Below are 144,179 nucleotides of genomic sequence, written 5' to 3' on the forward strand. Positions count from 1 at the left end.
CTACATGGAGGGGCAGGGCTCAGAGGAATATGGGCCAAACGCAGGAAATTGGGACTAACTGGGTGGGCACTGTGGTCGGCATGGACTCGTTGGGCTGAAGGGCCTGTATCTGTGCTCTATTACTCTATGACTCTAAAAGAAGATGCAATGTGTTCAATCTTTCCTGTTCAATACAACCAGCATCCCTAAAGTAACTTATTTTTGTACCATTCACAGTGGATCGTTAGGTAACCAGAACTAGTTGTAGTACTCCAAGTATGGTCTGACTACTGTTATGGGCAAGTTTAACAAAACCTCTACTTTTCAATTCTATCTCTCCACAAATGAACCACGAGATCTGTTTGTTTTCTTTTATGGTCTGTCACCACCCAAAATTTGTAGGCATTTCTACTCTGCTTAAATACTCATTTTCCAGGAATGTATCACTGTTTTCTTCCCTGCTCCCAACATACTACCTTGGATTTAGCTACATTGAACTTAACTCCCCTACTCTTCTATATAATAGTATCATGGCATCATGTAAGCCCACTCGTGTAAGTGAATGGGGCTTTGGCGTAATACAACGTTGCCGAGAGCACTGTATACAATAAAGGCCTTGGGACGGTAACACCCCAGCTGCAGTACTGAAGACCTGTGCTTCGGAACTAACTGTGCCTCTGACCAAGCTGTTCCTGTACAGTTACAGAATTGGCATCTACACAGCAATGTGGAAAATTGTTTGGGTACATCCAGGCCACAAAAAGCAGGATGAATTCCATCTGGCTATCCGATCAGTCTACTCTAAATCATCAGTAAATTGATGGAGGCTGTTGTCATCACTTACCAGTAAATAACCTACTCATTGATGCTCAGTTTGGTTTTGTTAGGACCACTTGCCTCCAAAGCTCATGGGCGACCCCTTATTTTCAAACAGTGATTCTCGTTCTAGATTCTCCCATGAGTTAAATCACACTCTCCACATACACCCTGTCGTGACCCTCAGAACCTTGTATGTCTCAGTCACTCTTCTGGACTCCAACGGATGTAACCCAAGTCTGACCGACCTTTCCTCATCAGGTAGCCCACCCATATCAGGTATTAATCCAGTAAACCTTTGAAATGCTTCCAACATATATTAATGTTTCCTTAAATAAGAAAATAATTCTCTGCATAGCACTCCAGATCTGACCTCACCAATAGTAAGTAGTGATTGATTTATTATTGTCACATGTACAGAGGTACAGTGAAAATCTTTGTTTTGCATCCCATCCACACAGATCATTTCATCACATCAGTACATCGAGGTAGTACAAGGGAAAAGTAATAACAGAGTGCAGAGTGTTGTGTTACAGTTACAGAGAAAGTGCAGTGCAGGCAGACAATAAGGTGCAATGCCACGACAAGGTAGATTGTGAGGTCAAGAGTCCATCTTATCGTGCAAGAGGTCTGTTGAATAGTCTTATAACAGTGGGATAGAAGCTGTCCTTGAGCCTGGTGGTACGTGCTTTCAGGCTTTTGTATCTTTTGCCCAATGGGAGAGGGGAGAAGAGAGAATGTCCGGGGTGGGTGGGGTCTTTGATTATGTTGGCTGCTTTACCAAGGCAGCAAGAAGTAGTGACAGAGTCCATGGAGGGGAGGCTGGTTTCCATGATGTCCTGAGCTGTGTCCACAATTCTCTGCAGTTTCTTGCAGTCTTGGGTAGAGCAGTTGCCATACCAAGGCATGATGCATCTAGATAGTATGCTTTCTATGGTGCACCTATAAAAATTGGTGAGGGTCAACAGGGACATGCTGAATTTCTTTAGCCTCCTGAGGAAGTAGAGGTGCTGGTGAGCTTTCTTGCCCATGGCAGCTACGTGGTTGGACCAAGACAAGCTCTTGGTGATGCCCTCACTCAAGAAAACAACCCAAGTTTGTCCAACCTCTCCTTATAGCATGTGCCCTCTAATCCTGGAAGCATCCTGGTAAACCTCTTCTGCACCCTCTCCAAAGCCTCCACATCCTTCCTATAATAGGGTGACCAGAATTGAATGCAATACTCCAGATACAGCCTTACAAGAGTTTTATAAAGCTGCAACATAACTTCCTGACTCTTGAACTCAGTGCTTTGACAAATAAAGGCAAGCATGCCATACACTACCTTTACTGCAATATCAAGCTCTGCAGCCACTTTCAAGGAGCTATGGACTTGGACCCCAAGATCCATCTGTACACCAACACCGTTAAGAGTCTATCCATTAGCATTTTACTGTCCTGTATGTACTGCCTCAGTTCTAGGAGCTGAGCTGGTATGGAACATGGGATTTCAGGGAGTCCATGCGGAGGGCACCTGCAGACAATTGGCGAATGGGAAGGAGGAAGATCAGCAGCTCAGACACCCCAGCAGTTGCTCTAATAGGCTCAGCCACCTTAGCCAGGCCTAACACTGGCCTCAGCTCTCCAGTGTCGGAGCCCTGTGTGTGTGATGCCTCATACACACAGACGACCCAAACTAAAAATGGATTGCCTGGTGCACATTGCGCCCAATCACAATAAACAATCCTTTTTTTTCCCCCCAAACTCTGTCTTGTGCAGCACATAAAAATATTCTGACAGAATTCCCAGCCAGCAGGATTTTGCCTGGGATGTTAACCCTGGGACATATTTACCTTCCCAAGTGGATATAAAATTTCCCACAGTACTACTTTGGAGTTGAAGGGGGAGGAGAGTAAACATCCGGCTGCTAACCTGGACATGGCTAAGTGTGGGATCATCCATCCGGGAGCACGGAAGAACAGAAACAGAAGCCTTAACATCCGATCCAGGCCATCCCGAAGGTGGAAGCACTTCTTCCGCAAATGGTGAAGATATCTCCCACATAAAATCCTGGATGCCAGTTCAATTAATTGCTTTAAGTTCACGCTTGATGGAATTTTGCTACTCAGGGTGTAGTGAAGATAAGGCTGATTGAATTCGGATACGCTTAGCCTGCCTGGAACAGAAGGATAGAATGGGTTTGAGAGGCTGGATGGCCTCCTCCCCTCGCTTTGTTGCTCTCCCTATTTCCTAAGTGTGACTGGAGTTTCCCGAGTGTCCTGTCCAGTATTTGTCCCTTCACCCTCATCACTAAGACAGTTTAATTGATAATTGGTTTAGTATTGTCACATGTACTGAGATACAGTGAAAAGTTTTCTTTGCGTGCCATCCAGACAGATCATTCCGTACGTAAGTACATTGAGGTAGTACAAAAGGAAAAAAACACAAAATGCAGAATATAGGGTTACAGTTACAGAGAAGGTAGACAGACAGTAAGTTGCAAGAGCCATGACAAGGTAGATTCGGAGATCAAGAGTTAATCTTTACTGTGGAAAGCATCCGTTCAAGAGTCATATAACAGCAGGAGAAAAGCTGTCCTTGAGCTTGTGTAGTGCGTGTTCTCGAACTTTTTTATCTTCTGCCCCGTGGAAGGGGGTAGAAGAGAGAATGACTGGGGTGGGAGGGGTCTTTGATGAAGTTGGCTGCTTTCCCGAGGCAGTGGGAAGAGGCTGGCTGTCATGATAGACCGGGCTGCATTCACAAATCTCTGCAATTTCTTGTGGTCTTGGGCAGGGCAGTTGCCACACCAAGCTGTGATGCATCCGGATAGGATGCTTTCTATGGTTCTTATTCATTGTCACATTTTGGGATCTTACTCTGTGCAAAATGGTTTCCGCGATTCCTGATATTACAGCCATCGATTGCCTTGTGGGCGTGAAAGATGCTGGATAAATGCAAGTAGTCCAGATGAAGGGTCTCGACCTGAAACGCCAACTGTCCATTTCCCTCCACAGATGCTGCCTGACCCTCTGAGTTTCTCTCGCATCTTGTATGTTGCTCCAGATTCCAGCATCTGCACTTTCTTGTGCCTCTAGTTTCTCTCTTTCCAGTTTGAATAGGTAATTTAGAGACGCTCCCTTAACCAACCCAAGCATTGCCTCACCAATAAACTTAATTCAGGAATGTGAACTGCTGAATATGTGATAAATTCCACCTTGGCAGAAAGGAAGAACAAACACTGCTGTTGGCCCCCATATACTGTAAGTCCTCCCTCCCTCTGTAAAGGGGACACGTTGCAAAGCAAATTGGGGTATCAAATATAAGAAGGGGTCTTGCCTTGGACAGGGGTAATGCAATACCCCTGTGGGGCTGGGAGCAGTTCACAGGGACAATAAGGGGAGCAGTTAAAATCACAGACACACAAGAGACCGCAGTTGCTTGAATCTGGAGCAGAAACACAAACTGCTGAAGGAACTCAGCAGGTCAGGCAGCATCTGTGGTGGGAACATCAGTCGATATTTCGAGTTGAGATCCTGCATCTGGACCGACATCCAGATCTCAAACCGCAGGTCTGGTTTCAAGCCGCCCTTTCCCTGGCGATATAAATGTGGGGGTCATCTCCCCCTTGCCATGAGTGACAAAAACGGTGACCCTGGACTGAGAGCTCTCCATCCTGGGAGAGGTCCCATGAGGCAGTCCCTGGCGCCAAGAGAGAAACCTGTCCATTTCTGGGGTTACCCACACTCTGGGTGGAGGGAGGCAGTGTTTTTTTATCAGAGTGAAGTTGCCACCCCAACCCCAGGGTAGTGGCGCCATGCAGTGGGGCTGCATTATAAAGGGGCTCGTTGTCAATCTTCAGCAACCCCTGAGTAAGTTGCACCTATCCCCGGAGCTGCAGAGAATTGGATCCAGTCAATGGAGACGGCGGTCCCCTCAGCTGCAAATGCCAGCAGAGAAATTGGTCCTCAGTCGCAGAGACTAACGACACATTGGAGGACTCTGCCTCTGACATTCGGCCACAATTAGTGAACATCACAATGTTGATCTTTTGACACAGTTTGGAGAGCGCCAGGTGTTCACCAGAGTAGGTCAAGGCACAGTCCCAGGTGTGTGACAGGTGGAGCCGTCGGAGAGCGTGCAGTCCAATGGGCGATCATCTGTCCCGGTGGGTGAATAAAACATCTGGAGGAAGTATGGGAGACTTCCTCCCAGGGTGCTGGACATTGCTTCTACCTCATATAGAAGCAGTCAGCAGAGCTCATGTGGGGGTGGTGGCGAGAATGGGCGAGCTAAGGACTAGAGGCATGCGGTACAGATACAGTCTAGGGGAACTGCAGTGTACGCACAGGGGAGAGGGACAGTGAGGAGGAATGGGAGCACATGGTCTGGGGTGTGGCTCCTGTCACACTGTATAAGCAGATTATCTCAGTGGAGTAGTAAAATGGAGACACAGGAGACTGCAGTCATTGAGTAATACGGCATGGAAACAGACCCTTGCGCCCCTCTTTTCCATGCCAGTCAAGGTGCCCATCTAGGCTAGTCCCACTTGCCCATGTTTGACCCCTAAACTTTTCCTATCTATGTACCTGTCCAAATGTCTTTTAAATATTGTACCTGCCTCAACCACTTCCTCTGGTTCCATAAATGGACCACTTTCTGCGTGAAGAGGTTGCCCCTCAAGTCCCTTTTAAAATCTTTTTCTTCTCACAAACCTGTGCCTTGTAGTTTTTGATTCAATTTCTCCTGGGAAAAAGCTGTGTGCATTCACCTGGTCTATGCCCCTCATTATTTTACACACTTCTATAAGGTCAGTCTCCTACACTTCAAGGAATAAAGTCGTAGCCTGCCCAACCTGTCCCTAACACTCAGGTCCTCGAGTCCTGGTAATGGTCTCGTAAATCTTCTTTGCACTTTTTCCAGCTGAATGATGTCTTTCCTATAACAGGGCGACCAAAACTGTAGATAATATTCCAAGTGCAGCCTCACCAGTGACTTGTAGAACTGCAACATAATGTCCTAACTCCTATACTCAGTGACCTGACTGATGAAGGCCAGTGCACCAAACACGTTCTTCACCACCTTGTCTACCTGTGATGCCACTTTTGGGGACTCTTGGAGTACCTGTACTCCAAGAACCCTCTGTTCTACAACAGCCCTACCGTCTGGACACGAACACTGACTTCTCCAATTTAAGGTAATCTGTCCATTTTCTCTCTCCTCCTGATCTACCCAGTTCCTCCTACTCTCACCCCAGCTCCTCATCACCCTGTCTCTTTCCCCTCCTCCACCCACCCCATCACCCACACACTCCTCCCACTGGGTCCCCTCCCCCACTGTTCCCCTCTGCCCTCCCCACCTCCCTTATTTCATTCCAAGCTCCACCTTCCTCTCCTATCGGATCCCATCATCTTCAGCCCTTTGTCCCTTCCACCTCTCACCTCCCAGATTCTGGTGCTATTCCCACTCTCCCTTCCCCCCTCTGCCTCTCACCCCTCCTCACCTGGATCCTCCCATCGCCTGCCGGCTCTGGCTCCACCCCTTCCCTCCACCTTTTTATACCGGCTCTCTCCCCTCTATCTTTCAGTCCAGGTGAACGTTGACCGTCCATTTCCCTTCACAGATTCTGCCTGACCCATTGGGTTGTTTTCTTTGATTATCTCACTGGCTGCCTGTGGGAGTCTCCAGTGTCCAAATAGGCATTTGTTCATTACTATCTTTTAGAAGTATCTTATTGTCTGCAAAACACATTTAGCTATCCTGAGATTACAAAATGCTATAAAATGCATGTGTTTTCCCCCTCTCTATTTCCCAACCTCTCATACGCTGCCTTCAAACAAGTCTCCCATTTAGGGCAACACACAATCTGCTGGAGGAACTCAGCGGCTCGAGCAGCATCTGTGGGGGGAAAGGAGTTGTCGACGTTTCGGGTTGAAACCCTGCATCAGGACCGTCAACAATTCCATTCCTCCCACAGATGCTGCTCGACCTGCTGAGTTCCTCCTGAAGATCGTTTCTGCTCCAGATCCAGACATCTGCAGTCTCCTATGTCTCCCATTAAGAGCAAAGTCCCAACACCTTTCCATCAGTTCCCACACCTCTGCAGCGGAGGGATTTACTCAGTGACGTTTGATCTCATCAGTGTTGTTCCTGTCCACTCCCCTTGCCTAAGCATCTAACATCCCTAAGCAGATACCAATGGACCATTGGGCTAAGAGGCAAAGTCAAAGTCAAGTTTACTGTCATATGTACAAGTCCATGTGTGCACAGGTGCAATGAAAAGCTTACTTGCAGCAGCATCACAGGCACAGAGCATCAGATACACAACATTCGCAAGAAAAAACATAAATTATGAACAACTTTTACTGTACAAGAAAACATAATTAGAACAAAAATAAAGCAAAGTTCATTTTATTGCAAACTGATCAAAGTGGTTATAGTGTTGCTAAACTGTAGTGATTAGGGTTGTGCCAGTTAGTTCAAGAACCGAATGGCTGTAGGGAAGTAGCTGTTCCTGAACCTGGTGGTGTGGGACTTCAGGTTTCTGTACCTCCTGCCCGATGGTAGCTGTGAGAAGGTGGCATAGCCCGGATGGTGGGGATCTTTGACAATGGACGTCGCCTTCCTGAGGCAGCGCCTCCTGTAGATACTACCGATGGTGGGGAGGGATGTGCCCGTGATGTACTGGGCTGAGTCCACGACTCTCTGCAGCTTCTTACATTCCTGTACATCTGAATTGCCGCACCAGACCATGATGCCAAATTCCTGAATGTTTCCCACGGGATATGATTCAGAAGTGGGTATATTTCTAAGGGGGTGACGTTAGCCTCAGCAGCTCGGAGTGATGGGTTTGGGGAGACCCCCAGTTTATGCCCCCTCATCAAAGTTTGGTATGAACTCACTTTCAATTAGTTTCCCACTAATCGGACTGGATTAAAATCACGAAACACAAGAGACTGCAGATGCTGGAATCTGGAGCAACACACAAGATGCTGGAGGAACTCAGCGGGTCAGGCAGCGTCCATGGAGCGAAATGGACTTGACATTTCTGGCTGAGACCCGTCATCTGGACTGAAAGATAGAGGGGAGATAGCTGGTATAGAGGTGGAGGGAAGGGATGGAGCCAGAGCTGGCAGGGGATAGGTGGATCCAGGTGAGGGGGGTGGGTAGATGTAGATGTAGAGGTAGATGTGGGAGCGGAGAGTGGAAACAGTGTCAGAAGCTGGGCGGTGATGGGTGGTGACAAAGGGCTGAAGATGATGGGATCTGATAGGAGAGGAAGGTGAAGCATGAAATCAAGGGAGGGAGGTGGGGAGGGCAGAGAGGAACAGTGGGGGAGGGGACCTAGTGGGAGGAGTGTGTGGGTGATGGAGTGGGTGGAGGAGGGGAAAGAGACAGGGTGATGAGGGCTGGGGTGAGAGTAGGAAGGGCTGGGTAGATCAGGAGGAGAGAGAAAGGGGGACAGGGAGCAGAAATACCAGAAGTTGGAGAACTTGGAGGATTCAAATCACCATCAGAATGGGACCTGGCACACTGAATGTCTACAGCTCACCGGTACCGGCGTTCTGACCCATCCAGGGAGAATCAGCGACCGTCCACCGGCCGCGGAACTGGATAAAGTCATGCAGTATAGAATCAGACCCTTCGGCCCGCCGTGCCCATGCTGGCCATTGTATCCATCTATATTAATGCCAGTAGGAAAGAAAGGGAATCACTATTGTTTTCTGAAATAAGCGAGACCAGCATGGGATTTAAAGATTAGCGAGATAGCAGATGAGGTGCAGTGTTGAGCAGGGACATTCCCCCTTGGCCTTCTCCACTGTTGCATGTCAGTGTTGGACTGTGATGTATCTCAGTGACCCTGGGGCCACTCATCTGCATGAGGCCTTGGACTGAGCCAATGGGAATGTCCGCTGTGTTTTCTTATGGTAATGAGCCCCATTGAAGCCCCGCAGCAGTGAATCCAGTCACTCAGCGCGGGGTCGCCAGTGAAAAGAGCAAGAGGCACATTTTCAATATACAATTTGCAACAAACAACCTCTGCACAATAGCGAGAGGAAAAAAAAAGGAGTCGGTGTTTGAAAATGCCCAGTGCCCAGTAAATCTGATGCACTGCTTTGTCCTTTGCTCCGACTGGATATATTTAGTGGTGCAACAGCATGTCCTGGGGAATATGAGCTGGAGGTGGAAGATGAAGTTCACAGTGAGTATCTCTCTCTCTCTCTCTCTGTCGTGCCCCTTCCATATTAGTGACGATTAGCGGCGGCATTTCCTCCTGGATGCAAGCAGAATTCCTCACCTCGTTGAAAACTTGCTGAAGTTCTGTCAGTTTATTCGTGAGCGCACAGCCACTGCAGAGCCCGTGCTACCAAACTACTGGCTTATCAGAGGGCAGAGTGGAGATAGGAACCAGGATCAACTCTTCAATGCAATAAAAGCAATTGTAGAGCTTTACTGTTTTTGAATTAAATCCCACCACTCCATTCTGCAGACCAGAGGACTAGATGTCTGGACTTGTGCCAACGCTTCCCGAGGTGATGTCCTTAAGGAAAATCGCCAAACCTAGGCTCTCTCTCTCCCCCCCCCCCCCCCCGTAATGAAGGGAGACTTCTTCCCGGTGCCCTGACCAATATTTCTCTCTCAATCACTGTCACTGAAAGGGTTTATCCTGTTATTGCTTTGATTTTTGTGGGAAGGATGTGCGCAAGTTGGTCCAGTGTTTCCAACAGTCACTCAAAATGGCTAGAGTCACACAGCACGGAAACAGGCCCTTCAGCCCGCTGGGTCTGTGCTAACCATCAAGCATCCATTGACACTAATCCCAATTTTATTCTCCCCATATTTCCATCAGCTCCCCCCAGATTCTACAATCTACAGTGGGCACTTAGCCTACCAGCTCACATGTCCTTGGCATGTGGGAGGAAACCGGAGCACCCTGGTGAAACCCATGTGGTCACAGGGAGAACGTGCAAACTCCACACAGACAGCAGCAGAGGTCAGGATTGAAGCTGGGTTGTTTGTTGCAGCAGTGGGGCAGCAGAGCTACCAGCTGCACCACTCCAGAAACACTCAGCAGGTCAGGGAACATCTGCAGAAAGAGAAACAGAGTTAAAGTCTAAGGTTGAGGACTGACAGTGACATGATTTGGGACACAAATGCAAGTTCTTTACGATTAACCTCAGCATCAAGAAGGGGTGGGGGTGTGGTTGGTGGGGAAGAGTCAGCTGGGGTCACTGTCAGGGCTGGAATCTGATGACCACTGCAGCAGGATGTGTACCAGTTGACAGCAGGTCTGGACATAGGTGTAACGCTACTGCCCAGACATCAACATTCAGACAGAAGCTGAAAAGTTTAACAATCCAATGAATATCTAAAGGAATTTGATTGAATCGTTGCTGTCGTGTAATGTGGAGCAGATATATGCTCTATCGTTTTCCCAGGGTAGTATACCAAAAATGAGAATTACTGAAACCCAACAATCCAGTGATCTTTACAATGTTTCCCGCTAAACACAATCCTTTCTGTAGAATCCGCTTTTGCTTGAGGTGTTTCCCTGGTAATGCTCCTCTTCCCTTTGACAGGAGACTCTGTCATCCATTAGGCAGGCACAAAGCTCGTCTCCCAGATGTGTGTCGTGGCATTCACATGTCACTGCTCTGACCGGGACCGGCTCACTCAGCACAGATTGATCAGTGAGTGTGAGTCCATGATAGTCCACCCAATGCTCACTCAGCACAGATCAGTGAAGAGCACCTTTCCCACACAATGAAAGTTTGGACCTCAAAAACTTAACAAGAAATAAAGAGAGAAAGTGGTAGAAATTAATCCACATAGAGTAGCTTATGTATGTTCTACCCTGATTTCAAAAATTGGTTCCATTTGAGTATAATTTTGAAAGCAGAATTCAATGTAAATATAATTGTACACTGCACATTCAGCATATGTGATTGACGAGGAATATCTGCCTCACGTCTCTGTATGTGTGACTGATGATTAGTTTCCCTCCTTTCAATAGCACCTTTCATGTGAAAAAGATCCCTGTTTTTCTCCCAGGGTTGAAATGTCTAATACTAGAGGGCATGTATTTAAGGTGAGAGGGGGTAAGTTCAAAGGAGATGTGAGTGGCAAGTTTTTTATACAGAGAGCAGTGGGTGCCTGGAATGTGCTGCCAGGAGTGGTGGTGGAGGCAGATATGATAGACGTGTTTAAGAGGCTCTTAGATAGGCACATCAATATGCAGAGAATGGAGGGATATGGACATTGTGTAGGAAGGGATTAGTTTAGTTAGGCATTTAATTGCTAGTTTAATTAGTTCGGCACTAGTTTAATTAATTTGCCATAGAAGTGCCAAGTGTCCTGGCAGCTAAGCTCTCCAGCAGGAGCACAAACTCTAAAGGTTATCCTTGTTTCAAAACTGTTCCCGTGTCAAGTCTGAGATCTGAATCTCTGAATGACAATAAGAAATTTATTCTCTAGAAATATTTTGAATACAAATTGAGAATTTTAAAAGCTATTTAGAAACAAATATTAAATATGTTTTATTTTACTTTTAAGATTTCAGCTAGTCCATCATGCTAGTATGCAATGTATGGGCACAGTCTAGAAGTGTTGCATGTTCAGTCCCCAGTCTGAATTGACTTAGCCATTTGCCCAAGGTTATGGGAAGAGCACTCTCATTAGCCTCAGCACCCCAGAGTTGGAGAAAGGACAATCAACCAGAATTGTTCCTCCTGAATCCTACCTGATGATGGAGAAGCAAGTGGAGAGTCCTGTGAATCAGCAACTGATGTTGCCTGGATCAAATGGCTAGTGAGGTGTGGTAGCTGAGGGCAGCAGCCTCTGTGCTACCCTTTACCAAACAAAATCAACACCTCTGTGAGAGCCAGACGTGATCTTGGGTAGGTGAAAGCTCATTTTTAAAAAGTTGCTTGATATCAATAACTCATTCAGAAGTTACTAAATAATTGCAGGTTCCACTCCAGACCCTCGAGTCAGTAATATAGGCTTTTAGTTTGGTGCAAAACTGTGGAGCCGCTGCACTATAGGAGGTAATTTTAATAAGATTTTAAACCAAATCCCCATCTTAGGTGAAGGAGATTTTACAATCTGAAGAAAGTTCTAATCCTGGAACACGTCCATACCTTCAACTATTAGCACTAAGGTGGATATTTGGTATTATGTCTTTTCTGTTTGTGGGACCTTGCTATTGGCAAATTGCTTTATTTTCCCACATGGTAACAGTGATTTTACCTAAGAAGTATTTCATTGGTTGTTAAGCCCTTTGGGATATCCTGAGTTATGAGCGCGTCCTTACTAATTGGTGAGAAACTTTGAGTTGGCATCGGTTATGTTCTAGTTCCGTGTCATGCTTATGGAGAGTGCTCACACAATTTACTCCAGATAAGATAAGATACCTTTATTAGTCACATGTACATCGAAACACACAGTGAAATGCATCTTTTTGCATAGGGTGTTCTGGGGGGCAACCCACAAGTGTCGCCACGCTTCCGACGCCAACATTGCATGCCCAAAAGTTCCTAACCTGTACATCTTTGGAATGTGGGAGGAAACCAGAGCACCCAGAGGAAGCCCACACAGACACAGGGAGAATGTACAAACTTCTTACAGACAGCGGTCGGAATTGAACCTGGGTTGCTGGCGCTGTAATGTGTTACGCTAACTGCTACACTACCATGCCTGCCATTGCAGGTACATTTTAAATAGAACCTGTTACATTCAGACGTGCTCCCCTGCTTGACTACCTACTGCAACGATGTATTGGGGAGACACAAGTTTGTGGTCTCCGTATTGAAGAATACTGAGTATTCTGTGGTGAGTTAAATTTTCAGTTGTCAATTTGTGTTGTCATTTATATTGTTCACACAAACCACATAGTGTCTCGAATCTTACTGCAAGGAAGTAGACCCTTCGGCCCACTGGGTTTCTGCTGACCATCAACCACCAATTATCCCAATCCTACACTCAGGCACGGTAGTATAGTGGTTAGTGTAACACTATTACAGCACCAGCAACCCGGGTTCAATTCCTGCTGCTTGTCTGTAAGGAGTTTGTCTTTCTTCCCGTGTCTGCGTGGGTTTCCTCTGGGTGCTCTGGTTTCCTCCCACATTCCAAAGACGTACGGGTTAGGAAGTTGTGTGCATGCTCTGTTGGTGCCGGAAGCGTGGCGACATTTGTGGGCTGCCCCCAGAACACTCTACGTAAAAGATGCATTTCACTGTGCATTTCGATGTACACGTGACTAATAAAGATATCTTGTCTCATTTTATTCCCCCACAGTCCCATTAACTGCCCCCAGATTCTACCACTCACCTAAACCCTAGGGGCAACTTACAGTGGGTAATTAACCTACCAACCTGCACGCCTTTGGAATGTGGGAGGAAACCCACCCGGTTACTGGGAGAACGTGCAAACTCCACACAGACAGCACCTGAGGTCAGGATCAACCCTGGGTCACTGGAGCTGTGAGGCAGCAGCTCTGCCAGCTGTGCCACTGTGCTGCCTTCTCCTCATCCTTGTGCCGTCAGAGGTTCGAGGTGCATTTTGGGACCCAGCTGATTCCAGTGCTCACTTCTCGATCTGCCGGCTGCACTTGGGAGAACGAGGTGCGGGCACTCTGTGGGAAACTGCAGCAGTCCCTATGCCCAGATGGACATCTCACCAACACCACTGATGTTAATGACCGACCGGTCAAAGATTAGCTGATCCAGAGAAGAGGGAGAATCCAGGCCAGTATCTAACAAGACCTAAGGGGACTGGATGTCAACTTAAACAGGGAGGAGGGATTTTGGAGTAAAATTGCAGTCCAAAAGACAGATGACCATAGATGGGCCAGTTTGTAAGAAGGTTTCAAAGTCATTCCAAAGCCTTTGTGCAGCATAGAATCATAGAATCATAGAACAGTACAGCACAATACAGGCCCTTCGGCCCACAATGTTGTGCTGAACTTTAAACCTCGCCTAAGACTATCTAACCCCTTCCTCCCACATATCCTTCTATTTTAAATTCCTCCATATGCTTATCTCGTAATCTCTTGAATCTGACCAATGTACCTGCCTCCACCACCACCCCAGGCAGTGCATTCCATGCCCCAACCACTCTCTGGGTAAAAAAACCTTCCTCTGATATCTTCCTTGAACTTCCCACCCATTACTTTAAAGCCATGCCCTCTTGTCTTGAGCATTGGTGCCCTGGGAAAGGGTCGCTGGCTGCCCACTCTATCTATTCCTCTTAATATTTTGTACATCTCTATCATGTCTCCTCTCATCCTCCTTCTCTCCAAAGAGTAAAGCCCTAGCTCCCTCAGTCTCTCCTCATAATCCATACTCTCTAAACCAGGCAGCATCCTGGTAAATCTCCTCTGCACCCTTTCCAACGCCTCCACATCCTTCCTATAATGAGCAGGAGAGTGACTGTTCCTCCACCAATAACATCCCCCAATACACTGGAGCAGGCTTGCAATCATAAAGTAGGAATGACAACCCCTGTCCTGAAACAGGAGAAAACAAACACCAAACGTTTGATAAGAACACAAGAGCTATACCTTCTGTAACCAAGCATGTTGGCTGCAATCACTGATTCTGTTAGTACATGGAGAATATGTTGAAGGGAATGTTATGGTGAGGAATATGGAACTGGAGTGTATTAGTGAAAGTAATGATAATATTAGAGAACATAGTTGGTACGTGAGTGCTCTTGTGAGTTGTCCCAGTGGTGTTGCATAGTCGGTATGCTAGTGCTCTGGTGGTGATGTGTGAACGTCCAGTACATCAGTGTTGTAATGAGGGGTGTGAGATGTATTGCCCAGAAGTTGGATTTAGAACATAAAGGAACATAGAACATCGAAAAGTACAGCACAGGAACAGGCCCTTCGGCCCACAATGTTGTGCCAGACTAATTGAACTAGTAATTAAAGGTCCACCTAAACTAATCCCTTCCTACGCAATGTCCATATCCCTCCATTCTCTGCATATTGATGTGCCTATCTAAGAGCCTCTTAAACGCCTCTATCGCATCTGCCTCCACCACCACCCCGGCAGCACATTCCAGGCACCCGCCGCTCTCTGTGTAAAAACCTTGCCCCGCACATCTCCTTTGAACTTACCCCCTCTCACCTTAAATACATGCTCTCTAGTATTAGACATTTCAACCCTGGGAGGAAGATACCGGCTGTCTACTCTATCTGTGCCTCTCATAGTCTTATAAACTTCCATCAGGTCTCCCCTCAGCCTCTGCTGCTCCAGAGAAAACAACCCAAGTTTGTCCAACCACTCCAAAATTTTCCAGATTTGCCATTGGGAAAACTTTCTGATGATCTACATTGAGGGAGAGGAATGAGGACGTGAGCTCAGGGAGTGGCTGTGTGCACTCCGGGGGGATCCAGGCCCTCTGGTAAGTCCCAGTGCTTGAGATAGCACCGGGGTGTCACTGGACACAAAGCAGATTAACAGGGGTTCTACATATCCACAAGACAGATGGAAACCATTCAATTTCACTCCAGCATCAATGTCGTTCCAACCTCAGTCATTGAGTTGCTTCCATGTGAATACGTTTGAGGCCTGAAATGGCCAAGCTTCCAAATCCACTGGTAGGACAAGTGATCCAACATCAGCAATCTCCTTCAGGCCCACACCCCCCAGCTGTGAAGCCCCAGTGATGGTCACTCAACTTCACTGGACAGGCTATTGTTGACCCTTTCACTGAAACACAGGAGAGGATCAGTGTGGCACTTGAGAAACGCAGGAAACTGCAGAAAGTTGTGGACACAGCCCAGTCCATCACACAAACCAGCCTCCCCTCCATGGACACTGTTTTCACTTCCTACTGCCTTGGGAAAGCAGCCAACATCATAGAAAATAGAACACTACAGCACAGTATAGGCCCTTCGGCCCATGATGTTGTGCCGACATTTTATCTTGCTCTAAGATGTATCTAACCCTTCTGCCCCTCATTTTTCTATCATTCATGTGGCTATCTAAGAGTCTCTTAAATGTCCTTAATGTATCTGGCCCCACCACCTCTGCGGGCAGTGCGTTCCATGCACCCACCACTCTCTGTGTAAAAAACTTGCCTCTGACATACCCCTTATACCTTCCTCCAGTCACCTTAAAATTATGTCCCCTCGTGTTAGCCACTTCCACCCTGTGAAAAAGACCCCTCCCACCCTGGTCATTCTCCCTTCTCCCCCCCTCCCATTAGGCAGAAGATACAAAAGCCTGAGAGCACAGACCGCCAAGCTCAAGGACAGCTTCTATCCCGCTGACTCTTGAACCAACCTCTCATACGCTAAAAGGTGAACTCTTGATCTCCCAATCTACCTCGTTGTGGCCCTTGCACTGTACCTGTTTACCTGCACTGCACTTTCCCTGTAACTGCAACACTATATTCTGCATTCTGTTTTCTTTTTATGATTGCGGTGTAATTAGGTATGGCATGATCTGCCTGGATGGCATGCAAGCAAAAGTTTTTCACTGTATCTTGGTACATGTGACAATAATAAACCAATACCAAGTTTAACCACAACACAAAGGTCCTCTACCAACCTGCTCCACTGTACATAACCACCCCGATGATAAAGGTCCACAACAAAGCCCTGGAAAAGGTGATGGGAGCCACCTCTCAGCCAAGGCAGACATGGATGATGCGATACCTTATCTCCTCCAGTGTGCCAGCACAGCCTTTAGCCATCTGAGTGTTCGAAGGTCAGGAGCTCAAATACAGCACGAGACGCATGGTGTGCCAAGCAGTGGTGATCGCTTCCCTCCTGTAGGCTTCTGAACCCTGGCGCGATGGCTGGAGGTCAGTATAGACACCACCAGATGTGTCTCTTGGGTGAGTGGGCAGATTCACGGCAGATGAGGTTTAACATGGATAAATGCAAGGTTATGTTGGCCTTCCTCACAAGAGGACTTGAGTGCAGAAGCAAGGATGTCTTGGCTATGGTGAGAGCCCGCCTTGAGCTTTGTGTGCAGTTTTAGTCTCATCTGAGGAAGGATGTGCCAGGCTGGGAGGGAGTGCAAGGAAAGTTCACCTGAATGATTCCAAGGATGGATTGAATTATGAAGAGAAATTGGGTCTATGTTCACTTGAGGCTAGAAGAATGAGAGGGGATCTCATAGAAACTTCTAAACCTCCAACAAGGCTGGACAGACTGAGTATAGAGAGGCTGTTCCAATGGCAGGACACACTAGAACCAGAGGTCAATGCCTCAGAATACAGGGTGTGCCACTTAGAGAGATGAGGAGAAATTTCTACACCCAGAGGGTAGTGAATCCATGGAATTCTCCAGCACAGACAGCAATGCAGGCCTAGTCATTAAATAGATTCAAGAGGGAGGTAGGTATATTCCTCAGTGCTCCAGGGATCAAGGTGCATGGGGTGACAGTGGTAAATTGTTAAGCTGGTTTATTATTGTCACATGTACTGAGGTGTGCCATCCATACAATCATTTCATCGTATCAGTACATCAAGGTAGTACAAGAGAACAGCAATAACAGAGCATAGAATATAGTGTAACAGTTACAGAGAAAGTGCAGTGCAGGCAGACAATAAGGTGCAAGGCCATAATGAGGTTGATCGTGAGGTCAACAGTCCACCTTTATCGTACAAGAGGTCTATTCAATAGTATTATAACAGCGGGATAGAAGCTGTCCACCAGTGGGGTGGTACGTGCTTTCAGGCTTTTGTATCTGAAGAGGGTGCTGGAGGGACGATCAGCCGTGATTTTGTTATATGTTGGAACAGGCCCAAATGGCTGACTGGGCTATTCCTGCTCCTATTTTCTATGTTTTCCTTGTTTTCACAAAATCCTGCAAATCCACCGGAGGGATAACGGTGTCCTCTCCCCGGCCGGTGTCCCCGGCATTGACGCCATGCAGCAGACACCCTGTGGAAGTGGCCTTCAGATGCCCCACCCTCCCTGTTAGACACCTCCTGCCCCGTCTCTGGGAGAGTCTGGGGTCCCCACTTTGGTCTCATTTGCCCCCTTAGAACCCACAGAACTGGAGCGGAGGCAAGTTACCCTCGATCCTGAGGGACTGCCTGCGAAGAAGATACTTGGCAGTGGGGTATGTCTGTGTTAAGCATAGAGACATATAAAACCTACAGCACAATACAGGCTCTTCAGCCCACAAAGTTGTGCCGAACATGTCCCTACCTTAGAAATTACTAGGCTTACCCATAGCCCTCTATTTTACTAAGCTCCATGTACCTATCCAAAAGACCCTTAAAAGACCCTATCGTATCCGCCTCCACCACCGTCGCCGGCAGCCCATTCCACACACCCACCACTCTCTGAGTAAAATACTTACCCCTGACACCTCCTCTGTTCTAACACTCCTGTGTTAGAATGACAGGAGTAAAACACATCAGTTTTATAACGAAGGCTCATGTCCGGCTTTTCATTGTGTTAACGTGTTGGATAGCAGTATTGATATAAAGTGTTTGATATGTCAGTGAATAAGGAACGGGTTACTTTTGACAGGTTTCCTCTGGTGAACCCAGCCGATAAGTTCAAGTGCCTGAGAGGAAGAATTGATCTAGTCCCTGCTGTGATGCCTTTGTGTGCTGAATAATCTGTGGTAGGCACCGTCTAATTTGATGGATGGAACATGCAAAAAGCTTATCTCAGCTTGTCAGTGTCTTCCTGGAGAAGGAAGACATGGGCCAAAACACTGATACAATGTTGGGGGCAGATATTGTTGTGAAGCGAGAGGGTTGTGGTTAACGATGGGACGGCTGAGGGAAAAATGTAGCCGGCACAAGTTCACCATTGTCATCAGCGTGGGCACCAGGCAACTGGCAGGTTCAGATGGCAGGCCTGTAATCCCCACAGCCCCACCACACAGCCTGTCACTTGCAGTTGTATCAGCTGTCCGACCAAACCCCTGACAACGTGACCCCAGACACGAGCTGGAATCCAGTCACAGCCGCACCTGACAAGTCAGTGAGCCTGGACCCCCTGAACAAGGCGCGTGTGACCCCGTGTCAGAGTCACAGCAGCTGGCGAGCTGTGACTGCCGGTTCAGAACCTGAATTATTAACACACGGCTGCCAGCCAGAGGCTGTGACCAGACTGTGTTCATTTATAGTTCCTCTGATGGGAAATATAAATGGACATAATCTTCAAGTGAGAGGGATGCACTCCTTCACACACAGGGAAGTCTGGGACTCTGCTCCCAATAGACTGTCGCTGTACATTAACTGGAGCTTTGCAGACAAGACCAATGGAGCAGACGTAAAGATCAGTGTGATTCAGTTGAACGGTGGAGCAGCCCTGGTGTCTGAATACCTGCCTGCTGTTCAGGTTCGGTGTAGTGCAGCTCCCTTTGAGGCTCATGCAGAGCGTTCCCGCTCCAGTGTCGAACCAGCCAATCTCAGGCCTCCTTGGCTGACCGCAGTTATTGGTATTGGTTCATTATTGTCACTTGCACCGAGGTACAGTGAAAAACTTGTCTTGCATACCGATCGTACAGGTCAATTCATTACACAGTGCAGTTACATTGAGTTAGTACAGAGTGCATTGATGTAGTACAGGTAAAAACAATAACAGTACAGAGTAAAGTGTCACAGCTACAGAGAAAGTGCAGTGCAATAAGGTGCAAGGTCACAACAAGGTAGATCACGAGGTCAGAGTCCATCTCATCGTATAAGGGAACTGTTCAATAGTCTTATCACAGTGGGATAGAAGCTGTCCTTAAGCCTGGTGGTACGTGCCCTCAGGCACCTGTATCTTCTACCTGATGGAAGAGGAGAGAAGAGAGAATGACCCGGGTGGGTGGGGTCTTTGATTATGCTGGCTGCTTCACCAAGACAATGAGAGGTAAAGACAGAGTCCAAGGAGGGGAGGCTGGTTTCTGTGACGCGCTGAGCTGTGTCCACAGCTCTCTGCAGTTTCTTGTGGTCCTGGGCAGAGCAGTTGCCGTACCAAGCCGTGATGCATCCAGATAGGATGCTTTCTATAGTGCTTCAATAAAAGTTGGTGAGTGTCAAAGGGGACATGCCAAATAGAGCAATTATTGCATCTCCCCTTCCGCCAGCTCCCCACTGGAGCGGACTTTGTTCATTGGATGAATGGGAAACTGCTTCCAGCCTCTACACAGAGCCAAGTTCAGCGCAAGTCCTGTCATCAAGCTGCAGGGTGCAGACGATGCTTACACACTTGGAGATCAAGCTCCAGGTCGTGGTTGATAAGGCAAAGGTCCTCCAGCAACCCTCCCTCACTGCTCAGTACCAGACCCCAACAGTAAATATCAGTGAGGAGACTCTGCAATAGTCTCCACTTTCCTCATCTTTCAGGATGTTGTCGTTGCTGACCAATGTTTATTGCCCATCCCTAATTACCCTTGAGAAGGTGGTGGTGAGGGGCCTCCTTGAAGCACAGCAGTCCTTCTGGTGCAGGGGCTCCCATGGTGCTGCTGGGGAGACAGTCCCAGGATTTGGACCCGGAGATGATGAAGGAACGCCCATGTATTTCGGAGACAATATGGTCAATGAGTTGGAGGGGATCCTGTAGGTGGTCATGGTCCCATGAACCCACTGCCCTCGGCCTTCCTTGGGGTAGAGTTCACAGATCTGAGCTACTGCAGTGCATTTTGTAAATGCAGCCGCTGTGTGCCAGTCATGGGGTGGTTGATATGGTGCCAATCTAGTAGGCTGCTTCTCCTGGATGGTGTTGAGTTTCTTGAGAGTTGCTGGCACTGTCCTCATCCAGTGTTCCAGGACACTGTTGATTTATGTGTTGAATATGCTGGAAAGGCCATGAGGCGTCAGGAGATGCCACAGGAGACCCAGCCTCTGACCTGCTCAAGGTGATGGTGGGGGACATGGTGATGGCAATGCATTGAATGAAAAGGGTAGGTGGTCAGTCTCTCTCTTGTGGAAGATGGTCATTGCTTAGCACTTCTGCAGCACAAATGGTGATTCTCAGTCTATTCTGGAATTCTCGGCCCATACTGGAATGCTCTCCTGGTCTTGCTGTCTGCAGGTTTGGGCTGCTTCATTTACTGTAGAGCTGTGAATGGAACTGAATGGTGGCTGGCATGACTGACCTTCAGCAACCACAACCATCTTATTTGTGGAGGTATGACTCCAGCCACTGGAGTGTTTTCTCTATGATGCCTGCTGACTTGATGCCAAATTCAGTCAAACCTGCCTTGATATCAAGGGCAATCACTCCCACCTCACCTCTGGAGTTCATCTCTTTGGTCCACGTTCTGAGGTCTGGAGTTGAGTGGTCAGTGTCATGCTGTTACAGCACCAGCGACCCAGGTTCAATTCCCCCCGCTGTCTGTAAGGAGTTTGTACGTTCTCCCCGTGATTGCATGGGTTTCCTCCGGGTGCTCCAGTTTCCTCCCACATTCCAAAGACGTACGGGTTAGGAAGTTGTGGGCGTGCTATGTTGGCGCCGGAAACGTGGCGACACTTGCAGCTGCCCCCCAGAACACTCTACACAAAGATGCATTTCATTGTGTGTTTTGATGTACATGTGACTAATAAAGATCTTATCTTACCTAATGAATTGGAATTGGAATTGGTTTATTATTGTCAGATGTACCGAGGTACAGTGAAAAACTTGTCTTTCATCACATCAGTACATCGAGTTAGTACAAGGTAAAACAATAACAGAATGCAGAATATAGTGTTACAGTAACAGAGAAAGTGCAGTGCAGGCAGACAATAAGGTGCAAGGTTATAAGGAGGTAGATTGTGAGGTCAAGAGTCCATCTTATTGTACTAGAGAACTGTTCAATAGTCTTATAACAGCGGGATAGAAACTGTCCTTGAGCCTGGTGGTACATGCTTTCAGGCTTTTCTATCTTCTGCCTGATGGGAGGGGGGGAAAGAGAGAATGTCCAGGGTGGGAGGGGTCTTTGATTATGCTGGCTGCTTTACTGAGGCAGCAAGAAGTATAGACAGAGTCCGTGGAGGGGAGGCTAGTTTCTCTGATGTGCTGAGCTGCGTCCACAACCTTCTGTAGTTTCTTGTGGTCATGGGCAGAGCAGTTGCGATACCAAGCCGTGATGCATCCGGATAGGATGCTTTCTATGGTGCATTGATAAAGATTGGTGAGGGTCAGTGGGGACATGCCAAATTTCTTTAGACTCCCGCGGAAATAGAGGCACTGGTGAGCTTTCTTGGCCATGGCGTCTACGTGGTTGGACCAGGACAGGCTATTGGTGATGTTCATTCCCAGGAACTTGAAGCTATCGACCCTTTTGAACTCAGCACTGATGATGTAGACAGGAGCATGTGTACCGCCCCCTTTTCTGAAGTCAATGACCAGCTCTTTTGTTTTGCTAACATTGAGGGAAAGGTTGTTGTCATGACACCATGTCACTAAACTCTCTATCTCCTTCCTGTACTCTGACTCATCATTATTTGAGATCTGGCCCACTATGATGGTGTCATCTGCAAATTTGTAGATGGAGTTAGAGCAGAATTTGGTCACACAGTCATGAGTATATAAGGAGTAGAGTAGAGGGCTGAGGACGCAGCCATGTGGGGCACCAGTGTTGAGAATAATCGTGCTGGAGGTATTGCTGCCTATCCTCACTGATTGCAGTCTGTTGGTCAGGAAGTCAAGGATCCAGTTACAGAGGGAGGTGTTGAAAAAAGTTCACTACAAAAGTGAACAATTGTACATCACCTCTCCTAACTCTGGGTGAAGGCGGAACGAAGTGAGGAAATTCATCACTGCCTCCAGCACTCTGTCACAGCCTTTGAATGGTTGATGAATGGTTGATGAAAAGATTGTTTCAAACTCAGCACCAAGCTTATGGTTCACTGGGCACTGGGTACAGTGAAAAATTTTGTTTTACATGCCATTCCTACAGATCATTTCATCAAATCAGTGCATTGAGGTAGTGCAAGGAAAAGCAATAACAGAATGCAGAATAAAGTGTTTCAGTTACAGAGAAAATGCAGTGCAGGCAGACAATAAGGTGCAAGGCCACGATGAGGCACCACATCAGCTCAGAGAGGCAAGGCATCCAAAGCTGCCCAGACATGGTTATAGAAACTCTTCAATTTTCAGTTAAAACTGTCCTCCACTCCTCTTTATATTGTTTAAGCCATTCTGGGATAGAATTCCACTGCCTCTTGATGCCAGACTGAAGTGACCATCTTATTATGGAACAAAATGCCTTATCTTTGGTCAGACTGCATTTGGAATATTGTGAGCAATTTTGGGCTCCGTCTCTAAGGGAAGATGTACCGGCCCTGGAGATGGTCCAGAGCAGCTTTGCAAGAATAATCCCAGGAATGAAAGGCTTAACCTGTGAGGAGCATTTGATGTCTCTGGGCCTGTACTTAGAACCTAGAACATAGAACAGTACAGCACAGAACAGGCCCTTCGGTCCACAATGATGTTCCTACCTACAGAATGCCCATATCCCTCTATTTTCCTCTCATTCATGTGCCCATCCATGAATGAGAGGAAAATAGCCCCTCTTAAAAGCCCACACTTGATGGAGCTTAGAAGGATGAGTGGGGGGATCTCATTGAAACCTACAGGATACTGAAAGGCCTGGATAGAGTGGATGCGGAGAGGATGTTTCCATTAGTGGGAGAGTCTAGGATCAGAGGACACAGCCTCAGAATAAAAGGACGCCCCTTTAAAAGTGAGATGAGGAGGAATTTCTTCAGCAAGAGGGTGGTGAATCTGTGGAATTCGTTGCCACAGAGGGCTGTGGAGGCCAAGTTATTGGGTGCATTTAAGGCAGAGGTTGATAGGTTCTTGATTGGTAAGGGGGTTAAGGGTTATGTGGAGAAGGCAGGAGAATGGAGTTGAAAACAAAAATTAGCCATAATTAAATGGTGGAGCAGACTCGATGGGCTGAATGGCCTAATCCTGCTTCTATATCTTACGATCTTAAAAGAAACCAATATCAAGACTTGCAAATCAAGCAAAATCTTGGGACAAGAATGTGTTCCCCTTGTCATGGATGAATCCTGCTGATTCCACCAGAGACTTTGACAAGCTGGAAAATTTGACCTAGAAATCAAACACAATCCTAATGTGCGTCATCCATATGCATCTCCCGCAAGGGTCATTGATTAAGGATGAAGAACAGGATTCCATCCCCTTCTGCTGTCAGGGAACTGAAGTCAACCGTGTGTCGGGCCCAGGCTCTGCTCTGCTAATGTAGCAGGGACTAGAGTCAAGCCTGGGCTGTTCTGAGAACTTCTGTCGAGACACATGGGGAGTCTGGTTCTGACAGGCTGTGTGTTAATGGTGAGCAATGCATTTTGCAAATGTGGTCAGTGCCACAGACTGCCCTGAAGCTCTCGCTTGGACTCCGCGATGGCTGTCGTCTGATGGCTGATGAGGAAATGAAGTGGAAAAGGCAGATTACATCTGTGAGAGGAACACAGAGCGTTGCGGATGTGTGGAACGAGCTGTCAGAGGAAGTGGTAGTGGGGGGTAGGTACAGTTACAACCTTTAAAAGACATTTGGACAGGTACGTGGATAGGAAAGGTTTAGAGGGATATGGGCCAAACACAGGGAAATGGGATGTAGGTAGGCATCTGGTTGGCATGGACAAGTTTGGCTGAAAGGCCTGTTTCCATGCTGTATGACTCTATGAATCTAAACACATTGTTGTCCCAAGATCTTGTTTGATTTGCAACTTTTTACATTGGTTACTTCCCTCCTGCTCCAAAAGAGTTTAAAACCAACTTTTCTCACTGAGGAATGCACAACTCACCATCTTGTACCCTTATGTTTTAGTCCAGGAGTACCCAAACATTTTTGCTGTGTCTATTTTCAGAGATTTGACTTCCCTGCTCCACACTAATGACCACTGGGAGAACTTTTGTCTCATCATACACAAGGGCAGGCATGATAGTGTAGCAGTTAGCGTAACGCTATTACAGCACCAGCGACCTGAGTTCAATTCCGGCCACTGTCTGGAAGGTGTTTGTACGTTCTCCCCGCGTGGGTTCCCTCCAGGTGCTTTGGTTTCCCCCCACATTCCAAAGATGTATGGGTTAGGAAGTTGTGGCCATGCTATGTTGGCGCTGGAAGCGTGGCAACACTTGTGGGCTGCCCCCAGAACACTCTACGCAAAGGATGCATTTCACTGTGTGTTTCGATGTACATGTGACTAATAAAGATATCTGATCTGATCTGATCTTATGCTGATTTATGAGTGTTGCACCCCCTCAGCGTTGCATCTAATGATGTCATTCCCTGTATAATGCCGTTCTTACTGGAAAACTTGGGCCACATTATCTCAGCAGTAAAAGCACACTGGCACTCCCAAAACAACTGCACAGCAGCACAGCGGTTAGTGCCACTGCCTCACAGCTCCAGCGTTCAGGGTTCAGTCCTGATCTCGGTGGCTGTCTGTGTGGAGTTTGCACGCTCTCGCTGTGCCTGTGTGGGTTTCCTGCTTCCCAGTGTAAGTTGCCTCTGGTGCAGGTGGTTGTCAAGAGGGTGGGGTGAGGGGCATTGATGGGGATGTGACAGCGAAGATGGCAGTAGTATAGTTGGGTGCTTGATGGTCAGTACTGATGTGAAGGGCTTAAGGGCCTGTTTCTGTGCTGTTTGACTCCATGTCACCTTGGTTTTCACAGCGTACCTGGGACTTACCATACATATGTGGTTGGCTGGGTCCCCTTGGAGAATTGCTCCAAATGCATTCTGTGTACATATTGGGAAATTGTGAGTGTTCATCTAGCAGAAAAGTCTCCCTCTCAAAGTTCTTTTGTTAATTTAATGTAAAACAAGTTCAAGTTCAAGTTTATTGTCATGGGCACACATACCCAGCATATAAATGCTACGATAATTAGCTTTTTGCAACAGCAGCACAGTACGTTACAAACATGACAAACAAGTTAATGTAAACTCAAATGAACATAAATTATACAGAATGTTCATGACAAAATAAACCGCAATGACACTAGTGAAAGAAAAAGGAATATAGTCCAAGGTAGTGTCAGGGTTTTTCAGATTGGTTCAAGAACCTGACGGCAGTGGGGGAGGAGCTGTTGTTGAACCTTGAGGTGTGGACTTTCAGGCTCTTGTGCCTCTGCCTGGGCAGCATCGAGAACTTCTATCCTCAGAGTGTGAATGGTGCAGGGACCTACTCCAGCTCTGCTGAGACCCCCACATCATCCCCTGATGCCCCATCCAAGCACCTGAGGCCTGCGTCCCAACTCCCTCAGCTCCCTCTCCTCTCTCTGGCCTTTCCCCCATCCCACGGGTCTGTTCCCTCCTGTTCCTCAGTTATCTCAGGCCCCCGATTCCTCTCCTCCACAACCATCCACTTCCTGACTGAAACAAAAACACAAGGAGAGTTCCCACTTTGTTTCCTATGAAGCATGACGAGGGTTGGACAGGTTTATTGCCAGCCTGATTTGTGATGGGAGTGAGGGGTGAATGTCGAGTATTAAAATACCGAGTGGTCTCTTTTCTACTCACCATCCAGATGCAAGAAGAGACTTGCGTGGACATGTGCTTGCAAGGCCTCTTTCTGGACAGCTCTGGTCAAATCAGTGACAGGAACTGACAAAACAAGCTTGTTGTCATCCAACAGATAGCAGTTGGGTCATTAACTCACTCAGTGTGATCTTGTTGGAAGGGCAGTGTTGAGGCTTGAGTAACATTACGAGGCCAAAGTCACAAATTGCTGGAGGAACTCAGTAGGTCAAACAGCATCTGTGAAGGCAAAGGGAGAGTCAACATTTTGGGTCTAGACCCTGCCGAGGCCAATTTACCTGCTAACTGGAAAGTCCCTGAATCTGGCTGTGGCTATTTAGCTCAGTGTAAACTGTTATCAACTGTAATTATTCCTCTGAATTAGAGAGTAGTAAACATGACCTCACTGTTTAAAAACGTGAGAGAGAACGCAATATGTTAGATCATGCAATCTGTCAGTGGTGAAAAAAAACGCTGGAATCTATAATGAAGAATGTACTAAACAGAACACCAGGAAAAGAATAGTGGGGCTAAGCAAAGTCAGCAAGGATGCATGAAAGGAAGAATCACATTTGACCAACCTGCTGGAGTTATTTGAGGATGTAACTGAGGGGGAACCAATGGGTGTGGTGTATTTGGGTTTTCTGCACCTTTACCACCCAGACTGGGGTAAGAGAAGATTGAAGTCCACCAGTCTATGTAATAAATGGTGCTCCTACCACTAATATCCAGCTGTGGGAATCCATCACAAGTTCTGAATTAAAATAAGCAACAGTTTATATAAACTGCTCTCTTCCTTGTTTAGGTGACTCATGATCTATTGACTTGATACAAACCGGAATAGCTTGAATTAACCAGCTTACATTAGACCTGAAGTCAACCCTAGGACTTTCAGACTGATAGGACATGGTACCATCCAAAAAATATCTTTTAGTAAAAACATTTTGAAAGGTGTGGAAATTCTCCAGCCTGAAACTTCCTAATTCTGAGGATTTGGTTGACTTGATGCAATTCACAAGATCACAAGACAAGGGAGCAGAAGCAGGCCATTCGGCCCATCGAGTCTGCTCCAAGGAAAGGGAAATAGAAATGAGAAATGGGGAATGGGGGAAGAAGAAGAAAAAAAACTATTCTAATCCCAATTACCGGCCTTATCCCCATATCCCTTGATACCCTGACTATTTAGATATCTATCTATCTCCTCCTTGAACACCCCCACTGATCTGGCCTCCACTGCTGTACGTGGCAAGGAGTTCCACAAATTCACCACCCTCTGGCTAAAGAAATTTTTCCTCATCTCTGTTTTGAAACTGTACCCTCTAATTCTAAGATTGTGCCCTCTGGTCCTGGACTCACCCACCAAGGGAAACAGCCTAGCCACATCTACTCTGTCCTTTCTATCAATATGTTAAATGTCGCTATGAAGTCCCCTCTCATTCTTCTGTACTCCAGCGAGTACAGTCCAAGAGCCGACAAACGCTCCTCATACGTAAGCCCTTTCATTCCTGGAATCATCCTCGTAAATCTCCTCTGAACCCTCTCCAACGTCAACACATCCTTCCTAAGATGTGGGGCCCAAAACGGCGCACAATATTCCAGATGAGGGCTCACTAATGCCCCGTAGAGCCTCATTAACACTTCCTTACTTTTATACACTATACCTCTCGAAATGAATGCCAACATAGCATTCACTTTCTTTACCACCAATCCGACCTGGTGGTTAACCTTTAAGGTATCCTGCACGAGTACCCCCAAGTCCCTTTGTACTTCCGTGCTTTGGATTTTCTCTCCTCCTAGATAATAATCTGCCCGCTTATTTCTGCTTCCAAAGTGCACAGCTGCACATTTCCCTACATTGAATCTCATCTGCCATTTCCTTGCCCATTCTCCTAAACTGTCTAGGTCCCTCTGCAACCTTCCTATCTCTTCAATACTCCCTACTCCTCCCCCTATCTTGGTGTCATCCACAAAATTAGCCACGAAACCATTTATTCCATCATCCAAATCATTAATGTACAAGGTAAAAAGGAGCGGTCCCAACACCGACCCCTGCGGCACACCACTAGTAACCGGTAACCAACCAGAACGAGATCCTTTTATTTCCACTCTTTGCTTCCTGTCAACCAGCCAATGCTCCACCCATTCTGTTATCCTACCCGTAATTCCATGACCTCTCATCTTATTAATCAGTCTCTTGTGAGGCACCTTATCGAAGGCCTTTTGAAAGTCTACATACACAACATCTACCGCCTCTCCCTTATCCACCTTGCCTGTGATTTCTTCAAAAAACTCCAATAGGTTGGTCAGGCAGGATCTTCCCTTCACAAAACCATGTTGGCTGGGACCTATCCTGCCCTGCGCCTCTAGGTATTCTGTAACCCCGTCTTTGAGGATCGATTCCAATAACTTTCCCACCACTGACGTCAGACTAATAGGTCTGTAATTTCCTTTATGCTGCCTCCCACCTTTCTTATACAACGGAACTACATTTGCGACCCTCCAGTCCTCCGGAACCACGCCGGAATCTATCGATTTCTGGAAAATAATCGCCAATGCCTCCGCTATCTCTAAAGCCACCTCCTTCAGAACCCGGGGATGCACCTCATCCGGTCCGGGAGACTTATCAGTCTTTAGTCCATTTAGTTTTCCTAGCACCTTCTCCCTAGTAATCTTAACTGAACTCAATTCCATTTCGTGAGACTCCTGACTAACCGGCACATTGCTGATGTCCTCCACGGTGAAGACCGATGCAAAATATTCATTCAATTCCTCTGCCATCTCTCTATCGTCCATTATAATATCTCCTGCACCGTTATCAATTGGTCCTATATCAACCCGTGTCTCTCTTTTACACCTTATGTATTTAAAAAAACTCTTAGTATCCTTTCGAATGTTATCCGCCAACTTCCTTTCATAATTCATCTTTTCTTTCCTAATGACCTTCTTAGTTTCTCTCTGCAGGTTTTTAAAAGCTTCCCAGTCTTCTGTTTTCCCACTAATTTTTGCTTCTTTGTACGCCGCCCCTTTTGCTTTTACTTTAGCCTTCACCTCTCTCGTTATCCACATTTGTGCCTTTTTTCCATTAAAAACCTTCTTTTTTCCATTAAAAACCTTCTTTTTTCTTGGAATATATCTATCCTGCAATTTCCTTATTTCCTGTAGAAATTCCTTCCATTTCTCCTCTGCCGTCCCTCCAGCCAGCTTACTCTTCCAATCAATTAGGGCCAACTGCTCTCTCATACCATTGTAATTTCCTTTGTTCCACTGAAATATCGATACACCAGTTATCAGCTTCTCCTTCTCAAACTTGAAACTGAACTCAATCATATTGTGATCGCTGGTTCCCAGTGGTTCCTTTACCTTTAGTTCCCTAGTCACCTCCGGTTCATTACACAGCACCCAATCCAAAACAGCCGATCCCCTGGTGGGCTCTTCAACAAGTTGCTCTAGAAAAACGTCCCTTAGACATTCCACAAACTCCCTCTCCTGAGTACTACTGCCATTCTGGATTTCCCAGTCCACCTTCATGTTAAAATCCCCCATAATTATCTTCACATTGTCACTCTGGCATGCTTTTTCTATCTCAAACTGCAACTTATCGTCCACTTGCTGACTGCTATTAGGGAGCCTATATATGACTGCTACTATTGTCCTTTTACCCCTGCTATTTCTTAGCTCCACCCATAAGGATTCCACCTCCTCTGACCCAATGTCCTTCCTTTCTATTGATTTTATATCACTACTAACCATCATGGCCACACCTCCCCCTCTGCCTACCTGCCTATCCTTCCTATACACTGTGTACCCCTGGACATTCAGTTCCCAATCACATCCGTCATAAAGCCATGACTCGGTGATTGCCACAATGTCGTATTTATTAACCTGTAGTTGTGCCACAAGGTCATCTACTTTATTCCTAATGCTACGTGCATTTAAATACAGTACGTTTAGTCCGGTATCTGCTATTAATTTTGTAGTAATTCTATTGTTCAGCAGATTATCCTGACTTTCCACCTGTCTATCCTTCTTACCATCTTCACTACATACTACCTTAGACATGTTCCTATATACCTCATCCCCTATCCTAACATTCTGTATCCTAACATCCTGACTTGTTGTACTTCTTTTATTCAGCAAATTATCCTGACTTCTCACCTGCCTGTCCTTCTTGCCATCCTCATTGGACTTGTTTCTATAAACTCCCTCCTTTACCTTAGCATCTTGTAACCTAACATCCTGGTTTCCATCTTACGACTTCCTGTTCCCTTCCTGCAGTACATCTTGTTCTGATGAAGCATGACGAAGGTTGGACAGGTTTATTGCTAGCCTGATTAGCACAGGTGAATCGGATTTGTGGTGGGGCTGAGGGGTGAATGTCGAGTATAAAATTACTGACACTTTTATACTCGCACTCCAGATGCAAGAAGAGATTTGCGTGGACATGTGCTTGCAAGGCCTCTTTCTGGACAGTTCTGGTCAAATCGGTGACTGGAACTGACAGAACAAGTTTGTTGTCATCCAACAGATAGCAGTTGGGTCATTAACTCATTCAGTGTGATCTTGTTGGAAGGGCAGTGTTGAGGCTTGGGTAACATTACGAGGCCAAAACCACAAACTGCTGGAGGAACTCAGTAGGTCAAACAGCGTCTGTGAAGGCAAAGGGAGAGTCAACATTTTGGGTCTAGACTCTGCCAAGGCCAATTTACCTGTGAATTGGAAAGTCCCTGAATCTGGCTGCGGCTATTTAGCTCAGTGTAAACTGTTATCAACTGTAATTATTCCTCTGAATTGGAGGGTATTAAAGGTGACCCCACTGGGCAGGCATGGTAGTGTAGTAGATAGCGTAACGCTTTACAGCGCCAGCGACCCGTGTTCAATTCCAGCCACTGTCTGTAAGGAGTTTGTACATTCTCCCTGAGTCTGTGTGGGTTTCCTCCAGGTGCTCCGGTTTCCTCCCACGTCCCAAAGGCATACGTGTTAAGAAGTTGTGGGCATGCTATGTTGGCGCCGGAAGCGTGGTGACACTTGCGGGTTGCCCCCAGAACACTCTATGCAAAGATGCATTTCGCTGTGCGTTTCGATGTACATGTGACTAATAAAGCATGCGTTTTCCTCCGGGTGCTCCGGTTTCCTCCCACATTCTAAAGACGTACGGGTAGGTTAATTTGGGTTTAAAATGGGCGACGTGGACTCGTTGGGCCAGAAGGGCCGGTTACCACGCTGTAAAAAATATCTTATCCTATTCTATCCTTTCCCACTTAAGAGACCGAGAGAGAAAGCACTATCTGTTAGATCAGCATCAGTGGTAGGAAAAATAATGGAATCTATGATGAAGAATGTACTAATAGAACACCTTGAAAAGAATAATGGGATTAAACAAAGTCAGCAAAGGATGCATGAAACAAAAAGTCATGTTTGACTAATCTGCTGGAGTTCTTTGAGGATGTAACTAAGGGGGAACCAATGGCTGTGGTGTATTTGGATTTTCAGAAAGCTTTCAACACAGTCCCACACAAGAGATTGGTCAATAAGTTAAGGACATGTAAAGCTGGGAGTAATGTACTGCCATGGATTGAGAACTGGTTATTGGACAGAAAGCTATTAGACGGAATAAATGTATCCAAGTCACTGAAAACCAACATGCAGGGGAAGTAAGGATACCGCAAATATCAAAGCTCGGACCCCAGTAATTCATGAGGGGTCCAAGTTTGTTGACTATACAATTCTAGGCGGAGTTGGGAGGAGGATGTAAAGTAACCTCCAGAGGATATATACATGCGGAGGGAGTGGTTGTGTATAGAGAAGGTGAAGGTGGAAAAAGGTGAAGTTAAAGTGCCCTCGTGATTTCTTGCAGCAAGATTCGGAAAATTAATTCTCAATTTCTGAAGGCTCTAGCACAACACTGGAAATTTGGGCTGTTGCTATGGGAAGTTAAGTTAGACCACCAGCTGCAGGTGTTTGGTAGGACTATGGTTATATTACAGAAGCAATGACCAATAATGAGGAAATGGCCATTCCTGCCTCACTACTGCAATTTGAAAATGTCACTTGTTTTCAAAAATCTGGAAGTAAAAAGCTGACCATACCATGAACATTGGCAGAAAACCTAGTTGAATCACTAATATGTTTTAGGGAAGGAAATTGGTTGCAATTTTCCAGTCTGCACTCTACATGACTCTTGTCCTACACCAATGTGTTTGATAAAAATACTACAGATCATGGAAATCTGAATTAAAAATGCTGGAAACACTCAGCAGGTCACGCACTATCTGTGGAAAGGGGTACTGAGTTAGTGTCTCAGGTCTGAGACCCTTGGTCAAAACCAAGTGCTGGCAAGTTTGGGAGAGCTGCTTGAGTGTAGGAGTCCTGAACGTATTAGAGGAGAGTCCAACTAGAAGTGAGAACACACTGGACCTAGTTTTGGGAAATGAGCCAGGCCAGGTGACAGACCTGATAGTGGGTGAACAATTTGGGAATAGTGACCACAACTCATTGTGTTATGAGTAAGGATAAAATTGGATCTTGCAGGAAAGTACTAAACTGGGGAAGGGCAAATTACGACAGGATAAGGCAGGACCTAAGGGACATCAACTGGGAGCAGCTGCTTTCGGACAAGTCCACATCTGACGTGTGGGAGTTGTTTTAGAGACCAGCTGATCAGAGTTCGGGATCAGCATGTTCCGGTAAGGAGTAAGGGCAAGGAGGATAAGGTAAGGGAACCTTGGATGACCCAAGAGGTCCTAAACTTAGGGAGAAAAAGGAAGCAAACGTAAGGTTTAGGAAGCTAAAGTCAGACTCGGCCCTTGTAGAATATAAAGACAGCAGGAAAGTGCTCAGGCAGGCGATTAGGAAGGCCAAAAGGGGCCATGAAGTGTCCTTGGTGAGCAGGTTCAAGGAGAAGCCCAAGGCATTTTATACTTACATTCAGAAAAAGAGGATAACTAAGGAGAGGGTAGGTCCACTCAAGGATAAAGGAGGGATTTGTGCTTGGAGTCAGAGCAAGTGTCTGAGGTGCTAAATGAGTACTTTGCGTTGGTATTTACTGATGAGAAGAAATTAGAGGACAGTGAAGACAGAGTGGGGTGTGCTAATGTGCTGGGACATTTTGAGATTAGGAAGGAGTTAGTGTTGGGTCTTCTGGAAAGCATTAAGGTGGATAAATCCCCAGGGCCTGATGGCATATATCCCTGAATATTGAATGAAGCAAGTGAGGAGATGGCTGGGGCTTTGACAAGGATCTTTGTGACATCACTAGCAACAGGTGAGGTCCCAGAGGACTGGAGAGTAGCAGATGTTATGCCTTTGTTCAAGAAGGGAAATAGGGACAATCCAGGTGCCAAGTGAGCCTCACGTCAGTGGTAGGGAAGCTGTTGGAGAAGCTAGTGAGGGAGAGGACTTATGCACATTTGGAAAGGCATAGCCTGCTTAGGGACAGTCAGCATGGCTTTGTGCAGGGCAGGTCATGTCTTACTAACTTGATTGAGTTTTTTGAGGAGGTGACATAGGTGCTTGATGAGGGTAAGGCAGTGGACATTATCTACATGGAATTTTGGCATTTGACAAGGTCCCTCATGGTAGGTTGATTCAGAAGATAAAGGTGTATGGAATCCAGAATAAATTGCAAGTTCGGATTCGGAACTGGCTTGCCCATAGAAGACAGAGAGTAGGGGGGGAAGGTTGTTATTCTGGCTGGAGGTCCGTGACCAGTGGTGTTCTACAAGGATCGGTGCTGGGAGCTCTGTTGTTTGTGATATAGATCAATGATTTAGATGAAAACGTGAATGGGTGGATTAGTAAGTTTGCGGATGACACAAAGATTGGTGGAGCTGTGGACGGTGTAAAGGACTATCAAAGAATACAGCAGGACATAGATCAGTTCCAGATAAGGGCAGAGAAGTGGCAGATGGAGTTTAATCCGGGCAAGTGTGAGGTGTTGTACTTTGGGAGGTCAGATGAAAGGAGGAAGTGTACAGTTAATGGTAGACCGCTTAATAGCATTGAGGTCAGAGGGATCTCGGGGTCCAGGTCCATAGTTCACTGAAAGTAGCTATGCAAGTGGATAAGGTGGTAAAAAAGGTGTGTGGAATGCTTGCCTTCATTGGTACGGGTGTTGAGTACAAGAGTAAGGAAGTCATGCTGCAGCTATAGAAAACTTTAGTGAGACCGCACTTGGAGTATTGTGTGCAGTTCTGGTCGCCCCATTGCAGGAAGGATGTGGAGACAATGCAGAAGAGGTTTACCAGAATGCTGCCTGGATTAGAGGGTACGAGCTGTAAGGAAAGGTTGGACAAACTTGGGTTGTTCTCCCTAGAGCGTCGGAGGCTGAGGGGAGACCTGATAGAGGTTTATAAAATTATGAGAGGTATAGATAGGACAGACAGTCAGAATCTGTTCCCCAGAGTAGAAATGTTAAATACCAGAGGACATGCCTTTAAGGTTAGAGGGGGGATGTTTAAAGGCAATGTGAGGGGCAAGTTTTTTACACAGAGAGTGGCAGGTGCCTTCAGTGGGTTACCAGGGGTAGTAGTGGAAGCAGGCAGTTTGGTGGAGTTTAAGAGGCTTATAGGTAGACACATGAACATGAAAGGAATGGAGGGATATGGATGAACTCCGCTGGTGGACTCTGCATGGAATACAATGACAGGCTTGAACAGATTCCCTACGGTGAGTGCAGGGTCCTGGGACATGGTCAGAGAGCCCCTTCACTTCAGTAGAAACTGTGCAGCATCACATCAGTAGATCGAGGTAGTACAAAGGAAAGAAACAATAACAGAATGCAGAATAAAGTGTTACAGTTACAGAGAAAGTGCAGTGCAGGTAGGCAATAAGGTACAAGGCTATGATGAGGTAGATTGTGAGGTCAAGAGTCCATCTTATCGTACTAGGGAACCGTTCAATAGTCTTATAACAGCGGGATACAAGCTGTCCTTGAGCCTGGTGGTACGTGCTTTCAGGCTTTTGTATCTTCTGCCCAATGGTGGGGGGGGGGGGGGTGAAGAAGAAAGAAAGTCCAGGGTGGGTGGGGTCTTTGATTATGCTGGCTGCTTTACCGAGGCAGCGAGAAGTGTAGACAGATTCCATGGAGGAGAGGCTGGTTTCCATGATGTGCTGAGCTGTGTCCACAACTCTCTGCAGTTTCTTGCAGTCCTGGGCAGAGCAGTTGCCATACCAAGCCGCGATGCATCCACATAGGATGCTTTCTACGGTGCTTCGATAAAAATTGGTGAGTGTCAAAGGGGACATGCCAAAAATAAGAAGAAGGGCACAGTGAAACACAAGTTCCCACTGTTCCATATCTCCACATCTCTCCCTAACCCTGGGGCAGTGTCTGCTGCTTAAACTCAAGGTCAGGTGTTGTCTAAAGATGCTCCAGTGATAGCCAAGGTGTGTGGGCAAAACACAAGAATAATTCGGCTATCTCGTCTCTCCATTTTCAGTCCTGATGCAGGGTCTCGACCCGAAAGATCGACAATTCCTTCCCCCCACAGATGCTGCTCGACCTGCTGAGTTTCTCCAGCAGATTGTTTTTTGCTCCAGATTCCAACATCTGCAATTTCTCCTGTCTCCAATAATTCTCCTCTTCTCCCTCCGGCCCACAGCTAGACTAATCTTCCCTTCTTAATCCTTAAACCAGTCAAATGGATTTTAGTTTTGCCCCTAATCTGGGTCAGCCTGATGTCCTAGTCTGGAAAGGAAACAGATTTGTGCCCTCCTGTTCACATTCATCTGCACAGTGATCTATACTTGGGGTTAACTCTCCTTTACAATGCCGAAATTTTGCAAAGCAGGAAGATATTGATCCAGTTCTGACCCATCGTGTATTCAAGGCAACTAATCTGCTGTAGAGGCTGAGGTGTGGCTGGATGCTATTCTTGGTTTTGGTGTACCTGTACTAGAGAGGTTTCTGTCTGTATCCACTGACCCCTCTGCCCCATCCTTTTGTGATGTGGAACGAGAACAGGGCTGGGCTAGGTTGTGATGTGGCTGGGGTTCCTGCCTACACTCTGTTTGAGTACAGGTTGAGCCAATATTTGTTGACCTGGACCCTTGCAAGGGGGCAGTGGCTTTAGAAATGGAGATGGGAAAACATAATCCGGCCCCTCAAGTCTGCTTCATCATTCATGAAGATAATGGATGATCTGGCTTGGTGTCACTCTCCTGCACTATCCCCATCTCCCTTCTTTCCAGAGATCCATCGATCACAGTTTTGAATGAACTCAATGACTGAGCCCTCATAGCCCTCTGCGGGAGAGAATTCCAAAGCTTCACCACCCTCTGAGTGAAGAAATTTCACGTCATCTCAGACCTAAATGGCCTATCCTTATTCTGAGACTCTATTCCCATTGTGCTTTCCATCGGATAACCAATTCTCTATCTGTGTCATTATATTACCCTAATTTCTGTGTGCCCTAACCTTGTTGCTCCACCTCCTGCGTGGGGCCTTATTGAATGCCTTCTGAAAATCCAAATCTACTACACTGATGGTTCCTCCTTATCTATTCCACTAGCCTCATTTTCAATGGATTCCAGTGGACTGGTCAAACATGATTTTCCTTTCATGAAGATTTTCCTCTCATACAAGGTATAGAGGGATATGGGCCAAACAGGGGACTAGCTTAGATAGGCATCTTGGTCAGCATGGATGAGTTGGGCCGAAGGGTCTGTTTCTGTGTTGTATGATTCCATGACTCTAAATCCATGTTGACTTTGCACAATCCTGTTAACGTTTACAAAGTGTTTGGTTACTGCATCCTTTGTGATGGATTCCAGCAGTTCCCTAATACTGATGTAAGGCAGTTCACAATTTCCTTCTTCCTCTGTTGTTACATAGTGGGGTCACCAGGCCTCCAATGAACAGGAACAATTACAAAATCTGTCCAAATGTTTTTTGTTACACGATAACTAGAGCATCCACTCTCTCTGTAACCACCTCTTCCAAAACTCTGGGATGAAGATTGTCAGGTTCTCGGAATTTGTCGGATCTCAGTCTCACCAACTCCCAGTACTATTTTTTACCAGAACTGACTTCCTGCAGTTCCTCATTCACATTTGACCTTTGGTTGTATGGTATTTTTGTCTTGTTTTGTGATGACAGATACAAAACATTAGTTTACTTCCTCTGCCATTTCTTATTCCCCATAATAAACTCGCCCCTCACCCTCGCTGACTGTAAGGGCCCCACATTTGCTCTCGCTTGTCTTTTCCTTCTTAAACAACTAGAGGTGCTCTGGCAGTCTGTTGTTACATTTCTCGCCAGTCTAATATTGTCTTGCCTTCTTTGCTAAGTTCTAAAATGCTCCCAATACTGAAGCCCACTGGTATTTCTGGCAACTTGTAAGCCTCTTTCTTGGATTTAACACTGTGTTCAATTTCTTCCATCAGCCATTGAGGGACCCATTGGTTTCTGTTCGTTAAAAGGAATAAACATTTTATGCAAATCATTCATTATTTCCTTAAATGCTGGCCACCATCAACTTATTTCCTCGATCGAACACAACCAATACTCCACTCATAGTTTAGATTTCTGACCCTGCTTGGATTCAACCTCTAACAATGTAATCTTATCATCACGCTTTCCTAAACACACACAATCTAGACAGGGAAATAGGAGCCGGAGTAGGCCACTCGGCCCCTCAAGCCTGCCCCACCATTCAATGTGATAATATGCAAGCAAGTTTTTCATTGTACCTGTACCTCAATGTACTTGTGCACATGACAATAAGATAAAATATCTTTATTGTCACATGTACATGGAAACACACAGTGAAATGCATCTTTGTGTAGAGCTTTCTGGGGGCAGCTCACAAGTGTCGCCACACTTCCGGCACCAATGTAGCATGCCCACAAGTTCCTAACCCGTATGTCTTTGGAATGTGGGAGGAAACCAGAGCACCCAGAGGAAACCCGTGCAGACATGGGGAGAACATACAAACTCCTTACAGACAGTGGCTGGAATTGAACCGGGTAGCTGGCGCTGTAAAGCATTACGCTAACCGCTACACTACCGTGCCTGCCAGCTTGACTTCTCTTCTGTACCAGTTCCTCATAATCCTCAATTCCTCCTTAAATCCACAGGTCCCCTCGATCAACTCTGTTTGTTATCGTCCAGCAAATTAGTGAAACATGGTTTCCTTTTCATAAAACCTCACTTATTTTGTTAGTCACTTTACTGTGACTATTTCTTTCTTGATTCATTCCTGTGCTGTCCCCTTCTATGTTCTATAGACTCCGGCATCACTTGAAAAACAGATGTTAAGCTAATTTCCCACATCTTGTCTCCCTCCCTTCTTAAACAAAGTGTCACATTCTCGGCTTTGCAATCAGCTGTTACCCTCCTGAAGTTCAGTAAGCTTTGAAAACCTTCACCTACTACCTCTGCAGCCACTTCCTTTACAATACTTGGGCACAAACCATCGGGACCTGGTGACTTCCCTGCCTTTAGTTCCATTAGCCTTTCCAATATTTTGTCCCTTGTGACAGGGATTGTTCCAAGTTCATTCCTTCCATTTGAAACTCACCTATTCTGGTATCTTTGGGATATTTTCACTGGCCTCCACTATGAAGACTGCTGCAAAGTATTGGTTTAAATTATGAGGCGGTTGTCTCCATTATTATTTCCCCATCTCACTCTCCAGGGCTCACACATTTACCTGAGCTATCTTCTTCCTTTTTTATGTATACATAGAAGTTCTTTCTGTTTGTTTTGAAATTACTCACCAATTAACTCTCATAATCTATTTTTATAGAATATAGAACATAGAACAGTACAGCACAGGAAGAGGACCTATGGCCCACAACGTGGGCACTGAACACGATGCCAAATTCAACTAAATCTCTTTTGCCTGTAGATGGTCCATTTCCCTCCATTCTATGTGTATTCATGGGTCTATCTAACAGCCTCTTAAATGCCACCATCATATCTGCTTCCATCACTACCCCTGGCAGCCCGTTCCAGGCACCCACCACTCTCTGTGCAAAAAAAACTTGCCCCGCACATCTCCTTTAAACTTTCCCCCTCTCACCTTAAGTGCATGTCCTCTAGTACTTGACATTTCTACTCTGGGAGAAAGATTCTGACTGTCTACCCTATCAATGCCTCTCATAATTTTATAAACATCTATCAGGTCTCCCCTTAGCCTCTGATGCTCCAGAGAAAACAACCCAAGTTTGTCCAGCCTCTCCTTATACCTCATACCCTCTAATCCAGGCAGCGTCCCAGTAAACCTCTTCTGTACCCTTTCCAAAGCCTCCACATCCTTCTTGTAATGGGGAGGCAAGGATTGCACACAGTGCTCCAAGTGCGGCCTAAACAAAGTTTTATATAGCTGCAATGTGATGTCCTTACTCTTGTACTCAATGCCCCAACCAATGAAAGCAAGCATGCCATATGCCTTCTTTACCACCCTATCTACTTGTGTAGCCACTTTCAGGGAGACTTTTATGTCTCCTTATTAACTCTTCAGTCCTCTGATGCTGGTTCCTGAAAATTTCTCAGCCCCCATCGTTACCACTGGTTCTTGTCACTCTGCATGCTCCATTAATATTTTCCTTGACCTCCTTCATTAACCATGGATGATTCATCCTTCTTTTGGTTCGTTCTTTCTGCATGGGTTTTCCTATAACAGGGTGACTAAAACTGTTCACAGTACCCCAAATATTGACCTCACCAACAATTTATACAACTGCAACATCAACAAGATTACCAACTAATCCTTCCTCACTGCACAAACTGAGACCTAGATAACCTTTTGCCTCATTGGTTCCTCAGTATTTTGATCTGGAAAACCTACTGTACGAACTTGGCTCTAATTTGTTCACTGAACACTCTCTAACTGTTCTGTCATGGAAGTGTCACATTCTCAGCCAACATCTGCAAAGCTCTACTTTCTTTGGATTACTAAGAGCAAACTTAAAAAAAAGCTAATCAGCTTCCTTCCTCTCCTTGGCCCTGCAGACAATTTTGGCCTGTAAGCACTGTCCCAGCAGTTAGCAGCTAACTCCATGTGGAAGAGGGACGAATTCTGAGACAATCTGCGTACCTCAACATCACATGCAGTGACCATCTGGGCAATAATGGGAACTGAGCAAATCATTTGCAGCTAAGATATTACTAAGTTATTGCAGTGTCACCAAAACACTGTGATATCCCCTTGTGTGATATTCTTCTGGATATCTCCTGCCTCTCGGTAGCTTTGGTGAGTTCCTAATCTTTGAGAATAGGAACCACTTCACGGGTAAAGGTACATAGAATTCCAGATGTTTGCTGAGGTTGGTGCAGTCCCGTGGTAGAACAGCTGAAGACAGTTCAGTGCCAAGACCCATCAGGTTGAGGTGCTGGAGGAGGAATGGTGGAGGTTTTCAACGGATGGGGAGACGTGGCTTGGAAATTTTCATGAAGCTTTCCCTGCCTGCCCTGTTCTTTCATCAGACCTGCACCTATGCCGGTCAATGGTGGCTAGTATGAGTTTTGCAGTGGTAATCTAATATTCCTGACACAGAGAACAGACAGCTAGCCATAACTTCAGGATCACTCTCCCTCCCACTCCAAGTATTTGCCTTTTCCTTTCCTTGCTGAGCGAGAGAGTGACAGTGACAGTGGATTCCACGGTCAAGAAGGCAGACCGGGTATTTCTGTGACGCTTGGCGCGACGCCAGGGTCAAGGATGTCACTGAACTCAGTTCCTCCAGCAGATTGCCTGCTGCTCTGGATTCCAGCATCTGCAGACTCTTGCGTCTACAGTTTTCCCCAGGGCAGGTAACCGGGAGTACTTGAAGTGTTTTTCTACATAGACCATGGTTAAGAGCAAAATTGCACAAGACTGCATTCCCTTCCACATTTGAATGGCACACACTGATCACTTGGGTGATCCAAATGGTGTAAAGAGCCACACAGATACATTTCCCCCATACTTTGAAGGAACAGCCAAACACACAGCTACACCATCTGTAGGAGACGATGAGGGAAAAAAGACAACTGTTTCCAGATCAAAAGCAGGCTTCTCCTTCAGACATAAAATTGATAAGCTCTTGAAATAATTTGAAGTGGTGTAAAAATAGACAGGGTGGCCATGCATGCAGGGTGATAAGGAGCAGTGCTGTCTGTCAGTCACAGCTGGTGTTCTCTGGGCAAAGAGAAGTGACACAAGCAGCAATAATGCAGCAGTTGTCGCGCAGGCTTGTGGATTCCCCAGCTGTATGTGACACCAACTCCGCAGCACGGAGGCTGTGTACATCAGCTGGCTGCCACACCGCTTACTTTTCATAATCTTCAAGCCGGCTGTCATTGGACAGCAAGTGTTTGAGTACGGGGGTGAATACTTCACATGCTAATGCATCTGATGGGAAAAGCCCCGTGTGTGAGGGTCAGAATGCTAATTAAAATCTGTCTTCCCAATTCATGGTTTACAGGGCAAATATTTTCAACACTGTGGCATAAAGACCAGCAATGTAACTAAACTCCAATATATTTTGATAAGGCATATCCTGCATTTTCCAAAATGCTGCATCATGTACTATAAGATATTTTATATAATGCACATTTCCTGTCAGGCTGATGCGGAATATTTTTATTTATCATTTTTGCATTATGATATTCTGAAATACTATACCCTGCACTATGATATTCTGATATATGACACCTTCTACTGTAACAAAGTCTGATAAAACACATGTTGTACTATAATATGTCCTTTGTGTCATACCCCATAATAATGAGTCAATTCTCACACATGACTTCCTGACCACAAGATCTTTCAATATACCATACATGGTATTATTTAAGCATTTTTTATGCTTATAAGATGCTTTTTGCAAGACTGGGACAAGCAATGCTGTGTCGTATTTTGTTATGACATAGGAGACCATTCAGCCCATTGTGTCTATGCTGGCTCTGAGAGCAATCCCATTCCCTCACTTCCCTGTAACAACTTCTCTCTCATATACCCATCAACTCCCCCCTGATTGCCCCTGCCTCCAAGCTACACAAGGGACAGTTTACAGTAATCAACCTAATAGCATGTCTTTAGGAAACTGGAGCACCTATGGGAAACCCACAGGGTCACAGGGAGAACGTGCAAACTCCACTCAGACAGCATTGGAGGTTGGGATCGGACCTGGGTTACTGGAGCGTTGAGGCAGCAGCACTAACCGCTGAACCTGTATAAAACATTTGTTGGGCCTTAAGCAGAGTACTGCATCCAATTCTGGTCGCCTCACTTTAGGAAGGACGTGAAGGTCCTGGAGAGGATGCAGGAAAGATTTACGGGAATGGTTCCAGAGATGAGGGACTTCCAATCCGGAGTTAGACTGGAGACACTGGGGATGTTGTCCTTGGAGATAAGAAAGCTGGGAATGTATTTGAAAGAGGTGATAGAAGAGGTTTACTAAGGACCAGAGGACAGAGATTTAAAATCATAGATCAAAGATCCATGGGAGGCTGATAGGAGGAAAGTGTTTGGGTGATGGGAGCAAAATGTTTTTACCCAGAAGGTGGCTGAGTTCTGGAAGTCACTACCTGTGTGGATGGTGGAAACAGAATTAATCAGAGCCTTCAGACAGGGATTGCACAGGCCTCTGAGGGAGGATAATTTGCAGGACCGTGGGGAGGGAGCAAGGTAATGGGACTGATGGTAGGAGTTAACATGGGGTCAGTGGGCCCAATGGCCTCCTTCTATGTTGAAACAATTTTTATGATTCTAAATATAGATCTATCAATTTTATTGATCTGTAAATTATGCAGGATTTAAACCATAATGTGTCTGGTAACCCCATGAGATATTTTCTTTATGTGTTCTCAAGTAATTCTACCGATTTACTGACTTTCTCCGAATTTCCCTGGACTTGGGGATCCTGTTTTCCTCTTCATTGATGTCCTCCCTTTCTAGATATAAAAAGTCAGTTCTCGTCACCAATTCCCCACCACAAGATAAAAAATAAATTGGCAATAAAAGTTGACTGTTAATGAAGAAGGAAAGGTTATTTTACAATGTCCTAGACCTGTCCACTCCCGTCACTTGTCTGATAGCCAGAACTGAATAAAGACCTCCTTAAGCCAAGTATTGGGAAGGTAAAAACTGCCTCAGTCTCTCCCCTCCCAGCACCATCACACTTCCTCTCCCAGAAACATAACCAGACTACTGGCAACCTTTGGTGTCATGTTTGACCCTGAGGGGAGATTGGCTCCATCACCAAGGCTCCTAACTTTTAACTTTTAACTCCCAACCGTTTTAACTCCTAACCATTTTAACTTTGCCAGCGAGGATGCTGGCTCAGCTCACCTCCTGCTGAAACTCCCACAATGTGTATTTCAGTGCAGCTCTGCCTGATCTGCTGGATTCCATCTGAGGTTTAGCTTCAACTTTTTCACTCACTGTTGTTCCCACTCACCCATCATCTCGTGCTCATCCAGTTGCAATAGCTGCCGGTTCAGTAACACCTTACCTGTTTTCGAGTCCTCACAAGGCCACCTGCGTTCCTACCTCCTGCCCTCCCTGCACGCCTCAGTTCCAACCCCTTCAGCATCTCCATTTTAATCGCTCCACCACTGACAACCATGCCTTCAGCTGCCCAGGCCTCGAACTTCGCAATTCCCTTTCTAAACCTCTAAAACCAAGCATTTTCATTGAACTTTGGGATGTTTGCCCAATTTTCTCTCCTTGTTGTGACAAATTTTGCTTGAAATCGGTTTCATTTGAACACTTGGCAACGTTACAGGTGCAAGAGCACAGGTGGTTGTTATTGTACATTCTCATGGCATACAGGTATGTCACACCTGTCGGACGTGAAAAGATTCTCTGTTACTGGACCGGATGATTTTTGACTGTCAGTCACTGAGCCTTCTTCTCATCTCCAGTATTTTTTATAACTCATTAAGAAATGTACTGTCTCTATTGTCAGGGAGAAAACCTTTGATTCCTCGAATGTCAGCATTTTGATGTTTTAATATTTTTTATTTTTCCTTTCCATCTCTTCTTGCTTGCTTTTCACATTCAATCTTTCTTTTCTTCTCTTCCTTTCCCTTCCATAGCCAGACAAGGTTAACCGCTCGCCCTTTAAACTTATCTTCTCTCTCTGTCCCTTTCTGTGGCAATGTGGCCCAGCTGGTGGGGCCGCTACCTCACAATCAATCTGGACCTCCGGGTCCTCCTGTTTCCTCCCACGTCCTAAAGACCCGCGGTTGGAGGTTAATCAGCCACTGTAAATTGCCCCTAGTGTGGAGGTGAGTGGTAGAATCTGGAGGGAGGGGGCTTGATGAGACTGTGGGATGAATGGGTGGTTGATGGTCAGTGCGGACTCGATGGGCCAAAGAGTCCCTTTCCGTGCTGTATCTCTCTGACTTGTTTTCCAGTCATGGAATCCCTTTGATTGGAAGGAAACTGTCTTTGTTGCCCTGGTTACTCAGTTTCTGAGGCACTTGTTTCCAGTAACTTTCAGGGCAAAAGCCTATTTGCAGAGACAAGCCTAATGGCCAACTCATTAGAATTTACATTGCAGAAAATAATCTGGTCCAGCAGCTCGATTTAGAGTGATTGAAATGATGAAGGGAATTCATTGAGAATGTGCAGAACCACAGAATGGTTACAGCAAGGAAAGAGGCCATTTGGCCCATTGAGTCAATAGCAACTTAATGCCAGCGCAGTTCAGCCAGTTCCACTCCCCTGCCCTACAAATCCAGTTTATCGGGCTCCCTTTTAAATGTTACTCCCCTAATGCCACTGGCAGTGCACTCCTGACCCCAAACACTCACTACATAAGAAGGGTCTTCCTCATTTCACTTTTCATTTGTTTGTCCGTCACTTTCATTCTATGTCCTCTCGCTCTTGATCCTTCCGCCAATGTGAATAGTCTCTCTCTCTCTCTACACTGTCTATACCCTTTATGATTTTATGATTCCCTCACTACCTCCTATGTTCCAAGGAGAACAACCCCAGTCTATCCATGTAACTAAAGTCCCTAATCCCTGGGATTAATCTAGTAAACTTCATCCACGTCCTCTTTGAATCTGACATCTTTCCGACAGCGTGGGGCAGGCACGGTGGTGTAGTGGTTAGCGTAATGCTTTACAGCGCCAGCGATCCGGGTTCAATTCCGGCCGCTGTCTGTAAGGAGATTGTACGTTCTCCCCGTGTCTGCGTGGGTTTCCTCCGGGTGCTCTGGTTTCTTCCCACATTCCAAAGACGTACGGGTTAGGAAGTTGTGGGCATGCTATGTTGGCGCCGGAAGCGTGGCGACACTTGCGGGCTGCCCGCAGAACACTCTACAGAGATGATGCATTTCACTGTGTGTTTTGATGTACATGTGACTAATAAAGATACCATATGTTAGAACAGAACAGGTTACCAGTGAGGAAATCTGGAAATAGAGGGCACAATCTTAACGTTAGTGTCCCGCCATTTGTAAAAGAAATTAGGAGGCACTTCTGTGAAAATCTGGAACAATTGTCGACTGGCGGTCAAATGAAATCTCCAAGAATAAAACTGTCAGTTTTGTTTTAAGTTTATTGAGGGATATGGGGCAAAGGTGGATAATCAGAGTTGAAGTATGGATGTAGGTGAATGGTGGGACAGACTTGAGAGGCTGAAGGGTTCCTCCTGCATTCCCAGTGTTTTATTGGCAAAGAATAAATCCTTCAGCCTGGCCTTCATATTTCTATATGGGCTTGGTCCTATCTCTACAACCTCCTCTGGCCCTCCAATTCTGGAGACGTTTTCGTTCCTGAAACCGGCTGTTCATGTTGGAACTATTCTTTCAGATGCCTAATTTATGAGAATCCCTCCCTGAATCTCTCTCTCTTTCTTAAAAACCTACCTCTTTCACCAAGCTTTTAGTCATCTGTGTTAACATCTCCTAATGTGGCAGTTCTTTGGAAATGCTCCTGTGAAGTGTCTAAGCATGCTAACGTACTGTAACTGTTGTTCAAAATACACTTAAATAGTCTGCAGCTTGTTTTACAGTGGAATTAGTGTCATGCTGTTTCTGGCCACCTTGAGTGCTGATATACCTTGGCCAGTGAGTGAGACTGAAGAATAGATGAAGGAGCCCACTATCACCCCCTAGCTTTAGCTAATCCAGCAGGTTTGTATGATGAAGTGGGCTGCCATTGAACCTAACATGAATACAATGGACTGTCACAGTTAACTGAGTTCCAAGCATACAAGCTGAATATAGAAAATCTGTTATGTTATTTGATTACAGCTGTGGGACATTTTTGTCCATTCTTCATTGCCCAGTGAGAATATTGAGTGACACACACATGCTTCAGTCCATTGAGAACAGTTGACTCTGAGACTGAGCTTCAGTGGTTAACCCTTTCACCAACAAATGTTTGAGGAAAAGACTCAAACATATTCTGCAAGGACAAAGTAGCAACACCTCCAGAATTGTCCTGAAGTTCAGAAATAGTCCAAGTGGCTTTCAGTCCCAGCCTGGTGTATTTAATGAATGAACGTCCACAACTATTTGAAGTAGAAACCTCTACAGATCCACAGCCCTTTGAGAAAAGTTCTTTTTCAGTTTTGCATCAACCTTTTATTCTGAAACAACATCCCATACTTCTAAATCCCCCACCAGCAGAAACATCCTTACAGCATCTAATCTGCCAAACTCTTTTATAATCTTATGTTTCAATAAGATCACTTCTCATTTCTCTACACTCCAGAGAGCATAGTTAAATAACTGGCTCTGTAAATTCTGTTCATTTGTTGCTGAAAATTAAAATTGAAGGTCTTAGATAAAATAACTAGGCAGTAACCCAGTAGAAAAGTTATAAATAAGTCATAAATAAAGGAAGTATGTACTTTTGATTTTTGTTGGGTGACTGGAGATTTGTTGAAATCTCCAAGAATACATCTAACCAGAGTCAGTGTGCTATGTGATGGATGAAGTGGGAGATTGGCTTCTGCAGTTTACTTGTACTGCCTGATCCTGGCTGAGATTTTCCAAGGCTATTTGGGCTTGACTGAATTTCTGAGGTGGTGAAGAAGCATCGATGTGGTCAATACAATCTGACAACTGTCTTTCGGCCTCACAATCTGCCTTATTTGCTTTGGGAATTAACCAGCTGAGCTTAGTTTAAAGGTGAAATGAGTTTAAGTTTAGGTGGGGCTCGAGGTGAGTGGTGGCAGTTGGTGTTTGTAAAGTTAACTTGGGCTCCTGGTTCCAAAGGTGAATGCATTCAAAAACCTCACTATACTTTTCAATAAAGAACTCAAGAAATAAAAGCAGGGCCGGACAATTTGCCCCTCGCACCTGCTCCACCATTCAATAAGATTCCTCTTAAAGCTTGCCTTTGTTGACATTGACATTCTCTTGCTCTCTTTACAGAAGAAACATTCTAAGTATATGTGACTGATCTTCTAACTCAGAGTGACTTTACTGCACTAACGCCACATCCTTGTGTCCCCTAGTATCCAAAAATCTGTTGATCCCTGTCTTGAATATTCACAGCGAGTAAGCCTTCATAGCCTACTTGATAAGATAAGATATCTTTATTAGTCACACGTACATTGAAACATACAGTGAAATACATCTTTTGTGTAGAGTGTTCTGGGGGCAGCCCGCAAGTGTCGCCACGCTTCCGGCGCCAACATAGCATGCTGACAACTTCCTAACCTGTATGTCTTTGGAATGTGGGAGGAAACCGGAGCACCCGGAGGAAACCCATGCAGACACGGGGAGAACGTACAGACTCTTTACAGACAGCGGCCGGAATTGAACCCAGGTCGCTGGTGCTGTAATAGTGTTACGCTAACTGCTCCACTACCGTAGAGAATTCCAAAGATTCGCCACCTCTGAATGAAGAAATTTCTTCTCGTTTCTGCCTCGAATGGTCAACCTCTTATTTTGAGTTGAAAGGTCTCGACCTGAAACTTCAACTGTCCACTTTGCTCCACAGATGCTGCCTGACCTGCTGAGTTCCTCCAGCATTTTGTTTGTTGCTCCAGGTTCCAGCATCTGCAGTCTATTGTGTCTCCCTTATTTTGACCCCTGATTCTGGACAACCCAGTCAGGAGTAACATCATCCCTGCATCAGTCCTGACGAGTCCAGTAAGCACTTTGTTTCATTGAGATCACCCCTCATGTTATTACATTTTGCAAAGTTGAGGCACAGTCTGGTTAATCTCTGCTCCCCTCGTATGAATCTCACTGTGAACCTTCACTGCACTCCTTCTGTTGGGTAGGGACCCCACTGGACACATTTTTATTTGCCAGAAATAAGTTAACTAAAACAGATTAGATTATCTTAGACCACAACAGTAAAACGCAGGCACTTTAAAGTGAAGCAAGATGCTGGAGGAACTCATCAGGCCAGGCAGCATCTGTGGAGACAGCGGGATAGTCGACATTTCAGGACCTGATGCGGGGTCTCAACCCGAAATGCCAACCCTCCACAGATGCTGCCTGACCCGCTGGGTTCCTCCAACAGTTTGTTTTGTGCTCCACACTGCAGCTTCTGCAGTCTTTAAGGTGCAGTCTGACTGTGGAATGCAATGTAAATGACTTGGGTCCCGTACTGCTGAATATCCAGGTATGTGCTGGCTTCAATCATGTATAGTCAGCTAAAGCTAGTGTGTAACTTTACCATTCTGACAACTTTGTCAAGGTAAATAGAGGGGATCTGGAAGATTTGGATTTGCCACAACCTACACCATAGTGTTGTATCTTAAAGGCTGCTTTTGTTAACACTGGCATTACCTTGTTCTCTTTACAGAAACACCCTCCTAACCATATAGGGTATGAGGGTAACATTGGCTCTGACCAAAAGATATCAAGTGGAGGGGATCATGTTCTGGATGACCATCGTAGACTCAAGTTGCCCAAATCAAACAATGTAATAAATATAACAGTGGCTGCAGAGCTTATATCCCACCCGTACATATCAGTAACACCTCAATACATGCAAGAGGAAATCTTTTTTGAATAATTGGCAGAAATGTAAAGTGGGCAATTTGATTCAGCTGTCTGCACAACAAGCCGAATTAAAGTTCAGGGTTGGAAATTCAGAAGCACCCATTTTTATTCATTTACTCACTCAGATGAAGGCACTGTTGAATCTGTCCAAAGCTGTCTCACTAGAATTAACCATGGCTAATTAATGAAATGTAAGAGGTCAAATTCCATGCTCAAATGGGGTTCTTGGATTTTGGACCCCATGTTGATGAAAGTAGCTTGCATGGGTTAGTGCTCCAGTATCCAAGCTAGTGATCAGGTTGGATTGTGGGCTCTGAGGGGGCATTAAAGGGCCTTGAAGTCTGTGATGTAGGAAGACAGGAGGAAAATGGGGTATTGTTTGAGGGTCCAGGATTGGTGTTGAGGACTAGGAGGTTGGGGCAAGAGAACACTGTGCAGGCTTTGAGCTCAGGAAAAGAGTAAGGTTGGAGAGACGAGGCTGGGAGCAGGAATACTGACGATAATTGTGTGGCTGTTTAGAATTAGTTTTCCCGGAGGTGATCAGGATTGGAAATAGCTGCTGCAAGGCAAACCAAGGTGTCAACTGGGACCAGCAACCAGGATTAGGTCCCTCATTTACATCTGCAAATGATCTAATGCCAGATGGGGAAAAGATTCTTCATCTTTGTCCTTTGCCAAGATAGTGATCACTGCAACTCACAGCAGAAACGTGTGCGTGTACACAAATGGCATTTTGGTCCCCAGACAGTTGCCACAGCAACTAAGCGCAGTTACTAGCAATCCCAATTATTTGTGAAGTGCATGTGCTACGGATACTCAGAATCATTTCCTGTGGCCTTCTATCCCTTGGTTGCTCAGTTGAAGTGAACATCATTCAGCGTTGGAGATGGGGAAATACTTGATTAGTTAGAAAATGGAGGATGGTGAGGGTTTGATAGTTGCCTCTGATATACACTTGGAAGACTCATGTCAGCTCAGGCTGATGGGATAGAACACTTCTTCCTCTTGTTTTATGTTTGACTGTGGCACCACACACAAGGCAGTCACAATGAGGAAACATTCAGAAAACTACCACCACTGCTGACTTTCTCCTCCAGAGTCTGACCCCCTCTCTTTTAGCCGGAATTAGAGATTATTTATTACAGATGCGTTCTGACTCCTACGCTGAGTAAACAAGAGATACAAGAAGTTTATTAAAACAGATGGTGTTGCAAGCTCCATATGGGCTGAAATCTGGATGAGGTACAGAATTATCTGTTGCTACATGCTGCAGAGTACAATTAAGGGAGCTAATTCTCCTAATGATGGTGCAGGATTCTGGGTTACTTTGTGAGGGTAATTGTCAACAATAAGATATCTCAACAAGGACAAAGCAGGGAATATGAACTCTTACATTTCAGTAATTAGCCGTGGTTGATTCTAGTGAGACAATTTTGGACAGATTTATTTGTGCCTTCATCTGAGTCATTTACCTAAGGTGTAAGAAGTTCAGATCCTAGCACCACTCATTACAACCAGAAAAAGAACCACCTATGCCTTCTCTGTATTTCCTGATAAGGTATCTCTTTATTAGTCACATGTTAATTGAAACACACAGTGAAATACGTCTTTTGCATAGAGTGCTCTGGGGGCAGCCTGCAAGTGTCGCCACGCTTCCAGCACCGACATAGCACGCCCACAACTTCCTAACCTGTACGTCTTTGGAATGTGGGAGGAAACCGGAGCACCCGGAGGAAACCCACGCAGACACGGGGAGAACGTACAAAATCCTTACAGACAGCAGCCGGAATTGAACCCAGGTCGCTGGCGCTGTAGTAGTGTTGCGCTAACTGCTACACTACTGTGCCTGCCGGCCAATCCTCTATCTAAGCCAATACGTGAATTCCTATACCACAAGCCTTCTTCTGCAATAACCTTCCATGCACCATCTGATCAGGTGAGATTATTGGAAGGCGTTTGTGCAACTTTCTAAAGGCTGTCTTAGGAAAAACACATTTGAAGATCCAGACCTTAAACCCTGCACAATGCATATAGTCTACCAGCAGCTTATCCTGTCAGGGATTTGCAAGACAACACTGGAGGTACCTCTTCAGTGCTGTGAGCTACTGGTTATCAGTAGCCCAGGTCTCAGGTGGGCAGGGATTACTGCTAAATTGTGCAGAGGGCATGAGAAGGCTACAAAAGCAGAGTATAACATAATATACTCATTTAACCTAATAAACAGAGTATTTTGCTTTTGTAGGGGTAAGTTTAACATTGTCCATTTTGGCAGGAAAATAAAATATGTAAATGGAGAGAAATAGCAGCGTTCTGAGATGCAGAGGGATCTGGCTGTCTTTTAACTGGCTGTCTTTTCAAATAACTGGCAGCCAGTTATTTGAAAAGCTAAAAGAAAGCTAGTTCAACGATATAGGCTGTTGGTTAGACGATGTCTGGGAATGTGAACAATATCGGTCTCCTTTGTCAAGGAAGGATGTTAATGCAGTGGAAACAGTTCAGCGAAGGTTTACCAGACCAATGGGTGCACTGCTGATTGAAGAAAGGTTGTATGGGCTAGGCTTGTGTAAGTTGGAGTTTAGAAGACTGAGAGGTAAAGTTATAGAGTCATACAGCACGGAAGTAGACCCATAGGCCTAACTCGTCCATGCCGACTGAATTGCCAACTTGAGCTAGACCTATTTGCTTGCATTTTGTCCGTATCCATTCAAACCTTTCCTATCTATGTACCTGTCCAAATATCTTTTGAACATTGTAATAGTGCTCACCTTTTCCTCTGGCAGCTCGTTCCATATACCCACCACCCTCTGTGTGAAAACCTTACCCTCTCACCTTAAATCTATGCCCTCTAGTTTTAGATTCCCCTCCTCTGGTAAAAAGACTGTGACCATTCATCTTAAATATGCCCCTCATGATTTTAAATACATCTATAAGGTCACCCCTCAGCCTCCTTCACTCCAGGGGAAAAAGCCCCGCATATCCAGCCTCTCCTAACTCACACCCTCCAGTCCCACCAATGTCCTTGATGGAAACATACAAGATCCTGACGGGTGGATGTTACAGCGTGTGAGAGAATCTAGGACTAGGGTCATTGTTTGAAGATAAGGAGTCAACCATTTAGGATAGAGACAAGGCATTTTTTTTCCTCTTCAAGGGTCATGAGTCTATGGAACTCTCTTGCTCAAAGAACAGTGGAAGCAAAGTCTTTGAATATTTATCAGTCAGAGGAAGATAGATTCTTGATAAGTAAGGGGTGAAAGGTTACTGTGGGTAGACGGGAATGCAGAGATGAGTTTACAGTTGGAGCACCCATGATCTCAGGAAATCGCAGAGGGACCCAGTGCTTGATTTGTATGCTTGTCTGTATAGTGTGTTGTGTAAGGTGAGAATGGAGTCGGGAATGGGTTTCATGGCTAGTGCTTTTTTTAACCATCCCCCAGTCCACTGAGACTCACTGTATTGGCTGAAGCAAGCAAATTTACCACATAGATGAAAACTGGGACTCTCAAGCCTAGCAGGATCCAACAGCAGCAGCAACAACTTGCAGTTATATAGTGTGTTTAAGGTAGTGAAGCCTCCTATCATTTGACAGGAGCATTATCAAACAGACATTTTATGGAGCCACATACTGGTATTAGGACAAGGAAGCGAACTCTACAGAGTACTTTAAAGAGGGGTGGATGGAATTCAAGAGCTTAAGGCTCAAATAGATGAATGCAAGGTTGTCAGTGGTACACCAATTAAAATCAGGGATGTTCAAATGAAGATTGGCAGAGAGCAGTGATCTTAAACTGTTTCGGACAGGTAGTGGTACAATGGAGAGATATGAAGACTACAATATCAGGAGTTATGTTGCAGCTTCATAGAGGTCACTTCTGGAGTATTGCATTCAACTCTGGACATCCCATTATAGGAAGGATGTGGAGGCTTTGAAGAGGGTGCAGAAGAGGTTTACCAGGATGCTGCCTGGATTAGATGGCATGTGCTATAGGAGAGGTTGGACAAACTAAGGTTGCTTTCTCTGGAGCGGTGGAGGCTGAGGGGAGACCTGATAGAAGTTTATAAGATTATGAGAGGCATAGATAGACAGCTGGTATCTTTTCCCCAGGGTTGAAATGTCTAATACTAGAGGGCATGTATTTAAGGTTAGAGGGGGTAAGCTTAAAGGAGATGTGTGGGGGCAAGTTTTTTTTATGCAGAGAATGGTGGGTGTCTGGAATGCATTGCCAGGTATGCTAGTGGAGGCCAATACAGTAAAGGTGGTTAAGAGTCACTTAGACAGGCACATGAATGTGCAGAGAATGGTGGGATTTGGACATCAAATATGTAGGCAAAGGGATTAGTTTAGTTAGGATTTAATGACTTGTTTAATTAGTTTGGCATAACATCATGGACAGAAGAGCCTGTTTCTGTACTGTTCAATGTGAACATTTCAGATAAGGCACTTTTAGTGTGGGCAGTTCTCTTATAGCAAAAAAGAAACGGTACTTTTGAAAAGTTTTCCTTTCATTACTAAACACCATTTTCCTTTTTGACACAGAATCTTATGGCAAAGGCTCTCTACGACAACAAGGCAGAGACACCTGATGAGCTTGCGTTCCGTAAAGGTGACATACTGACGGTGATAGAACAGAATATCAAGGGGGATGAGGGTTGGTGGCGATGCTCCCTGCACGGACGGCAAGGGATTGTACCCGGAAACCGCCTGCAACTGCTCACCGGCTCGCAATACGACATCCCATCTCTGTACCCCTCCCCCTGCTGGACACTGCGCAGGACATCACAGCAAAATATTTACCAGATGCCAACAATACAGCATCAGGGCTCACCCTCGCCTTCCCTCTCTGGGCAGGGGAACAACGTCTACCAGGTACCATCACGGCCTCAGTCTTATGGTCAGTATTACCAAGTGCCAGTGTCATCTGCTGAATACTGTTGGGACAGAGGACAAGCACCTCCACGCCAGGTAAGAAAGTGTCCACTGATTTGATGTTATACCACTGAAAAACGGGACTCAGTATGACCAGGCAGAGAAAGGTCTGATGCACAGCATCTGAGCATTCATGAGCCACATAGCCCGGTGTAGAAAGGACTGATCCATGGACGAAGCAGTCACTAGGGACTGTTTTCCCTGGAGCAAAGGTAGCTGAGAGGTGACTTTATGGAGACTTATAAAATTATGAGGGGTACAGGTAAGGAGGATGGTTTCAGTTTCAGTGGGGTGGCATGGTAGTGTAGTGGTTAGCGCGACGCTATTACAGCGCCAGAAATCTGGGTTCGATACCCGCCGCTGTCTGTAAGGAGCTTGTACCTTCTCCCCGTGTCTGCATGGGTTTCCTCCAGTTTCCTCCCACGTTCCAAAGACGTACGGGTAGGTTAACGTGGGTTTAAAATGGGCGGCGCGAATTCGTTGGGCCGGAAGGTCCTGTTACTGTGCTGTAAATAAAGTTTTAGTTTTAGTATTTTTCCCAGGGCAGGCGAGACTAAAATTAGAGGGCGTAGGTTTGAGGTGAGAGGAGAGAAATTTATAAGGGATCTGAGGGGTAACTTTTTCACACAGAGGATGGTGGGTATAAGGAACAAGCTTCTATAGTGAGGGGAACAGATAACAGATTCTGCAAAACTGACAATGAATCCCGGATGGTGTGTTGCCTCCCTGGTGCCAGGGTACGGGGTGTCACGGACCGGGTCCAGAATATTCTGAGGGGAGAGGGTGATCAGCCAGAAGTCTTGGTACATGTAGGTACCAATGACATAGGTAGAAAAAGAGAAGAGGTCCTGAAGGAGGAATACAAGGAGTTAGGAAGAAAGTTGAGAAGTAGGACCTCTAGGGTGGTAATTTCAGGATTACTACCTGTGCCACGTGCTAATGGAAGTAAGAATAGAAAGATCTGGCAGATGAATGCATGGCTGAGTGACTGGTGCAGGGGGCAGGGCTTCATATTTCTGTATCATTGGGACCTTTTTTGGGGGAGGCATGACCTATTCACTAAGGATGGGTTACACTTAAACTCCAAAGGGTCCGATATCCTGGCGGGAATTTTTAATTTAGCTGTTGGGGAGGGTTTAAACTAATCTGGCAGGGGAATGGAACCCAGGATGTTAGGATACAGGATGTTAGGATAGATAGAAACAAGTCCGAGATAGTGTGTAGTGAGGATGGTAAGAAGGACAGGCAGGTGAAAAGTCAGGATAATTTGCTGAACAATAGAAATACAACAAAATCAATAGCAGATACGTACATATTTAAATGCACGTAGCATTAGGAATAAAGTAGATGATCTAGTGGCACAACTACAGGTTAATAAATACGACATTGTGGCAATCACCGAGTCATGGCTTTATGATGGATGTGATTGGGAACTAAATGTCCAGGGGTATGCAGTGTATAGGAAGGATAGGCGGGTAGGCAGAGGGGGTGGTGTGGCCATGATGGTTAGTAATGATATAAAAGCAATAGAAAGGAAGGACATTGGGTCAGAGGAGGTGGGATCCTTATGGGTGGAGCTAAGAAATAGCAAGGGTGAAAGGACAGTAGTAGCAGTTATATATAGGCCCCCTAATAGCAGTCAGGATGTGGACTATAAGTTGCAGTTAGAAATAGAAAAAGCGTGCCAGAGTGACAACGTGAAGATAATTATGGGGGATTTTAACATGAAGGTGGACTGGGAAATCCAGCAAGGCAGTGGATCTCAGGAGAGTGAGTTTGTGGAATGTCTACGGGATGGCTTTTTGGAGCAACTTGTTGATGAGCCCACCAGGGGATCAGCTGTTTTGGATTGGGTGCTGTGTAACAAACAAGAGGTTATTAGGGAACTAAAGGTAAAGGAACCATTGGGAACTAGTGATCACAATATGATTGAATTCAGTTTCAAATTTGAGAAGGAGAAGCTGATAACTGGTGTATCGATATTTCAGTGGAACTAAGGAAATTACAGTGGCATGAGAGAAGAGTTGGCCCAAATTGATTGGAAGAGTAAGCTAGCTGGAGGGACGGCAGAACAGAAATGGATGGAATTTCTACAAGAAATAAGGAAAATGCTGGATCGATATATTCCAAGAAAAAAGGTTTTGAATGGAAAAAAGGCACAAATGTGGATAACTAGAGAGGTTAAGGCGAAAATAAGAGAAAAAGGGAGGGCATACAAGGAAGCAAAAATTAGTGGGAAAACAGAAGACTGGGAAACTTTTAAAAACCTGCAGAAAGAAACTAAGAAGGTCATTAGGAAAGAAAAGATGAATTAGGAAAGGAAGTTGACAGATAACATTTGAAAGGATACTAAGAGTCTTTTTAAGTATGAGGAGTAAAAGAAAGACGCGGGTTGATATAGGACCAATTGATAATGGTGCGGGAGAGATTATAATGGATGATAAAGAGATGGCAGAGGAACTAAATGAGTATTTTGCATCGGTCTTCACTGTGGAGGACATCAGCAATATACCGGTTAGTCAGGGGTCTCACGGAACGGAACTGAGTTCAGTTAAGATTACTAGACAGAGGGTGCTAGGAAAGCTAAATGGACTAAAGACTGATAAGTCTGCTGGACCGGATGAGGTGCATTCCTGGGTTCTGAAGGAGGTGGCTTTGGAGATTGTGGAGGCACTGGTGATAATTTTCCAGGAATTGATAAGACTCCGGCATGGTTCCGGAGGACTGGAGGGTTCTGGAATGTAGTTCCGCTGTATAAGAAAGGTGGGAGGCAGCATAAAGGAAATTACAGACCTATTAGTCTGACATCGGTGGTGGGAAAGTTATTGGAATCGATCCTCAAGGATGAGGTTATGGAATACCTAGAGGTGCAAGGCAAGATAGGCCCAAGCCAACATGGTTTCGTGAAGGGAAGATCCTGCCTGACCAACCTATTGGAGTTTTTTGAGGAAATCTCAGGTAGGGTGGATAAGGGAGAGGTGGTAGATGTTGTGTATTTAGACTTTCAAAAGGCCTTCGACAAGGTTCTGCACAAGAGGCTGATGAATAAGATGAGAGCTCATGTAATTACAGGTAGGATAACAGAATGGGTGGAGCATTGGCTGGTTGGCAGAAAGCAAAGGGTGGGAATAAAAGGATCTTGTTCTGGTTGGCTACCGGTTACTAGTGGTGTTCTGCAGGGGTCGGTGTTGGGGCCGCTTCTTTTTACCCTGTACATTAACGATTTGGATGATGGAGTAAGTGGTTTTGTGGCTAAGTTTGCAGATGACACCAAGGTAGGTGGAGGAGTAGAGAGTATTGAGGAGACAGGAAGGTTGCAGAGAGACCTAGATAGTTTAGGAGAATGGGCAAGGAAATGGCAGATGAGATTCAATGTTGAGAAATGTGCTGTTGTACACTTTGGAAACAGAAATAAACGGGCAGATTATTATCTAGAAGGGGAGAAAATTCAAAGTACGGAAGTACAAAGGGACTTGGGGGTACTCGTGCAGGATACCTTAAAGGTTAACCACCAGGTCGGATCGGCGGTAAGGAAAGCGAATGCTATGTTGGCATTCATTTTGAGAGGTATAGTGTAGAAACATAAGGAAGTGTTGATGAGGCTCTACGGGGCACTAGTGAGGCCTCATTTGGAATTCTGTGTGCAGTTTTGGGCCCCATATCTTAGGAAGGATGTGCTGATGTTGGAGAGGGTTCAGAGGAGATTTACGAGGATGGTTCCCGGAATGAAAGGGCTTACATATGATGAGCGTTTGTCGGCTCTTGGACTGTACTCACTGGAGTACAGAAGAATGAGAGGGGACCTCATAGAAACATTTCGAATGTTGAAAGGACTGGACAGAATAGATGTGGTTAAGCTGTTTCCCTTGGTGGGTGAGTCCAGGACCAGAGGACACAATCTTAGAATTAGAGGGTACAGGTTTAAAACAGAGATGAGGAGAAATTTCTTTAGCCAGAGGGAAGTGAATTTATGGAATTCCTTGCCACGTACAGCAGTGGAGGCCCGATCATTGGAGGCGTTTAAGGAGGAGATAGATAGATATCTAATTAGTCAAGGTATCAAGGGATATGGGGATAAGGCCGGAAATTGGGGTTAGAATAGTTTTTTTTCGCTCATGGAGCAGACATCCCCCCCCCCCCCCCCCCCCCCATTTCTCATTTCTTTTTTCTTTTTTTTCTTTTTCCCCTTTTCTTTGGAGCAGACTCGATGGGCCAAATGGCCTACTTCAGCTCCCTTGTCTTGTGATCTTGTGAAGCTACCAGAGAAAGTGGTAGAGGTACAGTTACAACATTTAAAAGACACTTGGACAGGAGCGTGGATAAGGCAGGTTTAGAGGAATTTGGGCCAAATGCAGGCAAATGGGATTAGAGTATATAGGCATCTTCTTTGACATGGACGAGTGGGGCTGAAGGGCCTGTTTCCATGCAGAACAACTCTATGAATCTCGCACTGTATCTAAGATTCATCATTTATTAGTAGCATTGAATTTTCTGATCCAAGGATGACCTGGAAATTGGTGGTGTTACTGATAGTGAAGGGGGTAATTTTAGCCTACTGACCAGCCGGTAAGAAGGTTGTACAGTTAGGACAGGCTGCTACAATCAGAAAGTCATAGATTCAAAGAGTCATACAGCATGGAAACAGGCCCTTCGGCCCAACTGGTCCATGCTGACAAGATTCCCATCCAAGCTAGTCCCATTTGCCAGCGTTTGGCCCAAATCCCTCTAAACCTTTCCTCTCCAGGTACCCGTCCAAGCACCTTTTAAATGCTGTTAATGTAATCATCTCAACTACTTCCTCTGGCAGCTCGTTCCATAGGTTGACCACCCTCTGGGTGAAAAAGTTGCCCTCAGGTTCCTATTAAATCACTCCCCTTTTGCCCTAAACCTATGTCCTCTAGTTCTTGATACCCAACCCTGGGAAAAAGACTGTGCGCATTAGCCCTCATGATTCCACACACGTCTATAAGATCACTCATCATTCTCTGATGCTCCAATGAATAAAGTCCTAACCTGCTCAACCTCTCTCCATAACTCAGTCCCTAGAATCCTTGCAACATTCTCGTAAATCTCCTCTCCACTCTTTCCAGCTTAATGGCGTCTTTCCTATAGCAGGGTGAGCAAAAGTGTACACAAAATTCCAAATGCAGCCTCACCAACACCTTGTACAACTGCAACATAACATCCCAACTTCTATACTCAATGCCCTGACTGACGAAGGCCAGCGTGCCAAGTGCCTTCTCACCACCCTGTCTACCTGTGATGCCACTTTCAGGGAACCATGTACTTGTACTCCTGGGTGCCTCTGTTCTACAACACACCCTAGGGACCTACACAATAGCGTGACGCTATTACAGCGCCAGAGACCCGGGTTCAATTCTGGCCACTGACTGTAAGGAGTTTGTACATTCTCCCCGTGTCTGCGTGGGTTTCCTCCAGGTGCTCTGGTTTCCTCCCACGTTCCAAAGGCATATGGGTTAGGAAGTTGTGGCATGCTATGTTGGTGCCGGAAGCGTGGCGACACTTGCGGGCTGCCCCCAGAACACTCCACGCAAAAGGTGCATCTCACTGTGTGTTTCAATGTACATGTGACTAATAAAGATATCTTACCTTATCTTAATGTTTAAGATTTTGGACAGAAGGGGTTAATTGCATATCAGAGCCCTGTGATGGTGAATTTGAGAAACCATCTATAATAAAAACTCATAAAATGCGACACAGGTAACTTCAAACCTTTAAAGGCAATGGGGAAACAACGGCCCAGAAACTTGCTGAGTCCGTAAGGACTTGCCCCCTCTCCCACAACTCCTGCATTCATGTGTTCCATGCTGCAACAGCAGGCTGGTATTGGTATTGGTTTATTATTGTCATTTGTACCGAGGTACAGTGAAAAGCTTGTCTTACAAACCGATTGTACAGGTCAATTCATTACACAGTGCAGTTACATTGAGTTAGTACAGCGTGCATTGATGCAGTACAGGTAAAAACAATAACAGTACAGAGTAAAGTGTCACAGCTACAGAGAAAGTGCAGTGCAATAAAGTGCAAGGTCACAACAAGGTAGATCGTGAGGTCATAGTCCATCTCATTGTATAAGGGAACCGTTCAATAGTCTTAATCACAGTGGGGTAGAAGCTGTCCTTAAGCCTGGTGGTACATGCCCTCAGGCTCCTGTATCTTCTACCTGATGGCAGAGGAAGAGAAGGGAGAATGTCCCAGGTGGGTGGGGTCTTTGATTATGCTGGCTGCTGCACCAAGACAATGAGAGGTAAAGACAGAGTCCAAGGAGGGGAGGCTGGTGTCCGTGATGCACTGGGCTGTGTCCACAACTCTCTGCAGCTTCTTGCAATCCTGGGCAGAGCAGTTGCCGTACCAAGCTGTGATACATCCAGATAGGATGCTTTCTATGGTGCATCAGTAAAAGTTGGTGAGAGTCAAAGGGGACAAACCAAATTTCTTTAGCCTCCTGAGGAAGTTGAGGCACTGGTGAGCTTTCTTAGCTGTGGCATCTACGTGATTTGACCAGGACAGGCTGTTGGTGATGTTCACTCCCAGGAACTTGAAGCTCTCAACCCTCTCAACCTCAGCACCATTGATGTAGACAGGTGCATGTACACCACCCCCTTTCCTTGAAAATGATAAAGGTCAGGAGTGAGAGGAAAGAGACACAGAGAGGCCATCCTTCAAAGCGTTCCCTTGGCTTTACCTCAGCCACACACAAACACATTCACCTTTCTCTTCCCACACGTGTCAATGCTTGCCAACATGCTCATGTGTGATTGGGAATACGTGCCAGAACTGTGGTATCCTGGGAGACACTTTATTATAGGAATGGATGTGGGGGATTCCAAGAGCGGTGTTTGATGAGACTGTGGCAGGAAGATCATGTATCTGGAAATCATTGAAGGACATTTCTTTTAAATAATTTCTTGTAGATTACATACACTTCTGCCAGTACAAACAATGAACAGTTGGATCTTTCAGAGATCAACATCTGTATGAATATACTTCTTGGATGATGACAAGCCAGTGGGGTTTCATCAGGAAATGATCACCAGTATGATCCACATTGCATAATTTTTGTAGGATTTGTACATAAAGGCTGAAGATAATCCAATTTCCAGAATTCTATTCATCAGTAGAATATATCTTTGTGGAGAATTTCCTCAAATGTCTTCCTCTGCTGATCTATCATTTTATCTAGTAGATGTTTCCAACCCACATTAATCAACCGTGCATTAGAAGATGCCTTTATAAACATTTAAGGCACAAGTTTCGACCTTGCTTTCTCGCTCTCAAGCAAGATGTGAAATTCGATCATGTTATGGTCACCCTTTCCCAGATTTGTTACCATTTGATCATTAAATAACCGGGTCAGATCAAAAAATAGCCTGGTTGGATCCTGACAGTATTGTTCTAAGAAATTGTGCCAAATATACTCAATGAACTCCATTTGAAAATTCTGCTAAAATATAGAATCAAATACCACGATAAGGATAAGATATATTTATTAGTCACATGTACATCGAAACACACAGTGAAATGCATCTTTTGCGCAATGTTCTGTGGGCAACCTGCAAATATGAATCATAAATCTTGACAACAAATCCATTCAAAGCCCCCCCCCCCAGTAACAAATCTAATCAAAATAACAGTAACAAATCCATTCAAAAACTCAGTAAGAAATCCAATCTGAACCCCCAGCAGCAAATATCATTGTCAACTCCAGCTTGGAACAGCCAATTTTCAATACATCTCACCCTAGGATCAATCTGTTGTATGAATAAATCCTTTATCTGGGTCTAAATCCTGGTACTTCCTAACACAAGGGAGTACCTTCACCAGAAGGACTGCAGCAATTCCCCTCACCTTCTCACAGGCAATTGGGGCTGTGCTTTGAATGTTTGTTTCCTGAAGAATCGATTATCCTCAGAGTGAATCGTAGCTGGAACAGTCTGTCTCTGAGTCAACCCCACTTGGGAACAGCCTCACAAACAGGTGCCTGCAGTATTAAATCAACATCATTCCAAAAGTTGCCTATGGGCTTCCTGTTGTCCACAAAGTTGGTCAGAGGTTGGTGTCTCCAAGTGAATTCCAAACTTGGTGCAACCATTGAGCCAAAGAATCGAGGAGAGACTGGGAGACTTCATGAAGAGTGAGGGTCACATGAGAAGGGGAGAGTGCCGGATTAGGCTGTGAGACAATTCCCTATTTACCGTCCCTTAAACTAATTTTGCATATGATTCTGAGTGAGTTAATCGCCAGTTTATTTTGAGGAAGAACCTACTGGATCCAACTGGGGAGCTTAGTTTGGGTCAGTCTGCTTGAGGTTTGATAGGTAGAGAGTTCTCCAGGACTCTGCCTAAGTGGGTGGGAGATAATGTTCGGTTAGAGCCATCAGCATTATTAAAAGCTGTGTGCTCTGCAGAGCACCGGTCAAGATCTCAAAACCGAGAAGTTAGGAGCAGGGGTTCCACCCCTTAGCCCATCAAGTATCAAGTGTACATCAGGGTAGTGTGTACATCAGGGTGGTGTGTACATCAGAGTGGTGTGAACATCAGGGTGGTGTGTATGTCAGGGTAGTGTGTACATCAAGGTGGTGTGTACATCAGGGTGGTGTGTACATCAGAGTAGTGTGTACATCAGGGTGGTGCGTACATCAGGGTGGTGTGTACATTGTTGGGAGACTAGAGGACAGGAAGGCAGGCAACATGAGAGTGTTAATGAAAGTTCCATTTCTCAGCATCATTGTCCTTCACCGTAGACCTGTGAGCCAGATGTTTAGTTGGATGGATTGTTTGGCGATGTACTTGTTTACTTGTATTCAATGGATTTCCATGTTTTTTACCTGCAGGTGTTTACACTTCCCAGAATGGGTCATGCCTTCAGCCTGAACTCCATGTCAGGACCTTTTGCGGATGCCTATGATATCCCATCATCCCACGTTCCCAGAACCCAGGGCAGTCAGGTAATGTAAAGAAATCCCAATTGCATGGACCATCAGTACTTACCCTGGGCAAAGGGGCCTTGATACCAACAACTGAGGATGGGTTCTGGCTTGTCCAGCATCAGCCACACACCCACAAAGAACCTGATGGGTGGCTTCTGGACTATAAATCAGAACCTGCATAAGTCACAACTCTCACATAAGACACTTCACTTTGCCAGTTGCAGAACAATTACCAGCTTACATACATGCTTGCCCAAGAGGCAAATCTTTGTCATCAGCCAGTCACCCTTAGTAACATCAAAGTAGGTCCCACAATTGATCTCGATCCAATGTGTCTTGAATACCCCCAGCAATCAACACCAGTGTGTGGCTGATATTAGTTAACCCTGCACCCTTGAATAGTTAAACTTTTGGAATATTAACACTGGTTGAAATTTAACAATGTTAATCTAAAGCAAAGCAGAGCTGGACAATACCAGCACAAAGACATGATTGAGAAGTACTGAATTGAAAAACAAATTTAAATTTATGGAAATCTCTTCAAATTACCGTTTCAATTTGCATCTTAATACGTCCAACCATTTTTCAAATTTCAGTGGTCACTCTCATGTACAGATAATTTATGCACATATTTGATCTTGGCATTTCTCCAGTTTTGGTTCGGTTCTATCAGTCATCTTCCTGTTGTCCACAAGTTGGCCAGGGGTCAGTGTCTCCAATTTTTCATAAAGTGGATTCTAAAACTTGGCCCAGCCATTAAGACAAAGAACTGAGGAGAGGCTGGGTGTCTTTGTGAAGCTTGAGGGTCACATGAGAAGGGGAGAGCACTGGATTGGGCTGGGAGTCGGTCCATCTTACCATCTGATCACACAGTACATGCCCACAAATTGGAATGCACCTATATTTGGTGCCCTTAGAAAATAAGATTCCTTCAAATAAAATTGTGCAATGGACCAAACTCCAGTGGGAAAGGCAGTTCACACCTAGATACCAGCACTAGAACAGGTCTTGGATGATTTTCGATAGGACTTACTCAATTCAGTGCAGTTCCAAGTAATTTGTAGTGTAACAATCAAAGAGGGGTGTGAGTCCTTAAAGGCACACACCCCTTGGCAGCCTAGAGCAATACGCACTGGAGCTGCTACAGAAGAGAGAGGCTGCAGGGAATTGGGAGACAATCCAATGTTCATCCAAAGAGAATGGCAACAGGATCAATTCCTGGAGGAAGGTCCTGTGTTTTGTGGGGGCTGGACCATCAATCTGGACAGCCTGGCAGGAGAGGGCTGCAATAGTCTCCTTCAGGGGTGAGAATCCCCAGACAATGGACCAATGCTGAAAGAAATGTCTTCACGGGCTATGTGAAGATGTAATGCCCATCAGTGTGTAAACCACAGATCCTCACAGGGAAGTATATTTTATGCAGAAATCTCAGTTCTTTTAGCAAGATATTACCCACCAGGAAGTACAGAGATGTGGTAGCAAGCAGTAACTGGACCAAGGGATCCTGTAAAGCAGCATGTGAGGGAACTTTCTGAGTCATCTGGGCTCCCGTACTTGTGTGTTGTGTTAGTAATGGTGGTAATGATTGGAGTTTGGTCTTGCGGTGGTGTCTATGACATTACGGACACCTTATGGTTGCTGACTCCAGCCAAAGGCAGATATGATGGACTGAATATACGTAATTGTCTGTAAAGTCTTCATCCTCCAAGGACTGGGAACCTGAATTCCAGTATTTTTTTGCTGGTGGATTCACCGCCAGTGGATTCTGTTCAAGAAACAGGCCACTTGTAGCCAGGAGAGGAGAGGGGTAGGCGGGGGCAGGAAGGGGGGTATCGAGGAATGGGAGAGAGCAGAAGCCCAAGGCAAGGGAAGGGGAAAAGAGGGGAAATTACTGGAAGAGTGGCAAATGGGGGCCAGGAAAGTTATCAATGAGGTCAGGAAGAGGGGAAGATAGAGAGTGGTGCATAGATACAGATAAAGGGTAATCAGGGAGGGTTGAATGAGGGCAGGAAGACTGACAGACAGGGACAGGAAAAGGAGTAAATAAGATTGGGGGGGTAAATAATAGTGATAAATGGGGACCAGGAGAGGGTTAAATTAGTAGTAATAGTGTGGGGGATGAATTCAAGTAAGTGTATAAGAAATTGTTTTTATCTCAGTATGTTGAGGAGCCAATGCAGGAACAGGCTGTCGATTCTGGAACTGTTTCCACAGATTGGAAGGTAGCAAATGTAACCCCCACAATTTAAAACACAGAGAGAGGGAGAAAGCAGGGGACAATAGACCAGTCAGCCTGACATCAGTAAAAAGGAAAATGCTGGAACCTGTTATCAAGGAAATAATAATAATTTACCTGGAAAACAATAATATGACTGGACAGAGTTGATATGGATTTATGAAAGGGAAGTCATATTTGACGGAATTTTTCGAGCTTGTAACTATCAGAATAGATAAGGGGAAAATAGATGATGTGATGTAATATGACCTTCAGGAGGCCTTCAGTAAGGTGCCACACATGAGTGTCACAGATTGAGGATCGGTTCATGGATGGAGGAACAAAGGGATCATTTTCAGTTTGGGAGGTTGTGACCAGTGGGACTCTGCAGGGATCGGTGCTGGGACCTTGGCTGCTCACAATCTCCATCCATGGTTTGGACGAGGGGCCCGAGTGTTATATATGTGAGTTTGCTGATGACACAGAGCTGTGTGGGAGTGTGGACTGTGAGGAGGGGTACTGGTATTGGTTTATTATTGTCACATGTACCGAGATACAGTGAAAAGCTTTTGTTCATTGAGGTAGTAAAAAGTACATCTAGGTAGTAAAGAGAAACCAAGTGCAGAATGTAATGTTACAGTTACAGAGAAAGTTCAGTGCAGGTGAATAAATAAAGTGCAAGGGCCACAATGAGGTCGATTGGGAGATCAAGAATTCATCTTTAGTGTATGAGAGGTCTGTTCAAGAGTCTGATAACAGTAGGATAGCAGCTGTCCTTGAGGCTGTGGTACATGCTTTCAAGCTTTTGTATCTTATGCCTGACAGGAGAAGGGAGAAAAAAGAATGACCGGCATGGGAGGGGGTCCTTGATTATGTTGGCTGCTGTCCTGAGACAGCAGGAAATCTAGACAAAGTCAATAGAGGGGAGGCTGGTTTGTGCGATGGACTGGGCTGTCTTCACAACTCTCTGCAGTTTCTTGCGATCTTGGGCAGAGCAGTTGCTGTACCAAGCCGTGATGCATCTGGATAGGATGCTTTCTATTGGTGCATCTGTAAAGATTGGTAAGAGTCATCGGGGACACGCTGAATTTCCTTAGCCTTCTAAAAAGTAGAGGCGTTGGTGTGCGTTATTGGCCATAACATCATTGTGGCTGGACCAGGACAAGTTGTTGGTGATAGTCACACCTAGGAACTTGAAGATGTCAACCGTCTCCACCTCAGCACCATTGATACAGATGGGGGCACGTACTCCATCCTGCTTTCTGAAGTCAGTGACCAGCTCCTTCATTTTCCTAACATTGAGGGAAAAGTTATTGTCTTGACACCATACCACTAGGCTTTGGGGATATTGAGACAGGTTTATGAATGAGCAAGGACATGGCAAGTTGAACATAATGTGGAAAAATGTGAGGTCAGACACTTTGGTAGAGAAAAAAATAGAAAGGTGTGATATCTTTTAACTGGTGAGTTAAAAGATAACACTTTTGAAGGGTGTTGGTGTCCAGAGAGGCTGGACGTCCTTGTACGTAAATCATTAAAAACTAATGTGCAGGTACATCAAGCAATCAGAACAGCAAATGGAATGTCGGCCTTTATTTCAAGAGGAACTGAATTCGAGGGTAGAGACGTCTTTCTCTAATTATGTAGAGCTGTGGTGGGACCAGCTCTGGAATATTGTGTACCGGTCTGGTATGCCTACTTAGTCATAGAGAGATACAGCATGGAAACAGGCCCTTCGGCCCACTGAGCCCATGCCAATCATCACACATCAACCCAACGGTAACCCCATTTTTTATTCTCTCCACACTCTCAATATCTGCCCTCAGCATCTACCACTCACCTACCCACTAGGGACAATTTAGAGTGACCGATTAATCTACTAACCTGTATGCTTTTGGGATGTGGGAGGAAACCCACACAGTCACAGGGAGAACGTGCAAACTCCACACAGACAGCACCGGAGGTCAGGATTGAACCTGGGTCTCTGGTGCTGTGAGGCATCAGCTATACCAGCTGCACCACTGGGCCCACCCTAAAGAAGGACATACTAGCGATAGAGAGAGTGCAGCGAAGGTTCACCAGATTGATTCCTGGGATGGGAGGTTCATTCCACGTGGAAAGCAGAAGCTGACCGGGACCTATACTCTCCTGAGTTTATCTGAATGAGAGGTGATCTCATTGAAAATTCTTACAGGCCATGGATGTGTTTCCCTTGGCTGGGGGTGGGGACAGGGTAGAGGGGTCAAGAATCTTGGGTTGGCCATTCAGGATAGAGATGAGAAGGAATTTCTTCCCAGGTGAGGTGAATCTTTGAAATTCTCCACTCAGTGAAGGCTCAGTTGCTAAGTATATTCAAGGCAGGGATTGATAGACTTTTAGATATGGAGTTGATGCTGGAAAGTAGTACTGAGGTTAAAGGTCAGCCATGGTCTCATTCAATAGTACAGCAGCCACTGGGGATTGAATGGCCTCCTTCTGCTTTTGGTTCTTCTGTCCTTTTGTTCAGTGAGCAAAGATATTCGACTACATAGGACCAAACTTCTATAAGATAAATGCAATGACATTTGCATTTTGCAGTCTATTGTCATGTGCTTAAACTTCACATGATCAGAGGTCACAAGATCAATCCATGAGGAATATGCCATCTTAACTGTTTACTAATGTCCTTCAGAAACTTACTGCTCCTTCCCTGAACCTAGTCTACTCTACGTGACCCCAGAAGTAGTCACACAAGCTACTCAATTGGACAGCAGCTTCTCGTTAGGTGGTTTACATGGACATTGCTATTTAGTACAGCGATGCAAACACTTTTACAAGAAGCTCTTCTTCACCTCCTCAAGGATGGGCATTAACGATTGTCTTGGCTACCGCCTAAAAGAAAATGTATAATTGTAAAGCCATTGTTAAACTCGGCCAGTAGAGTCAAGGGTCATGCCCCAGGTTGGAGGAGTGGCCTTGGGGCTGCTCTCCAGTGCCCCTTCCGGAGTGTGCACCCAGATCAATGAGTAGGTATGTTCCTAATCCTACTACTACCTCTCCCCCCAGTCAAATCTTCAGTGAATATTCACCACTCCAGCTGCAACAGAACAAATAATTTCTGCTGTCCACACTTGTGGCTGCGTTACAAGTGAAAGATGTATTATGCATTCACTCGTCAAATTACTCTGTTTTCATGCAGATGTCCGGCAGTCCCGCAGCAGCGAGGAAATATTCCATGTTCCAAACAGAGGGAGAGAGGAAACTAATCCAGCAGCTGTATGACATTCCACTGAGCTTCGAGAGGCCGAGAGCTGCAACAGACAGTCAGGTAAGGGGGGGGGCCTGGATCTTTTAAAATGGCAGCAAATTCCTTCTCTTGCGTCATACACCACAGAAACAGGCCCTTTGGCCAACCACGTCCATGCCGACCATCAACTCCACACCTGTCCTAACCCCATTCACCAGCACTTGCTCCATAGCATTCTATGCCTTGGCAATTCAAGTCTGGATATTTCTTGAATATTGAGAGTCTCTGGGGAAAAGGATTCTTCCTCGGGTCCCCTCTACACCTCCCACCCCTATGCCCTCGAATTTACGATACCTCTGCTATGGGAAAAAAATTTTCTACTTTCTACACCATCTGTGCCCTCATAATTTTGTTTACCTCAGTCAAGTCCCCCCTCAACCTTCTCTGCTCCAAGGAAAACTAACGTAGCCTATCCAATCTCTTAGAAATATTCCAATCACCTCACTCTTGACTACTTCTGTAAGGAAATACAAACCTGTACTTCTGTATTGCATTTCATGTTAACAGAAAGCCTAAAAATGCTTTACAACCAGATCTACCTTTGAAAAATAGTGTGGGAAAAGCAGAGCCAATTTGCGCAGAGTGTGGCTCCACAAAAAGCAATGTGGTAACAGTTGGTTTGTTTTATTAATGGTGATTGCGGGAACAAATATTGGCTGGGATACTGTGGAGATCTGCACTGCTCTTCACTGAAATAGTGATCTGGAATCTTTTATGTCCAGCCATGAAGTGCTGGTTTATATTAAGGTTTCACATCTCTGGTCTAACCATTGACCCCATACCCTTTTATTCCAGGATGAGAGTGTAACCAGCTGAGCCAATGAACTACTCTCCTAGTCACTGTTTACAGCCAATGATTCTTCCACCAGGTATTGACCCACACCCCAAGGGGAAGAAGTAATAGTAGGATGAGGAACATCCCTACTCGTTGATCTGGGTGCACACTCCAGAAGGGGCACTAGAGAGCAGCCCCAAGGCCACTCCTCCAACCTGCGACGTGACCCTTGACTCTACTGGCCGAGTTTGACAATGGCTTTACAATTATACATTTTCTTTTAGGCAGTAGCCAAGACAATCATTAATTGAGGAGGTGAAGAAGAGCTTCTTGTAAAAGTGTTTGCATTTGTGACTTCAGCAGAGGATAGCAGTTTGCACCAATGTGGGATCCCTCATCCTTTGAGAAGAGAGCCATCAAATGTAGCCCATCACACCTCAGTCCTTCACACCCGCAGAGCACAGTTCGTGCAGAAGACCAGAGGCACCAGCATCCCATCTATATGCCCATCATCATGGGAAGTCCACTGTGAGGGAAATTCCAGAGAAATAAAGGACTGCAGATGCTGGAATCTAGATGAAAAACACCATGATGCTGGAGGAACTCAGCAGGCCAGGCGGCATCTGTGGAGAAAAGCAGGCGGTCAATGTTTCGGGTCAGGACCCTTCTTCAGGGCTGAAGATAGGAAAAGGGGAAGCCCAATATATAGGAGGGAAAAGCAGAGCAGTGATAGGTGGACAGAAGAGGGGAGGTGGGGTGGGTACAAGGTGGTGATAGGTAGATGCAGGGCACAAGGTGGTGATAAGTAAATGCATCTACCTATCACCACCCTGTGCCCACCCCACCTCCCCTCTTTTGTCCACCTATCACTGTTCTGCTTTTCCCTCCTATATATTGGGCTTCCCCTTTTCCTATGTTCAGTCCTGACTCTAAATGTTGACTGCCTGCTTTTCTCCACGGATGCTGCCTGGCCTGCTGAGTTCCTCCAGCATCATCCTGCTTTGTATTGTGAGGGAAATTCCAATGGAGTAGGATTAGAGTCATCGAGTAATACAGCACAGAACCAGGCCCATTGGACCAAGTGGATTTGTCCATTAACAGCCATAGTGACCAGGTCAGTTGGCCTGAATTTGTGCTGGGCAGATAGAAATCCATGAGGGTGGACACGGCAGGGGCAGGTGCTCTGTAGGCAGGGATCAGACTGGCCAACTGTGTAGTACTGAGGGAGCCCTGCCTGACCCCAGGAACCTTTCAGATGAAACATTCAGCAAGGTAGCCCATTTTGGAAGGGATGGAGAACTCCACCCCCCACCAGTGTCCTGCCCAATATTGCTCCCCAGTATGGCTCTACCAGACTGTCCAGTCATCACCAGACGTTGATTTTTGGACGGTCGTTTCCCCTTCTCTGCAACTCCCGATGAACTTAAAACTACTTTGGCGCGGCGTGCGGGGCGCTAGGTAAATGCAAGGTTTCTGTTTTTGGCGGAGACTGGTTTGCCTAAGGTCTCTGCCTCCCTTTTGCAGGTGTACGACGTGCCGCCGCGGGTCAGCCCGGACGGAGCCCCGAGCGCCTACCCCGTACCGGGGTCCGTGGGCAGGGAGATGCCTGGTGTCCGCCGGCCGCCCTGGGACGGGCAGGAGGAGCGGAGAGGCCAGAGACAGGCGGTGTACGACGTGCCGGTGTCCCGGGAGGAGGCGGCCGGACCGCGGGCGCCCAGCCGCGCCCAGTGGCCGGACTCCGGCCAGGCGCTGTACGACGTGCCGACCCCACAGGGGGGGCGGCTCTATGACATCCCCCCCGCCCGGGCCGCTCCAGACATCTACGACGTTCCCGCCAGCCAGCCGAAGCCGGCGGCCGCCCCGTGCGGACCCCAGGCCATCTACGACCTGCCGAGGGGGGTCCCGCCAGACAGGAAGGGTCCGGCCTCCGCCGAGCCCGTCTACGACATCCCGCCGCCCGTGTCCAGACCGCCCCAGAGTGGCCAGGGGTCGGAGCGCAGGCAGAGTGCGGTGGCCGAAGCCCCGGCCACGCCGCAAGGTCCGGCCGCCTCTCCGGCCACACCCCAGCGTCCGGCCACCTTCCCGGCCACGCTCCAAGGTCCGGCCACGCCCCAGCGTCCGGCCGCCTCTCCGGCCACACCCCAGCGTCCGGCCACCTTCCCGGTCACGCTCCAAGGTCCGGCCACGCCCCAGGGTCCGGCCGCCTCTCCGGCCACGCCCCAGGGTCCGGCCAACTCTCCGGCCACGCCCCAGGGTCCGGTCAACTCTCCGGCCCCGTCCCCCGCTCCGGCCAGCCCTCCGGCCGAGGAGCTGGCGCTGGGGGCGGAGGAGGCGGCCTCCGCCCTGACCCGGCTCCAGCAGCAGGTGTCGGCGTCGGTGGCCAGCCTCATGGTGTTCGTCAGCAGCCGCTGGCGGCTGCGGGACCACCTGCAGCAACACCTGGGGCAGGTGCAGGCGGCGGCCGTGGGCGTGCTCGGCAGCCTGGGCGCCTTCCTGGGCTTCGTGCGGGGGGTGAGGGTGAACGCCGGCCGCCTGACGGACGCCAACCTGCAGGGGCCGGCTCCTCAAGCAGCTGGAGGTGGTGGAGGACTCGCACCGGGCGCTGCTGGACACCAGGCCGGGAGCTGGCCGCCTGCGGCTGGGCGCTGGACCTGCTGGTGGTGACCGCGCCGCTGGCCGCGCCCGACCACCTCGACCGGCTTCGTCATGGTCACCCGCACCGTGCCCGACGACGTGAAGCGCCTGGTGTCCATCATCATCGCCAACGGGAAGCTGCTCTTCCCCCAGTGTCCGCAGCGGCAACGTGCGAGGCTCAGCACCGCCCTCAGAGGAAGACCAACCTGAGTGTCCTCAAGCACAAGGCCCCGGTGCCCACGCCACTGCGCAGGGAGCAGCCCGTCAGGGCCAGTCCGCAGAGCCGGATAGAAGACTGCAACTACGTCCAGTTACAGGTCGGTCCGGGAGACAGGGAGCAATGGGTGCAACCGAAATTGGTTTATTATTGGTCACATGTACCCAGTTACAGTGAAACACTTTGTTTTAGAACATAGCACACTACAGCACAGTACAGGCCCTTGGCCCACAATATTGTGCCGACATTTTATCCCGCTGTAAAATCTATCTAACCCTTCCCTCCCACATAGCCCCTTGTTTTTCTATCATTCATATGTTTATCTAAGAGTCTCTTAAATGTCCCTGATGTATCTGCCCCCACAACCTCTGCTGGCAGTGCGTTCCACACACCCACCACTCTCTGTGTTTAAAAAACTTAACCCTGACGTCCCCCTTGTACCTTCCTCCAGTCACCTTAAAATTATGTCCCCTCGTGTTAGCCACTGGGGAAAAAAGTCTGACTGTCTACTCAATCGGTTCCTCTTATCATCTTGTACACCTCTATCGAGTCACTTCTCATCCTCCTTCTCTCCAAAGAGAAAAAGCCCAGGCTTACTCAACCTATCCTCATTAGACGTGCTCTCCAATCCAGGCAACATCCTGGTAAATCTCCTCCTCAGCCTCTCTAAAGCTTCCACATCCTTCCTATAATGAGGCGAACACGATACTCCAAGTGTGGTCTGACCAGATTTCTGTAGAGCTGCAACATCACCTCGCAGCTCTTGAACTCAATACCCCGACTAATGAAGGCCATCCATACAGATCATTTCATTACAACAGCGCATTAAGATAGTACAAGGGAAAACAATAACAACGCCAAATGAAGTGTTAACAGGGAAAGTGCAGTTCAGGCAGACAATAAGGTGCAAGGCCATAACAAGGGCAGGTCATTCAGGGGATGTCCTGGTGGGTCTTCTCCTGGGCCTGGCCAAGCTGGCCATCATGGGTCCAGGCGGCGGGCGGCCAAGGGTTCCGGCTGGTCCGCCTGCCTGCCCGTCTTCTGAGCTTGTGTCCGCACGCTGATGTCCTTGGAGAGGGAGCACGCGTTGTCCATGGGCATCCTGGTTGAGTTCTGTGATTGCGTGTGTTGTGGAAGCTGAAAATCTGATTCTTATCTGAAGCATTGCGTGTGCATTTAGCAGTTGTTAGTTAGCATGATTGCTGTAGTTCTGCAGTTTGTATAGTTTTTCTTCAACTTTCTGTATTAGTTGTAGTATTTTGACACTGGATGTCCTTTTGTAGTGCTTTTAGCAAATAAACGTTTGTATTATATTAAACAAAAGGCCATAACGAGGTAGATTGTGAGGTCAAGAGTCCATTTTATCGTACTAGGAAACTGTTCAATAGTCTTATAACAATGGGATAGAAGCTGTCCTTGAGCCTGGTGGTATGTGCTTTCAGGTTTTTGTATCCTACCTGATTGGTGGGGGGGGGGGGGGGGGTGAAGAGGGAATGTTTGGGGTGGGTGGGGTCTTTGGTTATATTGGCTGATTTACCAAGGCAGTGGGAAGTATAGACAGAGTCCTTGGAGGGGAGGCTGGTTTCCATGATGTGCTGAGCTGTGTCCACAACTCTCTGTAGTTTCTTGCAGTCCTGGGCAGAGCAGTTGCCATACCAAGCCGTGATGCATCCAGATAGGATGCTTTCTATGGTGCTTCGATAAAAATTGGTGAGTGTCAAAGGGGACATGCCAAAAATAAGAAGAAGGGCACAGTGAAACACAAATTCCCACTGTTCCATATCTCCACATCTCTCCCTGACCCTGGGGCAGTATCCACTGCTTAAACCCAAGGTCCGGTGTTGTCTAAAGATGCTCCAGTGATAGCCAAGGTGTGTGGGCAAAACACAAGAATAGTTCGGCTATCTCGCCTCTCTATTTTCAGTCCTGATGCAGAGTCTCGACCTGAAAGATCGACAATTCCTTTCCCCCCACAGATGCTGCTCGACCTGCTGAGTTTCTCCAGCAGATTGTTTTTTGCTCCAGATTCCAACATCTGCAATCTCTTCTGTCTCCAATAATTCTCCTCTTCTCCCTCCGGCCCACAGCTAGACTAACATTCCCTTCTTAATCCTTAGACCAGCCAAATGGATTTTAGTTTTGCCCCTAATCTGGATCAGCCTAGTGTTCAGCCATACCAAGCTGTGATGATACAGTGCATCAATTAAAAGTTGGTGAGGGTCAATGGGGACATGCCAAATTTCTCTAGCCTCCCGAGGAAGTAGAGGTGTTGGTGACCTTCCTTGGCCATAGTGTCTGTGTGGGTGGACCAGGACAGGCTATTGGTGATGTTCATTCCTAGGAACTTGAAGCTCTCAACCCTCTCGACCTCAGCACTGTTGATGTAAACAAAAGTATGCACCTCCCCCCTTCCTGAAGTCAATGACCAGCTCTTTTGTTTTGCTGACATTGAAGGAAAGGTTGTTGTCATGACGCCATGTCTCTAGGCTCTATCTCCTTCCTATACTTTGATTCATCGTTATTTGAGATACTGCCCACTACAGTGGTGTCACCTGCAAACTTGCAGATGGAGTTAGAACAGAATCTGGCCATGCTGTCATGAGTGGACTGGGTGCATTCTGACCTGGAGACAGAGAGAGCACCAAGTGCCTGACCTGGAGATGGAGGGAGCACTGGGTGCAACCATTCTCCAGTCTCCCAGCTCTCTGTTCGCTCACTCCCAGGGGTCTGATTTAAATGATGGATCGCCAGGAGTACCACCAGTAACCAGCAGTCAGTGGGTTTGATGTTCAGGCCCAATGTATGTCCAAAATGCATTGCCCTATGGTGCAGTACTCTTTGGTCTCCTCCAGTCTGAAAAACAACCACCCACCTCAAGTCTTTGCCAATTGTCCTCAAGTCAGTTTCTAATCCATGCTGCCGCTGGGCCTCAGTTTTATTAACCAGCCTCTTGAGTGGGACTGTATCAAGTGCCTTCCCAAAATCCATATATATGGAGACATAGAGACTGCAGTCTGGAGCAACAAACAATCTGCTGGAGAAACTCAGTGGGTGGAGCACCATCTGTGAGGCAGCAATGGGGGGAAGAGGACTTGTCAATGTTTCGGTCCGGATTCTTGACCCAAAACGTCGACAATTCCTTTCCCCTCACAGATGCTGCTCGACCCGCTGAGTTCTTCCAGCAGGTTGTTTGTTGCTTCCTATACGTGAAATCCCCTTCATTAATCATCACTTTTAACTCGTTCAAAAGACTTAAGTCCGGTCAGACAAATACTGTTTGCCTTCCATGGATCTGTGCCGGCATTCCTTCAATAGTTATTATTCTTTTTCCCTGATTATTGCTTTGGAAAGCTCTCTCATAGCTGGGACTAACTGGTTGGTTTGTAGTTAACTGGTACGTCCCAGCGCCCTTCAGTGAATAAGTGTGGCTATCCACTCCACCTCCCCTTCCCTCTGCTCCCCTCCCACTGGTGCAGTGATTCCCTCCCCTCCCATCTCTGTCACTTCCCCCCTCCCCACCAAAACCCTCACAGGAATTCAGACATACAATGCTGGAATCTGGAGCAACACACAATCTGCTGGAGGAACTCAGTGGGTCGAGAAGCATCGGTGGGGGGGGGGAAAGGAACTATCTACGTTTTGGGTCGAGACCCTGCATCAGGACTGAGAGTGGGGAGGGGAGATGGCCGGTATGAAGAGGAGAGGGGGAAGTGGTGAGGCGGGCCAGAGGTGAGTGGTGGAGTGAAGTGAAGGGTGACGGGAGGATTGAGCCAGGTCGGGGAGGGGTGGGATTGGGAGACGAGGAAGGTGGATGCTGTTTCAAGGCAGACAAAAAGAAAGGCAGATGGATCCAGGTTATCACCCTCCTAGATGTCTCCACCTTCACCTGCCACCCCGCAACCCCCCCCCCCCCCACCTCCCTCTCCTTTTTTTGTTGTCTGCTTCCATCTATCGTGCACCTGCCTCTTCCCCACCTGGCTTGATCTTCCCATCATCATTCACCCCTCCTTGGTCCATCACCATTCTCCCTCTCTTTTATCCTGGCCATCTCCCCTCACCACTCTCAGTCCTGGAGCAGGGTTTCAACCCAAATATGTTGACAGTTCCTCTTTCTCCCCCCCCCACCCCCCCCCCCCCCCCCCACCCCAACAGATGTTGCTCAACCTCGGATGGACTCTGCCCAGATAAGCTTGAGATAAGTCCTCCTAATATCACGGCAGGATTTGAATATCATGGTGAATTAATGGGAAACATGGGTCATTTTTGAGTTGGGAGCTCTGATTGGTGGATGGAAGCTCATCCAGTGTGGTGGTGTAGGAAGTACATGACCTGGATGGCTTAGTAAGTTTGCAGATGATACAAAGATTTGGTGCATTGTGGATAGTGTAGAACAATGGCACAGCGGGATATAGATTAGTTGCAGACATGGGCAGAGAAATGGCAGATGGAGTTTAACCTGGCCAAATGTGAAGTGTTCACCTTGGGAGATCAATGTAAGGAGAACGGTACACTGTTAATGGCAAGACCCTTAATGTTGATGAGCAGAGGATCTTGGGGTCCAAGTCCATAGCTCCTGAAAGTGGCTACGCAGGTTGATAGGGCGGTAAAGAAGGCATATGGCATGCTTGCCTTCATTAGTCCAAGGCATTGAATTCAAGAGTCAGGAAGTTTATGCGCAGCTTTGGCAAAACTCTAGGTAGGCCGCATCTGGAGTATTGTATTCAGTGCTGATCGCGCCCATTACAGGAAGTATGTAGTGGCTTTGGAGAGGGTGCAGAAAGAGGTTTACCAAGATCCTGTCTGGATTAGAGGGCACATGCTATAAGGAGAGGTTGGACAAACTTTGGTTGTTTTCTCTGGAGCGGTGGAGGCTGAAGGGAGATCTGATAAGAGGTTTATGAGATTATGAGAGGCATAGATAGAGTAGGCAGCCGGTATCCTTTCCCCAGGGTTGAAATGTCTAATACCAGAGGACATGGATTTAAGGTGAGAGGGGTAAGTTCAAAGGAGATGTGCGGAGCAAGTGTTCTACACAGAGTGGTGGGGATCTGGAATGTGCTGCCTGGGGTGATGGTGGAGGCAGATACAATAGGGGCGTTCAAGAGGCTCTTAGGCCCACTAATGTGTGGGAAATGTAAGGATATGGATATTTAGGTGGAAAGGATTAGTTTAGTAGGACATTTGATTGCTAATTTAATTAGATTGGCCCAACATTGTGGGCTGAAGGGCCTGTTCTGTGCTGTACTGTTCTATGTCTGTGGTCTGTGTTCTATTTAACCCTTGGACCGGTTGATGGTGTGACGTGTATCTAAGCAGGCCAACCGTGCGGGAAGTGGGAGTAGCCGTAGTTCACTCACCTGCTGGGACGGTGTGGATGAGGATGGTCAAGTGACTGCTATGGCCGTTGGTTGATGGCATCATTCCTGTACGTGGCCAACATTCCTGACGTTCGGCTTGGAGATCAGCCCCAGGGCTGATGGGCAAGGGGTGAGACCAGTATTTGGGCTGGGGTGAGGGTGGTGACAGGTAGCAGGATCTAGGCATTGTGGGTTGGGAGGGCGGAATGGGGAGTGGGAGGGCCATTACTTGTGTGGTGGGGGGACGGGAATGATCAGGGCTCAGCTGTTCCTGTACCAGGGCTGAGGGGAGGGGAGGGACTGACTACTTCTGTCCTGTTAAGGGGAAGGGTCTGTTATTCCTGTGTGGGATTGGGTGGGGAGCTGGGGGAGGGGCTGGTCGTTCCACCTCTGACCTCTGCAGGCCATGTATTTGACGTTACTCCCTCGGGTGTTGGTTGGAGAGCTCCTGGACGCTGCATTGGTGAAGGAAGGGGTGGATATAGTTCCCGGTTATGGTGATGGGAAGGGACGTTTGAGGGGGCAGTGTTCTCATGTGTACGCTGATTTTACTACTGTGGTACAGAAGGGAGCTATTCGGCCCATTGAGTCCGTGCTGAGCTACGCCATCAGTCCAATTCCCCCCCTCCTCTCTGCCTCTCTGCCTCTCTCTCATGCCCATCAACTCCCCTTTGAATCTTTTTGCTACGTGCCCCCATAAAGGGCAACTTACGGTGACCAGCCATCATACCCACGTGTCCTCGTGACGTGGGAGGAACCAGAGTACCATGGGGAACTGGCACGGGTTGAGGGGGAACGTGTAAACTCTGCACAGACTGAGGTCAGGATTGAACCTGGGTCACTTGAGCAGTGTGACAACAATACCACCTGCTGCACCACTGCGTTGCCCTTCTCCTAGCACCTGGGCTGGAGGCGATTGGTGGTGATCCTCCCTGCAGCCCACCCCGCTGCTGGCACGGCCGAGACCTGTGTCTTGAAGGGAATGGTGGGAAGAATTGTCTCATGCCTGTCTGCGCTGGGCTCATCCAGAACCAGAGCAGTACTAATGTGACAGTCGCTGCTTGTTCCCTGTTGCTGGGCTCATCCAGAACCAGAGCAGTACTATGTGATGGTTGCTGTTCCTTCTTTGCAGAAGAGGAAGAATTCGAAAGGCAGGAGAAGGAAAAGGAGAGCATCCGGCAGAGAGAGAAGGAGAGCTTCAAGCAGAAAAAGCTGTTGCTGGAGCGTCAGGTACCTGTTCAGATCTACTCAATTATATATGAATGGGCTGGGCTTGTGTTCTCGGTGACCAAGATCTCGTTCTTGGTCCCTGACCAAGCAATGCTTTCACTAAACTACTTTAAGCCAACTAGACAAGACATTTATTGGAGACACGAGACTGCAGTCGTTTCATTCCCTTTTTGTTTTGGTTCTAAGGGCCATATCGCATGCCTGAGGAACCTCCACTTGAATGTTTGCTCACAGTCTCCCAGCAGGTTTGAGCTCTTTGAACCCCGATGGTGAGGTTCAATGCCATTGTGTAAACCTGTCACGTTGGGGCACAGCAAGTCCTGTCCACAAAAGTGCTGAGTAAAGCTCTGGCTCTTGGGTAAGGCACACTATCAAATGGTTTAAGTATTCCATGGAGTCATACAGCACAGAAACAGGCCCTTTGACCCACCGAGCCCGCACCGTCCAGCTCTGCTAATCCCATTTACCAGCCTTCCATGCTGAGGAGAATTGATGTATGGAGGGATCCTGAGAAGTCCATAGCTCCCCTAAGGTGGTCACCCAAGTGGATAGGGTGGTAAAGAAGGTGTGCTGTATCCTTGCCTTCATCGGTTGGGGCGTTGAGTATTAAAGTTGGCAAATTTGCGTCACAGCTGTATAAAACTTTGGTCAGGCCACATTTGGAGTGTTCTGTGGAGTTCTGATTGCTGCACTATAGGAAGGAGACGTTGGAGAGGGTGCAGAAGAGGTTCACAGGGATGTTGCCTGGGTTGGAGTGCATTAGCCATAAGAAGAGGTTGGACAAACTTGGATTGTTTTCCCTCGACCGTCAGAGGCTGAGGGGAGACCTGATAGAAGTATATAAAATGATGAGAAGCATGGATGGGGTCAATGGAGTCTTTCTCCCAGTGTGGAAATGTCAAATACCAACGGACAAATGTTGAAGGCGAGAGGGGAAAGTATAAAGAGTTATTTTTTAGGTGGAGAGTGGTAGGTACCTAGGATGTGCTGCCAGGGGAGGTGATGGAGGCAGATGCAATGGCAACATTTAAGAGGCTGTTATATAGACACGTAGGCAGGGAGCGGAGGGATACGGACCACGTGCAGGCAAATGGGATTCGTTAGGTTGGCATGACGGTCGTGGACAACGTGGGCCGAAGGGCCTGTTCCTGTGCTGTACTGTTCTGTGTTCTCTGCCTGGTGACTCGTGCTGGAATACCAGAGGCATTTTTAAAAAAAAGCTTAAAACCTAAAAAAAAACATTAAAAACTTAAAGAAAAACTAAAGCACAATACAAAATAATTAAACACGTTTAAGGAAACGGTTTAGATAGTGATCTTTACTGAGACTGAATTGACTTGACTCCACCTGCACCTCCACATTGAAGTGAAAGGAGAGCCTATAACTGACCATATCTTACCTGGTACAGTGCACACAGTGCTGGGGGAACACGGCGGGTCAGGCAGCATCTATGGAGTGAAATGGACACCTGACATTCACCTGGGTGGCTATCACTTGCCAGCCCTTCCCTCCACCTTTCTATACTGGTTTTCCCCTCTTTCTTTCCAGTCCAGACAAAGCGTCTCTAACTGAAACGTCGACTGTCCATTTCCCTCCATAGATGCTGCCTGACCCACTGAGTTCCTTAAGCGCCTTTCTGTGTTGCTCCAGATTTCCAGCATCTGCTCTCTCTCTTGTGTCTCCGACCTGGTACAAGTTGTTTGGGCGGATTCCTCAGTGTAAGGACGAGGGAGTCTGCATTTCTCGGCCCTGACACTGGTGAAACGCCAGTAGACTTCTGCATTCGTACCAGGTGCACAGAAACTCCAACCTGTTGGGCATGTCCGTGTGGAACTGCTGGTGCTTCTGCACAAAGCCTAGACCAGTGTTGACAAGACAGGACATTTGGTCTGACAGCTCCAAGCCTCCCCCCACCTTCTACACTGCTATTCCATTTGGGAGGACTTGCATTGTTGGCTGCATCATGTAGGTTACCCCAGAGAACATGCTTCAGAAATCCATAGTTGAGCCTAAAGACTTTTGCAAAGTCCTGACTTTGCATTTTTCTTGTTCGTCTAGATGTCGGAAGCGAAGATCCGAAGGCCAGGTGATGTCAGTGTCAAAGCAAGTCCGGAAGTGATCCAGTCTTCAACCTCCAGCTCTGAGTCATACAAAACGTATTTCAATGCCCTGCAAAAGGCCATAGTGTCCTTCACTGACACCATCAATGGGAACCAGCCGGCTGATGCTTTGATCAAACACAGCAAGGTGGTGATAATGATCGGTCAGAAACTGGTGGACACCCTGTGCCAGGAGACTGGGCAGAAGAACATTCACAAGGAGGTGCTCAGCAGAAGCAACCAGTTTTGCGGCCGCATGAAGAAGGTCGCCGTGGCAACCAAGAATGCGGTGATGCAGCCAAACCCGACAACGGTGCAGGAAATGAAAGAGCAGGTGGCAGAACTGCGCCAACAAGCCGATCAACTCCGGCTCCTTCTAGAACAGAATGCAACCTTGTGATGGGACTGAGGGCATCCTCCACAGAAATCAACTTCCGAAATATACCCTTGCCCTGGACGAGACCACTTACTGTGCCTCTTGTAGTTTGATTCCAACCAGCTTTTATTTTCAGAAGGTCAATCGGGGTCAAAGTGGAGAAAGTGTCCTCTTTTACCCATTAACCTCATGAACTCGCAGTGTGTTATTTCAATGTCAGATGGGTCTTGCGTGCCATGCAGTGATGTTAAAGTAAATTATCTCTTCATTCGGCCAAGTAGTATGCTTATTAGAAAAGAGGATGAGAGATGTTTCTAGGTTGGAGCATCTTCTCTGTGCATCATTCATCGAGCTTATCACTAACCTGCCATATCACATTCTGATCATGCTACCCTTACCCCTCCAAAAACGTGCATTGGTTTGAACTGTTGTAATTATTTATGACTCAATATTAGCAGAAAATAAAATGCCTGACAACAAAGGTTTATAATCTAAGCTATCTTCAGCAAGTAAATTCTCACCTCAGTGCCTTGGTTACAGAATTCTGTCCACACCAGTAATCTAACTGATCATTAAGAAAATATTGCTAAGTTATAACTGCAGATGGGTAATGTACAACAAGCAAACTTCTGCGACTCTTCATATTACGTCTTAGATCTTCAAGAGACAACGTTTCAAATGCAGAAGGGAGTGATGTGAGATCAGCTGATGCCTATACCTTTGTGCTTGCCCAGTGTGCCTCATTTGTGAAATATTCTCCTTATTAAAACCAAGTTTTTCCTTTCTGTTCTGGTGTAAACTAACAGATTTGAGACGGGGCTGGATGTATCAGTTTGCAATTGATATTCCCCTACCAGCCTCACTGGCTCCCCACTGTGACCAACCACAGAATGTACGTCGTCTTGTGATGAAGTCTTGGAAAGTGACAGAGATACACTTGCATTGACAACCCATGAACACATGGTACCTTTAGAGAAATGTGATGTTTTCCCAGACAGTGGCTACCTGCCACATGGGTGCTCAGGCTGACTCAGTGGGGGTGAAACTTGATTGGAGGGAAACCGTGAATCACGTGGAGCGTAAGGGAAGCTGTCAATTTGCTGTTCCTGCTTTGCTCTACTTCAGAAGACGGATTTCATCCTCAACAGGTTTTAAAGTTTGCCACTGATTAGCTGGAGGTTTGAGTTCAGCGGAATCGAGTGGATTTTATCTCCATTACGTTCCGAGTTGACCCCTGAGCTCGTTGCTTATCATGTCATGGCTGGGTTTGGTGGTCTCTAGGTTAGAACAAAATTTGCCCAAATGTTTTGCTTTTGCTTGCCGTGGGTTTGTTTAGTTCCAGGTGCACACTGAATGTTAGAGGCAGAGACGGATCCAGTTTTGATCAGAAGCCCGCATGTAGTGAATGGGGAAAAAAATGTAGTGCCTCATCAATCCTGAGTGGGAATGGAGGAGAGAGAAGGAAATTCATGTTCCTAACCACTCATGTAACATATCCTTGAGTGCCTAGTTATGATGCAAATCATTGTTGAATATCCTGCCAACACTCACTACTAGGTTCACATAAAGAATTGCAGTGCAATCTTCATTTTAGGAAAGTTGGGGGAGGGGTGGGGATAAGGGAGACTAGAAAGGAAAGCAGGACCATTAAATTTCTTGTACCAATTAAATACACACCCAAAGGATGACGGAGCAGCAGCTCCCTAATGCCTGGATAAGATGCAAGCTGAGGTTGCAGATGCTCCTGTTTCTGTGACCCTTATCACTGAAAGATTCTGGACAACATTGGGAGCTAGATGTGGACAGTGATGTAAAGTGATTCAGACAAAGCACACTGCAAAATACTGTTAGAAGATTCCTGCATAAAATTACAATATTTCAAGAAAGAATATATTAAATAATTCCTGTAAAAGTTGCACATGAATCCATTCAGTATAAAAGTAATAATTAAAACTTTGAAAATGTGCAATTTTTAAAAAACAGAAGCTCTCAACTTAAGTGATTTCTTTTTAAACAGATAAGTCACATTCCTGACCTCTAACCAGCTGGCCTTTTAAAAGACTCCCACATATGGGGTTCAGGACTGGCATGTTTCTGTGAGAATGAAAGATCAGGATGGCATGATTTGGGAACCTTCAATGTCGAGAGAGATTGTAAGTTTAGTCAAAGAGGGAAAAAAAAAGATTTGGGAAGCTGAAATCGGTCAAGGGCTTTGAGGAACATAAAGCAAGCAGGAAGGAACTTAAATAAGGAATTAGGAGGGCTAGAAGGGGTCATGAAATGTCCCTGGCAAATAGGATTAAGAATCGCAAGGCATTGTATACAGATTTTAGGAGCAAGAGGGTAGGTCAGGAAAGGGTAGGTCCACTTGAGGATAAAGAAAGGAATTCTGGAGTCAAAGAACGTGGCCAAGGTTCACATTGGTTTCACCAAGGAGAAGGATGTGGATGATGGTGAGATTTGGGAGGGGTGTGTTAATATTCCAGGGCATGTCAATAAGAGGAGGCGTTGGGTGTGTTGAAGAACATTAAGGTGGATAGATCGCCAGCGGTCAGATGGAATCTATCCCAGGATACTGACTGAGGCAAGGGAGGAGGTTGTTGATGAGGTTGGTAATGTCAAATACTAGAGGGCACAGCTTTAAGGCAAGAAGGCGAAAGTTTAAAGGTGCTTTGCGAAGCAATTTTTTTTTACACAGAGAGCGTTAGGTGCATGGAATGGGCTGCCGGGGGAGGTGGTAGAAGCAGATGCAATAGTAAAGGAGGGGTTTAGACAGGCACATGAATAGGCAGGGAATAGAGGGGTACAGAGCATGTGCGGGCAGATGCCACTAGTTTTGATTGGCATCACAGTCAGCACAGATATGGTGGGCTGAAGGGCCTGTACTGTTCTATTGTTCTTTCCTAGAGGAAAAAAAGGACTGCAGGTACTGAAGATAGGAAAAGGGGAATATATAGGGGCTTTTCTCCCCTATATATTGGGCTGCCTCTTTTCCTATCTTCAGACCAGAAGAAGGGCCCTGACCCGAAACATTGACCATCTGCTTTTCTCCACGGATGCTGCCTGGCCTGCTGAGTTCCTCCAGCATCATCGTGTTTTTCATATTGTTCTTTCCTATTGTTTAGTTTATAAAATTAATGTCTCTGGCTTACAAACTACTTCAGTGTAAAATTGAAAGGAATACTAGCGTAAAGTGTTGCTACCATTTTTTACACAAAATATTGAACTTTGAACATTGGGAGACTGGAAAGGAGCAGTTTCTGAGCCAAACGGTGCAAGTCAGTTGAAGTTGTGCAGTTACCATGAGATTGGCACTCAAATGGAGACCCAAGGGCTTTGTGTGCCATGAAGTAGGCATTCACTCATCAATATGGATACGGTCACTGATACGGGGTTCCAACACCGTCCGACCCGAACCTGTATTACTGAGTGTAAATGTACCGATGTAAGTATATTTAAGCAAACTGCACAGTTCAGTAAGCAACCCACACCCAGCCCGTTACCAGCACCAATCCTCTCCCAGCATCTTGTGTTACTGACCAATTCCGTACCCATGCAAATCGATCTCTGCACACTGCAAGGCTCAGTCATCCTCAAACCCACCCCAGCATCCTGAGTACCTCAAAAGACATTGGGTCAGAGCGTACTGTAAAAGTAAGTGACTGTGACATGGCTATTTATTGAAAAGTGCATTGCTGTAAACCTGTTGGTGCATGTTAAATACTGTGATGTTTTAATTGTGAAGTAAATAAGAACTAAATTTATCACAGGTGTTTGGAACTGATGATCACAAGCAAAAATAACTTTGTAACAACATGAAAACTGTCAACCATTTGCCAACCAACATTTCTGAGAATGGAAATATATTGTCACAGGTATGGAATCTAATTTCTTCAGGTCTGGAGATTTTCAAAATGCCTGATACTCAACTTTATATTTTCTTAATCCTCCTTTTGTTCCCTTTTCTAATCCAACCTTTCTTTCTCTCCTTGGTTTAATCTTTGACTCCTTTTAATCTACCCCTAACCTCGACCCCTCCTGTGGGTATATCTCACTCCTTGAATCTCTTTAAGAAGATGGCTTGTTGGTTGCCCTGGTTTCCCTTCCTCCTGTGCTGCCAGCTCACACTTTCACCAGCTTTGTGTGATGCTAACCCCAAAAACCTCTGATCTTGGAAGCTAAGCAGATTCAGGCTGTTGGCACTTGGACGGGAGATTGCTAGGAAAGACCAGGAGCCAAAATAAAAGCCATTTGAGCTGAAGTTTGCCGGGTCATCCACGCAGCTGTAGATCTGTTATTCCACACTGCAATATAGTGGGTGACGGAGAGGTTGGGGCTGTTGCCTCACAGCTCCAGGGTTCAGTTCTGCTCCCCACTGCTGTCTGTGCATGCTATCCCTGTGACTCCAAGGGTTTCCCCCAGAACTCTGGGTTCCTCCCTTAACCAAAGATGTTCTGGTTGGTAGGTTAACTGGCCACTAAAAATTGATTGTGTAGCTAGGTGGGTGGGAATTGGGGGAGTGGATGGGGATGAAAGAGGTAAAATTGGGATAATTGTAAATGGCTATTTGATGGTGGGTGTGACCATGGTGGTCTGCAGGGCCTGTTTCTGTGCTGTATGACTGAGTTTTATGATCTATGATCCCAGCCAGCTGACTGTTACTGTCCAGTGAGGCTGAAGTAAAACCAGTTGCAATTCTCGCTAACGTCTGTGTCACATCTTAAATACACTAAAATGTATCAAATCACTTCATAGGTGTGATCACCAAATAAAATGCCATGTGGCCACATGATGAGGTATTAGAACGGTTGACCTGAGAGCTGGGCTTTAGTAAATGTCAAAGGAGAGGTTGCAAGTTAAGAGAGGGAACTCCAGACATGTAGCCCTGGATCACTGTGGGTCGGCCCACTGATGTCAGTGGTACACAGAGGGTTGTCAGCCCAGGTAGGGTTACAGAGTATGAGGGGAGTAAGATCACAGAGAAAGCATGGATGAAAATTTTAAAATTAAAGCATCATCTGGGCGGGAGCCACATCAGGTCAACGTGCAAAAGGGAAGGTTTTGCTGTTGATGTCTATCAGCGTTCCTTGTCCTTATTCTTCTTCAGAAAGCCCTCGGGACTGAGAATGACTTGCTTCCACTCTGGTTAGTGAGGTGGCTGATCTCGGTGTGATAACCGCAGACTCTTCCACAGGCAGATGGTGGGTGGGTGGGTAGCTTGTCAGGTGGTGTGCTGCTGCTGCTGTTAATGTGCGCCATCAGGATGAACAGAGTCCATTCGTCGGGTCCAGCCAGGGCGCAGCTTGGTAGATCTGCTGCCTCACAGCTCCAACGACCTGGGTTCAATCCCGACTTCCGGTGCTGTGTGTGTGGAGTTTGCACATTCTCCCTGTGACCACGTGGGCTTCCCCAGGTTCCTCCCACATCCCGGAGACATGCAGTTTGGTAGGTTAAATGGCCGCTGGGAATTGCCCCTACAGTTTGGGTCATGGTTGAATGTGGTGGTGTGGGGGAGGTGAGGGGTGGAGTGTGATGTGGAAAAGAATATGATCAGTGTGAACGGGTGGGGAGTTAGAACAGAATAGGATCAGTGTGAATGAGTGTTTGATGGCCAGTACAGAGTCAGTGGGCTAAATGGCCTGTTTCCATGCTCTGACTCCATCACCAAGAATGCTCCTTCTCCACTTTTGAGTGATCATGGGCCAGAGATCCCTATGTCAGTGATGATGTAAATTTTTTTTTTTTGCAAGAGGCTTTGAGAATATCTTTGAATCTTCTGTCTGCCTGGTAACTTCTAATCTGAGCTCTGTCAAGGGAAGAGTCTTGGGTTGGTCACGTGAATAGCATAGCCTGCCCAATGGAACTCAGTGAGTGTAATTAGGACTTCAGTGTGGGGCTTTTGGCCTGGGAGAGGATGCCAGTGTTGGTTCACTTATCCTGCCAGTGAATCTGGAAGGTTTAGTGTAGAGTCAGTGGGCATGATGCCAAGAAAACTACATCAACCGCCCAACGCTTCTCTCAGTCTTTCTCGCGGCATTGCTGCAGGTCGTAGAGTCAGTCATACAGTATGGAAACGGACCCTTTGGCCCAACTGGTCCATGTCAACCATGATTCACACCTTTGCTGGTCCCACTTGCCCACGTTTGGCCCATATCCCTCTAAACATTTCCTATCCATGTATCTTTCAACTGTTGTCGATGTACCTGCCTCAACCACTTCCTCTGGCAATTCATTCCCTATACAGACCACCGAAAAAAATGCCTCTCAGGTTCCTATTAAATCTTTCCCCTCTCACCTTAAACCTATGCCCTCTAATTCTTGATTTGTCAACCCTGGGGAAAACTGTGCGCATTGCCCCTATCTATGCCCCTCATGATTTTATACACCTCTATAAGATCACCTCTCATTCTCCTATGCTCTATGTCATCTCCAGCATCTTCCTGCTGAAGTAGAACTAATCTACAGAATGAATAAAAACCTGCATCATCCCTACACGAGAACCAAGATGACCCAACCTCTGTCACTGAGTGCAGTATGCAAAATGTGCTCGTCTATCTGAAAGTTTGGTGGCCAAGTCCAAAGTCATCTTCCAATCATTCTCACAAGCAAATGAGTTTCACATCTGCTAAATGAAAGTCCTCTACCAACCTGATCCCATTGTACAATGCTGCCCCCTTCCCCAACAATTACATTCACTTGCAAGTCATCTGGCAAGTGGGGACCACTTCCCATATGAAAAACACTTTGATACTGGAGGAACTCAGCAGGCCAGCAGCATCTGTGGAGAAAAGCAGGCATAGTGTTTTTCATTTAGATTCCAGCATCTGCAGTCTGGTATTACCACTTCCCATCTCTTGGGAACCACCTCTCAGTGAAGGTGGGCATTAGTGAATTTCATCATCATCACTTCCAGTGCCCCCTGAGTGAAAGAAGCAGCCACATATCTTCTGCTCAATCAGGTAACTGTGATCCTAACCCTCCAACATGCTTCTGAGAGCAGGACCATTGATAGCAGGCAGCAGGGAGACACCAGCAAAGCTGCCTCTGTATCCCTCACACTCTAAGCTCAGTGACCCCTTCCCTAGTACTACTGAATCAATCTTTACTGATTGTAATGACCTCAGTAATGTATCCAAGTCAAGATTACAAATATCTTCAGTAATCACAGATGAAACAGAGCAAATTTCACCAATCAGAAATAATGTTTAAATTCTTATCAGTTCTTTGCAGCCATTTCAGCAGTTTTGACGGCAATACGTGCTGCTATGACAATTATAATTTTCTTTTTTAACTTGTGTTTTTATATTTGCACCTGATGAGGTTTGTTCAGCTCCTTATATGCACCACCTCTCAACTTACAGCCACTTCATTGAGCAATATTTAGCTGGTGCTGCTGAGACCCCACCCCAAAGTTCTAAATGTGGGGCATAGAGGCTGGCAAGGGTCAGAGCAGTGAAACATTAGTGTGGGAGCTTCATTACCCTGACTTGATAGTGGGATGGAGCTGTGCCGACCAGGAATCTCCCAGGATTCTGCTGTTGATCCTGGATGAGGGAAGGCTCACACTCTGGCATGCCTCTGCTGCCACTCATTCTGTACCTCCACCTGCCGAATGAGCACTTGGGTAACTATGGGTGATTGGAGCTCAACTCCAGTTGGTAGCTTGAAAGGTGCTGCACGGTTGTTTCCAAAATTAATTCCACTGAAGAGCATGACATGCCTCTCTCATTCTAGTTTGCTGAATGCTACTGAGCAGGATGAATTTCTAGGAAAGGGCACCAGTGACTGCAGAGAGAAATTTCAGTGAGATTTGCTAGAAGACAGGCAGGTTTGTATTTATATAGTGCCGTGAATAGCCTTCAGAACCTCAGTAGGTTTCATTGACCTTCAGGCCACTAAGCGCCATTGAAATGTAACTAGTGTTACAATGTAGAGAAACACAGCAGCCAATTTGCATTCAGCAAGGTTCCATCAACAATAATAAGATAAATGGGCAGATAACCTATTTAAATATTTGTTCAAGGGATAAATGTTGGTCAGGACACTGGAAGAAGTTCCTGTTATTCTTCAATAAACGTCATGAGAGAGAAAAAAAAACTGCTGGAGGAACTCAGCAGGTCAGGCAGCATCTGTGGAGGCAAAGGGATGGTCAATGTTTTTTGGGCTGAGACCTTGTATTAGGACCTGAAGGCCTTGACCCAAAACAGTGACCATCCCTTTGCCTCCATAGATGCTGCCTGACCCACTGAGTTCCTCCAGCAGTCTTTTGATCCAGATTCCAACATCTGCAGTCCCTTGTGTTTCCAAGTGATTTATCTTCATTTGAATGATGGCACCTCCAACAGCACTGGAATATCAGATTGAGGCCTGAATGCAGCCTGAATTAAGAGGAAAGACCCATCTGAGCCAAGGTTGACCCGTTACTCCTGCCAACACCGCTTGAACAGATTATTATATGTCTTTGATTGATGCCTGCTGGTACAATAAACTTCTGATGTAAAATTCTTAATTATTTTGTAGATCTGGAAGATCTCGTTCAGTTATTTTAGTGAGTGATGTTACTGTTGGGGACTTCTGAATTAATGTTTTCATAATTAACTTGTTTTGTACATTTTCAATAAAATATCGGTGCCAGTCTCTCGTCTTGCTTTTTTCTCCATAGGGTCAGTGACCTGAAATGTTAACGCTCCTTTCTCCTGAGTACAGCAACTGTGGTACTTTGTTTTAATATTTTCAATGTGTTTCAGAAGACCAGAAAGAAAAGGGAGAAGTAATGATGAAAGGGAGAGATAATGATGAAAGGGAAAAGTCTCAATTGGCTTTGAAGGGGGAGGAAAAGAGGCAGCAAAGCTTAGTACTTTGGGGAGAGTGCACAGCCCACTAGCTAAACTTCAGCAAAGGGAGTGAGATAACACAGCAAATAAAAACCACAAGCGAATGCTGGAAATATGCAGATCAGGGAGCAGATGTGGAGAGAGAAACAGAATTAAAGTATTGAGTGAGTGAGCTTTCATCAGAACTAGGAAAGTTAGAAGTTGAAACCTGGTTGAAGATGCAAAGGAGCAGAAAGAACAAAGGGACTCTCTGATTAGTTGGAAACCAAGAGAGAGTGAATGACACAAAAGGTGGTGGTGCTGGCTGTGAGGTTGTGGTAAATGGGCTGGGGCTGAGTCTGAGAGCCATTGCTAATTCTCAGGCCATACCTGCTCCCTTAAAGGTCTCCATTCTCCCCAGCTCCTTGGGCTCTTTTAGAGCCCTTCTGATGACACCACCTTTCACACAACTGCTCCTGAGAGGTTTTACTTTTTTCCTTAACAGCGGCTGCTCCTTGACCACAGTTCACAGGGCTCTCAACAATCCCCCCCTCCTCCCACCCACAGCTAGGATAGGATTGCCTCATTCTCACCTTCAATGCCACCAGCCTCCATGTTCAAGAAATTATCCACTGTAATTTCCATTTGCTTCAAACAAGATTCCACCACTAGATCCGTCCTTCCCTTTCGGCATTCCAGGGACTGTTCCTTTCACAAGTCCCTGGTTCAATTTTCCATCTCCACCAACTGTCCCTCTTCTGATGGCAGTTGGAACTTCCCCATGCAACTGCAGGAGAAGCAACACATGTCCTTTTACATCTTCCCACCATCTATGGACCGAAACAGTCCTTCCAGCTGAAGCAACAATTCACATGTACTTCCAATTTTGTGTCCCTATATTGCATTCAGTGCAATACGGTGCAACATAAGCTGAGTGGAACATCATCTCATCTTCTGACTGGGCATATTATAGCCCTTGGGATTTAGTGTTGAATTCAACGATTTCAGCAAACTGGCCTTTCATGTTTGTATCACAATAGGCCAATGACATTAACTTTGTTTTTCTTTCTCCACGGGTGCTGCCTGATCCGTTGGGTATTTCCAGCTGTGTTGTGCAGCTCACTGTCCCAGCTTTTCTCCCCCGCTGCCTTCATTCACCTCCCTCTAGTTACGTTCTTGCTGTGATTAACGAACCAGCAGCACGTATGGCACCTGGATAATCTTGGTCTCTACCCCATCACAGATATTCCCACCAGCTCCCCCCCCCCACCAATTCTCTCCTCTCTGCAACTTAAAACAAGCTTGATTTCTCACTTTTCAACTTCTGACGAAAAGTCATCAACCTGAAATAGTTTATCCCTCCACCGATGCCGCTACTAGGAAGAATCCCTTCGCATTGTTCACATCAACCCGAGAGCTGATTGGTTTAAAGCTACCATCATTGACAGTGGAAATAAAAAAATCTAGCTTGACCTTCAAGTCCTGGAGTGGGATTTAAATCGACAGACATTCTTTGCTTTGCAAGAATTTTGCATGGCATCTATCCCTTTGTCAATTTTTGATCCCTACTAATCACTCTCAATATCACCATTATGCTCCACTAGACATTGCTGGACAGAAGCATTCCAGATTTATCCCTCCTACACCCTTCTAAACTGTACCTTTAGTAGCTAGAATGACCCAGCTGCATTTGAGGGGAAGCTAGATATGTACAAATTGTTATTTTTAAAAAAGATGCTGACCAGCCAGAATATGGCTATTGCACAACGTTTTGATTTGGCGCAAGACACATAGAGCAGCCACTTTTGTGGAAACATTGCACAATATAGGTAGACACTTCACATTCACCTCCCTTCAGCAGTGGAAAATACCCAAATGCAAATTTTAATACAGGGCATCTGTGGCACACCGGCTACCACACAGGCTTGACAAGAGGGGTCTTGGTCCAATGGCAAGGACCTGTGCACTGCCTGGCATTAGGCTTGTTCCTGTCCTGAGGGAGTAGTTTCTCTCAATCTGTCCTACCAACTCCTTTAGTCATTTCAAACACTTCAATTCAATCACTGTAAGATACCGGCATGGTAGTGTAGTTGTTAGCGCGACGCTATTACAGCGCCAGCGATCGGGGTTCGATTCCCGTTGCTGTCTGTAGGGAGTTTGTACGTTCTCCCGTGTCTGTGTGGATTTCCGCTGGGTGCTCCGGTTTCCTCCCACATGCTAAAGACGTACGGGTAGGTTAATTTGGGGTTTAAAATGGGCAGCGTGGACTCATTGGGCCTGTTACCACGCTGTAAAATAAAAAAATATTGGAGCAGAATTAGGGCATTTGGCCTATCGAGTCTGCTCTGCCATTCAATCATGGCTGATCTTTTCTTCAACCCCATTCTCTTGTCTTCTCCCTGTGACCCTTAACCCCCTTACAAATAAAGAACCTATCAATCTCTGCCTTCAATACACCCAATGACTTGGCCACCACAGTCCTCTCTGACTACAAATTCACCACCCTCTGGCTGAAGAAATTCCTCATTGCAGTTTTAAAGGGACATCCCTTTATTCTGAGGTTGTGCCCTTGGATCCTCTCTGCTTCCACCCTATCCAGGTCTTTCAGTATCCAATAGGTTTCAGTGAGATCCCCCTTGTCCTTCTGAGCATCAAGTACAGGCCCAGAGACATCAAACCTTCCTCATAGGTTAAGCCTGTCATTCCTGGGATTGTTCTTGTGAACCTCCTCTGGACCCTCTCCAGGACCAGCACATCTTTCTTAGATACAGGGCCCAAAATTGCTCACAATATTCCAAATGTGGTCTGACCAACACCTTATAAAGCCTCAGCTGCACATCCTTGCTTTTATGTTCTAGTCCTCTCAAAATGAATGCTAACATTGCATTTGCTTTAACTACTGACTCAATCTGCAGTTAACCTTGAGAGAATCCTGAACTGGAACACCCAGGTCCCCTTACATCCCCAATTTCTGGATTTTCTTCCATTTATAAAACAGTCTACACCTTTATTCTTCCTACCAAAGTGCACAGCTCCGCGCTTTCCTACACTGCATTCCATCTGCCACTTCTTTGCCCACTTTCCCAACCTGACCAAGTTCTTCAGCAGACTCCCTGCTTCCTCAACACTATCTACCCCTCCACCTATCTTGGTATCATCTCTAAACTTGGCCACAATGCCATCAGTTCCTTCCTCCAGATCATTAATGCATAAAGTGAAAAGTTTTGCTCCCAATGCTGACCCCTGCTGTAGAACTCCAGTAGTCACCAGCAGCCATCCTGAAAAGGACTCCTTTACGCATACTCTGTCAGTCAATCTTCTATCCATGCTACTACCTTGCCTCTAACACCATGGACTCTTATCTTGTTTAGCAGCCTTGTGTGCTGCACCTTGTCAAGGGCCTTCTGAAAATCCAAGTAAATAACACCCACCAATTCTTTGTCTAACCTGCTTGTTACTTCCCCCAAAGAATTCTCACGGATTTGTCAGGCAAGGTCTCCCCTTATTGAAATTGTGCTGATTTTGTCCTATTTTACTATTTACTTCCAAGTACTCCAAAATTTCATCCTTCATAATAGACCTGGGGTGTAGTGTATCTGGTCCAGGTGACTTATCCACCTTCTCCTTAGTAATAGAGACTACACTCACCTCTGGCCCGACTCTCTCAAATTTCTGGCACATCAGAATTTCATTCTTGCAGGAACTCCTGCCCAAGTTACTCAAACTCCTCACTTTAAACACAAGTCAATGTCACATTAGTGAAATTGAAGTGCACCACTTCCACGTGCTTAGTTTGATTCTAGAGGGCAGTTCTCTAATCAAAATTGAACTAGATTTTGTATAAGCAACCCATTTATGAACATACACCTAACCAATGATCATTGAACAGGAAATATTAGGGACAATGGGAATTTTTTTTTAAAACAGACAAATGAGACTTGCTTTCAAAATAACTTTTATTCAGTGCCAAATTGTATTGAACTGATAGGATGGTCTATTTGCCCATGATATACTCAATAGATATCACTGCCACATCTCATCAGTGCAACATTTCAAGGGAAATTCAATTCAAAAGATCACCTAAGAACACATCCACTGCTCTCAGTCAACCACCACACAGTTTTAAATCTCATGTGCTGAGAGTCAGACACCAGCCAGGATTACAAAAAAAGCATGGTTACCTGCACCAGCTAGATTCAGCTGCAGTCAGGAAACCCCCTTTACTATGGTTGTAACCAATAAACCACACTGTGTGCAGGGTTGAGCCCTTGCTCATTTCACTCAGTTCTGAGCCATTTATTCACGTTATCAACATTTTGCTTACATTCTCCATACAGAAGTTATAACCAGACTGAAATGGCTCCTGTGAACCTCTCCTGATCTTTCAGTTCTCCAGGTGTACAAGAACCTGTCCATGGTTAATTTTCTTTTATTACTGGATACAAAGTTAACAACCTACATTTGTGTCTGCACCATTGTGTACAACATTCACTGAACAAAAGTTCATTTGAACACTTTCAAAATATACATAAAATTAAACTGTGAACATGACTTATTTTACAGCAAAATGGGATGGTGCAGCAACAGTTTTCCAGCAAACTCAATAGCCGGGTGAGGTTGGCCCATTGATTATGCTACTGTTTGGGTGTACGTTGCCCGAATACTGGTGTTACTGGAAATGACCCAAACTATTCCAGACACTATGATTCACACCATTCATTTGATAAACAGATTCTGAAAAGCAGTCATTAAATCTCACCTGGATAACACAAGATTTGCAGTTGTCTGGTTTCCTTTGCTTGCAACCTGGAAAACATAACCTGTCAGAGTTTTGGTGCAGTGATCAGCAGGGTGACCATTGTTAACGGATTCCATTTCATTAACGTGTCAATGGCTCGAGTAGAAGTTGCACTGTAGTCACGTTCTTGACTGCAATGCAGCTTACAGAGGTGATGCAATACAGACCGTTCTGAGTGAGAGCTACAGAACCCAGCGGTATTACCACCGGTCTCCAATGGACATACACTGTGTCAAACATCAAAATCAAAATACATTTCAAACTAATAAATATGGGGTTGGCTTAGTGGTACAGCTTGCTGTCTCCAGCCATAGGCAAGCTGGCCATTGCACATTACATCCACAAACCTTGCCACTTGCATTGCACTTTCTACAATCGGTAGCTACATAACAGAACAGTAAGACAGGTTGTACATTTACACAAAACAAACAGAAAACACCCAACCAGGGTGACAGTGGATGAAGCAAATGCACAAACAAAAATTTCAATTTAGTCTCCCATCAGTCCCACGCTCCTCACCCAATTAATCTGCCCATAAATGGAAGGCAGCTGTGGGCAGAATTTACTTAAAACATTAGAACTTTACTTTGATCTGTGAACTGCAGCTAGGAATACTAACTACATATTCCACAGCTTCTGGAGGTGAAGGCGGAACGACAAATACTGCAAAACTGGCTGCCCAGTCTTTAGTGTTTAGAATTTAGATTTAATGAGAACATGGAAAAAAAGATGCAATTAACTGTTTGGATGAAAATTAACCCTTTGTTTTGGAAACCGTATTATGCTCTCCATATGACAAAACCTCACCTCAGGTTTAAGCAAAATAGCAGCATTGTACTATGCTGACAGGTCACCTTTTTGAGCGTGCAATTAATAGACTTGCACATTCATCTGGAAACAGCAAACAAAAAGGCTACAAAATGAGAACTGTACCAAGTTACAATATAAACAACAAAAAAAAACAAAGCCTGGAACTGGAGCATATTGTCCATCATAGAACCTGCAAAATGGCTCATTTCAAACGAACAACAGTTAAACCTCATTCCTTTTAAAAGTGGTCACATTTTGGTGAGTAGCCAGTGTCAAATTCTGTTTATCTTTCATATCAGTGCAAAACAAGTTTGTAACTAGAGTGCAGATCTTCAGTAAAGGAAGTGATGCTTTTTTTGTTTAAAAATAGCTTACTGTGTGGTTAAAGGCTCATGGTCACCAGGACTTCCTTCAGGGAGAAAACAAGGACCTGAATTGTAAATGAAATTGCTTTTACCCTCACTTTGTTCCATTCCTCAACTGAACACAGGCCATTACAGCAGAGGATCAGTGCTGGCGTAATGACACTATTGTACTGCCAAAAGCCTTCTAAATCTGTTATTGAGTTTGCAGGACAGGGGTTCTGGTCTACTTGGAACATGGAAAGGGGGCTCTTTTGGAGGTTTGCATTCTACCTGAAGAAAATCATCAATGGAACAACCCACATGTAACAATCTCAAATTGATGTGGATACACAGTATTAAATTGTACAAGTTGTCACAGCAATAACATGAATATTCCTTGTGTCTTCTCTGAATATTTCAAATAAATAGAATTCTGAGCTAAACCAATGGGCTGGGTTCTGAACACATGATTCTGTTCCTACTTATTCATGTAGGTATTATTTTTGTTCAAAGCTACTTAACATCTTATTACAAACAGATCCATGGTAACAGATTAAAGACATGAGATTCCACCTCAGATATACAATGGATCTATCACAGAAGTATTGTCCTTGTAGAATTATCAGGAAATAATCAATTTCCTTCTCAATACTGGTGAAGTCTGATGCCAGCTTTGTCCACAGGATGATTGTATATTGCAGCAGCTTCTGGCCAGCGACCACAGTGTAAAGTCTAGTCCATGGATTCAACTTTCACATTCAAGTCACTCCCAGGCTTGGGTTGGGAATTCATTGACATCTGTCATTACCTCAATTGGTACTTCCTTGTGATTGTACATCAACTTCAGCCTCATCCTCAATGGGTGCTTCAAAGGCAAAAACAACACTTTAGATGAGACCCCAAGTACCTCACCTCATTTCCAGGAAACTTCAGTTGAAAGTGAAGGTTCTCTCCACAGTATAAACAAGTCAATGTTTTATGACAATCCCAGAAGAGCAGATTACAAGGCAAGGCATCAAGCTCAGTTGCCAGTGGACCAAATAGAACAAAGCCACAGTTCCTTCCAGTTTTATACAAACTCAACTGAGAAGCTGTTGTAATAGTTCAAGGACCCAAAATCACAGCCATTGTGTGGGCTGGAATCTTGCTATGTAATGATGAGATAATCTATTTTGATAATATTAATGGGGGGGGGGGGGGAATTAAGTACAGGTCAGGACATCAGTGATAACACCGCTGCTCTTCTTCCAATGCGACACATCTTTATCCCTACCCTTAAGCAGGGAAGGCCTCATTTTAATGTCACATCCAGCATGGGACTGGAGTGCCAGATTGGATTCCGTTGAAGAATATCAAAGAGAACACTAATAGGCTAACAACCTGGGACACTTTTTCTGTTCAGTATTCATTGGGATACAGAGGTTCATCTCAGTGCAAGACACAAGCTGATCGCCATGGTTGCCTCTGCTCTCATCTCTTCCTTCACACCATGAGTGTAAAATTACACAACAGAACAATTCCACAGATAAGGTTGAATAAAATCATGGTGCCACTCCACTCTTGACGAGTCCAGAGCCTTTGAAAAGTGTGGATATTGAAAGAAACATGCTCAGTGATATCAAAACTGAATGCTGGAAGCATCTGTGGAAGCAAAGCGTGCAAGTCGATGTTTCAGTCGAGACCCTGCATCAGGACTGCGAGGGAACAGCAAAAGTTTGTCAGTAGGTAGCAGTATGAGGTGGGGGGGGTGATAGATGCGGGTATATGATAGGTGAAGGCACATGGGGAGGGAACGATGGGCTTATGGAACCAGATGAGTAGGGGATGGGAGGGATAACAAAGCAAGAAAAAAAAACTAGGTTGGACAGATAGTGTATGTGGGAGGATAGCACCATTGCTACAACTCGCATTCCACCTGGGTAGCTTACAGCTCAATGGTATGGACACTGAATTTTCCAATTTCAGATAACCCACACCCCCAGTGCTCTCGTCCCCCACACACTCACCTGTTCATTAAGTTCTCTTCTCCCTTTGTTCATCCCTTCCATCCACTCCCCTCCACCTGGTTCCTTTGGCCATCATCCCTCCCCATCCAGTTCCACCCATCACCTACCAGCCTCTGTCCCATCCCCTACATCCTACTAGCAATCTTTCTTCAGTCCTGTTGCAGGGTCTTGACCCGAAACATTGACTTACACCTTTTGCTCCCATAGATGCTGCTCACCCCACTGAGTTCTTCCAGCATTCTGTTGTTTTGTTTTAGATTACAGCATCTGCAGTGCCTTTGTCTTCACTGATATCCCCCCATTCCGCTGCTGGTTGCTATGTGGGGGACATCATGGATGAAGACAACAGTCCTTCAACAATGTGGGGTGAAGCAGTGGGGGGGCAAAAATCGAAGTGGAAACATCGGTGTTCCAGGTGTGGTACAGATGCTCCATTATTTTCAAAATAACTGAAACAGGAAATTGTTATTCAGCAGGTTAGACATCCGTGATGGTGGAGAAACTGGTTGACGACTGTTCATTAGTAATAACAAACACTGCCATGTGGCTGGTTTTCAGCAAATAGAGGTAACAATGGGGAAGAATGGAATGGGAAGAATGGAAAAGGGGGCCCACGGGGGGGGGGGGTTTAAAAATCGCAAAGGGATAATCCTCTAAAACAATCAAGGTGAATGAGGTTGAATGGGTGTGGGGGTTTGGTGCCTTTCCCCAAAACAAACCTAGATTTGATTCCTGCAATGGGGGGGGGGGGGGGGGGGGGGGGGGGGGGGGGGGGGGGGGGGGGGGGGGGGGGGGGGGGGGGGAGGGGGGGGGGGGGGGGGTGGGGGGGGAGAGTGGTGTGGGGGATTCTAGTGAAACAAAAGATTAAGTACACTGAAGGAAAAGTGTAGAAAATCACCATTTGGACACCAGAGAAAGTGGGAAGGTAAGAGGTTATCTACTGTATTTGCATTTGAAGTTGTCATGGGAAGAAACATTGGAGGAGAGGTCCAATATACAGAAGGAACAGTCCCTTTGGAATATTGAAGGAGGGGAGGGCAGGGGTAGGTGTGGTTGGTGGCATCTTCACCCCAGAATGCACTGTAAAGCCAACTGAATAGCTGAACTCAACTCCTGGAGGCAGTAATTTGACTGAAGATGTTTTTCTACAGATAAGGAGATACAGGTGGTTGGCCAGGGAGGTTCTTGCAGAGCATTTGACTTTGCACTCCTGGTTCTTCAGACGGGAAAAAAGGGAGTCATAAACTACTGACAAGGGCTGATCAAAGGATCAGTTGGCAGTTCTACAGTAATGGACAATGATTTTCTTTGGTTTTCTAAATACCCCAAGCACCTGGGAAATTACAGTCCAGAACCATATATGGACCAACTAAAACAATGTGCAACTGGTTGGTATGACTGGAGATGGAAGTAGGGCCAGTTTTAGAGTATTTTAGTTAATATGTTTAAATAGGGTTGCCACTTTCAAGGGAACCATGAATTGGGCGCTTGCATACATGGAAGCTCAATTCAGCTCATGACCAAGATAGATTATGTATAAACTTTTACAATTAGTCTTATTGAGAATAAATCAGTTTGATTTAAGTTAATAGGATCAGGACTCTTTGATTGGAGTAGGAATTTTGAAACACTAGGGTGAAGGGAATCATTGAGGAAAAAGACCTCTCAAAAACCAATGCGGAAGGTGGCATCATCGAAACTGATGTACTGAACACAAACTTGGAGAATGGAATACCTACAAGCAGTGGAATGTAACTGTAATCAAGAGAGCTGTGGGATTCAGTGGGTTTAAAGTAGAACTCCTTTGAAAAAGTAGGAAAGTCAAGAAAATGAAAATTCAGAAGTGGACTAGATGGAGAAATATAGAAATCGGAAGCAAAGTTTTCCATTTTGGGTTAAAACGGGAACTAATCTGACTCTGGCTTTCCAAAGTATTTCCTGTACTTCAAACAAAGGAGGGAATGGGTAGTGCTGCAGCAAAGGATGTTTAAAACAGTCCATGGAAAGGCAGGTATAGGTTGGACCCTGGCGTTCCAGCAGCAACTCCTATGTTAAGTGGAGTCAAATACAAGCTGTCCTAGTTGGGGATAGAGGTGTACAAATTGGATCCAGGGCCCCAAACACATTATCCCACATTAACAGGAATTTCTTTGCCTTTTTATGCAACATACTACATGCAGTACTTGCAACACAGTCCCTTTTATACCGAAGAAAAAAATTAGTTTAAGTGACTGCTTTGGAGGGAACATGACCTTCCAAGTCACCTGCCATTTTAATTGTAACCCCTCTGACTTTTGTCTCTAACATCTCCTACAACATTGCAACACATGTTTGCGGAATGGCCCATCTTCTGATTGGACACTTTACACCCACTAAGAGCCAACAGTGCATTTTGTAAAAGAATTTCAGACCATACTCCCTGTACCCATTTCATTGGAATATGTTATTAGTAATGATTCTGCAATTTCTATTTGCATCTACTACAGATTGATCTTTACTTGTCCTCTTAGCTGTTCAATAGAGGTGAAACATTTTGTCTTACTCAGGTCCCTTCCCTCACCATTTTTTCTGCTCCTTTAGTTCTGTAGTTCCTTAAATCCTTATCATTTTTCAGACATGAAGATCACACTCAAACATCATTATCTTTCTCTCCATTGATTCTACGATTTCTAGTTTTTACAGGATTTGCTTTACCTTCACTTCATTGGTCCTGTAAAAGCCCTTCAAAGCTGCACTCCAATATAAACATGTGAAGAAAAGCAATTACAAAGACATTTATGTATTTAACAATAGTGTTCCACATAAATGAATAACAGGTGATAGAGCCATTGAGAGAAACTTATACTTTTAAATAAGACATACAAACAGGTTGCAGGGCTGAGAGTTGGCAGGGGACAGGTGGTGATGGTAAGGAGAAAAGACCAACCTTTTGGGAATTGAGAACTCTCATCAGCTGCGTGACTGCTCCAGAATTCCTAGCAGGAATGATGCTGCCACTGGGAGACATCAACTGTAATTGGAAAGACTGCAAGACAGAGATTGGGTATGAATGACACACTCTCCTTTTCATTCATGCCCACCCCTCTCATCCCTTTTGTTGGAGTACTAGGTTATTAGATGAACAGATCCCTCAACAGCATAAATTTAAGTTGGCAGCTATAAATTAATTCACCAGAGTAAATCACAAATGTGCCCTTCACTTGTGTCTGAACAAGCAGGGTACTACAAATGCATCATGCTTTTCTTCTTCCTACCCTAAGAATACCACAGCACGCTTCAACAGAGGGGTCTCTGAAATGTCTCTGTGACAGATCCCTTAACTGCACCTCATCTATTTTCCGTACCTCTGACCTCACCCCATCCTTGACAAAGCAAGGGTAGAGTTCCCCTGGTCTTCACCTACCACCCCACCAGCCTCCACATTTAAAGGATGATCCATCACAATTCCTGCCAAGTTCAACAAGTTTGCACCACCAGTTGTACCTTGCTCTCCCCTTTCACCATTTCAAAAGGGACCATTCTCTTTGTGGCTCCCTAGTCTGTTCCTCCTCCTCCTCCTCCACCACCCTCTCCCCTTCTTAGGGGCACCTTCCCATGCAACCACAGGAGGCACAATACCTGTCCCTTTCACCTCTTCCTTTCCCATCCAGGGACCTAACCAGATATTCCAAGACAAACAGCGATCCACTTGCACTTTCTCTAATCTAGTGTATTGCATTCACTGTTCACAATGTGGTCTTTTCTACATTGGAGAAACTAAACAGATTGAGTGATTGCTTTGTGGAGCATCTATTGTCTGCAGGGGTGACTCAGAGCTCCTGATTGTCTGCCACTTTAATTTTCTAGCCCACTCCTAGTCAGACCCGTTGATGGCCTCCTGCACTGTTACAATGATGCTCAATGTAAGCTTGAGGAACAGAACCTCTCCTTCCATCTGAACACGCAGAAGCCTTCTGTGCTCAACATTAAATTCTACAGCTTTGGATAACTCACTTGCTCTGCATCAGAAATGTACAGTTTTACTGCAAGTCATGTGATTTGGCTCAGTTTTCTGTTAGTACAGCCTGACCTGCTGAGGTCTATATCCTTGCGTTTTGCTCATTCTCACATGCTTGTATTCTCACTCAAATTGTTTTTGTTCCCATTTCTCTTTAATTGCCCCCATCAACCAGACGGCCACGATAACTTGTCACCATTGCAACCCTGACCTCACCGTCAGAAATTCCCTTTGTTCTATCCATCCCTCCCTCACACTCTCTGCAACTTCAAACTAGTTTTTTTTTCCCCTCAGTTCTGCTGCAGGGTCTTTGACTTGAAATATTATCTCTCTCCACAGATGCTGCCCAACCTGCTAAGTGCTATCAGCATTTTCTTCTATTACAGCAGAATGCCACTCCACCTTGTGGCTGTACAGCTACCATACACAAGACTATGGACGTGCAGCTAAATGCTGTCATGGGAATGGTGTCAGGAATTATCAAATCTATTCTGCCTGGCTTCTGGTGTGGTCTCATACAGGCCTGTCTGCGCATTCATCGTGATAGTAAGATGCAAAAAAAGAATTGTGAGCAATACTGATCTGTGTAGGAAAGTCAGAAATATCATTGCACATTCTAGAACAGTAGTTAAAATTCCCCACAGTTGATAATTATTATGATTCTCAATAATGGATAATGAGATAGAATGAAAAAACACTGAGCCAACAGTAGAGGTCCCTGTTTGCAATGAACTTCAAACAGAGGACAGTGGTTAATTAAATTCATGTAGGGTATCAATATTGTGGACGCATGTTGCACAGGTGAAAGAGGAGATGCAATCCAAGGCTCGATTGCAAAGAGTTTCAGGTATGGAACACATCACATCCATATCCCCAGGGATTCCCTGTGGGAGAGGACTCATTTCTCCACTCAGTATATCAAAAGGCCTTCAAGTTGATACTTAGACTAGACATTTCATTTTAAGTACATCATCCTGCACTAAAGTGTTGAGGAATATTCAAAGGATAATAAGGTCTTATGCCCTTGCTTTCCCCAATCTAAAATATGGGGTAGAAGCTTATTCCTAGACACTTCAAACTCCAATGGGAACAGTTCACCATTGGGAACCATGAGTCATACTTTATACCCACTGGCTTTTATGTACTTTTAATGTAGTAAACAGTTGCATGGAGCTCTTCAGAAGTATTATGTAAAAGTGTACAACAAAAATACAGACATGAGGAGGGCCAAGGAAATGGGTTTTCATGAGCATATTGGAAGAGGGAGAAAGAAAGTGCAAGGAAGAAACTTCAAAATACAAGGTCTAAGCAACAAGCCAGGTGTCTGAAGAGAAAGGAAGGTGTGCAAGGGGCAAAGAATTAAAGTTTAGGGAGAAGGGCTCAAACAGTGGGAAGCCATGATGGGATTAAATACATGTAAAATGTTAAACTGGAGGTGAATGAAGAACAGGGGTGATGGGGAAAATAGGAGATTGACTATAGCATAGTTTTGAACAAGTTGGTTCATGGAGAGTGGAGCGCCAAATGGGTATGCATCAAAACAGTTAGTCCATTCATCTTTGTCCAATGTTTGAGCAAAGTTATGGAGTAAGTGGAAGGATTTGAAGAGGGTGTGAGACAAAGGATTAGCTCAGTATCAAAGCAATCTAAATTTAACACAAGTGGTCTTGAAATGGTATCATTTCCATGACAGGTTGGCGTCAGTTGGAGGGGCATCTGCAAGTGGCGGTTCCCACATGCCCGCTGTCTTTGTCAGTCTTGGTGGCAGAAGTCATGGGTTTGGGAGGTCCTGCAATACATTTTGATGATTCACTCCACTATGATAGAGGAATCATTAGTGTTTACAGTGGTTCATGGGGTGTGAACCAAGTTAAGATTGTGCGAGTATGACTACATCAGACTGTAGTTCAAATCCCTGGAATAGCTCTCCTAATATTTATGAGGAAGACCTTCAAGTCAGCTGCACTGTTAGCAACTTTACCATTTAGGTCAATAATAAGTAGGAGTGGCCTGTCCAGTTTTATTCTCACCCTGTTAACTTGGGTGTTCGGTATAGCTTGCTTGGCCATTTCAGAGTGCAATTAAAAACCAACCACATGGTAGATTTGGAGCCAAACAGAGACCAGACTGGGTAAAGATGACAGATTGTGAACCAGTTGGGATTTTACAAAGTGGTAGCTTTAAGTCATTATTGAGTCACATTTCATAAAGTTTAAATCCAGAATATATTAAAAAAAACGTAATTTAAATTCCACAGTTGGTGCAATAGGTTTTGAATTCGCTTCCGTGAACTGTTAATCCAGGAAGTGAAACCATCTGCACCCAAAGAGAAGGAACCATTTATAAGCATGTTGGGGGTGGGGTTAAGGTCATGGCAATTAGAGGAGGGTCTGACAGACAAGAGGGCATAACGGGGCATGGGAGAAACTAAATACTTGGATTGAAAGCTTTGTGGAAAGATGAGGGTCGACGATCTCAACTCTTTTGATGAAGGGCATAATTATGACATTGGTGGAAGTATCAGCACACTACTATCTCCAGTCTCAATGGCACTCACTAGCCAGGAGGAAAAAAGTAATCTCCCCCCCTCCCCATGTGTCATACCAACCTCTCAGCTCAACTTACACTTTATGCATGTTGATCACCTAAACAATAGATAACCTACCCAAAACTCACCTTTGGTACAGCTGCTTGCAAAACAAAGTTGCTCATATCCACCTCAGTGGAATTTGATGCACGCAGGGTAATGAATAGCATATTTGGGTTTGCTTTGGAACGTTCAAAAGAAAACTCTATTTTCAGCCCATTTTGATTGAATGCGATGATGGAAGGTATACCTGGAACAAATAGCATTTCTTAATTGAATTTAGATATTCTAAAGCATTGAGCTTCTATTTATATAATGTCTCATCAGATCTCCAAAGACATCCTAAAAATATAAAATTAGATATCTTTATTAATCACATGTACATCAAAACACAGCATGAAATGCATCTTTTGCGTGGAGTATTCTGGGGACAGCCTGCAAGTGTTGGCACGCTTCTGGCACCAACATAGTATGCCCACAACTTCCTAACCCGTACATCTTTGGAATGTGGAAGGAAACCAGAACACCCAGAGGAAACCCATGCAGACACGGGGAGAACGTACAAACTCCTTACAGACAGTGGCCAGAATTGAACCCGGGTCACTGGCGCTGTAAGAGTGTCATGCTAACCGCTACGCTACCATGTCTGCCTTCAAATTCAAAGAATTTCTTTTTAAGGGCAATCATATATTCAATGTGACAGCCATTTTACAAGACAGCAAGGCCCCACAGATATTCACATTTCCTTACAAGAGGCCATTTGGCCCATCAAGTCTATGCCAGTGCTTAAAACATTGTCAGTCCTGCTGCCCCACTTGTTTCCCTGTAAGCTATTCACTTTCACCCATTCACATGCCTATCAACCACCCCAATTCTCCTGCCATTCAAATAAACTAGGGACAAGTTACAGTACAAACTCCACACTGACAGTATTCCCAAGTAGGGATCAAACCTGTGTTGTTGGAGCTGTGCAGAAGCAGCCCTAACTGCTGCACCACTAAGATGGGCATACATTTGGCCTGTGGCTTGGTGGCATTGAGAAATATTGGCCAGGATACTGGTGGAACTTCTACGCTAAGTCATGTTTTGGTACCTCCAATATTCACCTGTACAGGTGAAATGTTAAAACAAAGCCACATTCATCTGATGAATGCTGTCTTCAGCAATGCAGCACTTAGTGCCATACTGAAATATCAGAACTCAGAATCACAGAGGTTCGGTTTGGAGCATGAACCTATGTCCCAACTCAGTCAAGGGTTCTGGTAGTGAGCTAAGCTGATACTCAACACATTAAACACCCAAAGTACTTGTAGTTAAGAAACCTTAACAATGAAACATACCGTTAAAAGAAAAATATTTGGAAAATGAGCAGTGTCAAGTAATTTTATACAAGTATAATATTAGAGCATCTTTAATTTTCTGTCAATATTAAAAAAGTTATATTTCTCCATCACAAATTCTCAATTAACAAGCTGGACAGAAAACAATTTTCTAATTTCATGACTTATTACCCCAAAATGTTCAGCAATACCAGCAAGCCAATTTATTTATACTTTCAGGTTTCCTTCCTCCTTCTCCAGAAAGAAGAAACGCTTATGCGGGACAGATGTCACTTAGAGAAGTATCCTTACCAGAACGAATAAGTTCAATTATACTGGTTGTTGAGTATTAAAGCTAAAACCAAATTGTGCCAGCATTTTACTTACTTTTTGCTTCAGTTCAGTATAAATTTCAGTGCAAAGTAAATAAACAATGGCTCCTATGAATTTGGACCCATTGTTTTAAAAGTTTCAAAGTGGATCCTGATAAGAGTGAAATTGGATTTTTGTGGCTAGTAACAAAGGAATTTCTATATCCTTCCAAGCTGCATTCACAAATTCAGATGCCAGTGTTCAAGAGCAGTTTTTGAGCTAACCATACCCAGTACTCAGTTTGCTTTTCTAAGAATTCTGTTCCTTAGTTTGGTTACAATGACAACTCCAACATCATCTAAAGGTGCTGCTTTTTCAGAATGAATGGAAATTTCACAATGTGCTTACGTCATAACCAGCTGGAAAAAGATGGCAAACCACTATTTTTGTACACTTTGTTCCAGTATGGGGTTTACTGCAGCTTACCTTGCTTTAAACTGGAAGCATTCTGAAAACTGGGAGCAGCAATACCATCTGGGACCAATTGTGGCTGCCCAGCTGACAGACCTGATGACTGCAAATCTGAAATACATCATAGAATGAGAAAAAGTAACCATTTGGCCTTTTTTTAAAAAAAAATCTTGTTCATTACAACTCTACAAAGCTGTTGTTAATTCTTTAATTGTCCAGGGTAATTTTGTTTTTTTAAAATCATTTTTCTCTGATACTACATTTAAAATTAAGGAACTAACACCCCAGACAGATTAGTTAAGCATCGAATAATATGCTGCATCAATAACCCAATAATTAGGTTGCCTAGAGCCTTCGGGAACTAGCTGAGTCAACAAGACTAAGTAGGGCTAGATTTTATCCTTCAGCTGAGCTACAGGGTGAGGCTTTATCATCCCTGGGCTAGGGAAGAAGGAATGTGTCTATCCTGTGACCTTGCTTAGAAATGGATGAGACTGAAGAGGTTACAATTCTTTTCTCAAAGATCTAACAGACACTATCAAAGCTCACCTACCACACTACGAAGAGACCACATAGCTTATTTTTCTACAGAATGCTACAGTGCTTCCCAAAAATAGCTAGCAGTGTCAGGATGTTGCAGTATTATGCTTTAGTAATTTAACTAGGAAAGAAACTTTAGGTTTCTGAACAGATATTTCATGATGCAAAAAAAACTGCTGGAGGAACTCAGTGGGTCAGGCAGTATCTGTGGAGGCTAAGGGATGGTTAACGTTTCAGGTCAAGACACTGAGGACTGACCCACGGAGTTCTTTCAGTCACGTTTTCTGCTCCAGATTACAGCATCTGCATTCTCTTGTCTTCAGGAAGTTATTTCCTTCTCCAACAATAGTTTCGTGATTTAGTTCATATTCTAATACTTCAAGGCTCACCACACTAAGTATTTAAACATCATTTTCACAACTCCAAATTTGAGGAGCAGTACTATGAAGTGCCTTTGAAAGTTGATGGATCACTGCAAAACCTCAGACTCCTCAACATCTTTCAAGAACAAACTGCCACCATCCTAATCTATGTGCAACACACAAGGTACTGGAGGAACTCAGTGGATCAGGCAGCAACTATGGTGAGAAATGGACAGTCGATGTTTCAGATCAATACCCTTAATCTGGGCACTTTTCCAGATGAAGGGTCTCAACCCAAAACATTGACTGTCAAATTCTCTTCATAGTTGCTGCCTGACCCACTGAGTTCCTCCAGTATTTTGTGTGTTGCTCCAGTCTCTTGTCTCCATCCTACTCTATGTAGCTGATGCCTTCAAGATATCAAGGACATTTGGATAAATATTCCAGTGCTTACACCCACAGAACAATTTGTTTCTAAAAAGCTCACTCATCTGCTAAGATAGTTTGAAAATAAGTCATTATAATTGGGTTTATTATGAGCATGAACAGCATGTTATTCTCCCTTTTAATAATCTTTTATTTTGGGTCCTCCATATTAAGTGTTAGCTATGCTGTGCCTCCAATAGAACAGAGTACTAGAATTTTCATGGGGTGCTGATGGTACTGCAGTGAGCCATGGGACTTAAAAATTCTGTTGATTCTAGAGGGAAACCGACACAAGTAGTTCAAAGTTCACAAGTCCCGAGAACGGGAAGGAGAGTAATAATTCCACTTTTAATTTTAAGCCCTAGAGTGATCTCCTGAACTCACCAACCAGCTCCAGCTCTACAATTCCCCCAAGACTGTCCATTTGCCTCTGGCATTCAGTGCAATATCCTTCCATTCACTCCACTGGCTTTTAAGATCCTCCAACTGGAATTTTGCTCTGCTACTCTCCCCCTTCTTTCTCTTAAAAGCCACCCTTCAAGAATCATTCTTACACATTATTTCTGGTCACCACTCATAAGAGAAAAAAAAATCTTATTTATTCAGCATTTATGTCATCAACTGCATACTTGTCCGACAAATGTTTGCTCACCTGGCACGTTTAATCCATCCAAAAGATCCAGCAGCTCTCCCCTTGTTTGATGTACTTTGCTTTCTTCAGGCAGTGATACAGCTGGCTTGCTGTCATCAAGCAGATCCAGCAAATTGTTAACCTGAAATAGCCCATAAATGAATTTAGCACACAAGGGTAGCATGGAAACAAATGAACTGCGCAGTTTGTCATTTTGAACTAATGAGCCCTACCACTTGCACTAGACTGGTACACTCGTCTTATTCTATTGCCCGCTTGTATGATAACCATGGTCTGTTGTGCAGACTTATAACACATCGTAGTGAAAGGGCACATATTTGTTGGCACTTAATGGGGATCATATTTGGTGAACTTGTTGTAAAAATAGCAAGGTGGTTTTTTACACAATTTTATACCACTTTTCTATCCATGAAATGGAGCTGTCTTGTTCTTGTAAACAAAGGGCTTATTTCCATATAGATGCAGTCAGGTTAGTGTTGGTAGCTTTATCAGTTAATGTATTGGGTTGCTTTGAAAATTAACCTTGCCACTTTATTAATAAAAAAATTCTAATCATACTCATTTTCAGGACCTGGGCATTACCCTCAAGGTGCTGGCACCTTCTTGAATTGCTGCAGTCCTCCTCACAAAGGTACTTACACAATGTGTTGGGTATGGAATTCTAGGTTTTGGCCTTAACCATGATAAAAGCAATACATTACCAAATCAGGATGGTGAATGTCTTGGAGGAGAACCTGCAGGTGGTACCCTGGTCCTTCTCCCAAACTTGCAACCTGTGGTACCAAGGTGTTGCAGGAGAAGCTTGGGCAAGCAATTGCAGTGCAGCTTGCACTGCATCCACTGTGCGCCAGTGGAGAAGAGAATGAATGTTTAGGACAGTTATGGGGTGCCAATCAAGCTGGCTGTTTGTCTTGCGTGATATCAACATTCTCAAGTTGCACATCCATGCTAGAACAGAGTATTCCATCACACACCGGACTTGTAGACAGTGAACAGGCCTTAACACATCAGGAAATGAATTACTCAATGCAAGGTACTGAGCCTCTGACCTGCTCTTGCAGCCAGAGTGTGTCTGTCTGGACCAGTTGAGCTTCTGGTCAATGGTGACCTCAGGATACTGATGGTGGTAGACTCAGCAATGATAATGCTACTTAATGCCAAGCATAGTGGTTAGACTCTTTCTCATTGGAGATGGTCACTGCCTGGCACCTTTGTAGCATGAATATGATTTGCCATTTTATCAGCCCGTGCCTGAATACTGTCTTGGGCTGCTTCATGTGCTGAGGAGTTGACTGAAATTGAACAATGTACAATCAGCAGCTAACATCCTCACTTCTGACATGATAGAAGGAAGACCAATGCTGAAATAGCTGAAAATGGTATGCCTTGGAAAAAGCCCTGAGGAACTAATGTGATGTCGTCTTGGGACAGGGATGGTTGGCCTCTGTTCATCTTCCTTTGTTTGAGGTACGATTCCAACGACTGCAGTGTTTTCCCAATGTGCCCATTGTCTTCAGTTTTATCAAAGTGCTATGGTGCCACATCCCTTCAAATGCTCCTAGAAATCAACAGCAGTCACTCTCACCTCACCTCTGGAATTCAGCTCTTTTGCTCATGTTTGGATCAAAGCTGTGAAAAGATCTGGTGTTGAGTGGTTTTGGCAAAACAAACTATTTTTCAAACAAACAAGATTGCTGAACGATCCATGAACACTACCTCGTTATTCCTCTTTTGCACCATTTCTGCAACTGAGTAATTTTTATGTCTTGCATTGTTACTGCTGCCACATAACAACAAATTTCGTGACATATGTCAGTGATAATAAACCTGATTCTGACTTTGATTCTGAACTGGGCTTCGATGAGCAGGTAATTGGTAAGTGCTGCTTGACAGCATTGTTTGTGACAGCTTCCACCACATTGCTGAGAATTGACAGTAGACTGGGTGGTAATTAGCCAAACTGCACTTGATCTGCTTTTTGTGAACAAGACATACTTGGGTAATTATCTACATTGTTGGGTAGATACCAAATGTTGCAATTGTACTGAGACAGCTTGGCTCAAGGCACAGATAGAGGGCAGATCTTCAGTATTACATTTGGGATGCTGTCCAGTTCCATAGGCTTTGCTGTATCCTATGCTCTCAGTCATAATCACGTGCAGTGAATCAAATTATCTGAAGACTTGCTTCTGGTGGGGGTGGGGATCTCAGGAGGTAGCCGAGATGGACCAGTCACCCGGCACTTGAGCACTCACATCCTGGGCCTGCCATCATCGAAGCTGAGGATGTTCTTGCAGTTGTTTCCTTCCATTAGCTGTTCAATTGTGCATAACCATTCATTCTGGTGTGGTAGGACTGAAGATCTGATATCTGATCTATTGGCTGTGAGATTGCTTAGTTCCATTTACTTCATGCTGTTTAGTCCTGTATAGCTGCTTCATTAGAATGTACTTTAAGTATGCCTGGTGCTGTTCCTGGCATGTCCTTCTGAACACCTCATTCAATCAGTGTTGATCCCCTGGTTTGATAGTAACGATAGAGTGATGTGCTGGGCCATGAGATTACAGGTTGTGGTGTTGTTCATTATTGCTGGTGAACAACAGTGTCTCATGGATGCCCACTTTTGTACTGTCAGATCTGTTCTGAGTCTACGAACATTGAGCATGTTTGTAGTGCCTCACAGCACAATGAATAATGTACTTAGTGTGAAGAGAGCTTTGTGAGCAAGAACGGTGGAGTATCACTTCAACCAATGCTGTCATGGGCAGATGCATCTGCCAGAGACAGAACTGTGAAGATGAATTCAAGGAAATTTATCACCCCAACGTTGGTTTGCTGTAGAGCAGACTGGCAGCTGGATCCTCAACACTTGACCAGTTTACTCAGTGGTGGTGGTGCTGCCAAGCCACTCTTGCTATTGCACACTGAAGTCCCCACCCAGAGCAAATCCTTATTTACTTTCAGTACTTTGGTCACAATCAGTTGAGCTAAATTAGTTGGCCTTCTTTTGGTCCCCTCCACTACATGCTGAAGTTGTGTTCACTTTTTAAAAAAAAAATCAGAATAAAAAATATTGCTTTAATTTCCTCAGTAGCCATAAAGTCTTCAACTTCATCAGTATACTTGAGGACAAAACTGAACATGTATGTCACCCACCAGCCTTTTCTCTGAACAGTCCACCTACCAGTGTTTCAATGGAAGATAGTTATATAAAAACAAAATGGAATTGGAGACAATTTAATAATTGAACAGCTATGGGTCAAATTGGAGGTCAAATGGACCAGTGTGGTCATATTTGTGTAGCTAATATTTATCCCTCAATCCATCAACAATGACCATCACTACCACACCATTCTGTGGGGAGCCTGTTATATGCACACTAGGTACTAAATTACCTACATTTCATTGATTACATTTGAAATACACATTAGAGACTATTTATAATTGTTAAAAAGCAAAATACAAATGCAAGACCTTTAAGTGGTCCAGTAAAAGTCATAATCAGCGAGAAGAAATGCTTAAACAATTTTACCTCACTAAGCTATAATTCTACTTAACCAATGGAGAATTCCATTTCATTACATTTAAATATGCATATTTTATGTACCTACTAAAGTGTCAGATTTATCTGGCAAATTCTTGGGCCATTTAATAATTCATCCACCAACCCTACTATAATGTACTTGCTTAATCCCCATGATTATTGAATAACAATTTTCTATTCCAGTTTCCAATGAAAGATGACTTTAAACCATAATCCAACAAAAACATTTTACAGGTACAACTTTAGAAAACATTAGTTAGGCCACTGCTGTAGTACTGAGCAGTTCTGGTTGCCAAACTACAGGAAGGATGCAATTGCACTGGAGAGCATGCAGAGGAAATTCACCAGGTTGCCGCCTGGGATTGTGCATTTCCATTATGAGAGACGAGATTGGATTTGTTTTCCTTGGAGCAGAGAAGGCTGAGGGGGGAGTTGATTGAGGTATACAGAATAATGATGGGGCACAGATATAATAGATAAATAAGACACTTTTCCCCATAGCAGAGGTAGTTGGAACATGCACGAGGGGATGGAGGAGGCAGAGACTCCCTCAACATCCAAGATGCATCTTGATAAGCACTTTTAATTGCCAAGTCATAGAAGGCAATGGGCCAAGTACTGGAAAGTGGGATTAGTATAGATGGGCACCCTATCGTCAGTACGGACATGGTGGGACTAGGGCCTGTTTCTGTGCTGTATAACTAACACAGGAAAAAAAACAATTGGTTATTTTAATGGCCAATGGTGTGAAATTTTCAGATGGTAACCGTTTAATTCTCCTGAAGATTGTCTGGCATATGTGGAACTGAATACATTAACTATAATGGCAGTTCTTATCCCACAAAGTTATGCACTTAGCAGATCCTGCACTGCGCACACAGTTGAAGAATTTAGTATAATCTGCATACCTGGGCTTGCTGGGATAGCTGCTCTTGCGCTGGTAAGCTCCCCCCTTCCTCCTTTTCTTCACCATTAACCGCAGCATTCATGGGTCCATTGGTACCACTCTTCTGAATGAGAGGCATTCGCTCTAGTAAAGCTGGTCTACGAGAAACACAAATATCAAGAATTGTTACATACGAACACTAGGAGTAGGCCACTCAAACTTGCACAGCAGCTTCACTATTTAAGATCATGGCTGATTGGATTGTAACTTCAACTCCTCACTCCGTCTACCCACAGTAATCTTTCACCTAGTTACTTATCAAAACTCTACCTATCTCTGCCTGAAAAACAAATCAGAGACTCTGCTTTCACCACCCTTTGAGGAAGCAAGTTCTAAAAATCTTCAGGACAAATTTTCTTTCATTTTCCTTGAATGGGTGACTATTATAAATAATACTGGTTCTAGATTCTCCCACAAGATGAAACATCCTCCCCACATTCACTCCATCAAGACCCTTCAGGATCTTGTGTTTCAATTATATCATCTCCTACCCTAAGATCCATCAGATACATGCCTAGCCTGTCCAACCTTCCAATAAAGTCAACCCACCCATTTCACATATTGGTCTAGCAAACTGATTCCAATGCTTTAACATCCTTCCTGAAATAAGACCAATAATGTGCACAGTGCTACAGATGTGGTCTCACCAATGCTCTATATAACCAATGAATAACCTCCCTACAAATGCATCAAATTCCCCTAGCAATACATAATAGCATTGTTAGCTTTCCAAATTACTTGTACCTGCAGAGCAGCCTTTTCAAATTAAGTGTGTACCCTCAGAGCTGTAATCTCACACCTTTTAGATAAAGTACTTCTTTGCTTATCTCCCAAATTGGACAATTTCACTTTCTTGCATCTTACTCCATTCTCCATTCATTTAACCTGTATAATCTCTCTATAACCTCCTTATTTTCTTTTCATAATTTACTTTTCTGCCCCTCTTCATCATCAGCAAATTTAGCAATCATACCTTTAGTGCCTTCATGTAAAATTTCACCTGAATTTCAGTTATTTTAACACCTTTTTAGGCTTATCATGTTATACTATTCCGTGCAAAAGTTTATCAATGTTATTTCAAATAAGTATCAAAAATGTTTACAAACTTAATGTAATTTTACAATTTGCCCTCCCTGGTGGTTGGTTTGGCATGTGCATCATTTATCTCAAACAACCTAAATGGCACCAGATTCCATTTTTTGGTTTGTGCCGAGTTAACTGATTCTCTACTTTGACCTTACAAAGCCAAGGATAATTCTAGTACCCTTAGCCAAGGATAATTCTAGTACCCTTACTATAGCTGCAAAGATTGACCAGAAGACTACTATCTGGTGGCCACTTGGGTCACTCTACAGCAAATGTTATATGCTCACTGTCAAAGCCCAGCTGAAATGCTCTGAGATGAAGTACCAAAAGCAATCCAGTAGAAGGCAGCAGCTTCAAAGTAAAATGAGTAGTAAAGACAAGACAAGATAAGAAATGGCAACTCTGACACTTCCTTTGAAAAAGATTCAGTGTCCATTATTTTACAAATCACTTTTAAACTGCCTGTCAGAGTACCAAAAAAAAACCTGCTGTATTTTCTTAAAAAATTGACTTTCCATCTTTGTGGATTTCATGTTCATGTTTTTTCCTGGGTCATTGTGGGACATCCGACTTCATACACAGCATGAGCACATAACTGCTTGCAAATTTCCACTAATGTCTGTCAGCAAAAAGTAGCTCAAGAAACTATCCCAAATCTGAGATCGGGAGCGAAGTCCATGAAGAACGATGGGGACGAATTGGAACATAGAACACTACAGTACAGTACAGGCCCTTTGACCCACAATGTTGTGCCAACATTTTAACCTGCTTTAAGATCTATCTAACCCTTCCGTCCCACATAGCCCCCTATTTCTCTATCATTCATGTGTCTATTTAAGAGTCTCTTAAATGTCCCTAATGTATCTGCCCTCAACCTCTGTTGGCAGTGCGTTCTACACACCCACCACTCGTGTAAAAAAAACCTACCTCTGACATCCCTCTCATATCTTCCTCCAATCACCTTAAAATTATGTCCCCTCGTGTTAGCCATTGTCGCCCTGGGAAAAAGTCTCTGACTGTCCACTCGATCTATGCCTCTTATCTTGTACATCTCTATCAAGTCACGTCTCATCCTCCTTCTCTCCAAAGAGAGAAGTCCTAGCTCACTCAACCTTTCCTCATAAGACATGCTCTCCAATCCAGGCAACATCCTGGTAAATCTCCTCTGCACCCTCTCTAAATCTTCCACATCCTTCCTATAATGAGGTGACCAGAATTGAACAATACTTCAAGTGGGGTCTAACCAGAGTTCTATAGAGCTGCAACATTACCTTGCAGCTCTTGAACTCAATACCCCGACTAAAGAAGGCCAACACTCCATACACCTTCTTAACAAGCCTACTGACCTGCGGGGCAACCTTGAGGGATCTATGGACGTGGACCCCAAGATCCCTCTGTTCCTCCACACTGCTAAGAGTCCCACCATTAACCCTGTGTTCTACCTTCAAATTCGATCTCCCGAAGTGCATCACTTCACACTTATCTGGGTTGAACTCCATCTGCCACTTCTCAGCCCAGATCTGCATTTTATCAATACCCTGTTGTAATCTACAGCAACCTTATACACCATCCACAACACCACCAACCTTTGTATCATTAGCAAACTTACTAACCCACCCTTCCACATCCTCATCCGAGTCATTTTTAAAAATCACAAAGAGGAGGGGTCCCAGAACAGATCCCTGCGGAATGTGACTGGTCACTGAACTCCAGGCAGAATACGCTCCATCTACCACCATCCTCTGTCTTCTATGGGTGAGCCAATTCTGAATCCACACAGCCAAGCTTCCCCGGATCCCATACCTCCAGACTTTCTGAATAAGCCTTCCATGAGGAACCTTATCAAATGCCTTACTAAAATCCACGTACACAGCTTTACCTTCAACGTGCTTTGTCACATCCTCAAAGAATTCAATCAGGCTCGTGAGGCATGACCTGCCCCTCACAAAGCCGTGCTGACTGTCCCTAATCAGCCTATGTTTCTCCAAATGTCCGTAAATCCTGTCTCTAAGAATCTTCTCCAGTAATTTGCCCACCACTGAAGTAAGACTCACTGGTCTGTAATTCCCAGGGTTATCCCTACTCCCTTTCTTAAACAAAGGAACAATATTTGCCACCCTCCAATCACCTGGTACTACTCCTGTGGCCAGTGAGGACGCAAAGATCGTCACCAAACGCGCAGCAATCTCTTCCTTTACTTCCTGTAATAACCTTGGATATATCCTGTCCGGCCCCGGTGACTTATCTATCCTAATGTTTTTCAAAAGTTCCAGCACATCCTCTTTCCTCACGTCAACGTGCCCTAGCACATCAGCCTGATGTACACCATCCTCACAAATGTCAAGGTCTCTCTCTCTAGTGAATTACGTTCTACTTGAGTTTCATTTCCATAATAAAAATTCCAGTCTCACTTACCTCATGTGGTCAAACCTCATGAAGAGTGCATTGTACTCCACAGCTCGTTGTTGAAGCTCCACGTCCAAACTGCTTCCGTAGATCGAAACTGCCTTTCTGATGCGACTGTAAAGGATCACAGGCTCAAGTGAAACATCCTATGACAACCAGTAAAAGTAAACAGAAGAAACTCTCCAAAATAGTGCTCAAAAAGCATTCGTGGACAAGTAACTCCCATTCACCCATCCTACACCACTCCATCCCTCCCTATCCCTATTGTTACCAAATTTTGTCCCCTCTTAATTAGCAGGTGCCAACTGTTAGAACAAAATAGTTCCACAAACAGGTAATTATATTTATACCCTAGTAAGAGAAGCTTCAGGCCAAATGAGGCAAACTGCACGGGGACACGATGGGGTAATAGTTCATCCTAAAATGCTACATTCTGGCAATGCTCAAATCTGAAGTTACACAGGCACCTGTCATAAGGCACCATTGGAAAAGAGCAAAAAGTGAGACCTTGGCTATTACATGTCTTTCTATGCTCTTGCTGCAGAGGCTAAATGAAGTAACCAGTAGCTGGTAACAGGCGAGATCAGCTAATCCATTATATATAGGTCAAAATCTGGTAGGACATATAGAGTAAGTGGCAGAGATCTTAGCAGTGTTGGTGTACAGAGGGGCCTTGGGGTGCAAGTTCATAGCTCACTGAAATTGGCAACAGGTGGATAGGGTAGTGAAGGCAGCATGTGGCACGTTTGCCTTACAGGCTGAGGCACTGAATACAAGAATTGAGATGTCATGTTGCAGCAGTACAAGATACTGGTTAGGTGGCACTTAAGAGAATTGTGTACAATTCTGGTGCCACACTCCAGGAAGGATGTGGTTGTAAAAGAGAAAATGCAGAAGAGATTGGAGGACTGTAGTTATAAGATTGGATAGGCTGGGTTTATTCTCAAAAGAGAACATTAATATTAAATAGGAGGCTGAGGGTTGACCTTATAGATGTTTATAAAATTATGAGAGGCATAGATAGGATAGATAGTTGGTCTTTTTCCCAGGGCAGGGAATTCTATAACTAGAGGGCACAGGCTTAAAGTGAGAAGGGAGAATTTTTAAAGTACATCTGAGGGGAAGTTTTTCCACACAGATGGTGGTGGTTATCTGGAATGAGCTGCCAGAGGTGGCAGTAGAGGCAGAAACAATTGCATGTTCAAAAGGCATTTGGATAGGAAACACAGAGGAATATGTGCTTAATGCAGGCAAATGGGATTAGTGTAGATCAGCACCATGGTCGGCATTGACGAAATGGGTTGAAAGGGCCTATATCTGCTGTCTGATTCGATGAACCTGGAGACTGAATTTAGTTATTTTTGTTCCACACAGTTTTTTTTTAATATACAGTAATTAGTGATTTTCCCTCCCATCTATGGAAGAAATCAAAAGACTAGACCTTATTGTTACTAGGCTTACTTGAGCTATTCAGTAATGGGAACATCCAGTGGTGAAGGTTTGATCTACAGAGCTGTGAAACTACATGTTTTAAACTAAACTATACAAAAACCAAATCATGTACAGAAATATCTTTCGCAAGAATTATAGGATATGGCCAACATCAAGGTTAATACTTTCTGCTCATGCAGAAACATATATAGTAAATGGTAGGGACCTTATGAACATTGACGTACAGAGGGACCTTGGGGTGCAAGTTTACAGCTGGTCAACAGTGACCCCTTAGATGTTGATGTGGGGGACTCAACAATGATAATGCCATTGAATGTCAAGGAAAGCTTGGTGGAATCTCACTTGTTGGAGATTATAAGTGACAGGCAATGATCTAAATGTTACTTGCCACATCCACTAATGCTCAAAATATGCTTCATTAGGGCATAATTTTCTGAGAAGTTACAATGGAGTTTAGTACGAGGACAGTACTTAAAGGTTTTATAACTTCACCTCCCACCCTCCCTCACCCTTTATGTAGTTAGTGGACTGACTATACAGAATGCTGGTAGGCAGTTAAGTAACCACATTATTTCCCAAAAAATGTTAAGGTGGATAAGATCCTAAAAAGAGCATCTCTCAAATGGTAAAAATACAATTCAATCCATGTGCAGGTCATTGCATAATTCAATCTAGAAACCACATTGCTGCTATGGTAAAGAATAAGTGAATAAATGTTAACAGTTTGCAGCAATAAGATTCACGACCTTGCCTTGCACAGAGACTGGTTACTGAAGCCCTAAAAGAGCAATGATATCATAAATTTATTCAAGCACTGCATTACTCAATTGTGCAAATTACTTTAAAAATGAGCATTTAGGGACCAACTTTCCCATGCGAAAAAGTACCTTCTCAGTAGAGATCAATGACTCATCAGATACATGCTCTAATACATACCACTCAGCCATACCACTATTTGAAGTATTTGCTATCATTTAAAGAGAACCAGCTAATGACCATTTGAGGTGGTGAGATAACATATTTTCTACTTACTTGGTGCTGCTTTGCAGTCGTGTGCTAAGCTTCATAATGGCAGTTAGTGCATATTCACGTGTTGCAAGTGCTGAGAGACTGGAGTGCAGAATCTTTTCTAAAACATCCAACACTTCATCTTCTGTAACCTACGTAGGTAAAGATGCAGCAGAGTGTGTACACCAAGACTGGAGCTGTTGAGTACCCACAGAATAATGACTAGAAACCCCATGATACAAAGAATTCTCTGGCAAACTTTCACATGGAACATTTACAGGTGCAGATAAAGTAGCCCAATTATAGCAGGAATCAAGCCATATAATCTTCTAATTCTAACATTCACATTTAAACAAACAGAAGTTATTAAATACAAGTTATTAATTTTAAAGAATGTTTTGCAATTTCTTTGCAATTCTCCACATTTGAACAGAAAAAAATGGGTTGAAGACCAGTTGATGGATAGCAAAAGACCACCTAGTCAATTCTGCCCATGCTTAACTCCTTGGTGGCTGGAGCATCATGAACATTCATGACACTGTGGACTCACACCATTAGATTTTGACTGGACAGAAGTTCATCAGGTTAGCAAACTGTGGGCGACAACTCTGTATCTGTACTCAGCAAGACAACAGCACCCGATTTTTAAAACCTGCATTATCTACTAAATGCCATAATATAATGGAGTTGACACTAGAGTATTGAAGCAAAGAGGATCAAGCAGAAAAAAATTGCAATTCAGTTGTTCAAGAGACTTCCATTCTCTTCATCAGGAAAAGACAGGCCTTCCTATGTGTATAATATTATTATACTGGAAAAAAATAATACATTTGCACCTGAACTGGCGTTTCCTCCTCAAACTCCCCCGACAACAGAAGATCCCCATACTCTCCAATACACCACACTGCAACTTGTACAAGAGGTTGCTGTAAAGAAAAAGAAATTGACCCAAATCAAACACATCATCCCACTTTAGACCAGACTATTTTCAGGCAAATTTTGACAATTTGGTTTATACAATAAGACAAAGAATATGTAACATAATGAGGGGTTGATGGAATGGAGGGTGGAAGCACATGCAAGAAAGGGAGACAGAACAAAGAACAACTGATTGTTTCAACTTAAACAAAGGCTGCCACCCAAATGTACAAGTTTAAACATTTGCTCACCAGCCTGAAATATTACCCAGCCAAATGTTCCTTGACCTGCTATTAATCAAACTGGGAAGACTAAGACACAAGGCAATTGTTGAAATAAAAGTGAAGGTAAAGCTGGCAGGTTAAATTGAATTTAGCCAAGACTATTACTGTAATACTTAATTGAGTGATGTTATTTTATCAGGCATTTTGTATTATTCAGATTTGAAGAAAATGACTATAGAATTGTTGGAAGGGGAAGGGGTCTGATGAGGGTTGCATTGAACAGTCAAAGATCATAGTTTACATTAGTACCAATGACAGAGGTCTTAAACGGAAGATTTTTGGAAGTTATGAAAACAGTTAAGAATTAGGACCTTGAAAAAAAATCAAGTAACGTTTGGAATACTCCATGCCCAGGACCACAGTTTATCAAAATAAGATAGGACAGATGAATGTCTAAAGAGCAGTACATGAAGAGAAATTTTAGATTTCTGGAGGTATTAGGGTCAGATCTGGGCTGTCAGACGTAAGGGTAGGCCAGCTTATATTTCAACTAGATGCAATAATTCTGCAGGGAGATTTGCTATTGCTTTTAGAGGTTTTAAACTAGCTTGTCTGGGGAATGGGAGCACAAACAAAAATTTAGAACAATAAAGTGATGTTATTTAGGTGAATTACTAAGCAAATTTGAAGGTAGAAAAGACAAAATAGCAAGAAGCCAACAAAGGAGTCCGAGTACAAAAAGAGACTGCAGATGCTGTAATCTGGAACAAAAAAACAGAATGCTGGAAGAACTCAGCGATGAAGTCGTTGACATACTCCTTTTGTTTCCACAGACGCTGCTTCACCTGCTGAATTCTTCCAGCATTGTTTATTGTTGAGGGCAGAGACAGACATGTGGACTTATGGTAACATAGCAATGACTGAAACAGAAACATTAAAGGATAACTGATTCACACAAAAACATGAAATTCTGAAAATACTCAGCAAATATTTCCAGCATTTTCTGTTCTTATGTTAGATTTCCAGGAGGATTTTTTTTTGATTTTCAGTGATCCACATTCCTGATTACAGGGTTTTCAGATGAGAGCATGGGGAAGAAAAGGTTTCAAATTGGCTGAAGAATCAATTACCGCCTTAAGAGATGAAATGTGAGTGAGATCAAGCTGGGCATAAAAGCTGAGTTGAGAAAAAGGGGCAACTGTCCAGCAACATACAATTTGGGATACAAGCGAACAATAGAACCTTATACCACATACCAAGAGCCCAGGACTGAGAAGACAGAGTGAAATTATAATGTAAAGAGAAGGCAAGAATAAAAAACTGGCATGCAAAGTCAAAGGATACCAAAGACAAGAGAAGAAGAGGTTAACAATAATGACAACAGCCCTAGAGACCAAAATAATCTGTGTAGCTGGCAGAAGAGTGGGCATGGCTTGTAATAATCATTCAGCATCTATTTAAAAGTGGTGACAATGCACATATGATAGTTAAAAACGGAATAAGTAAATTTGAGGGTAAATATTAAGAGATTCAGCATATTTTGAAGCAAGTAAATCAGACCCAGATGAAACATTCCAGTCAGATAAGAGAAGCGAGGAAGAGAGATTCTGACCAATTTCAGTCCTTTTCTGTCCACAGGCATGGTGCCCAGGACCAGCTGTTTAAGGAGAGAAGAAATGATAGAGCATTAATTAAGGGCCAATGAGGTTAAGATGGGTGGTGGGCAAATTTTTAGAAATAGAACTTAAGACAGAAACTGGAGCAATAAGTGAGGAGACTCCAATACAAATTGCATCTGTAAATTAGTCTCTGTCAATTACAGCAATGCAGCCAATGGACTCGACTGACAGGCAAGTTACCCAAACATACCCACACTGCCTGGGAATTGTGCTGCCACCATATGCAGCTTCTTTGGAAAGGCACAGATCAAATCAATCAGCACGGATTAGACTGGAAAAGGTCATGCCCGACTTGACTGAATTTGAGGTGGTAACAAACAGGTTTGTTGAAGTCAGCACATTTGAAGTTATCTACATAGATTTTTAGCAAGACATTCAAAACCCCAGACTGATCAGAAAAGCCAAAATACATGAGATTCAAAGGAAGATGGCAAGTTGGAACTAAAACATGGTCAGTGTTTGGAACTAAAACATGGTCAGTGTTTTGGAACCAAAGGCCAATAAGCGTTTCTGTGACTGGAAGGTTGCTTGTTGTAGAGTTCCACAGGGTTCAACAAAACAATTTTCTTGGAATGTATCAAATGTACTTAAAAGTAGGAGGCCCCATTAAGAAGTCTGCAAAAAAAAATGCAGTTGTTTGTGGACTAACAGGAAGATATCAATAGATGGCAAAATAAATCGCGTAAATAAATTTCCCAAGCACGAGATAATGCATTGGGGAAGGAGGTGCAAATATGACAATGGATGGCAAGATGCATAGAAAGCCAGAGGAACAGAAACTCAAGGGCATGCCCATAGAACCCCAAATGTAGCTGTGAAGATAGAGTGACCAAACAAAAAGGCAACTAGGATACCATGCTTTATTGACTAAGCATAGAAATACAAAATGGAGGTTATGCTAGAACGGCATCAAAAACAACTAGTCAAGCCACAACTTGGGTACTGTGTGCAGTTCTGAGTGGCAAATGGACATTAGGGAGGGTGCAGAGTTTTTACAAGCAGGCAGACAGGAAAATTTTATTTATGAGGAAAGACCAAAACAGGCTAAATTACTCTCTTTGGAAAAGGCAGCTGAGGAATTGTGTGATGAGGGGCTTTAGGTCCTGTCATACTCAGCAGAGGGGGCAAAAAACCAAGGGGTACAGATTTTAAGCTATTGGTAGCAAGATGAGAGGGAAGTGCTTCTGCCAACCCTCCTGCACTTCCTCTCCAACCCCCCCCCCCCCCCCCCCCCAAAAATATGCCTGGCTCAAGAATGGCAGAAGTAGAATCCTTCAAATTTCAAAAGCATCTGGAGTGTATAAATTGCTATAGCCAGCAAGGATATTGAATAAGAGCTGGGAATTAGGATCAGGTTGGATTCTGCCAGCAATAACATTGTTCTGAATATTTTAAGTATCTGTGTTAAACCAGAGTTAAATACAGCACAATGTATCAAGCTCCTTACAATGGTCATTACAATGATGTAAGCAATACATTTTTATTTTTAATAAATGCAAGCAATACATTTTGCTACTTGCCTGTGAAATATCCACACGAATGGCCTGATAAAGCTTCTGCACAATGTATGAATGAAGGGAGTTTGCATTACTGATGAGCTGAATCAACAGAGGCACTGAGTCATCTCGGACGTAACTTCCAGCCTGTGGAGAGGGGGAAAATGTACCACAGAATGTTACAGGATGGGTTCCATTGATAACAACTCTAGCCCTCTAGAGCAAATATCAGAAGCATGTGGCTGGAGCTCATACATACCGTGGTGAGAACTCTCATGATGGTGTCAATGTGCCATCGCTTGTTTGGAGCATATCTGGAAAAGACCACATATATTCATAACATTGAATTAGGACATGTACCCGATCAAAATAAGAATAGCAAGAGCAAGCCAAACCACACCTTGAACCTCCTTTGCTATTCAGTAAAATCAAGGCTGAACTGTGTGCCTCATCCACCTTTCCACCCAATTCCCACATAGAACACGACAGCACAGTACAGGCCCTTCAGCCCACAATGTTGTGCCGACATTTTATCCCAGTCTAAGATCTACCTAACCCTTCCCTCCCACATAGCTACCCATTTCTCTATCATTCATCTATCAATGTTCAAAAATCTATTAATCTTAGCTTTGAATACGTTAAGTGACTAACTACAGCCCTCTAGAGCCACTAATCTTATGACAGAATTTCTTATCCCAGTACAAAATCGCTGACCCTTATCTGAACTGCGCTCCAGATCTAGATTTACCAGACAGAAGAAACAATCTTTTGGCATATGCTCCTGCAACCCCACTCTCAATCTTGTACATCTCCTCAAGATCATTCTTCTAAATTCCATCTACATTCATTAGAGGACGATTTCTTAATCCTGTAAATATAATAAATCTCAATTATCCTAACTCCAATGCAACTTAAGAATAATCTGGTGTATAAAGAAACAGCGTGCAATACAAATTCACTTCAAAACATATCTTGCAGAGCCAGAGAATAAAAAAAGGCCATTTGGCCAACCATGCCCATGACATCCAGTGGATACCCATCCATATTAATCCCATCTTCTAGCACTTGGTCTGCAGCCTTCTATGTCTAGGTGATTCAAGTGCTTTTCTAGACACTTCTCAAATGCTGTCAGTAACTTTGCTTCCAGCACTCTCTCAGGTAGTGCATTCCAGGTACTCATAACTTTGGGTAAAAATAAAATCCACATCACATTCCCTCCAAATCTCTTGCCTTTACCCTATAGTTTTATTCACCTCTGATATGAGGAAAAGTTTCCTGCAGTCAATCCTGTCTATATCCCTCAATCATGTCCCCTCTTAACCCTCTCTGCTCCGGGGAAAACAGGCCTAGCCTTTCCAGTCTCTCCACCCAACTATAACACCCCATCCCAGGCAACCCTGCTGAATCCCCTCTGCATTCTCTTCAGTGTTATTATACTTTTCCTATAGTGTGGTGACGAGAATTGCACACAGTACTCCAGCAGGGGTCTGATCAACTTTTCATAAAGTTGGTGCACAACCCCCTTGCTCTTGCATTCAATGGCCTGACTAATGAAGGTCAATATCCCATATGCCTTCTTAATCTGGTCATCAATCTGTGCTGTCACCTTCAAGGATCTTTGGACAATCAAAGATACCTCTTTTCCTCAATACTCCCATTCATCATGTAGATCCTAGCCTCATTAATACTCCCAAAATGCATCACCTCACATTTATCAGGATTAAAATTCATCTGCCATTTCTCAGCCCATTTCACCCACCTGGTCTAACACTACCGTACACACTGTGAATAACTCCACAAACATTTGTCATCTGCAAAACTACTGACCATGCCTACTAAATCCACATCCAAATCTTATGTATTACAAACAGCAATGATCCAATCCCTATTGAACACTAGTCACAGGCATCTAATCACAAAAACAATCCTTTACCATCACCATCTTCATTTGCCAACCCAATTGTGAATCCCATTTACCCTGGATCCCATGCGCCCTAACATTATGGACCAGTCTCCCAAGTGGGACCTTATCAAAAGGCTTACTGCCTTCATCAATACACTTTGTTACCTTCTCAAAAATCCAACTAGATGGGTAGACCTTGTCTTACCATTGACACAACTATGCCTGGCCATCTCTGATCAATCCCTGCCTTTCCAAGTGATCATTAACCCTGCCCCTCAGAATTTTCTTCTAATAACTTCCTTAGTACTGATGCTAGACTCACAGGTCTATAATTGACAGAGTTTTCCCTGCAGCCCTTCTTGAAAGGGGGTACCACATTTACCATCTTCTAGTCATCTGTTGCCTCACTCGTGGCCAGCAAGGATTTAAAAATCTCAGCCAAAACCCCAGCAATCTATTCCCTTGCCTTCTACAGCAGCCCGGGATAAATCTCATCCAGCCCCAAGGACTTGTCTACCTTTAAGCCCACCAAGGCATTGAGTAGCTCCTTTTTATTTATGGAGACTTGTAAGTAGAATTTCACCTTCCCCTTCGCTGAGTTCTCCAAATACAAAGACCATTTCCTTTAAGAATAATCAATGAGAGGTATTCATTTAGGACATCACCTATAGCTTCTGACTCCATGCACAGATTGCCCCTGTGGTACCCAAAAGGCCCTACTTTTTCCCTGGCTATTATTTTGTCCTTAATATACTTATAAAAGACCTACGGATTTACCTTAAATACTGGCTACCAGTGATGTTTCAGGACTCCTCTTTGCCTTCCTAATTTCCTTTTCTTAAGCATCAACCTACATTTTTAGTAGGCCATCCCACCTTTAGTTCTCTCTACCTGCTATATGCTTCCTTTATTTCTTTATCCAATCCTTGATTTCCCTCAACATCTCAACATCCAAGATTGCCTGTAATTGTTACCCTTGGCTTCCACCCTTACAGGAACACGTTGGCCCCAAACTCTCCACTATTTCTCCTTCGAATGCTTCCCAATGTGCAGATGTAGACTTACCTGCAAATAGATGCTCCCAGTCTACCTTTGCCAGGGTCTGTCTTATTTTAATAAAATTAGCCTTCCCCCAATTTAAGACCTTGATTCCTTGTCTATCCCCATCTTTTTCCATAACCACTTTGAAATATATGGAATTATGGTCACCATCTCCAAAATGCTCCCCTATTGACACTTCGCTGGTCTATCTTCATATTGTATCAAAAAGCTCTCCGGGACACCCCAAAAATTTCACCCCCTCGATGCCTTTTACAGTCAATTTGATTCATGTTCTAAACAGTTGGTGCCCATTGATACATCTGAAGTATATTGTGGAATGAAATGTTCTGAGTAAACTTCTGAACATACCTTTTCAAAAAAAACCCCACTCTGTGTGGAATCTCCTTTTCCTTTGTATTCATTTATGCTATGTACATTAATGGGGAAACAGTTCAGCAAGCTTAATCACTTTATCCCATCTTAATATGCAATGATCATTGAAATAGGGAGGGCAAGCAACCTTTTGATGTAGAATGTCATCTCCACACTTGGAGAAGTGCAAAAAGTAGCAGTTGGATTGGAAGAAGTCATCTTCTAAATAGCTAAATTCCATTTAACACAGGCTTTTAACTTTCAATATTTAAGGAAAAGACAAATAGGATCGGAGAATTCCTCAAGAGGTTTAGGGAACTTTATATTCTCCTTGTAAATTCCCAAAACCAAGTGGATCAGTCTGTCATTTTGTTAATTGGTATATTCCTTGCATTAACTAAAGACAGAATTTACTGTGGCACAGAATTTAACTGAGGAGTGTGCCCAAGTACTGCCAATGCTTTCCTAATATAACTGCAAGAAAGATGTCATTCCATTCATCTGTACTGCAGTATAGTGTGTGCAAGTCCTCTATGTGCCAAATGAAATACCAACATGATTCAGCCCTACATTTTATATGGTCAACTGCTGCAGCTGAGACCTACCAATGCTTGATGTCTAATACTCAATGCACACAGTGGAAGAAACATTTTGTAGGTGGAGGATTGAATAAAAACAATGCAACACTACCCAACATAACTTAGTAAATACCACCATCAAGTTACCTAAACACTAGTAACAAACCTCAGGTCTGCACCAAAACTTGAAAGTAAATTGACTGAGTGACTGTAATAAATTAGAAAATAATTTTGTATATTTCAATGACAAGGGCTATAAAATAGCAAACTCTGTCTTTCTTGCCATCCTTTTCTTATTAGATGTTTCATGCTTCTATTCATCCTCATTTTGCTGCAAACACCTATTTGCAATATCTCAACTGTTAATTGTAGTGAGCAGACACTATGCAAACCTACATGTTCATTGTCGATACTTTATGGCTTATATTTTGGCCTTGCATTTGAATTCAAAGCTTTGTTGTAGCACAAACACTGATATAAATTATACTCTGCATTTTTACAATAACAGGTGAACAGATTATACTTTCAGAAAAGTAACACTTTCCCTCACAAAATGTACACAACGCATCTAATCTGTCTGTACTTCTACGCAGTTTCACAACATACAGGGGTCTGTAAGAGATAAGAGATAGTTTCAGGAACAAGATATAAAACTTGACAGTAGTCAAAGAGCTGTTGCAGCTTGGTGTTGCCTTCTCAATCCTGTCCCAGAAGCCACCCTGCAGAATGCATTTGAGCTTTTAGGTTGGGGAGAGATTCAATAGGTCATAGAACACCTTTAGACTGGAAGCCACATCTTTCCAGGTACATGGCATTTTATTCAATATGGATTGCTCCAGTTTTCTCTCCATCTTGGACATGGCCAGCATCTATTTTGGTTTTAAAAAGATTCTGATCTCCATATATTATGTGGGGTAACACAGATCACAAATGCCTTAATAGTTATGCCACTGAATGGGAAGGATTCATCTTGGGGAGTCAGAGCCATTTAAAGTCATTTGTGATCCTCTGCCTGCTCAAGGACAAGTACCCTATATTTGGGAAAGATTGATTTTGTATTGAACAGGAAGTTTGGTGTTTAATTAAAACAACACTATTGAGACCAGCGAAGGAAACATGAGATAAAGACTACCATCAAATAATGATCTGAACCACAAAACTGTATAGTTGTTGCACACAAGCTTAAGCATGTGAATGTAAGCAGTCCAAGAACAAACTAAAATTGTAGTTTTAGCAGCTTAAATCACCCTGGGTATGGAGGTATTACAGACAGGTGTGAAAGCAAAAGCAGGAATGGCATTTTCAAAATACAAAGGGACTCAGTCTAGTGAATTCCACAAAGATTATGTTGAATTCCTCACTTACTTTTCTGCTGCCAGGAATATTCCTGAAGCACAGTCAGCCTTAAACTCTGGGTCACAGTGGTCCAGAAAATAAAGCAATTCTTTCATCATTCCTCGAACATTGCTGCCATTAACCAGGGCAAAGCATAAATCCATTGCACGCCTTCAGGTGACAAAGAAAAAAAAGACTTGCATTAAAATTGGACTTGCACAAATAGTAGTTAGCATAACCTCAATTCAGAATGTCTGAAATTGCGATTCAGAACTGAACAATTACTAAATTAGAAAAACTGAAGCGAAAGCAGAATTGGCTCCAGTACCATCACCTTTACCAAAAATGTATGTTAATATTTACATAACGCAATTTTTACAAGTTCATTAGGTTTTCAGAACTGAACTGGTGTCGGTAGAGGTGAAAAAAGACTGTCAGCACAGTGGAATTTAATTAAATAATTAACAATTTCACAATGAGTTGTTTTTTGAATATTAAAGTTATTCTCCTGGAAACAGTTACAAAAACAAATGACCTTGTAGTCTTAATGTGATTCTTTGTATGATGCACATCAGGAGAAACTGGCTCCAGAAAAGCCATTGATGGTACATAGCATGCACAAAGATTGGCACGATGCTGCCAATGAGTGAAATCAGTCTCCTCATATTGGATGAAACCTCAGGTCCTATGTCAATGGTTTTGACAAAGCAGGATAGAAATTGACTAAACAAATCTCAAATTTCTCAACAGGTTGGATACACTTCATGATACTGTGTGGTTGCCATATGCCATTTTAAGGATAAAATCAACTCAGCAGTAGCTAAGTGTTTTTTTTCCTCCCCTAACAGTCCTTAATCCCAGTGCATTCATCTATTACCACTTATTCATTTTTCCACAAATGCCTGGGTTTTTAACCAAACAAGCTACACACGTCAGACAGCTGTCATATTTTTCCACACTGATTTAGCTTTGAAAGTGGACTTGCTTGACAACAGTACAGAATTATCAATTAATGGTCACCATTTCAGAGATCTTGTACTATCAGAGAATAGGGTAGCATAGATTTAATTTTTGATTTTGATTTGGAAGAAGTCTTAGTTCTGCGTTATCTGTAAAGATACTACGCAAGATGTACATTTGCCTTTTCATAACAGAATTGATGTGGGTTTACATAATATTGACTGGAATTTAACACAAATCCAGAAGGCCTGCTCAACAGAGCACAGAATGGTTGACAAGGGAATGAGAAACAGTGTCATGGGGTTGCATTTCCAATGTCTGTACTGTTGACATGGAAATTAAAGCATTGCATGGAACATGGTAAGCATCATGCTGAATACCAAGGGTTAGATGTTAACATTGGATGCCATGCTCAGCAATATCCTTTAAATACTAAAGAAAGGAATAGAATGATTGACAGCAAAATTCCAAAATATTTCTTATTTTATCCTATATTATATATCCCATTTCAGAAATAGGACCCTTGGAAGATCAACTACTTTTATTCAACAATCCATGTTGAAAATGTCACAATTTGAAATGCAAATGAGCGTTTGCCTCCAAAAGCAGAAGTGCTGGGTATCTGACCACGTGATTGATAAATAGGCACCGCCTCTATAGGCTTCTTTAAAATTGGCTGGTTCATGGTCTCCCGCACTAATGCCCTGCAGCATTTCCCTAAAGTAAATGGACATGGGCAATTACAATGCCATTGCACACAACTATGACCCTGATTTAAAATTATCAATGATCAATAAACTACCAGAAACAACCTCATTAATTTGCAAGGTTATTGATGTTGGGATCAATTTCCAGCATTAATCTCAGAACCACCAACCCTGACCTTGGCACCACTCCAACCTCATCCCTTCTGAATGTGCAACACCCTGCTCATGTCAGGCCAATCACGACCTCACCCTGTGCCCAAAAAATGACCCCGTTTCTAATGCCATTAGTGAAAATTAATTATTCACAATGGTTTTGAAGTTAAAAGTGGTTTCCACTCAAGATTGGTATTTTGGCAACAGGACCACCCTGTAAAATCAAGTAGCCCATCAATAATTGCTGCCTGAGCCCATGCACAAGCAAACCCTGGGAATTAAATGTTAGGAAAGCACATTGGTGATGTAACCAGGAGTGTGAGAAAACATCTACTGATCTCTAGTTGGTTTTGAAGGAATACAACAAATTATATTGCTAGAGATAGGAACAGAGACTCTCTGTTCCTGTTTTTAACAATATGGTTTGTGCACATGATATTTTTGGTTGGAACATGATAATTCTGGGAAACTAATTATGCTGATATCTTTAATAAAAGGATTAAGGAACAAGAAGCTGAAATTGATCCATTACCAATGAGCTAAGTTCTGCTTTACAAGTCACAGGGCCATCACCTTTTAATGGAGACATCAAGGTCAGTGAGACAGTCTACGATCGTACTCCGGTGTCTCTGTACTGCATTGTGGTCCGTCTGCACCATCTTCAAAAGTGACGTCAATGCAACGTACCTTCAGAGAATAAAACCTCAGAAATAAGATTTTTTTTAATTTAATGATATAAAAATAAAAGAGAGGAAATAGTACACCCCCACAAAGTGACTTACTGGAAGTAAAGGAACAGGTCTAACGTCATACAAGAGTAAGGCGGCAAAAAGGGAACTCTCTGTTCAACAAAATTTCCATACTGCAGTGCTGGGAATCCAAATCACCGAGTAATAAAATTGCAGAAAGGCCCTCGTTGAGACACTATTTTCAAGGAAATCATTCTGGCACCTCTCAGCTACTGAGGGGTACAACACAAATTCTGTCAACACTGTTAACCCTATACAGAAGGATCTATGGAGCCCTACTTTGAGTGCAAGGCAGCTCATTTAAATGCTTTCTTTACTTCTAATATGGCGTTGACTAAAGCTGACTTCCATAGCCACATCTTTCATAAGAAAGTAGGATCATAGGAGGCCACCAGGCCCCTCCAATGTGTCCCACCATTCAATATCAAGGCTGTATGATGCCAGCCTCAACATCCCTTCTGTGCCAGTTATCCGCAACCCTGAATCTTTCAAACGTTCATCCATCTCCACCTTAAATGTATCTAATGATTTGACCTCCATCACCCTCTGGGACAGAATTCCAGAGATTCACTACCCACTAAGAGAAGAAATTTCTACGTACTTCAGTTTTAAATGACCAGCCCCTTAGTCTTCAGCTATGTCCTCTGGTTCATGACTCTCTCACTCACGAAAACATCTCAACATCTACCCCGTCAAGCCCCCTTAGGACCTTAAACATTTAAATTATTCGTCATTCTTCTAAACTCCAAGAAATACAGACCCAAACTGTCTAGTCTCTGTTGATACAACAACCCTCTCATCCCAGAAATTTTCTCCTTTGGAACTGAGATAAAGAGGAATTTCATCAGCCAGGTGGTGGTGAATCTGTGGAATTCATTGCCACAGAGGGCTATGGAGGCCAAATCATTGGGTGTATTTAAGGCAGAGACTAATAAGGTTCTTGATTGGTGAGGTTAAAGGTTACAGGAAGAATGCAGGAGAATGGGCTTGGAAAAAAAAAGCCACGATTGTTATGGACCAGTTGCTTGAATATTTGCTAGTGTTCATCTACTAACCTGTCCCGCAGTTTGTTTTCCCAGTCCATGTTAGACAACTCCACCTTTACTGCTGTACAATTTCTCTTATTTAAGTTGAAGACAGTAGTTTTGGTCCTGTGATGTTCACTCTCATACTGCATCTGGAGTTCTATCATATTGTAGTCACTACCTCCTAAGGGACCTATAACCACAAAATCTTACTAATCCTTCCTTACAACTCATGACCAAATTTAAAATAGCCTATTTGTGGGTAGCTTGTATAACAAGAAGCAATCCCCCAATTATTCTTCTATGAAAGCCTTGCCAATTTGGTTTGTCCAATCAATATGTAGATTAAAATCGCCTATGACGAATGTAGTTCCCTTCAAATACATCCCCATTTATACTCCAGTCTACAGGGATCACATTTTGCAGGCCGATGGACTACTCCCACCATGTCTTCTTTACCCTGCTATTCATGACATCAACCCACTTTACTATCCACTGCCTCTATATCTTGACTGTTCTCATGCCTTCCTTGATTAACACTACCCCACCTCTTTTCCCTTTTTCACTTGCTCTTTTGGAATAATGCATAACTTGGAATATTGAGCAACCAGCTCTAGTCACCCGACAACCACATGTCCATAATAGCCATAACAACATACTCATGTTGCTATCTGTGGTGTCAACTCCACTATCTTATTGCAAATGCTACATGCATTCAAATGAAGATTTAAGGTTTGATTTTCTTTAAATTTTTTTTTCTAACTCTCGATTTGCTCTGTGCTGCATACTTATACTTTCTGCCTCAGCCTGTTGCACTTTTCTTGTCAATTTCCCCCTCACTATTCTTTACACCTCCTCTCTCATTTCCTGATGTATTAAACATCCTGTTCTTGGAGTCCTCCCCACTCCTATTTAGTTTAAAGCCCTACCTACATCCCTATTTATGTGATTCACTGGGACATTGATCCAAGTATGACTCAGGTAAAGCCCACACCAAAAGAACAGTTCTCTCCTTCCCCAGTATTGGTGCCAGTGTCCCATGAATCTGAAACCACTTCTACCACACAATGCTTTGAGCCATGCATTTACCTCTCCAATCCTATTTGCCCTTTGCCAATTTGCACATGGCTCAGATAATAACCCGAGGATCATGACGCTTGTGGTTGCTTTTCAATTTTGCCCCAAGCTCCTCATAATCCCTCATCAGAACCTCCTTCCTTGTCCTACCCATGTCGTTAGTGCCTACTTGGGCAACGACAACTGGATTCTCCCCTCTAATTTCTTCTTCAGCCCAGAAGAGAGGTCCTTAACCCTAGCACCAGGCAGGCAATAGAGCCTTCAGGACTCAGAACAATGTCTCTTCCCCTAACTATGCTATCCTCTATGACTATTATGTTTCTCTTTTTGCTCCCCACTTGAACAGCTCCCTGTCATTCAAGCAAGCCACTCTTTCCTTGGTCATTGTTTCAATCTCTCTGAACCTTTACCCCACCATTGACATTACCTTTCTTTGCTCCACCTTGCCCCTTCTATCAACTTAAAACAGGCCTGATTGTTAACTTTCCCTATTTCTGATGAAAGGTCACCCACTTGAAATATTAAGAGTTAAAAAGAATTTGGAGCCGCTGAGTATTTCCAGCACTTTGTTTTTATTTCACATTTCCAGCTTCTGCAGGTTTGTCTTTTGGATTTTCAAAGCTCATAAAGTACTTGATTTATGTTTGAAGAACTGAGGGAGAATACACCCCTTAACTGTATAGAATTTAATGCACAAACAGTTCATTCTGCTCAGGCTTGCCAGTACAATTATAACATTGGCATCTACTGAAAGTGGGGAATTCCTCAGACACAAATTAAAAAAAAAATCTAAACTAGCTAATAAAACAACGGATTTACAGTCAATCAGTAGTTTGATGCGAGGGGTCACTGACAGTGCTATTAAGTAGTTACCTAGCAATACGCAGTATTGATTCTGCCAAGTCCTGATGATGGACCTAATTGCAGCCTTAGACAAAAGAGGGGCTAAGCAGCTGAATTCCAGAAGCATGGTATCATCAAGCATTTGACTAAAGGGGCTTTACAGAGTGCTGGTCAAATGAAATGATGGGAAGTCTGGTCAGGATACAGCTAGGCAATTTTCACATTGTTGGGTACTTGCCATTATTGTAACTGTACTGAAACCAACTTGGCTAGAGACACGTAGCACAATTCTTTAGTACCTCAACCAACATAACTGGTCCCACAAAGTTTGCTGTATCTGCCAAACTGGCTTCTATGATGGCAGGCACCTCAGGATAAGGCCCAGATGGATGACCTGCTTGACATTTCTGGCCTCATGAATGCCCAGACCCTTGAACTGTTTTGAATCTATGCCAATTGGCACAATGGTACTAAATAACAGCATGGAGGCAGATCCTGGTGTAAAGACTGGACTTTGTTTCCTCAACAGCTACGCAGTGGTCACTTCTACTATTAATATAAAGGACAAACGAATCTATAACAGACAGATTGGCAAGAACGAGGTCACCTTTATTCCTTGTGCTGCAGACCCAATCCGGCAACTATGTTCTTCAGGACTCAGCCAAGTCAAGAGGGTTAGTGTTAATAAGCCACTAGCTCCCCAGCTACAGAGGATATCACCTCCCAGGATGGCCTTTGAATATGGCTGCTTTGTAAACCATCATTACCAACTTCCACTTTACAGACTTCAAGCACTATAAAATTGTCAGATTTTTTTCCCCTGTATTCATCATTTAATTTCACAAAGATAATCTACAGGTCAACATTTTGCTTGCACCTAACTACAAGCTTCCAAAGACTTTTCAAAAAGAGAAAATAAACAGCTGGTCAGATCAGTTTCAACTCTAAAGTTACTGCAGACTGACAACTTAGAAGATTCAATAGTGTTCATTTGATTAACTCACCACCACAAGACCAGAAACTCAGCAAATGCAAGATTAAAGTCTAAAACTTTCCACTCTGTGGTTCCAACTTATGCTGTGCCTCACCACTGTAATGCTGAAGTTATCCTTTACAGCTATTATTAACAATTTGAACGTGGTAATTTGGTTTGTGTTCAAATATTATGAACTGCCAGATTACCTCCTGGTCATCAGTTACTAATTTGCTTTGACCATTTCAAAGCTTTAAGTGTCTTGTAATGTTTCTTTTAAAATTAGAGGTATCAATAACTCCAGGAGTTAAATGAACAAGCTCTACTAACAATGACCATAATTTTTCAGCAATAACATCCAGCAGAGAATTAAAGATCCAGTGACTCTAGTAACAAATAAAACTGGAGACAAAAGGTAGAGGGAGAGTAAAGGTTTAGTTTTATAGTTTGAGTTAGTGTTTACATCTATTGCAGAAGTTAAATCTCAGAATTACACTTACCTAATATTTTTATCATTGTTTAGCAAAAATCTACCCAAAATATTTACAGCTAGAACCTGAGGATTAGAAAACAAAAACAGGTTATTACACATTCAACAAAGTCTATTCATAATTAAATCTTTTATTACACCAATTCTGACAAGTGTTTAACAGAACTATGGTCTTGTCCTTTTAAGTTGTGGGCACGCTATGTTGGCGCTGAAAGTGTGGCGACTCTTGCGGGCTGCCCCTAGAACACTACGCAAAAGATGCATTTCACTGTGTTTCGATGTACATGTGACTAATAAAGATATCTTATTTTATCTTAATTGAGTTGCAGAGATTGGGTGTTGCTCCACAAGTGGTGGCAGGCAAGAAACTTGAGATAAACTGTCAGGATGGTATTCAACCTCACCATGGGCAAAGGAGGGGACTAAACTGCAGGAAAGCTGTACAATAATTATTCCAGTCAATGTTTCTTTGTGGGGCTCAAATAACAAATTGAGTTTCGTTATTCCTGTAAGTGGCACGCTCTGAACATTTTCTGTAAATTACTTACCTCCCTGCCCTCCCCCTTCACCACCAAGTTGTATGCCAGTGTGTCTATACTCTTTTGTTCTTTGTCAAGGCAGTTAGGCCTTTGGCAAAAACAGCTACACTGTCAATGTTCAACCCTCTCCACTGGGGGGAAACATTTACCTGATGCCGATACATCCAATCTCGAGCAGCTTGCAATACAATTTTGCAGTGACATTGCTTGCAAGTAATGCCCTTCATCTTTGTAAAGTGTTTCAATTTTTGGAGCAAGGCACCCCAAAACATCACTGAATGTGCCTTTAACTTTCTCCCCCGACTCCTCTCTCTTCAACCCACTTTGAGATTTTAACATGGACATTGTTCTAACAGCCATGAATGTGCCTTCACTGCATAAGTTTGCGAGGAAGGTGTGGCAAAAGATGCAAGGGTCCTTGTCACGGTTCATCCCCAGCAGCAGCGTAACAGAGGATTCTCTGATCTACGGGCTGTTCCCGGGGACACACACACAGACAGAACTGCTGCTGGAAGATCATCAACTCGGTGAAAGACGCTCTTTGGTCTGCCCGAAACTTGGTGGTCTTCCAGCACTGCAGGATGTCTGTAGGGGAATGCTGCCGGCTGGCACATTCCAGGCTGCAGGAGTACGTGCTGAGGGACGCACTGAAGCTGGGCGCAGCCAACGCAAAGGCTCGGGGGGGGGGGGGGGGGGGGGGGGGGAGGACTACAGTTTAGGGTTCTTCTGCCACTGGAGGGGGAGCGGGAGGGACAGGTGAGAAAGCCCCTAAATATTGTAGCTTCCAGGGAACCACACTGTGGCATCGGTGCTGTTTTCTATATAAAAAGGTAACACTAATGAATGATCTGTGCAAGAATGTAAAGGTTTGCACTGTCTTGCACTGTATATAGTTTGACTATTATTATGAATGAAGTTTATTTTGGAGTATATAAAAATCATCTACAAGCAGAAGGGGGAAGAGGGCGGACATCAGAAATTGGAGAACCATCTCACTGTTGAATGTAGATTATAAGGTCCTGCCCAAGGCCATTGCCAACAGGGTCAAGTCTGCTCTGGGACAGGTGATCCACCTGGACCAAACCTGTGCTGTACCAGGCAGGAAGATCTTTGACAGCCTCGTGCTGCTCAGGGACACCATCGCCTACGTGCAGGACAGAAGGGTGGACACCTGCCTGGTCATCTTGGACCAGGAGAAGGCCTTTGACAGGATATCACACACGTACATGTTGGACGTGCTCTCCAAAATGGGCTTTGGGGAGGGAATCAAGAATTGGATCCAACTGCTCTAGACAGGCATCAGTAGCACAGTCCAAATCAATGGATGGGAAACAGACAGCTTCCCCATTAAGCCTGCAGTCAGGCAGGGCTGCCCTCTCTTCTGTCTTGTTCGTGTGCTGCATAGAACCTTTTGCTGAATCCATCAGGAAGGATGAGAGCATCAGAGGGGTGACGTTACCAGGCAGTGAGAGCACCCTGGTGAAAACCTCCCTGTATATGGACGATGTCGCCGTCTTCTGCTCGGACCCAAGGTCAGTTCGCAGATTGATCAACATCTGCAACCAGTCTGAGTTGGCATCGGGGGCCAGAGTTAACCATACGAAGAGGCCATGCTCTTCGGCAACTGGCCCAACCGATCCAATGTCCCCTTCACCGTCAGGCCTGACTACCTGAAGGTGCTGGGGATCTGGTTCGCAGGAGGTGGGGCGTGCAACAAAAATTGGTGGGAGCGGATTTGGAAGGTGAAGCAGAGACTAGGACAGTGGGAACAGCGCTCCCTCTCAATAACTGGGAAGAACTTGGTCATCAGGTGTGAGGCGCTCTCAGGGCTGCTGTACTTGGCGCAGGTGTGGCCTGTTCCTCGCTCCTCTGGCTCAAAACCGTCTTCCAGTTCATCTGGGGACCCAAGATGGAGCAGGTCCGACGGGTCGCCATGCACAAGTCCCTGGACAATGGGGGCAAAAGCGTCCCCAATGTCACCCTCATCCTGATGACCACCTTCATCTGTGGCTGCATCAGGCTGTGTGTGGAACCAAAGTACGTGGGCATCAAGTGTCACTACGTGCCGAGGTTCTACTTGTCCCCGGTGTTGCGAAGGATGGGCCTGGCCCCGTTGCCGAGCAACGCCCCAATCAGCTGGACGTTGCCGCACTACCTGTCCTTTGTGGAAAAGTTCTTCCAGACCAACACCTTTGACAAGTCCATCAGGCAGTGATCAACATGGAACATCCTGCAGACACTGCAGGAGAAGGACTCGATGGATACTGTGGGGTGGTTCCCTGAGCAGACTGTCCAGACCATCTGGCAGAATGCCTCATCGTCAGAAGTCACCAACAAGCACCAAGACCTCGCTAGACTGGCGGTGAGAGGGGCCCTCCCAGTCAGATCCTTCCTGCATGGTTGGAACATCAGTACCAGCGCGCGCTGCCCCCGGGAGCACTGCGCTGGGGATGAGACGGTTGCCCACCTCTTTGCAGGCTGTGGGTTTGCGAGGAGGGTGTGGTGAAAGATGCAAGGGTCCTTGTCATGGTTCATCCCCAGCAGCTGCGTAAAAGAGGATTCTCTGATCTACGGGCTGTTCCTGGGGACACACACAAAGACGGACATCAACTGCTGCTGGAAGGTCATCAACCTGGTGAAAGATGCCCTTTGGTTTACCTGAAACTTGGTCTTCCAGCACTGCGAGATGTCCGTAGGGGAAAGCTGCCGACTGGCACATTCCAGGCTGCAGGAGTACGTACTGAGGGACGCACTGAAGCTGGGTGCAGCCAACGCAAGGGCTCAGTGGGGAAGGACCACAGTTTAGGGTTCTTCTGCCACTAGAGAGGGAGGGGCGGGGTCAGGCGAGAAAACCCCTTAAATATTGTAAATACAGGACTGGGTAGCGCCCAGGGAGCCACACACAGGGCATTGCTTTTTTTTAATAATAAAAGGGTAACACTAATGATTGATCTGTACAAGAATGTAAAGGCTTGCACTGTTTTATAATTGTATATAGTTTCTTTTATTATGAATAAAGTTTATTCTGGAATAAAAAATAAGAATCCCACCTCTTACACACATTCTGATCCTCCTTCACCTGTCAAAAAGGGTGTGATTTCAGATAGATTCATCTATGTTTGAAACTGAGCAGCTTAGAGAGACAGAACTGGCCTGCTACAACATCAAATTTAGATCACAGTACCATGTAGCAAATAGTTAAATTCTTCTCTTCCTACATTCTAGCGATGGACTCACGCTGGGAACAGCATCACAGTTGCTCTCTACAACTTGTGCAAGTTGCCAACGTTTAAACACATGCTGCAAAAGTGATTAGGAAGGGCATCAGAGGCAAACTCAAATCATCGTTCAAAGTGGCACTGGATGGGAGCAGCTCCTTTCCCAAGCCCAGAGGCAGAAGTTAAGCTTATCACATCAACTGTGAGACCAGCTCACCTCAGCCAGATCTACACAGAATCATGGAGGATAGCGTTCTTCTTAGTTTTCTTTACAGATGAACAACAGCCATAGGAAGAGTGACATTTTCTTTTTAAAACGTCTCCAAAGTTTGGTGGTGGATTAAGGAAATAGATGCCTCATGACTAGGACTGAGTCAACAGGACAGGATGGTCATCCATGCAAAGTTAAGAATTGAATCAGTTTGCTCAAAAATTCAGTAACAAGGAAATCTTACTTACCCTTAACCCACTTTCAGACTTGATATCCATCACTGTTAACACTGTTTCATATAAAATAGCATTGCCTACATTTTTACTGGTTTCAGTGTTGGTTGCAACCTAAAATGGGAAACAAAAACATTACTGCAATAATTTATTTTAAACTGAGAATAGCCAAATGCTAGATGAAATTCACCAAGATTACTTCTCTGAACAGAGTCTAAATCCTTCTCTCTGAATTTGACAGAAGCTGCTTTTATGCTTGTTTGCATTTTAACCAACATTTGCATCTTGTGCAACCAGCAGGAATTACAAATGAAAAGTGCAGAATCTGCTAAGGTCAGTAACAAAAACTGAAAATTTTTTTAAACTCCCCAACAGATTCTACCTGTATGGTAACTGGAATGTTGCCAGCAGCTGCAGGAATCAGCAAGAAAGATGTTTTTTTTCCATTAAGTTATTTTAAAACTAAAATCAAAAGCAATATAGAAGTAGCAACAAAAGGAACGTGCTTCTTTTCCAACAACTACACTGAAGGATCCAAGTTGACTCCAAATTCCATGGCCTTATTTTTTCATACAAGGCAGAACATCAGTAAAACTAGAATTTGAAAGCCAAATGGAATGTTGGCTTTTATTGCAAAGCATTTGCAGAATAAAAGGAAGTCTTGCTGAGACTGTACAGGACTTGAGAGAAAACATTTGGAATAAAAGTGCACAGTTTGAACTCCACTTCTAAAACTCTGCTTGACACACACAATGAAGTGTGAATAATTTAACAAAGATTTTTATTTTGGCCATCTTGCATACTGATTATAGAACATAGAACAGTACAGCACAGGAGCAGGCCCTTTAGCCAACCCTGTGCTGACCATGCCGATCTAACTACTCCCATCTGCCTGCCCAAGGTCCATATCCCTCTATTCCCAGCCTGTTCATGTACCTGCCCAAATGCATCTTAGTGTTTTCATTGCTTTTGCATGGCACTAAATGGATAAGCCTGTTGTGAATGTATTGCTTTCTTTTCATCACTTAGTGTCCTTAATTTTGGCTGATACACATGTATTTAAAAATTGCTCTGAATAGTTGAGAAACATTAAAATTATGAATGTAGTGGCCAAAATAAAAATTTTTGTAAAATTAATAAAGTGCAAAGTTGGATCCAAGACCGAGCAGAGGACATATGTAAGCCATCTGTAGGTAAAGAAGTCAACTCATATGCATGTCACAATAATGGATAAAATGATTCAATAAAACCCGGAAAGTTCAGCCCTGGATTGCAAGTATAACCTCACCTGCACAGATTCCTTTCATGATAAGAGATTTAAACAAAAGTCCTTCCAATCTTTTGCTCTTTTAGCCTTTAAATCAAATGTCCACTATAACGAGCACTATTGTCATCTATTACATTGCTCTAAAATAAAATAAAAATAGAAAATGCTGGAAACTCAGCAGATCAGACAGCAATGGACATGGGAATAGAGTTAATGTTTTAGATCAAAGGCCCATCGCCAGAACTGCTCACCTGAGCGAGAATATCATTCATTTGTTCACTGGCTTCGTCATCACTTTTTCCTAGCATTCTCAACAATCTTAAAATCTGCACCTGTGAAATAGAAAAGACCCTCTCAAAATACATCCTGTAGAAAATGTGGAGAAAAGGTCAAATGGATGACCAATACAACTACTTAGACAGAATCTTCCAATCAGACAGGATTGAAGCATAGGATTATAATATTTCAAGGAAAAAACTGTTAAAATCTTGTGCGTTACAGAAAATAAAACAGGAGCTAAAAGCACATTTTGCAATTCTGTCCATTGGTCTGATTGATGCATTGGCATTTACTAGTGTTGGTACAAAGAAGATTGCAGCAAGTGCACTTAACTAAATGCTCAAACAACAATCAAGCTATGAGGAGGTACTGTTGGACAATGGCAGCGTGAACTCAAATAGCCACTTGTTTCTATTGCTTATGTTATGCACTGCACAGTAATTCAACAAAGCAGCAAAATATATTTGAAATACAAGTGACTGCAGATGCTAGAATCTGAAGCAACAAACAATCTGCCGGAGGCAATCAGTGAGTTGAGCAGCATCAGGGGTGGGGGGGAAAAAGAGAAGCAACTGTCAACATTTTGGGTCAAAATCTGGCATCAGGACATTATCGTACAATTAGTATAAAAATGCCACCATTTCACCAACAGTATAATTGTATAAAAATACAATATTGTATTCCACAGTACATGCCTGCAAATATCTGCAGTTGTTGTATAGCAAGATACAAGCATGAACTCAATGAAGGGCAGGATGAGTGACTCTCACTCAACTCACTTTGCTGAGAATAGTTATTACTTGTTTGCCTAAATTTTGGAAAGCTTTGATCGATTACGGAAAGACAATCCTTTCAAGTTGAAGAATGGTTGACAAAGGGTGGTCATCAATTCTGAAAAGGCAGAATCTTGCTGTGGGAAGCCAACTAGCTTGAGAAAGATGGCACAGTGGTACTATCACTGGATTGATAATCTAGATTCAGGGCAAAGTCCTGGGAACCTGGGTTTGAATCTCTCCATGGCATATGGTTATAAATGTAAATTCTGGAATTACAAAGTTCAATGATCATGAAAACCCATAGTCAATTGTTAAGGCCCATCTAATTTACTCATGTCCTGTAGGGGAGGAAATCCACCATCCTTGCCTGGTCTGGCCTACGCATGACTCCAGACCCACAGCAATGTGGTCAACTCTTAACTGCGCTCTGAAATGGCCCAGCAAGCCATTCAGTTGTAATAAAACCCACCAGAAAGCCACAACCAAACAAAACCGGACAGATCACTTGGAATCCACCTAGGCACTGGAAAAAACAACAACAACTGCCCCGTTGATACTTCATAATCCTCCTACCAGCATCAGGCAGCTTGTAACATAATTGGGAGAGTCATCTCAAAGACGAGTCAAGCAATGGCCTGACATAGCCAAACTCATGGAATCATACCTTACAGTCAAGGTCCCAGACACCACCATTTCCATCCCTGGGCATGGCCTGTCCCTCTGGTACTGAGGTATACAGTTGGGAGGGAACTACCTTGGGTGTCAACATTGACTCTGGATCCCATAAAATCTCATGATATCAGGTAAAACTTGGGCAAGGAAACCACCTGCTGATTACCATCTACTGTCCCCCCCTTTATTGGCGGATCTCTACTATTGCATGTAGAACACCACTTGCAGAAAGCGCTGAGAATGGCAAAGGCACAGAACCTACTCTGGGTGGGGGACTTCAATGTCCATCAACAGTGGCTCGGCAGCAGCACTACTTATTCAAGCTGGCTGAGTGCTTGGCTGAGGGAACCAAGAGGGAAAGTCCTCTTGATCTCACCCTAACCAATCTACCCATCACAAATGCATCAATCCACGAGAGTCCTGGTAGGAGTGACCACTGCAGAGTTCTTGTGGAGACAAAATCCCATCTTCACAGTGAAAATACACTTCATGTCGTGTGGCACTACCATCTTGCTAAGACAGACTGCAAACAGATCTAGCAACTCAGGACTAGGCATTCATAAGGCACTTCAGGCCATCAGCAACAGAATTGTACTCAACCATAATCTGCAACCTCATGGCCTGGCACATTGCACACTCTACCATCAACATCAAACCAGGTGGTCAATCCTGGATGAATGAAGAGTGCAATGTCAGGAGCAGCACCAGGCATACCTTAGAATGAGGAATCAACCTAGTGAAACTACAAGACAAAACTACTTACATGCCAAACAACATAAACAGTATGTACTAGACAGAGCTAAGTAATTCCAATGGATCAATCCAAGCTCTGCAGTCCTGTTCATCCTGTCATGAATGGGGATGGACAATTAAACAACTCACCGGAGGAGGAGGTCCCACAAGTATCCCTGTACTCAACAAGGACACTCGTGCAAAAGAAAACAGAAACATTTACAAGAATCTTCAGCCAGACGTTCAGAGTGGATGATCCATCTCGGCCTCCTCCAGTGGTCCCCTGTATGATAGATGCCAGTCTTCAGCCAATTCAATTCACTACACCTGAGATAAAGAAGCAGCTAAAGGCATTGGATACAGATGTGGCAGCAAGAGCAGGTCAGAGGCCAGGCAACCTGTAGCAAGTATCTCACCCAACTCCCTGTCCACCATCTATAAGGCTCAAGTCAGGAGTGTGGATGAGTGCAGCTTCAACAACACACAAGCTTGGCACCATACAGGATAGAGCAACCCGCTTGATAGACAACCCATCCACAACCATTCACTCATTTCACCACCCAAGCACTGTAGCAGATCTACCACTTACAGGATGCACTTCAGCAACTCAATAAGACTCCTTAGACAGCACCTTCCAAACCCATAACCTCTACCAGCTAGAAGGAC

The 144,179-nt window shown here is 44.6% G+C and overlaps 2 protein-coding genes across 2 annotated transcripts in view; one reads left to right on the plus strand and one right to left on the minus strand.

Moving 5' to 3' along the window:
• The first annotated feature begins 8,867 nt into the window (after window positions 1-8,867).
• On the plus strand, window positions 8,868-89,305 carry cass4 (Cas scaffold protein family member 4). Its single transcript, XM_052031663.1, is given in 10 exon segments — window positions 8,868-8,974; window positions 53,656-54,081; window positions 62,900-63,013; window positions 68,389-68,517; window positions 70,796-71,824; window positions 71,826-71,885; window positions 71,887-71,970; window positions 71,972-72,074; window positions 78,612-78,709; window positions 80,768-89,305. Coding segments are annotated over 10 exon segments (2,580 nt in total). The 5' UTR covers window positions 8,868-8,878; the 3' UTR covers window positions 81,209-89,305.
• A 4,648-nt stretch (window positions 89,306-93,953) lies between these two features.
• LOC127579063 (AP-1 complex subunit gamma-1-like) overlaps window positions 93,954-144,179 on the minus strand; it is a 100,998-nt gene continuing 50,772 nt past the window's right edge. Inside the window, exons 8-23 of the mRNA XM_052031699.1 lie at window positions 141,306-141,386; window positions 139,803-139,901; window positions 135,597-135,652; window positions 131,003-131,116; window positions 128,640-128,780; window positions 123,640-123,694; window positions 123,405-123,527; window positions 119,900-119,989; window positions 119,088-119,215; window positions 116,613-116,717; window positions 113,074-113,209; window positions 108,622-108,742; window positions 106,657-106,752; window positions 104,629-104,789; window positions 100,882-100,980; window positions 93,954-96,814 (exon numbers count right to left, since the gene is read on the minus strand). Coding sequence (XP_051887659.1) covers window positions 96,713-96,814; window positions 100,882-100,980; window positions 104,629-104,789; window positions 106,657-106,752; window positions 108,622-108,742; window positions 113,074-113,209; window positions 116,613-116,717; window positions 119,088-119,215; window positions 119,900-119,989; window positions 123,405-123,527; window positions 123,640-123,694; window positions 128,640-128,780; window positions 131,003-131,116; window positions 135,597-135,652; window positions 139,803-139,901; window positions 141,306-141,386 — 1,707 coding nt within the window. The 3' untranslated portion in view covers window positions 93,954-96,712. The remainder of the gene's footprint in view (window positions 96,815-100,881; window positions 100,981-104,628; window positions 104,790-106,656; window positions 106,753-108,621; window positions 108,743-113,073; window positions 113,210-116,612; window positions 116,718-119,087; window positions 119,216-119,899; window positions 119,990-123,404; window positions 123,528-123,639; window positions 123,695-128,639; window positions 128,781-131,002; window positions 131,117-135,596; window positions 135,653-139,802; window positions 139,902-141,305; window positions 141,387-144,179) is intronic.

Source organism: Pristis pectinata, chromosome 16 (genome assembly GCF_009764475.1).
Source record: "Pristis pectinata isolate sPriPec2 chromosome 16, sPriPec2.1.pri, whole genome shotgun sequence".
NCBI lineage: Eukaryota > Metazoa > Chordata > Chondrichthyes > Rhinopristiformes > Pristidae > Pristis > Pristis pectinata.